Source organism: Ziziphus jujuba, chromosome 5 (assembly GCF_031755915.1).
Source record: "Ziziphus jujuba cultivar Dongzao chromosome 5, ASM3175591v1".
Classification (NCBI taxonomy): Eukaryota; Viridiplantae; Streptophyta; class Magnoliopsida; order Rosales; family Rhamnaceae; genus Ziziphus; species Ziziphus jujuba.
Window position 1 is genome coordinate 5,991,417 of NC_083383.1, and position 106,081 is coordinate 6,097,497.

The 106,081-nt window shown below is 34.0% G+C and overlaps 16 protein-coding genes and 1 pseudogene across 33 annotated transcripts; 6 read left to right on the forward strand and 11 right to left on the reverse strand.

Moving 5' to 3' along the window:
• Positions 1 to 588: 588 nt before the first annotated feature.
• On the reverse strand, positions 589 to 8,985 carry LOC107420099 (probable serine/threonine-protein kinase SIS8). The gene is made up of 13 exons (XM_016028964.4): positions 8,308 to 8,985; positions 6,111 to 6,551; positions 5,858 to 5,961; positions 3,950 to 5,046; positions 3,376 to 3,416; positions 3,062 to 3,130; positions 2,861 to 2,961; positions 2,257 to 2,335; positions 2,078 to 2,176; positions 1,884 to 1,952; positions 1,717 to 1,766; positions 1,458 to 1,634; positions 589 to 1,132 (listed from the first exon to the last, which is right to left on the reverse strand). The coding sequence occupies exons 1-13, from the start codon at positions 8,734 to 8,736 to the stop codon at positions 1,033 to 1,035; spliced, it is 2,856 nt and encodes a 951-aa protein (XP_015884450.3). The 5' UTR covers positions 8,737 to 8,985; the 3' UTR covers positions 589 to 1,032.
• Positions 8,986 to 11,730: 2,745 nt separating this feature from the next.
• On the reverse strand, positions 11,731 to 18,295 carry LOC107420125 (glycine dehydrogenase (decarboxylating), mitochondrial). The gene is made up of 15 exons (XM_016029009.4): positions 16,810 to 18,295; positions 16,380 to 16,625; positions 16,176 to 16,253; positions 15,986 to 16,086; positions 15,708 to 15,903; positions 15,472 to 15,597; positions 14,905 to 15,090; positions 14,682 to 14,795; positions 13,991 to 14,143; positions 13,536 to 13,724; positions 13,133 to 13,210; positions 12,926 to 13,051; positions 12,707 to 12,805; positions 12,453 to 12,570; positions 11,731 to 12,101 (listed from the first exon to the last, which is right to left on the reverse strand). The coding sequence occupies exons 1-15, from the start codon at positions 18,052 to 18,054 to the stop codon at positions 12,007 to 12,009; spliced, it is 3,150 nt and encodes a 1,049-aa protein (XP_015884495.2). The 5' UTR covers positions 18,055 to 18,295; the 3' UTR covers positions 11,731 to 12,006.
• Positions 18,296 to 23,023: 4,728 nt separating this feature from the next.
• Positions 23,024 to 24,913, reverse strand: LOC107420088 (GATA transcription factor 21-like). Its single transcript, XM_016028955.4, has 3 exons — positions 24,541 to 24,913; positions 23,678 to 24,052; positions 23,024 to 23,549 (listed from the first exon to the last, which is right to left on the reverse strand). Exons 1-3 carry the CDS (start codon positions 24,748 to 24,750, stop codon positions 23,184 to 23,186), a joined length of 951 nt encoding a protein of 316 aa, XP_015884441.3. The 5' UTR covers positions 24,751 to 24,913; the 3' UTR covers positions 23,024 to 23,183.
• A 6,613-nt stretch (positions 24,914 to 31,526) lies between these two features.
• On the reverse strand, positions 31,527 to 32,393 carry LOC125423045 (uncharacterized). Its single transcript, XM_048476172.2, has one exon. It carries the CDS (start codon positions 32,281 to 32,283, stop codon positions 31,762 to 31,764), a length of 522 nt encoding a protein of 173 aa, XP_048332129.1. The 5' UTR covers positions 32,284 to 32,393; the 3' UTR covers positions 31,527 to 31,761.
• Positions 32,394 to 33,449: 1,056 nt separating this feature from the next.
• Positions 33,450 to 36,879, reverse strand: LOC107420050 (probable beta-1,3-galactosyltransferase 12). The gene is made up of 7 exons (XM_016028907.4): positions 36,337 to 36,879; positions 35,737 to 35,889; positions 35,559 to 35,641; positions 35,358 to 35,457; positions 35,114 to 35,227; positions 34,654 to 34,796; positions 33,450 to 33,912 (listed from the first exon to the last, which is right to left on the reverse strand). The coding sequence occupies exons 1-7, from the start codon at positions 36,753 to 36,755 to the stop codon at positions 33,824 to 33,826; spliced, it is 1,101 nt and encodes a 366-aa protein (XP_015884393.1). The 5' UTR covers positions 36,756 to 36,879; the 3' UTR covers positions 33,450 to 33,823.
• Positions 36,880 to 37,908: 1,029 nt separating this feature from the next.
• LOC107420163 (zinc transporter 4, chloroplastic) lies at positions 37,909 to 41,206 on the reverse strand. Of its 3 annotated transcripts, none has more exons than XM_016029056.4 (4): positions 41,038 to 41,206; positions 40,668 to 40,725; positions 39,481 to 40,217; positions 37,909 to 38,376 (listed from the first exon to the last, which is right to left on the reverse strand). In XM_016029056.4, exons 3-4 carry the CDS (start codon positions 40,186 to 40,188, stop codon positions 37,921 to 37,923), a joined length of 1,164 nt encoding a protein of 387 aa, XP_015884542.1. In that variant the 5' UTR covers positions 40,189 to 40,217; positions 40,668 to 40,725; positions 41,038 to 41,206; the 3' UTR covers positions 37,909 to 37,920. The 3 variants fall into 3 exon arrangements, with proteins under 3 accessions (XP_015884542.1, XP_015884541.1, XP_048332066.1); XM_016029055.3 differs by lacking the exon at positions 41,038 to 41,206 and adding an exon at positions 40,850 to 41,031; XM_048476109.2 differs by lacking the exon at positions 41,038 to 41,206 and adding an exon at positions 40,828 to 41,031.
• Positions 41,207 to 46,596: 5,390 nt separating this feature from the next.
• LOC107420149 (pathogen-associated molecular patterns-induced protein A70) lies at positions 46,597 to 47,927 on the forward strand. Its single transcript, XM_016029038.3, has one exon. It carries the CDS (start codon positions 46,713 to 46,715, stop codon positions 47,685 to 47,687), a length of 975 nt encoding a protein of 324 aa, XP_015884524.1. The 5' UTR covers positions 46,597 to 46,712; the 3' UTR covers positions 47,688 to 47,927.
• Positions 47,928 to 48,065: 138 nt separating this feature from the next.
• On the forward strand, positions 48,066 to 55,465 carry LOC107420150 (uncharacterized). Of its 2 annotated transcripts, none has more exons than XM_016029039.4 (8): positions 48,066 to 48,529; positions 51,016 to 51,459; positions 51,562 to 51,661; positions 51,770 to 51,890; positions 52,071 to 52,192; positions 52,358 to 52,479; positions 54,392 to 54,551; positions 54,743 to 55,465. In XM_016029039.4, the coding sequence occupies exons 2-8, from the start codon at positions 51,306 to 51,308 to the stop codon at positions 54,768 to 54,770; spliced, it is 807 nt and encodes a 268-aa protein (XP_015884525.1). In that variant the 5' UTR covers positions 48,066 to 48,529; positions 51,016 to 51,305; the 3' UTR covers positions 54,771 to 55,465. The 2 variants fall into 2 exon arrangements, with proteins under 2 accessions (XP_015884525.1, XP_060673383.1); XM_060817400.1 differs by having other exon boundaries at positions 51,180 to 51,459.
• A 2,266-nt stretch (positions 55,466 to 57,731) lies between these two features.
• Positions 57,732 to 58,994, forward strand: LOC107420063 (NDR1/HIN1-like protein 13). The gene has a single exon (XM_016028928.4). The coding sequence runs from the start codon at positions 58,171 to 58,173 to the stop codon at positions 58,978 to 58,980; it is 810 nt and encodes a 269-aa protein (XP_015884414.1). The 5' UTR covers positions 57,732 to 58,170; the 3' UTR covers positions 58,981 to 58,994.
• Positions 58,995 to 62,051: 3,057 nt separating this feature from the next.
• LOC107420168 (probable leucine-rich repeat receptor-like protein kinase At1g68400) lies at positions 62,052 to 64,505 on the forward strand (annotated as a pseudogene).
• A 143-nt stretch (positions 64,506 to 64,648) lies between these two features.
• Positions 64,649 to 66,941, reverse strand: LOC107420167 (LOB domain-containing protein 7). The gene is made up of 2 exons (XM_016029063.4): positions 65,998 to 66,941; positions 64,649 to 65,720 (listed from the first exon to the last, which is right to left on the reverse strand). Exons 1-2 carry the CDS (start codon positions 66,696 to 66,698, stop codon positions 65,669 to 65,671), a joined length of 753 nt encoding a protein of 250 aa, XP_015884549.1. The 5' UTR covers positions 66,699 to 66,941; the 3' UTR covers positions 64,649 to 65,668.
• A 3,414-nt stretch (positions 66,942 to 70,355) lies between these two features.
• On the reverse strand, positions 70,356 to 72,479 carry LOC107420047 (acyl-lipid (9-3)-desaturase). 2 transcript variants are annotated; one of them, XM_025075186.3, is made up of 2 exons: positions 70,719 to 72,479; positions 70,356 to 70,538 (listed from the first exon to the last, which is right to left on the reverse strand). In XM_025075186.3, exon 1 carries the CDS (start codon positions 72,129 to 72,131, stop codon positions 70,785 to 70,787), a length of 1,347 nt encoding a protein of 448 aa, XP_024930954.3. In that variant the 5' UTR covers positions 72,132 to 72,479; the 3' UTR covers positions 70,356 to 70,538; positions 70,719 to 70,784. The 2 variants fall into 2 exon arrangements, with proteins under 2 accessions (XP_024930954.3, XP_015884389.3); XM_016028903.4 differs by having other exon boundaries at positions 70,356 to 70,551; positions 70,719 to 72,478.
• A 2,385-nt stretch (positions 72,480 to 74,864) lies between these two features.
• On the forward strand, positions 74,865 to 77,756 carry LOC107420041 (UDP-sulfoquinovose synthase, chloroplastic). Of its 5 annotated transcripts, none has more exons than XM_025074822.3 (3): positions 74,865 to 75,047; positions 75,612 to 76,804; positions 77,284 to 77,756. In XM_025074822.3, exons 2-3 carry the CDS (start codon positions 75,755 to 75,757, stop codon positions 77,683 to 77,685), a joined length of 1,452 nt encoding a protein of 483 aa, XP_024930590.3. In that variant the 5' UTR covers positions 74,865 to 75,047; positions 75,612 to 75,754; the 3' UTR covers positions 77,686 to 77,756. The 5 variants fall into 5 exon arrangements, with proteins under 5 accessions (XP_024930590.3, XP_024930591.3, XP_060673493.1 ...); XM_025074823.3 differs by having other exon boundaries at positions 75,618 to 76,804; XM_060817510.1 differs by having other exon boundaries at positions 75,628 to 76,804.
• Positions 77,757 to 77,955: 199 nt separating this feature from the next.
• On the reverse strand, positions 77,956 to 81,139 carry LOC107420128 (uncharacterized). Of its 6 annotated transcripts, none has more exons than XM_060817511.1 (7): positions 80,747 to 81,139; positions 80,224 to 80,353; positions 79,597 to 79,679; positions 79,346 to 79,467; positions 78,952 to 79,116; positions 78,607 to 78,748; positions 77,956 to 78,430 (listed from the first exon to the last, which is right to left on the reverse strand). In XM_060817511.1, exons 3-7 carry the CDS (start codon positions 79,665 to 79,667, stop codon positions 78,205 to 78,207), a joined length of 726 nt encoding a protein of 241 aa, XP_060673494.1. In that variant the 5' UTR covers positions 79,668 to 79,679; positions 80,224 to 80,353; positions 80,747 to 81,139; the 3' UTR covers positions 77,956 to 78,204. The 6 variants fall into 6 exon arrangements, with proteins under 6 accessions (XP_060673494.1, XP_048332167.2, XP_015884500.3 ...); XM_048476210.2 differs by having other exon boundaries at positions 80,238 to 80,356; positions 80,747 to 81,133; XM_016029014.4 differs by having other exon boundaries at positions 78,607 to 78,700; positions 79,012 to 79,116; positions 80,238 to 80,356; positions 80,747 to 81,129.
• A 441-nt stretch (positions 81,140 to 81,580) lies between these two features.
• LOC107420126 (ATP-dependent zinc metalloprotease FTSH 4, mitochondrial) lies at positions 81,581 to 86,488 on the reverse strand. Of its 3 annotated transcripts, none has more exons than XM_060817509.1 (7): positions 86,113 to 86,488; positions 84,948 to 85,211; positions 84,006 to 84,242; positions 83,781 to 83,905; positions 83,080 to 83,556; positions 81,879 to 82,815; positions 81,581 to 81,790 (listed from the first exon to the last, which is right to left on the reverse strand). In XM_060817509.1, the coding sequence occupies exons 1-6, from the start codon at positions 86,471 to 86,473 to the stop codon at positions 81,889 to 81,891; spliced, it is 2,391 nt and encodes a 796-aa protein (XP_060673492.1). In that variant the 5' UTR covers positions 86,474 to 86,488; the 3' UTR covers positions 81,581 to 81,790; positions 81,879 to 81,888. The 3 variants fall into 3 exon arrangements, with proteins under 3 accessions (XP_060673492.1, XP_015884496.3, XP_060673491.1); XM_016029010.4 differs by adding an exon at positions 85,333 to 85,411 and having other exon boundaries at positions 81,581 to 82,815; positions 86,113 to 86,280; XM_060817508.1 differs by having other exon boundaries at positions 81,581 to 82,815.
• A 7,660-nt stretch (positions 86,489 to 94,148) lies between these two features.
• On the reverse strand, positions 94,149 to 97,277 carry LOC107420040 (protein indeterminate-domain 12). Of its 3 annotated transcripts, none has more exons than XM_016028898.4 (4): positions 96,961 to 97,277; positions 96,335 to 96,827; positions 95,801 to 96,200; positions 94,149 to 95,283 (listed from the first exon to the last, which is right to left on the reverse strand). In XM_016028898.4, the coding sequence occupies exons 2-4, from the start codon at positions 96,579 to 96,581 to the stop codon at positions 94,437 to 94,439; spliced, it is 1,494 nt and encodes a 497-aa protein (XP_015884384.1). In that variant the 5' UTR covers positions 96,582 to 96,827; positions 96,961 to 97,277; the 3' UTR covers positions 94,149 to 94,436. The 3 variants fall into 3 exon arrangements, with proteins under 3 accessions (XP_015884384.1, XP_015884383.1, XP_048331903.1); XM_016028897.4 differs by having other exon boundaries at positions 96,956 to 97,277; XM_048475946.2 differs by lacking the exon at positions 96,961 to 97,277 and having other exon boundaries at positions 96,335 to 96,846.
• Positions 97,278 to 100,983: 3,706 nt separating this feature from the next.
• On the forward strand, positions 100,984 to 105,862 carry LOC107420065 (probable ADP,ATP carrier protein At5g56450). The gene is made up of 2 exons (XM_016028931.4): positions 100,984 to 101,986; positions 104,981 to 105,862. Exons 1-2 carry the CDS (start codon positions 101,630 to 101,632, stop codon positions 105,611 to 105,613), a joined length of 990 nt encoding a protein of 329 aa, XP_015884417.3. The 5' UTR covers positions 100,984 to 101,629; the 3' UTR covers positions 105,614 to 105,862.
• The last annotated feature ends 219 nt before the right edge of the window (positions 105,863 to 106,081 follow it).

A 106,081-nucleotide genomic window follows, 5' to 3' on the forward strand; every position in this document is an offset into this window, starting at 1 on the left:
ATTTTTTTTAATTTATTTGATAAATAATAAAAAAATTAAAATTTATAAATAATTAAATTTAATATTATAAAATAAATTAAAAATAAATATATATTTTAAAATTAATTTTTTTGAGATTTTCAAGATAACATCTACATGTGTAAAAATAACTTTTTTATATATTTTTTTATATCGGTAAAAATTTAATTTCTGAATTTATATTTTTCTATTTTACAATAAACATCTAAAAAAAATTATTATTTTTTTAAAAAAATTAGTGCAAATTGCTTTGTGTTTTTTTTTTTGGGGCCGAATAAGTTAATGCAAATTACTTTGATGCCGTTGAAGACCCAAAAAAAAACAATAGAGACTATTCCGGTTTACACACATTAGAAAGCCGTTGATTTGGACTTTTCAGATAATGGAATTAGACTTCACTCACAGCCACTTTCCATGATTTGCAACCTGCTTGCGTTTGATTGAACCATTCGTACAGTCCATAGACTGTAATCACGTAGTTTTGTTTTTTCATGATTACCCTCTAAGAAATTCCTGACATTAAACTCAGCTACTAATTCTAAGTAGGAATGAATACGGGAACACCACCTGTTGAGTGTGCACAATTTCTTTCTTTCATTTTTCCTTTTTTGGGGGTAATTTTCACAATTTTCACAATAACCTGCAGCGATCAAGTGTTTACAATTCCGAAACAAGACCTCTACAGATAACATAAATGACAAATTTATTCTTTTCTTTTCTTTTTCCTTTTTCCTTTTTCTTTTTCCTTGAAATTTCTTACAACTACCTACTAATTCAGTAATTCTTGTAAAAGATTAATCTTCAATGGTACCCTCCACTGCACTTATGCAGCTGTTCAGTTTGGAGGGTCTCCACTCTGTCCTGAATAGGTTGTGCCATGCCCCCACTTTGAATGAGCCAACACTTCCAATCCAGCATTCTCTCTTTTTCTTTGCATTAAAGTGAAAAACTCCCTGGCTCTTCGAGCCCAGGGACAACTTCCAACTATTATTACAATTGTGTTTCCTGGTTACTTTATCGTTCATTTGTGGAATTGGATCTTTCAACAACTAGACGTTGAAGATGTCGGAGGCGGAGCATGAGTTCCGAGAAAGAGGGTCGTAAATTTGGCTCCCTGCAAAAGAAGCAAAGCTTAAGTCATCAAAAAGATTAAAACTAAGCAGGATGAAATAATGTATCGATCACAAAGCATATGTCTACATTCATGTTATTAATACCAGAGGAAAATAAGAAAAATTAATTACCAAAAATATGGTGTAAACCGATTGTCTAAATTCCATTTTCAACAAATTTGTCTTGCAATTTAAGTATCTATATTCCTCTACACTAATAATATATATGATTTTGATCCCATATCTCATCTGGATGACTAATGCTTGAAGGCTAAACAATGTTGAGATCTAATATCACCACAAATATTCTGAAGTGTAGAAACTTACGTTTGCCAACAATCATACATTATCTGGGCTACCACTGGATCAACCTCTTCTGGAATTTCAAGACGCCTATTCTGGAACCCAACAGCTCCAACAACCTGCATGGGGTTCAAGCCTTTCCATGGGATACGGCAGGTAGCCAATTCCCATAATATCACACCAAAACTGTACACATCACACCTGCAGGCAAGATAAAGTATTATAGTCTATAGAAGCCTCCACATTGTAACATTCCAAAATGTACCATCCTCTAATAACTTACTTCTCATTGGCTGGTTCATTTCTTAAGACCTCAGGTGCCATCCATTCAGGCTGCAGTCCAACACCAAAATATTAAGTACCCATATATATAAGAGAAAGTAACACTCAATGAACTGAAAGAGAGAATGAGCAATTGGCTTAAACTTGATCATTTTTAACAAGCACTACCGTTCCAGCAGTAGACTTTGAAGACAGAAATGTGTGGTGCTTCATGCGTGACAAACCAAAATCACAAACCTACAGAGGCAGAAAACATATTTGAAGATTCAATTCAATTCATTTCTGTCAGTAAAAGATAAATCAATGCACTCAAAAGCGTAGTATAATGAAAGAAATAGAGTGCCAGAATTTAGGTTTCAGACCTTAACAACCCAGTTTCTATCAACAAGGAGATTTGGAGACTTCAGATCTCGATGCACAATAGTAGGATGGCTAGTATGAAGGTAATTCATTCCCTTGGCCTGCAAATTTTAGGCATCTTTATTTCTGAAAGCAAAAAGTTGGCAGGAAAGTGAACCAAAAGAATATAAAAATATTTTACCACATCATGTGCCATTTTCATTCGCCTTTTTTCATCAAGTTGAGAATTAGGGCGATGCAGTAATCTATATAAACTCCCCCTGTGCAAAAGAAGGTTTCAGGAGTTTAATAATGAGATAGGACAAAGCGTATAGCTAATTGACTTGGTTTGCAGCCCTTTTCATGTTAAACTAATTCTTCACAGAAACTTGAACAACATTGTTATAGGTGATCCCTGCACAACAGATTTGTCTAACCTTCCTTCCAATAAATGTCTTAACTATTCTGCACTATAAAGCACAACATGCAACATGCACATGCACAATCCCATACTCACATGCATACATGCAACGGTGATCCCTGCACAACGTCTAACCTTCCTTCCAACAAATGTCTTAACTATTCTGCACCATAAAGCACAACATACAACATGCACAATCCCATCTCACATGCATACTTTTGTCTCTATGCAGAGTATAGAAGGAAAATAACACCATACTTTAAAGGAAATCAAGAGAAGTGAAGATGGTGAACTAAATTTACTTCATTATGGTAATTAATTTCAGATATATTTGTACTAAAAAATTCCAGAAATTCAATAAACACATAAACAAAAAAAAACCAACCTGGGAAGAAACTCTGTCAGTATAGAGAAATGTGGGGGCCGAGTAACTGCCCCCATGAAAAGAACAACATTTGGATGTCTCAGTCTTAACATGATTTCAACCTATAAGAACCAACCAGCCATGATTCACTTAACATAAATATTACTAAGAATTGGCTCATAAGAAAACAATGCACGATAAAAGTTAATCTTTGCTGCTTACTTCACATTTAAACTGAAGCAATGCTTCACCAGAAAATCCTTGGTCTAGAAACTTCTTCACAGCAACTTCCTATAATGCAAATGTGAACATGAATCAACAAAAAATACAGAAATGTAAAATTAATAATGGTCATCTCCCATAATATTTTAATAATTCCAACTCCATCAAAAGTAATTAATCACACTTCAAGGGGAACTTCAATGAAGAAAGCATTATTCAGCATAACTGGAGCAGTCAGAAGATTTAATGATAAAAAAGCAACCACTAACAAGGAAAAAGGAAAAGAACACCAATGTGTTAGAAAGAGTACTTACAGTGCCATTCCATTCCGCATGATAAACCTCACCATATGAACCTAATAGAAAAAAATTCTTGTGAGACTGTCACTGAATAACCATACAATATTTTAGAAAGCACCATATTCTACCAAACAAATAATAAATTTATAGTAGGATGAATTCCAATAATCTACTATCACTTTTGCTCAGATATTAAATTTCACTTGAGAATCAAGAGATTCTGTCAACTCCACCAATTTGCAGTCATGTATTCAAGCCAAAAGAATATGCCATGAAAATTGCACCTTAATTGGTTTTTAACAAAAACATAAATATCTTAAGTAATCCATGCTATTCATACATAAGGGAACTGTTTAAAGATTTTAATCATTGGGAACCAACATACCCATTCGGTGACGAGGCCTCTAAATAAGAAATTGTATAATGTGAACTCATTGATAGGCACTTTACCATACCAAAGTGATAAAAAAAAAAAAAAGCAATTTCATACTTGCAAATCCAAGGCCCCAGATGAAAACTTTATCCAAAGTTACCAGCAGTTCTCTATCTTATTCTAAGAAATCACGATCTTAAAAGTAATGGTTCTTACCAATACCAATGCGCTCACCAATCCGAAGATCCTCCCATGGAATTTCCCACTCTGCAGCTTCCCCCAGCACTGGGTTAATTCCCTCACTTTGACCAGAAGAACCAATAACAAAGCCATTATCAACTCTTTCCATCACAATCATGTTATCATCATTGACATAGGCATTTTCAAGATGTCTTTGACCAGAGTTGACTTGAGAAGGCATGGCAGGTTTGTTAAACTGTTCTTCCTGTGAAGATCGTGTGTACATATTTGATGGATCAGAAGAAGCCATATCTATATTTACAGCATCAGTCTGGGTCATTTCACTAGGTTCATTAACAAGAAGCATAAATCCCTCGCTAAGAGTATCAGAAGTTAGAGCAAATTTAGACTTATTGGAAATTATCTCCAATTCATTTTGCTTGTCAGCTAAAACCATAGGAGCTCGTTTTTTCATGTTATCCACACTAACATAGTTAGAATTCTCCCCTCCAGAAAAAGGTATGAGAGATCTCTCAAGACTTGACCTTAAGTTATCTGTGTTTATATGCACTCCGTCAGATGCAATTTCCTGATCTACTGCTTGGATTCGACCAAGCACTTTGCCTTCATCAAGATCCTGTGAACTTATATCCAGAAATAAATCTGGAGGAGGTGAAGCACCACTTTCTAACAAGACAGCATGCAGTTTCTGTGCAAATTCCGGGTCCTTTGCTGCACTGATGACATATTTTGATACATTTTTTACTTTCTTTTTCTGTGCCAACGATGTTTTTCCACAAGTGCCAAGTGAAGTTTGAGATGATCTATGTGGAGATGGTAGAGGCTTACCAAACTCATTCTCACATCTCACAATTGGATTTTCTCCAAGAAGGGTCCTCTCATTATCTTTTGACCCAGAGTCTCCATATGATACTTCATCTGACCTTGAACTTCCTACTTTGGAAACCGCTAGTGGTCCAATTCCTCCAGCACGAAGAAATCTTGGACCAGTGGGCATCACTTTCACATCTGAAAAGCTCCTCATACCAAGGAAAGAATTTTGGAGCTGACTACTGGGTACCTCAGCAGGAATTAGTGTGCCAGGAGCCCCCATCAGATCAATAATATATTCACTGCATCATTTAATAAATCAATAAAACTAGATGATGAACTTGGAATCAAGATCATGGACCATTAAATTTTCTAACTTTATTTAGATGTGGCAAAGTAAAATTCAACAGCTTAACATTTGAAACAAACAAACTGAGAAAAAATGCATGCGAAACAGATGATTTAACATTTGGATACAAAAACAATTAATATTCCTGAATGTACAGACTCTTATAACTTCAACAAAAAACATGCAAATTTAAGGTCAATGGTTACCAAAGAGCTGAGTAGATGGTAAAGGTTTTTAGGCTTACCTTAACAAGATGCAGTCCAATGACTTGTATAGTTTTCAATAATGGATCACTTACTATCTATGAAGAAAACAGCACAGGCTACAAGAAACATTTACAAATGCTACAGTATTATCATACCAATAGATAAAGCTGAACTAGCAACAGGTCCTTAGGTTCTTTTACTATTAATGGGCTGTTCAGTGATTTCATAGGCACACAGGCATTCCAGCTTACTTAGTTGTACGGTTCTTAATTATCTGCAGGCTTCCTTTTTTTAGGTGCTCATGCACAAAAATTGGCAACATCTACATGACTATAGATAAACATATATGTTGATCAATATTACACAAGGCTATGCATACTCATTAAAAACAATAAAATGATAGCCAAAGCTGACTTTGTTATGTCTATTTCCTTTAGAGCGTCAAAATGTCAAGAGGATAAGCCACATTACATGCCAGTTAAAGTGACCAGGTACAAGAGTTCAGTGAATGAAAAGTATCACAAATGCGTAAAGAAAATGATAGCAGAAAGCCATTACCTTCCGTTTTCAAGTTTAATTAAGTTCACAGCTCCATCATCAGTACCAGTGTAATAACTCCCTTTGACCAGCATACATGGAAGATTAATCGTATCAGCTAATACCTAGCACCAGGAATATGAACTAATTAGATTTTCATACATTATTCAGAGCAATGAGAACATTTCTCGCCATTACTCAAACTTTGACTTAAAGATGTGCATGCGTATTGTCCAAAAGTCATTTTTGGCAATAAGTTGAAAAATGTCACAACCTTAAAGAGCAAGGCTCTGTGGCGTGAAAGTCCAACATCAAGGCATCCAAGGGGAAGTATGATAGTGTTCATTGAACTCCTCAATTCATACCTCCGCACAACCCACCTTCTCAACATTTCATTGGCATCACCAACTGGGCCACCCATTCTATCAACAACAATATTAGCAATGTTCTGGATCAAGCCACTTAAAACTAAACCATGTCTAGAAACATGAGATTCTTTTGATATTGCATATGCCCTTTTCTCCAACCGCTGAAGCTCAGGATCAACCATGCGGTTGACCAACAACACCTCGTAATCAATATTATCTAAAACAGATATTGCTTGAAGATCAACCAATAATGGCATCTTCCCTTGTGCAAGTGAATCTGATGTAACACCATATACGTCATAAAAACCATCCACCACCTTTTCATCATAATTTACAACATTATAGTTCTGCACGGAGACGTAATGAAAACAGTTAAGATATGAAGAAAGAATCTTGATAATTAAGGAAATGCACAAAGCAAAAGCAAATATTAGTTAAAGATTGAGTTAAATAGTAACATTGGACAAAAAAATTGCAGAAAATACTTTAAAAAAAAAAAAAAAAAAAAAAAAAAAAAAAAAAAACACCTAATTAATAGGGAATGGAAGGAAAGAAATCATATACCAATTTCACAAATTTCAAGATTTCAATTCTGAAAGTCCAAAACCTTTTCTTATATGTATGATTCATCTATTAGGGTATTTAAGTGAGTTCTTTATATTTAATAAACAATTGCAATAAGAAGGTTTCATAAGTTATCCTCATTTTCTTGCAAAAATTCAAAATATTAGGAAAATAATGTTTTTATTGGCGCATGTATTCATAGGACAGAAGTCATCTACCAAAACTCAAAAAGTTAAAAAAGAAAAAAAAAAAAAAGAAAAAAAAAGATTCCAATGAATTTGGTAACATAAACAAAACTGAAAAATAATGGTTTTATGATAAGTCAATATGAAAATTCACCTTTCATATCAAAACAAATAAATAAAAAAATAAATCCATTATTAAAAAACAATCCATACAAGGATGCAAATCATTTTAACTTGGAAAACAAACTAAACCTGGCTAAAGAACAAAATTAAGGCAATCCACAAATCCAAAGTGAAACTACTTTATCTTAATTACTGCAAAAATGCGAGGAAAAAACATAATAAGGCACCCAATCACCATAATAAAGAATATTTGAATCACCGTATTTGCGTAGTAATTCTAACTCGAGATACAAACCAAAAGTATAAATGAACAGAAATAAAAAAATTAAAAAAAAATAAAAATCAACAACCACAAAACCAAATCAACCTGGTCAATCCATCCATAATGCATAAGATAAAAGATTAAGATTCCGGTTTTAAAGGGTGCCTCCCCTGTTTAATCATTTTCGTAACCCAAAAAAAGAATCATGAGACTATATAACATTCAATAACAATGCCGCAGAAAACTTGAATCAGGGTTACTGAAACATTCCTTCCTGATATACCCAGCCCCTTCATCAAAGAAAAAGGGGTCCTAAAGGCCCAAACATGATAACTAAAATGGAAACCAATTTGTTACTAACATATTATGTAAACCAACTTGCTGCCGACATATTCCGATGAGAAATAAGTAACTTAACAAAGAACTCTATATTGCATAATAGTAGAAAGATAATTTCAAATACCACGAACTGCCTAGACAAATGACACCAGTCCCAGCTATTCTTCAAGCAGTGCATTAAAATCACAAGCCCATTACCAGTAGATAACCAAAGTAAGGGCATACACAATCGCCACAAACTTCGGAATGAAACAAACATATAAATAGGACATAATACTAGTGATCCAAAAAATTTAACCATCTCATCTTATTGAGCCCCAATGGAGTGAGAGAATAGGGGGAAGAAAGCGCAAAACAATCCATCCACATAAATTCAGCACACCCAATCACTATGGTTAAAAACCATTTAAATCATGTAATGCAGTGGGAACGAAAGTTTTCAATACAGAAAACAAGATCCCTAATTCATAAACAAAACTAACCTATCCTAATTTACTCACGCGAATGCTCAATTATTAGGGCAACTAATCCATAATTAGAAAGAAACAGATAACTAATGAACGCCCAAAAACGAAGCTTGAAAAAAGTAAATTAAGAAAGAAAAGAAAAAAAAAAAAAAAAAAAAGGTACCCAGTATCGAAGCGAAAGAAAATCAACAAGGGCTGGGCTGTCGGTGACAGCAGCAGAGCAACCCAGGCTAATCCGCTTAGCGGCGTCGATCTGAGCGGACTCGGGGTCGTCGCGCGCATCGGGATCCGAAGCGCTAATCGCCATGGCCAACTGCACCTGAAACTCCTCCTCCAAAAAATTGAAATCCACGCCACCACCACTACTATCCCCACCCAAACGATCGGCAACAGATTCAACAGTCGCAATTCCCGCCATTGTAGTGGAGCTGGAAGTCGAGGCCGACGACAACGACGAGGCCGTAGAAGAGGTGGACGGATCGGGATGATTCGAATTCGGGCTAGTTACGGGTCGGGCGTCGCCCAATCTTTGGGGGTCATTGAAACCCCCGCCGATGTGAAGCTTCCTCAGTAGATGCTTCATTTTCGACATGGATCATCAATACTCAAAGTGATGATATCAGACTCCCCCCTTCTCTCTATCTCTCTCTCTCTCTCTCTCTCTCTCTCTCTCTCTCTACTGTCTTAAACAGCGCCCACCAAGCCTACAAAGCAGATTCGCTTAACCTGCGCACCCTCTTCGTCAAGCTACCACCACTTGAGAGACTTAAATTAACCGCTCAACCATTCCCTCCATTACGCTCTATAACCCAAAACAATAAAATAAATAAATCGACAATTTTTATATATATAGAAATAATCAATTTCCCTTCCCCTACCCATTTTTATAATTTTTTTTTTCCCAAAGAAAACAGATTAGTAATAATAATCCCGGGTCTATTTCAAAAAAAAAATTAATAATAATGATAATCCCGAGTCAAGGTCTCCAAACTTTTAGACTAGCATATGTTTATCCACAAATGTTTTTCTGTGGACTTCATTTCATCTAGACCGTTCATTTGGCATGCTTTCTGTCTCTACGTCTATCTTCAATAAGCAATGGTAGGGATTGAACGGGTGACGATTGCTTTTGCGTATGGCCCACCGCGACAGATTGAGTAAGATCATGGTTTGGATTTTGTAGGATCGGAAATCCTTTGTATTTACCAAGTTGACGAAACCCTAATTGCGGTTAATATGTTGGTGATGGGGAAGGGTGCATCATAACTTTCAGAGTTCTGTTTGTATGGAATCAACGTTGATGAATTTATTCATGTGCATCATGCGATAAATTGGAATTCAATTAATAACGGATAAGTTTCAAGGCTCTTAGAAGTTCAAAAGCAAAATAGAAAGTAAATTAAATCGTCTAATATCAAGATTTATGTGGCGAAGTAAATAATTTTAATGATAGAGTATTTCTATTTGTATTTATAAAAGTATGAGTTTGAATTATAAAAAAAAAAATTTGAATAATTTGTAAATTAGATAAATTATTAAAAATATATATATATATATATCAAGATTTATGCAGATCCAATAAAATAAAAATAAAAATTTTATGGCTGTACATATGAACAAACGGCTTTTCGAGTCCCTTTTTTCTTTAATCCGACTAACTTTTTAAAATTCATTTTCATTTTATTTTTGACTTTTCAGTTTGCACGCAACATCAGTTTTAGTGGTAATTTTATAGATATATCTTATAGTAAGTTATATAAAAACACAAAAAAAAAAATATATATATATATATAAATATATAGTATGTTTTTAATGACTAGGAATGTAAACCTTTGCCTTTCTTTCACTTTGATTATTATTATTTTTCAAAAAAAAAAAGAAAAGAAAAGATATTATTCCTCAGAAAAAAAAAAAAAGAGAAAAATATATATCTAAAAGTACCATAATTTCTTATCAATTGAAAGTGGATTACACATATAAATATCCTCATCTTTTATTTTCACATTGAATAATGATTTTTTTAAAAAACTTATCAGTAGATGATATTTGGAGGAAATGGAATAGTTATGGTCTGATTAGTTAATGACTACACGCCAAGGCCCAAGCTGTGAAAACCGAGTACATTCCCAGGTTAGTGACTATTTTATTGTTTTTAAATTAATATTATATATATATAAGGTTAGCTGAAAAGAGACTTTTATGATTCTCAGAATATTCCTTTTTGATTAATTTTTCAGATTGCTTTCGTAAAACAGTTAAACCAACCAATCGATAACTGCAATTTCATTCTATAGGTATTGCAGGAAATAATAATAAGTAGAAGAGACAATTTTTTTTTTTTAAGAAAAAAAAAATAGCTATTAAGATAAATTACAACTTTATGATGAGGAATGTTTGAGTAAACTTTACAGGTCTGTCTCATGCTTCAAAGCATAAAGAGTGCCATTGATTTCGTAATATTTTAATAGAAAAAATAAATAATTACTTTATTTATTCAATATATTATAGGTAGGCAAAGATGGAAAAAGAGAAGCAAAAGCATTTGCATTTCGGTATTTTTTTGAATTTTTTTTTTTTTTTTTTTTTTTTTGGGGGAGCAGTTTTTGTAATTTAAAGTAAAAAAACTGAAGGAAGATGTGGAGTAATAAATTCTCCGATTCCCCCAGTTGATTGCGGTGGTTCCACTTTGGAGTTGGATCAATTTCAACCGAGTTTGCGGCAAATAGAAAGGGGTTGGAAATGGAAGTGATTGGTCAACTCTTTAGAAACCCCTCCCAACTTTGTTACTGAAAATTGGTTTGATAATGTCTAACCCATAAAAATAAATAAAAAATAAAAAAATTCCCTCTCTTTTTCCAAAAGGGTGTTGGTGGCAATCATTAGGGAAAGCTTGCAGCAACTATAAAAAAAAAGAATAATCCCACATTTAGCATGTTCTTCCTTTATTAAATTACACATTATGATTTCTATTGTTCAATTAAGCGGAACGAAAAGCTGTTACTTCTTCTATATCTCAATCACAATCATACCAATAAAAAATAAAAAATAAAAAATTCAGTTGAGGCCTTTTGGTTGTGATTCAGACATAATAAAATGTAAATGGGCATGTGCAGGATTCAACCCAGTGTAGATTTGATAGACAAAGTGTGTTGCTATTCACTTTCGTTAAAAAAAAAAAAAAGAGTTTAGAAGCTAAGATCAGCCTGAATCTGATAGATAAAAGTTTGATTGGCAAAGAATCCAGCAATGACATTATGACATTGACTGTGTAATTAATTAAATTCTTAGATGTGACACTTATAGCTGGCAATTTATTGGGTAAGAAATAGCAACCTCTAATTTTTTCAAACCCCATCTCTCACGTTCCACATTTTAATCAATTATTTCTTAAACTAAGGCATTAAAATAGATAATCATTTACTATAAAGAAATTATTCTCATTATTATATTCATTCTGTGACACAGTTTCTGTTACAGCATAATCAGGAAGAAAATAAAAACTTTTTTTTCTATTCATTTTTTCCTTTTTCCCCCTTTTTTTCTGAAGTTCACATTTAAGATAGAGAGTAATGGGAAATGCTTAATATAAAAGCTAAAGACCAACTGTTATAAAGGACAGAAGAAAAGCAATTATAATTACAACATTAAAAAGCGTTGCAGCTTAGCAACGGTTGTAATTAGAGTAGCTGACCATCATTATATTATCAGGGAAATGAATGTCAACAGCTGTCGTAATAGAATGTATGAAGATAGATAGTTTATATACAATGAACAATAAGAGGATGATACAGAAGCAGCAGAAGAAAATGAAGATGAAGATGGTGATGGGGATGAAGATTTCATGTTCATGAGAACTGATTACTTAAGCAGATGCAGCAGCCTCTTCTTCAACAACCTGTGAAGCTGGGAGAAGGGTGCAGATGAGGTTGCGGTCACCGTACACATTGTCAACACGTCCTGATATAACAGTCAACAAAAATGTTCAAAGCATCAGAACTAATATGCATATGCTAGACCCCCACTCAGAATAATAAATAAATAAATAAATAAGAAAATCTCCAATTGTCCAAGTAAAGAGAGAAACAAAGGAAGATCTATATCAAGGCCAAACTGCTAATTAATTGTAGTCTAATTTTAATTCTATATCTAATATAATTAATTGTCAGTCCATGTGGTGCATACCACTCTTGCATAAACACAGCCATTAAGAGATGTTAGGCAAGAGTGGAAAAAAAAAAAGCAACTGTGTAATGTCATATAAATATAAATATTAGGCAGCAAAGATGGTGACAACATGTACAAGCATACCTGTAGTTGGCCAGAACTTGGCAGCCCGGAGCCATGAAGCGGGAAAGGCTGCATATTCCCGGGAATATGGTTTTGTCCATGAGTCTCCCATGAGCAGTGATGGTGGATGTGGAGCTCCCTGCAATTTCACATTTTAGATACACTAGTCCTCTAAATCTTAAATAGTTCGCTCATATGCCATTATATAATACACAGAAGCATTTTCTTGTTCTTTATTCACAAGTAACTGGCAAACGGATAATTAGGCATTTTACCTTCAGAACATTGTTGTTGACGTCAGCCTTTCCTTTCTCAATCAGAGCGATTTCCTCTCTGATTGAAATGAGAGCATCACAGAATCTGTCTAATTCAGCCTGCAAGCAACATTGAATTCATTAACAAGAAAAACAAAAATAAAAGCATCAGAAGGCAGAAAATATATCTTCTTAGCATAGAAAAAGTAAAAAGGAGAGGCTCCTCTTTGCAGGGCATACTTTGCTTTCACTTTCAGTAGGTTCAATCATGAGTGTGCCAGGAACTGGCCATGACATGGTTGGTCCATGGAATCCATAGTCCATTAGACGCTTGGCAACATCTTCAGGCTCAATCCCAGCAGTGTTCTATGACAACAATGACATAAATTTAGTCATCATATCAATAGAAGATGATGAAGACAAGCGAGGGGCAATAAAGAAAACTACCTTAAAGCCTCTTAAGTCAATGATGAACTCATGGGCAACTGTTCCATTGACACCACGGAAAAGAACAGGATAGTAACCCTGTAAGAAATAACATAAACAAAATTAGAAAACACAGAAAATAACTGGATTTAACTGCAACAAGAGCAACTAACGACCGACCTCAACTCATGGTTAGTTACAGGGGGAGTAATGAACTCGCATGAATTCCAAGAAATTAAGCTTGTTTTTAAAATGATTGACTACAATATATAACCACCTTGTTCAGAGTTGTTTTATAAGTTGACGAGTGAATGATCTGTTTGTCTTCTTTCAAAAGAAAGCATGGCCTAAACTGACTACTATTCTAGCCACTACTTGGATATCAAAAATTATAAGAAATAATAGTTGAGGAAGCAATGTGAACCTCTAAACGTTTTGCCATGTAGTTTGCATTCAGAATTGCTATCTTTGATGCATCAGTGAGTCCCTTGGACCCCATCATTACTATATAAGTGTAAGATATTGGTAAAATAAGCGCCGAGCCCCAAGGTGCAGCAGAAATTGTACCAAGAGGTTGAGACTTGTCAGGGGCAGGAATGCCACTGGTGGGAACCTTCAGTATGATGAAAGAGAAATCAGAAATAAAATGAAAATATTACTAAGCCGTGGATAAAGAGAGAAATGGCCATCAGTATCACAAGAAATTACAATAGGTATACCAAAAGAAATCCAAAGACATGCTAAGTGTCTCAAGTTCAGAATCAGAATCAAGAACTAAAGATTCATCACTCGGAAGCATTTTATATTTTTTTGGGTGCACATACAAAATCAAAGAAGAATAAGCATTTATTCATAGTCACAATGAAAAGAGTACTCTACCACAGGATGTGAGGGCAAAAATGGTGCTAAATGTTTCTTCACACCAATAGGACCCATGCCAGGACCACCTCCTCCGTGTGGAATGCAAAATGTTTTATGGAGATTGAGATGACAAACATCAGCTCCAATGTAACCAGGGCTAGTTAGACCAACCTGTAAGAACCAAGAATTACTTCAGAGCTCAATATAAAATGTAAAACTGACACATCGCCAAGAAAAACGACATGCATAAAAGGGAATTAAAGTTTGCACCACAAATTAAGATGACCTATCAGTTAGTTTAGAAACCCAACTATAAAGATAAAGAAATGATATCAGAAAGTTTACAAACTGACAACCAAAACCAACAACTAAGTTTAGAATTTGATTGACTAGTTTCAAACATGATGCAATCGAGGATAGAGCAAAATGAAACCACACACAGACCTACCAGTTAGATAGAAAAGTTCAGTCTGATATAAAATTCTATCGCATAAAGATCTCTTCCTAGTTCACGATTTCCAATCTTAATCAAATTGAATCTGAATTGCCTAAAATCTTGACACTACCCAAAAAACAAGACAACAAAATGGAATATTAAGTCAGCAAAGTAAAAACTTTAGTTTGTATGACATCACATAACCTGTTTCTCATAAATTAGGAAATGAACATAAAATTGAAACTTTAAAGGAAAAAAGGTGAAATGATGAACCTGTGCATTCATGTTAGCTCCATCCATATACACTTGACCTCCATTGTCATGAATTATCTTACATATCTCATCAATACCTTCTTCATACACTCCATGGGTGGAAGGGTATGTCACCTGTGATTTATACCATGGTCAGACAACTGATAATATTGCAAAGTATTCTAATTTTACCTTCCTTCATCTGATTGACTGAAAGTTATCCCTAACACAAGATTATGTTTACCATAAGAGCTGCAAGGTTGTCCCGGTTATCCTCAGCTGCCTTCCTCAACTGTTCAATATTGATATTTCCCTTGGCATCAGTTCCAACAGTGACAATTTTCATTCCACACATTGCAGCACTGGCAGGATTTGTCCCATGGGCTGAAACAGGAATGATGCACACATTGCGGTGATGGTCCCCTCTTGACTACAATGATCATTTGGAGGATAGGTCAATATGATGAACACAATAATCAAACTTATAACTTTTTTGTTAATTAGTACAAGTTGAGCCTCAAACAACTCCAAGAAATTTGTTGAAAGGGAGAGTTGTAAGGTGAAACAGAGGAGTTTAGATACGCTGAATCGAAATGCACAAATTTTTATATGTTAAGTGCTGTAACTGATGTTTCTTCTGTTTGGTATATTTCTTAACAAAATTTTATTTGATTAATACCTTAATTTTTAGTTACCAAATAGTTTAGGAACATGATTTATAAATTTATGCTGTATGACGCTCAGTATCTTAAAGCAACAAATAAAATGTCGCCAAGAAAGAAAAATACTTATAAACAAGGTATCGTTGTACCTTATGATAGGCACGAATAACCATCAGCCCAGCATACTCTCCTGCAGCTCCAGCATTAGGTTGCAAAGAGAAAGAGTCAAACCCGGTGATGGTACACAGCAAGTCGCCCAAATTATTGAACATTTCCTGCAAATGACAATTCAATGAGGAAGATGTCAATTTGATTGATTTTATACAGGAAAAAGTAACAAATATCTTCCATGAAAAGATATTGGTAAAACCAACATCTTAAGTACCTGGTAACCCTGGGCCTGTGCAGCAGGAGCAAAAGGGTGAATGTCACTGAAAGCAGGCCATGTCACCGGCATCATTTCTGTTGTTGCATTTAATTTCATCGTGCAAGATCCCAGTGGAATCATACTGTGGCATAGAGAGAGGTCTTTTGATTGTAACTTATGAATATATCTGAGCAACTCATGCTCGGTATGGTACCTAACCAAGAGCAAACAAAAGTCAGAGTTGCTTTCAAACTTCTCATAAAAGTAGTAGTTCAGCCCATGTAATAGGGACATACGAGTTAAAGATTGGATGGGTGAGATATGAACTCTCTCTCGTTAGCCCAGAAGGAATTGCATTCTGAACTTCTGCTGCAAGAGATGCAGCAGTGAATGGGACCTGATAATTGAAGAAAACTCTTAGTTAGATGAAAAGAAATTCATGCAATTGCAAACATCAAATCGTTATAGATATTTGACAAGACTCACAGGCTTTCCAGAAGCAAAAACTTTAAAAAGTTTATCAATATCCTCCAAGGTAGTTGTTTCATCAAGGGCAACAGTGATCTGCAAGGAAAATTAAAATTACAGTTAAATGATGATATGGAATTATACTTTCAGTCTTCATTGCTTTTTTTCTTCCTACATAGACTACACTCAACTAACCGATGCAGAAGATACAGACAAACTTACAGTGTTTGAGTCTACAATTCGCAGATTTATGCCGCTTTTGTAGGCAGCATCAGCAACTGCATGTGCATCTGCAGTCTTAACCTTCACCGTGTCAAAGAAGGGAAGGCCCTGAACTTCCACCGTCCCAAGTTTTTTCAGTCCAAGTGCAAATACCCCGGCAAGACCATGAACCCGTTGGCCAATGGCTTTAAGGCCTTCAGGTCCATGATAAACAGCATACATAGCAGCCATGTTTGCAAGTAGTGCCTAACAAGAAAGAAACAAGACTAATTTATACAAAGCAGATTGAGTGGAACATCCTAACAGCTCTGTTTTGAAACTTAGAATTGATATAATAATTTTCTTAAAAACTATAATATTATAAGTTTCCATACAAGCAGCCAACATGAAAATTCAGACAATTAACAAATGAATAATATATTCTTTTTACCTGAGCAGTGCAAATGTTGCTGGTAGCCTTGTCCCTCCTGATATGCTGCTCTCTCGTTTGCATTGCCATACGCAGAGCAGGCTTCCCTGAAGAATCAACACTAACACCAATAATTCTTCCTGGCATCATCCTCTTGTACTCTTGGGAGGTGGCCAGGAACGCAGCATGAGGACCTCCATAACCCATTGGAACACCAAACCTCTGAGCAGATCCAACAACAATATCTGCTCCCAATTCACCAGGTGGCTTCAACAACGTCAAAGCCAAGAGATCGGTTGCCATCACAACTTTAACCCCATTGGCATGAGCATTTTTAATGAAATCCCCATAGTCCAGAATTTCACCCTCGGTGCCCGGATACTGGACAAGGACACCACAGACATCACCAGATTTGTAATCAATATCTTTAAGATCCACGGTGACAACATTAAGATTGAAACCTTCAGCTCTAGTCTTGCAAACATCAATAGTCTGTGGGTGGCAGTTGCTGGCAATCAGAAAAGTCTTCTTCTTCCCCTTCTGAATGTGATCACACATGGCCATTGCCTCAGCCGCTGCGGTTCCTTCATCGAGCAACGAAGCATTGGACATGGGGAGGCCAGTGAGATCCGTTATCACAGTCTGGAAATTAAGCAAAGACTCAAGCCGACCTTGGGATATCTCAGCCTGGTATGGAGTATATTGGGTATACCAAGCAGGATTTTCCATTATGTTCCTCAAAATCACAGGGGGAACATAGGTGTTATAGTATCCCATCCCAATGTACGACTTGAATATCTTATTCTTGGATGCCAGATCTTTCATATGGTCAACCATTTGGCTCTCAGTCAATCCCTCATCAAACTTTGAAAACTTCATAGAATCGATTCTAATGGACTTGGGCACGGTGGCATCGATTAGCGGATCAAGACCACCAAACCCACATATCTCAGCCATTTTAGATTGATCATCTGGCGTGGCAGAGTTATGTCGGCGTGGAAAAGTGTCACTGGGTTTCAATGCCTCGACCGAAATCGACCGGGTGTGTGACCCAACATTGTACGACACATTTCTAGCAGCTAACAAATCTGATCTAGAACTCCTACGCATGAAAGAACAGGAAGACATAGACGATACATACCTCGAAGGTGTGTAGGACACAGGAGACGAAGAGTTCAACACTGTCTCATTCTGTCGATACTGCTTGGCCTCTGAAACCAGGCGTTTCAGAACAGCCCGGTTTGCGAGTCTCCGAGCACGTTCCATGATTAACAATACACAACAGAGCTAGCTAGCGATGTTAAGCCCAGAAAGAGGCCAAAGCCAAAATGGGTAATTAGTAATAGAGGGGGGTTGTTGGCTGCCAAAAGGAACAAACAGTTTCTTTTTTTTTTTCTCTTTTTTTTTTATATACAAGTTGGTTGTTTCTATTCCATTGGAGCGAGTGAACCAGTGCGTTGGCGGGGGTTGCTGATAACACCCAGTGATTTTGTCTATGTATTTATAATTACACTCAATTTGTATTTATTACGTATTAATGTCACATATATATTGTAAAAAAGGAAGACTTCAATAAAATTGTAGATGGAGTAATCCAAGATCGGGTTTTGTGGGGGTGGGTGGTGGTAGACTGCGCACCTATGATGAAAAAGACAGGTTTTTTTTCTTCTTTTTTTTTTTTTAGAAGGAATTATCACAACCTAGGAAAAATTACAAATTTTTCAAAGAATGTATGGAAGAAAATGCAGCAAACAAGATTGAGTTTCAATGGATCTAAATGAATTTCCAATTCCCATCCAAAAGATATTACTAATAATTTGAAGGAAAAAATGTGTCATAAAAAAAAAAAATTTGGAGCTTTGATTTTTTTCTCTTAGGAATTCAAATCTGATATTCTTTCTCTGTTGGCAGATTCTCTTTCACAATCTGCTTATCTCTTTGTCTTCACCAAAAACAAAAAGAAAAAAATAAAAATTTCTAGGGCTGGGTTTCCTGAAGCAATAGAAGGCACTCAGATCTAAGCCAACGATATTTTTGCACCACACAGAAGGCGTTCTCAAAACCATCACTGTCTGAAAATGTGAAATTTTGGGACTCTGATTGGTATGTCCTATTATTTTGGGGACTGTGATTAGGTTGTGTAGAGGCGGGACCCATAGTCATAGATCTGGTGGAGGGTAAAATTGGAAAGGTGTCGGATCATCCTTGAGATGATGAGAAAATGTCTGTGGCTGACGTTGTACGTTTTAACGAAAATGTGTCAGTTTGTTCTCGGTAGATACGGATCCTGTGATGTTTATGAATTCAGGACCGTTTGATTTGCAAACTTAAAGTGGGGTCATTACGACCAACGGTTATTGATTTGATCCCTTTTGTTTTTTTGTTTTTTTGGTGCTCTTCTTATCGAGAGGAAATCCATCATCTATACGCATATCTACGAAATTAACTCTTGGGTTGGGTTCGCATATTCAGTGGGAGTCCATTCTGAAATTCACTAAACGGGTAGGGTGGCTTGTGGAACATTTTATGGTCTGCACTATTTAATCTCAATGCCTTTTTTTGCTTCTTTTTATTTATTTATTTATCTTGGTCTACATAAATCACTAATGTTTATTTGTTTCTTTTTTCCTTTTTCAAAAGAAGTTGGTCTATGGGCTTAAATTAAATTAAATTAAATTTTAATTATATATCCTATTGCTTGCTTTCCTGTACAAGGAAAAAACAGAATATACTTGATAGGGGCATGATATTCTTCCACTTGATATGGTAGTTGGTGAGCGGTCCTACATAACACAAAATGTGTTTTGATTTATAAAACTATATGTTAGGGGGTGGGAAGGGGTACAAAGTGTGGTTGGTAAAAGGCACATGTTCCAAAAGTATCATGAATTAAATACGAGATATATGGAATATACTAAGTAAAGGGACGTAAACAATTAATACCTTAGATGTGGAAAAATTGAATATAGGAAAATCAGATAAAAGTAATTTTGATACTTGGTAACTGGTCGTGTTATTGAAAATGAGTAGGTAACATACTAATATTGGATTTCTCAAAAAAAATAAATAAATAAATAAAATAACTAATATTGGATTTTTTTTTTTAAAAAAGGAATACTAATATTGGAATTAATTGGACTATTAATACGTAGTTTGCATGCCAGAATTATTAAATTATCAATACAAATGAATGTGGTTCCAATTCCATGAGCACATGTTGGCAGTTTTTATGTGAAAATTAATATTGTTCTGCCCACGGACTGCCACGGTGCCTAATTTTTGTAGAAATATCGCTTTTCCTTCACGATCAATTGTAATCAACTCAGATTTATTCACATCTATGATGATGGTGATGATAGCTTTTGTGGTCTTCCATTTAAGTGATAAAATAAACTTTCTATTTAATTTTTCAATAGCAAATGCTCTTTGTTTTTTATTTCAAACTGTTTTGCATTATTCGTTTCACATTGTCAAGTAACCATATCTTAAGATAAAAAGTAATTAATAATTGCTAGTTCCCAAATAACTAAGAGGGTTAATGCTTCTTCTTTTTATTTTTATTTTTTTTTCTCAAATTCTTTTAGTTTTGCTCTATTTTGTACTCTTATGAATTCACAAATGCTATAAGAGTAAGCTGTTAAATCTGATCCAACGCATTCTTTTTTTTAAATAAGTAAATAATAATCTTATTCGTATATATACAAGGTAGCACGCAGAAACATGGGTCAACTACCATTGAATTGTAACACCTTTTTCTTAAAAAATAAAAATAAAAATAAAAAATACAAAAGAGGATCTTACGCTAGCTGGAAATCAGAAAGGTATGATTAATTTGGGACATTAAAAAATTTATTTATGGGGGAGGCATTCATTCTTTATTATAGGAAAGATGTAAATAGCCGCCACATGCACCCACGGCCATTTTTAAAATATTACCTATTTGTATCATAAAACAAATATATATATATATATATATACACTTTTTCAAAATTGATTTTTCTATTTCTTCTTCGTAAAGTCATGTACTTTATCTATATTTCTTTCTTCTTCTTTTTTTTTTTTTTTTGGGGGGGGGGGCAATAGTAATGTACTTTTTTTCTTTTTTCTTTTTTTTTTTGTATTTTTGGTTTTGGATTCATGTCATGTACTTGTGAATACGTTTTTAGCTACAATAAGTAAGTAGAAATAGAAAGTCTGGGGCTGGACCATTTGGCGAACTTATATGCTTAAATGGGATCGTCTCTGCTTTGTGCAGAGATGGAGCAGCCCGGTTTCTTTCCATGTTGTAATACTAGATATTGACAACTTTATCATTCTTAACAGGAATTCTCAAATATCAAATGTCTTAAATTCATAAATTTTACTTTCATGACAATTTTGAATTAAATTTTATGATTCAAGCTGATAATTAAACACATAAATATATGATGTTGAAAAGAGAAAACATAAATATGATAATAAACATATATTCCAAGAAGGCCGCTTTAGGAACTAACAAGGCACATATTGTTTGAACAATTGTTAATTATTTAATATTTAGAGGGCGCATTTAATTTAAAGTTTGAAAGATTTTAAAAGTATATAGAAGTTTAGAGATATTTGATTGAAATTTTAGAATAATCTATACAAGTCCAATAATATTTAATCCAGATTTTAATCTAGATGTATCCAATTAGAACTTTATAAAAAAATTTTAAAATCTATTAGTATTCAAAAAGTTATTGATTTTAAAAAATTTTAAAAAATAATAGATTTAATGGTTTTGAAAGGATTTTAATAGTGAAATTATAAAAAAAAAATTATCAATATAAAATTCAGTATTAATCCCAAACATTTTGTTGAATTCTTATAAATTTTTTATAAAATCTACGAAATTCCATAATAATCTATCAAATCCTTTAAAATCTATAACTCATTTTAAATCCATTAAAATCTACACCTCCTTAGGGTCACTAATTAAATAAGGAACTTAATGTTGTATGTATTTATTCCTTTTAATTTAATATGGACTTGGTAATCAAATCATCAATTTTTTTGTTTACTCACTACAGGAATCGCAATGATAAATGACGCAATTAATGCATCGCACAAAATAAAAATCGACGTTTTATGAAACATCATCTAATGTCCTGCAACTAAAACTATAAGACAACACATGATGTATTAATAGTGTCATCCAATCTTAAAGAAAAGTTGATGTTGTACAAAATAATGCATCACTAAAAGTTTAAGGAAAAAGCGATGCTATAAAAACTCATCGTCTATTTTTTGAGTTTTTAGCAATGATTTTGTTAAAACATCGCTAAATATATTTTGCTAAAGCATTCTTAAAAAGGCAACCAATGAAAGGAGATGTTTTTCAAAAGCATTTTCAACGGAAATGTACATTATAAAAATTAAAATGTCATATAAGTAACATGAACAGTAATTTTTTTTTTTAAAAAAAAAATTTGCATGATGATGTATATAAGAAATTTCAAGCTGATATGGCTTAAACATTATTTAAGGAATAATTATACAGATACTATATAGTCACCAACATATTTACTAATAATACAAATATCATTATTTGATTGATTTATATGTAATAAAACTTACCTATTTAAAAGTTTACTTATCCTTTTTTAAATTATATTAATATTTTAACTAATTAACTAGTAATATATGTATTATTAGTAAATATGTTGGTAAACTAAATGGTGTATAAAGCATTACTCTTATCTAGGTGGATGCATATATATATATTATAAAGACTTGTCAAACATTGAGAGTTTTATTTAAAAGCAATTTTTTTCCCTTTAAAAGTCAATTTTTTTTCCCTAAAAAGCAAAAAAAAAAAAATAATAATAAAATATGTAACTAATTAATTGCTATTATTATCCTCTCTGTACATTATAATTGAAAAATAATTTTTGAATTAATTGAACATTTATATCACATATGTATTAACAATATTAATTCCTATACCACATTTATAGTAATTCACATTCAACATAAAAAATGCTCTAAGCGTTGGAGAAAATTGAGTTATATTGTACACGAATATAGTTTTACATTAATATGACGTGGTTTATAAATGCAACACATTATCCATATATTAATTATGAAGATTAATTTGTTGTGATTTTTATAACCAATCTAATTTGTGCTTAAAAAAAATAATAAAAGCAGATATATTTATAGAATCATTTTTTTTTATTTTATATATTTACTTGAATATTGGAAAAACATAAGAGATATAAATATTCTCTTTTTTTATTATTATTATTCTTTATTTCAAGATATGCCTGAAAAAAACCACATTACGGGTTTGCAACATTCATATGTTCTACAGATCTCTCTCATACAACTAGGGGAAAAAAAAAAAAAAAAAAATCCTCCTGAAGAAAAAATTCTTAAGAGTGAATAAAACCACAAGAAAGTTCCATAAGCAGGATTGCGGCTTCTGCAACATCTTGTGGGAAAACTCCATGACCAAAACCAAAATCATTGAAGCGGCAAAGCTTCCTTTGGCTGGAGATAGAAGTAGTAGTACTACTAGTACTAGTAACACTAGAGTCAACGAGCTTGCATTTGTTCTTGTACTGTGCAACATGGCCTGCACGCGATTTCTTTTCCTTGTTGTGAACCTTTATATTCTTCGTAGACATCGACGAAGACGAAGTGTCGGTGGCTATTAGGAAACCATTAGCGGCTGCTGCAGCTTCTGACATAGCCCTTCTAGCCTTCCTCTGTCGAATCCCACAGGCATTGCAAAGCGACTGTGCAGGCAAAATTTAAAACATCTTTCAGATTCGATAAAGCAGGTGTCTAAATATATAAACTTTGTATACATCTCTAGCTAATATATATATTAATAAAAGAAGAGGAATTAAATTACGAAATTAACCTTGGGACCTCTAGGACCGCTCCTCCAAAGGGGGGTAGTGGTGGTATTACAATCTGAGCAAACCCTAACTGTGTTGTTGGCATTGAAAGAAAAGTTGAATTGGGTAGTACTATTGTTCCTCTCTCGTTTGTCCACAGTGGCAGCTGGGATATGATCTGGTGGGTTCATCATTTTTTGCATCAACCTCATCTTTGAGGACATCCATTTTACTGACCCATTTTTACTTTTACTGTCATCCTCATCTTGATCCTCACTTTGTCTATTGCTCATAAAATCACTAGCCACCACAGGCTGCACAGAAGTAGAAGAAGAAGAACATACTTTGTAATAATAACTTGATGATCCAGCTGCTTCTTTCCATATGGGTTTATCAGCCTAGTTAAGATCAAATAAGAGATCAAGAAAATTAACACAAATCATATGATAATTATAAAAGCAGCCCACTAAAAAATTGTGGTTAGTTGTACGTATATTTGATCGTGATATATATATATATATATATATGTATATATAGGGCCAACAGGAAATTACATTTAAGATAAAAGAAATGAAACTAATAAAGCGTTTTGCAACAATAGAAAGTTACATGTATATTTTAAAGCTTTGAGGAGAACAAATTCCAAACCATATTTTATAATTTATATTTGTTAGAAACAGTTGTGTTATATATGGGACTAGCTAGGTATCAGTTTAATTTGGATCGCAAGAAATGAAGCAAATTAATAACAGCAAGGAAAGAAGAATTAATTTGGTACATCTATATATGAGCGATCTAAAAGATTTAAAGAAAATTAAAATTAAAGTTAAAATCCATGAGAATTAAACTAGCTACGTCTTGTAGTTGATTAATATATGTTTCTTACCTTGTGATCACGTTCTTGTGATTCTTCAACAGTAGTCCCACTTTGATCTTGATGATCTTGAAGGGAGTTAAAGAAAGTAGGGGTTGAGAGAGAATTAGAAGGAGTTTGATATGGTACTGAATTAAACAAAAGCTTAAGGTGTTGATCTTCTTTTTCCTCTGCAAGAGAAAAAGAAGATGGTGGTGGTGGGTTCAGATAGACTGGAGTCATGGGGAGAGAGAGAGAGAGAGAGTTATAGGAAGGTGTAGTACTGAGCAGTTGTCCGGCGAAGAAGGACAATATGAATATGGGATAGGATCGAGAATAGCAAAAGGCTAAAAAGGGCCTGATTTAATGGATGTAAAGGGTCTTATATAAAAATAAGAGGGAAAAAAAAAAAGAAAAAAAGGGGCAAAAGAATTAGAGAGAGAGAGAGGGAGAGAGAGCTTAAAGCCATTCACGTGACTTCATATATCACCCAAACAAAGACAAGTTTTGAAAAAGACAAATCGAAAGGAGGTGTGGAATGCTACTACTCGACCTCAGTAAGACAACCGTATCTGCGCTCCTCATCACCCCATACCACTTCAGTATACATACCCTTAATACCTATGTACGTATATGTGTGTGTAAATATATATATATTCAAAACTACTACTCGAACTTCTTCTTTTTTCTTTTTTCTTTTTTCTTTTTTTTTTTTTCCTGATCATGCAGATAAAACATGAATATATTAATAATAGGAAGTAATCAAAATTTAGTCTTTCCCCAAAGTAAAAATCAAGCTATTAGTTCATAAAAGCTTATATATATATATATATATATTCGATTCATTGCCCTACTTTTCCAACCAGCTAGCATCGCTCTTTATCGTTTATAGAAATTTAGAATACAGTGTGGGAGAGAAAATGTAGAGGATTGTGCAATTATTTACATAAAGACATATATAGTAATAGTATAAACATATGCTCCTTAGTCTTGCCAAAAGACATTGAATTAATTCTTGCACAGGTTGTAACAGTGATGTGCCTCTTACCCTAGTCCCCACAACCTTTTTCCCATCAGGCCTGATTTTGATATATTAGGTTTTTACTTTTATCACACTAGCTAGCGCCAGTTAAACAACAAATTGAATTGAGTTGATTTGAATTTTTTTTCTTTTTATATATACGGCCACGTATAATTGTTATGTGTTTGATTTACTTTAGATATGTTGCAGAGATAAAAGCCAAAATATCTGTGTTTTTTTTTTTTTTTTTTTTTTTTTTTTGGGGAATGTTTTGGGTGGTGGGGGGAGGGAATGGGAGGGAAGAGAGAAGGGAAGTGGAAGAGTTATGGGGTTTTCTTCTGTGTAAACTCAGGTGAGTTGGTCACATGAGGAAGGAATGATTACTTAAATCTGAAACATGAAGATAATTTGTTATGCTCTTCTTCAGTCTGTATTTGTTCTTTGTCCTCTTCTCTAGGGTGCTAGAAAAATCTTTTAGCTACCATAACCCCAAACAACTTTTCCCTACAGGTTGACTTTTTTTTCAATTCAAATTTTTTTAAACTAGAATAGATTTGGATATTTTCATTTCAACTATCTTCTACTCGGAAATTTTCAAATAGTTTCTTTTCTCGATCTCAATACTATTAAATTAAAGTTATATTTCATCATTCCATGATAGATTTAAATAAATATTCTTTACATTTTTTTTTAATAAAATTTTATTAGAAAGTGAATTTATTATGTTTATCAAGTAACAATAATATTTTCCTTTTTCTTATAATTTTTTTTTTTTTTTAAATAGACGCTGAAGTGATTTAAGCTCTAGTATTTAGAATTTTAAATTTAGTTACCATATTAATTATTGATAATTTTAAAAACATAAATTACTAAAATAGATGTATTATGTTTATCAAACTATATCAACATATATATATATCTATATATATATATATATATATATTCCCTTTGATTGATACAAAGCTGTTTAATTTGTCAATTTAGAATGAAACATTATTAATTATAACGATTATTGATATGAACAATATTTGGTGGAAGAAGATAGAGCAGCTTTTAAAAAGCTATACCATTGTATATTCTCCTGACCCATATGTTAAAATCTTTTATAAATGCCATGAAAGATCCCATTTTGCTTCAAAAAGTATCTATTATGTAGGGTAGTCATGATCCTACGACGATCTTGAGTCTTGACCACATCCATCAGACGTTATCTTCAGTATCCAATTAAAAATTAGAAGTGCTATCAATTAAGAGATAAAACAGAATTATCAACTAAATCCCATAAATTAATCATAAGATAAACAATTTTGGCGTCATTTGACATTCAAATAGAGATAACGCTTTTCTAAAAATCAAACACTTGGTGGATGATCTATAAGTTAGAGACCAAGAGAGATGCTACGTTTGAGTAGTGATAACCATGCGCGTCTGAAACAAATTAGTTTGTCCCATCATATAAACAATGATAGAGAAGAAAAAAATTTGTCTTAGCATATCATGCAACAACAAAAAATAAAATAAAACAAAACCCCATAATGCCAATGCTTATCAAAAATCTTGGTTTTTCAAGTTGGAAAAGAGAGCCCCATCTCAATCTATCCCTCACATGTATGCGTGGCATTGCTGTGTTGGCTTGAAAATGTGTGGGTGGACTGATCAAACGACAAAACGCCTTGCTTCTGAATTTCCAACCTCATATTTCGCTATCCTTTTACACAAAAAGGAAACGCAACTATCTTTTGGCCTGACTTAAGAATTAGGCTCTAAGCTAATTGTCTGCCTTAATTGAAAATTAATTATTTTTTAAATATTATTTTCAATTTCAAACTTCTATACTAAAACATCTGGACTTGTCACTTTTTGTTTTTTTCTTCTTCTTTTTTCTTTCTTTTTTTTTTTTTTTCCCCATGTTAAGGTTACTCAAATTTAAGACTTTGCATATGAAGAATTGTGATATTACTACTAGGTAGGTTAAGTAGCTCATGATGAGTTTAAATTTGACTCAATTTTAATTCACTCTAACTCAATTCGTAAAAAGAAAGCCAATCTTAAACAAAAAGACAGAAGCTCACAAATCAATTTTTAACATTAAATTTATGATGAATAAACAATATTTTTTATATTTTAAATTTATAAACTTATTAAAAATATATTAATTTTATAATAAAATTAATAGAATAAATGAATTATATTAATTATTAATATTAAACTTATTATTTTAAAAAATGAATATTAAATTATTATACTGTAACGAACTGATCCGAACTAAGTTTTGAGTTTTTTCTAAACAAATTAAGGCCAAACATGAGTAAGTTATTTCAAAATATTGTAAGCTTGAACCAAGATTATGCATTTTTAAAATCATATGAGCCAAACTTAAAAATGATAATACTCATACTCGACTTGGTCCATTGACACCCTACTACTAAATTGTCCTTACAAAAACATTTGGGATTTGAGCTGCTTGAAATCTATTTATTGTTTGTTGATATGCAATCTTGTTCGTTCTCTCTCTTATTTTTAGAGTTTCCAGCCACGCAATCATAATTTCTCCTCATGCTACTAAACTTTGCATGATCATTCTAGACATGTTCGGTCATAACGTATCAAATATTATAAGCATATTTAGTTCTGATACTAAATGTGTATGTTCGATAGTTTACAACCGAAGACCTGTAAATTGTTCCATAGTATGTTCCAAATAAAATTTTTTTTTTTGGGCCAACCATCACAGACAAATGGGCTTCCACTGCGCTACAGATTATAACTGTACAGAACAATATATTTCGGTTACATGGGCTTCCAAGTTGACACGGATTAGGTTATCTGAACGGCCCAATTTCGGAGACATTGGCAAGAGGAGGCAAAAGGGGCCCAATTTTCAAACTGAACTTTGTGTTGCCCAGGAGCTGAGACAAATGGGCTTCCACTGCGCTACAGCTTTTAACGGTGCAGAACAATACATTTCAGTTACATGGGCTTCCAAGTAGACACGGATTAGGTTAATGGTTATCAGACTGGCCCAATTTCGGAGACATTGGATTTTGCGTTTCGACCTTTCATGAAAAGAATGAATAAAAATATATAAAGTACAAAATATATGAACAAAGGCAAAGAACGAAATATTTTATTAAAATCAGTATAGCTAGCTAGCTAGCTAGAGAGCGATTTCTGAACCAAAAAAAAAAGTGACACTGATATCTCAGCATCGTTGCAGAACAAAATACACAATTGTGAACAGTGAACACAGGGGATTTGTTTTTAGCCCTAAACATGAGAGAGAGAGAGAGAGAGAGGGGGGGGGGGGGGGGGGGGGGGGGGGGGGGGGTGATGGGTTTTGTGGGAAAAAAATCCACCATCCCCATAACTCCAAGAGAGTACTATTTGTTATTGCAGAACCCTAAACCTAAACCCATACCTAAACCTGAAAACAACAAAATTACATAGAGGACCACGGTCCTGACTCTTAGACCAAAATTAAGGGATTACTGAGAATGGACCAAGTCTCCAATACGAGAACAAATGTAGGATGGAGGTTGGAATAGTAGGTTGTATTGGCAACCACTAAAGCTTTCTACTTTCGGATCACTTGGTACGTATTATTTGTTTGGGTGGGTCTGTCATGTCCCATCGTTTTCATCCATATTATTTAAATCTTTAACCAGCTGCATTATCTAGCAAACCCATCAATACGCCCAAAAAAATAAAAAACACCAATACCAAAATTAGCTATCTTGGGTTAAAATTTAAATAAACTTGATTATTACAGTTTCAATAATGTCTTTTCTTGTTAATTAGGTCCCAAGCTTTCTGCCTTCCCCTAATTATTTATATAAATAATGTCTACTAAACGAGAGGTTGTCTTCACCTTAAAAGTGAAATTTCATGACCTACTACCAATTTTGCTGGCCTTTTTAGATTCACTATTATTAGACTTTTTTTTTTTTTTGGGGAAATTAATTAATAAATTCTTTTTTGAATGCCTTCTTTGAAGTTTTTTTTAGACACCCTTAAATTTTCTACCTCATACAATTCGATTAAAAATTCAATAATTAAAATACGGAATCTAAAGTTAAGTCTCTTGTCCTTTTGACGTAAATAGAAATATATATGGTCAAAGATAAATAAATGATATTAAAAATAGAAATCGATTCATTGAATGAATCAAATGGTGATCAGTTTCTATGGCGCTGCAAAAAAAAAAATAAATTAATATATGCCAATCAATTAGAACATACTTCTGCTTTTTTTTTTTTCTTTTTTCAACATAATTATAATATATTTTAAGAAAAAAAATCAATTAGAAAATTAGGCCATGTTTGGCTGGGCTCAAAAGCCACTTCTTAGTGCTTATAGATTCAGAAACAAAGTCAGAAAAAAATTACTTTTCCAAAAAATATTTTTGGAGAAGCAGAAAGCATATTAAACAAAACCTTAATATGTTTTATATTTTTTTAAATAATAATTAAAAAGTAGAGATAATTTAAAATGAAATCTTACCCTAATAAATGAATCTTATTAATTTATATATATATATATATATTGCTAGGGTGGTTCTAGATAACATTTTTTTTTGGCTGCACATTAAATTTCTTATTCAATAACACTACTACACGAGCAACATATAACTTAGGATCAGGAATATATATATATATATATATTTATACATTACCATATATATAACAATTAAACAAGATTCATTCACTGATACTATGATTTTAAATTCAAATCTCTCATCTCAATATTAGAAAATACATTATATATTTTAATGTGTAAATTTAGCAAATAGCTAGCTAAGGTCCATCAAACAATTGTGTCTATGACAATTTAGGATAAAATCGTTATTTTTTATTTATAATAAATTGGAACTTGAATCCCCAACGACCACCAATATTAAGTTAATTTTCTGTTTATTAAAGAAAAAAACATTGATGATAGCAATGGACATATATGGCAAAGAGCCTCGTTTTGTCAGTGTAAATGCAAATGCAAAGGCCCTCTGCCTTAAAAGTCTTTTAAGGTACAGCAGGCAGCATCCCACCGGCAACATCTGTGTATGTTTTGGAGCCTTTGGCCACATCATCATTTTCTGCGGCTTTTAGGCGTGGGTGAGTAGATGTCATTACGAGTCACGACAAGAAGGCGTATATAAAAATAAATATAAATTATATATTTTAATTATATATATATATATATATTTTTTTTTTTTTTTGCTGACCCTCTGCCCCCCACCCCAGCGACTCGAACTCGCGCATCTCAGGCTCGTTTGGTGACTGCTCAACCGACTTGATTTTTTTTTAACCGCCTTGATATTATGTTTTGCAGCAGCGGTACGTTTCATTGTATTGCAAATGTGACATTAATAATTAAGTATGGTTACCATATACTAGAAAGTGACAGTACGAGAACATGAAATCTGAAAACACCTACGCCTTCGTTTCTATTTATAAATTTGTGGACGGCCCGATCAAAAATTCCATTAACAAATATATAAAACTGAGCAATGCATTATTGCAATTTAAACTCATGATTTGAATTCAATTTCCTCCTAATCTTTCAATCATGGAGCAATGCATGAAAAAAGGAATAAATTAAGCCTAAAAATTTATGGGCTTATGTTGCAACTAGTTTTGGTGTTACTTAGGAATTATTTGGTATAATTTATGTAAAAAGAACTTTTGATTGTATAAGTTCTTTCGATAGGCATTATATAAAAGGAATTTTTATTAAAAACTTAATAGTTATTTGATTATTGATTTAAAAAGTATTTTTAATGTTTTTAAGTTTAAAGTAGAATTTTTTTTTTTTTAAGAAGTCTAAAATTTTAATTTCTTCATTTTATTTATAAAAAAAAAGTCTTTTTTAATCATCAAACACCTTTTTTAAAAAAAAAAAAAGAAAAAAAAAAAGTAAATGTTTGTGACAATCAAATAAGTAACTTTTGCTTAAGAAAACCGAATAGATGCTGAATGCTCATCAAATTAAAGAAAAGGAAACAAAAAGAAAGAGTAATTTTGTTGGGATTTTGGATATCACACACAGAATCCATACATACACAAAAAACTAAACTCTTTTGAGCAACCTTGTTATGGCTAAGCCAATACCCTGCCTAATCAAGGAAACGTAATTATATAACTTAAAAAGGTATTCATATTCAGTCCGCGCTGTGGACCTATGACTACATGTGCCTAAGTAAAAGACCCCACAACACACTCGTTCATGCATGATTCATATCAAATCCACGGCTCAAGTTCCACTGGGCCCCAACTCAGAACCCTTGCCAGCCACTCATCATCCACCTCCACGCTATTACAGCCGTCCACTTCTCCTTCCCCATAACCCTTCCCCACAGCCGACGACGACGAACCATTTCCAACCTCCGTCTTTTTGACGCCGCCCAACCTCTCGCCGGATCCCACAAACTCCACCCCCACCATCACCGTCGACGCCGAGTCAGACACCGATGCCCCGCAGCTTTCGCTCTTCCCATTGCCAACCACAAACGACGCTGCCAACGACGGCGAAGGCATAGTCGCCGGCGACGATGATATGTTGGTGTAGCAATCGGAGGTATAAGTTATCTCCTTGTAAAGCTCTTGCATCACCTCCTCTATCAATTCTTCTTTAATGGGAATCTCCGGGAAGAGCTCGGCGGCGTCGTCATCGTCGTCGTGTTCCCTCAAGAGGTCCATAAACTTCCCTGAGACGTCGCCGGAGGTGGTTGATTCCGGCGAACATTTTGAGGTTGCCTCCATGGTCGGAGAGAGAGAGAGATAGAGAGAGAGAGAGACTAATGTGTTTTTTGTGGAACACAGACAGTAGAGGTGCAGAGTATCTAAGCTAAGCAAAAGCTTTAGAAGACAGAGAGAGAGTAAATATAAGAGTGTCAAATACAAGAAATAGTTGGAAAGTAGGTGCCACGCAAGCAGGAGGTTCAGCCACGTAGGATGTTGGTACATAGGTACTGACGTGGCGGATTGATGTTGTGGTAACTGAGGAATCAGCTGACGGATAGTACAGCCAAAAGTACTGTCAGACGTCAGTTTTACTATAGCCAAGAAAGTTTCAAAATGCTGCTAAGCTGTAACATTGCTCTTATTTTTGAACGGTCCATATTTATACATTTCTGTTTTATGTTAATCTAACGGCTTACTTCATAGGTACTTGTACTCCTTACATATCTTGCGGTGGATCTCAAATTGAAAGGACGATGTTGCCTCGATAAGCTCAATTTTCCCATGAATTGACGTGATTGACCTTATTCAAAGTTGGACTTATCGAATGGCGATCGTTTTATGTTCTATAGCATCCAAGGGGTTCTTCCAAGAGCCATGTCCATTTTTTACACATATTTTTATGTCACCGTTATAACATTTGAAAACATAATTCATATATTCGTGAAAAAAAAAAAAATGATAGTTAATACAAAAAGAAAAAGGGTTTATAAATAGAATAATACATTTTTATATAAAATATATATATACCAAATTATAAATAAAGTGATTTTTTAGATGACATTTTCAATTTTCACTCCTTATTTCAAAGGATAATAAAAATATACTCTTTATTTATTTTAAAGAGTTATTTGAAAATACTCCTAAGCCATCCAAATAGCATACAGCCTGGTTTAGTTTACACCTACGAAAAGAAGCTTCAATCTTAGTTGTGATTATATAACATTAAAGGTTGTGTGATTCCCAATATACTGAAATTTAAATTTACAATTAATTTTAATTCATAATGATTTTCTTCTATTTAAATTTTTTATACCATTTATTTAGCATGTTCAAGTAGTTAAATATTTCAAACATTGCATTTTTCACCTGTGAGTATAAAAATGCACCTAGAAGAAGGTTTTAATCGGCAATCATAAGTCAAACATCCTCATTCAATTCGAAACAAAGGGGAAAAAAGAAAAGTATATAATAAACAGACATTAACTAATTTATATAAAAGAATACTACATTTAAAAGGCCGATTCTTTTTCTCCTCAGATGCTACAAATATAGTTGGTCAGGCCCTGCTGTTGATATGGTACATTGTTAATCCAACTCGATATTGAAATGTAACTATCTACGAATGCTATGGGATTTCACATTGTCACAATATATGGCTTGTAACAACAAGTGGCTATTCCTATGATTTTTATTATTCGTAACGACCCTCAGATTTCTTTTGAATGAATGCATCTTTTTTCCTGCGTTCTCTTCCAACAAACATGGGGTTGTCATCAAACCAGCTAATCTTCATGAATTACTTGCATTCGAAGGGTAGTTCATAGTCTGAAAACCGGCATCATCTATCATCTGGAGGCAGGGTAGGACTTTTGGAGCACATATCTATTGCTTGAAGTTCTTTCAGTCGACTAACTGGGTTGCACAAACCTGAGAATGTTTCAATGTAGTTTGTCAGGTTGCACTGAAGATAAAATACTCTCTTCAGTTTCCTACTGCATAGCCTTAGGACAAATATGCAGGAAAATAAATATAAATCAAGATGACAAACCCAACACATGTATCAGTGGAAAATCAATCTACAACAATTATATTTTAAAATGTGCACATTAAACCAGCAAACAATCCATCCGGTAAACTACTTCTTGCAATACTTTAGACTCAAATTCCCCCATGTTGTCCAAAATTGTAATACTAAATTTCAGATTTGGGTAAGCTCTCTGAACCAAGACATTTGTTTTACAATATAGCATAAGTTCATTAGTTCGTAAAATCTTTTTGGGGAGAAGGCCAGTTTAATCACCAATCTATGACTCAAAAGGAATTCAGATATGATTACAAAAGAGAAGAGTACATCCAAGAAAAGGATATCAATAACTTCAAAAGCTTTTATTCAATTTAATGAATAACTTTTCCACCTACTGAATGTAGTTTTCTGAACTTCTGATCACTGCTAAAAAGTAGGAATATAACCTATGAGCTTAAAATGCAATGATGCACCAGCCTCACTTTCTTCAAGATATAATAATAATTTCATGATTAGCCTGCAGCATATCTAGAATCTTAAACAAGCAAGCCTTTTAAACATCTAGAACAAATCTGGCCCTCTGTTTATTCACTAATATCTATGAGAAACAAAATAAAACTAGACATTCAGGAAAATATCTGTACCTGAACATTTTGGGATGTCCCACACTGCAATGGATGTAGGTGTACATCGAGGATCACATATTGCCCGGTTATCTTCATGCTGAACATTCATAGCAAGCATCCACGATCCAATTGTGACGTCCTCATTGCTAAACATTCTCAAACTGAAAGCAAGATGGAAAACATGGTAAAGAAAACAAATTTGGAAAGATAAGTTACTAAGATAGACAAGAAACCACCAAGTTTGCTCTCCAAGTAGTGTTTTTTTTTTTTTTTTTTTTTTAATTCCCCCCAGGAGAATTCAGTTGCTTTTGCCTATTGCGTAACATCTCAAAAAATAATTTGATATCTCAACATCTAAGTGATTAAACAGTTGAATCATGGGTAAAAATTATGTTAGCAATGAGCCATGAAAGATTCAGCAGCATATAAAATGTATATCGGACACAATATAACCATAATGATCCAGCAAATAACAGACCTGTTATTTCTAGCAGTTGCCAACGAAGCTACCACCTCTGCAGACAGAACATAAATAGGACCATAAGCATGCAAAAAGTATTCACTTCCAATCAAATGACCTGACTTCTCATACCTGAAATCATTTTTAAGGAAAATCCTCTCATTAAAAATAAAAGAAGAATACACATTTCAGAAAGTAAATGAAAGTAAAAAAGAGCAAATGCTCTGCAAATCATAACTCAACAAGTCACAAACTCACATACCATTTCATCTTAGGGTCAGTGATAACTGGACCTTTCTTCATGCACCCAATGTAGGTTAGTGAATGCGTCCGCTCCTTAGCAAGAAGAGTTGCGAGTCGATCTGAAAAATTAACGAAACAGAATTGTAAAATCATAGAGAACAACCAACTATATTTGGATGTAATACATTGTAGTCAGCATCTCATACGCACTTCAATGTACCTGGACGCAGATAAATGTCATCATCAGCTTTGACATAATAATCTGCTTCAAAAAGCAAAAACGCTGCTCTGAAAAATGCCAACCTACAAGGTAGAAAATGCCATATAAGCTGCCAAGATCATCAAGTCATTAACATTAATTACAAGACAACAACTTAACGTAAATAGGAAAAACTTACGTTTTGTATGGAAGCTTTGAATACTCTTCCTCAATATCAATAATCATGAAGTCTTTGTACTCCTCTACTTCTTTGTGAAGCTGTGCCATCTTTTTTGCATCTTTTGTTCGTCCAATAACAAACCTAAAAGCTAAACCAGTAGCTTGTTCCAACCTGCAAAGGTAACATTTAAACGAATCAGGAATGTAGAATAAGAGAACTTTTTACTGGCAAAAACAGGAAGATATTAAATTATTAAAGCGTTTTATAGTGAGCCTGTGCAGCACAAACCATCAACAGAAAAACAATTTGAGTCTGACGAGATAATATATAGTATTACTCTAAGATTAAGCTCCTGAATAATGCACAAAATTCCAATGAACAAGGCCAGTATAACTATGAATCAATCTTGTGGTAGCGAAGTGGACTGTGTGGAAATGGAATCTAGAAGCTACTTCAAACCAGATCAGACTCACAAGCAGGAACAATCCAAGATAAGCAAACCTATTAGTGATACCAATGACTAGAAGTATAGAACTGAAAAAAAAAAAAAAAAAAAAAAAAGGGAACAAAATCCACATTTAGGGATCACTGAAAGTCTGTAATACTAAAATCAAATACCTCAAAAGCCCATCTGGATCAGATGGGAACCAAGTGCTGCGCAACGCCGCCCGGCGATCACAGGAGCCAAACCCTGTCTGAATTCCGACGAACCCAAGAAGCTTAGGCCGATCAACCAAGCCTCCATTGTTCCCAAGCTGCCGAGAATGGGAAGCCGAGTAGAATGCCCGGAAAGTGTCCTCAGATTTTCCGCATCGGAAAATGGGTACAGGTACAGGACGGCGTAGGGCAGCGACGGCGAATAAAGTCCCGGCAAGGCCGATAAAGAGGCAGATGATGGAAAAGACGGGAATGGGCAAGGGAATGCGAGTGGCGGGAACAACAAAATTTGGTTTTTGTGGCTTGACGGTTTTGGAGGAGTAGGAAGAGGAGAAGCTGAGAGGGAGAGAGGGAGATGTCCGGAGAGAGAAGAGTGGCATTTTGGTGAATTACCGATTGAGGGGCGAGTGAGTCGGTGAGACTTGGAAAATGGAACCCTTGGCAGGTCCTTTTCCCCCACCCTTTTTTTTTTTTTTTTTGTTCATATAATAGATCTCTTGCTCATCAAGTATTTCGTTGACAAAGTTCCGAACAACCTTTTTTTTTTTTTTTTTTTTTCCTCCCATCAATGAATATTTTATAATCTTTGCTTGTTAAAATATTAAATATTTATTTCCACTTATTCTTTTACTATCTCTTTTAAATTTACCAAAAAGGAAGTTCTTCCATTAACAAGGTAATAATAAGAAGATAATATTTTTAAAAATTAAAAAATCTAAAGCGAATTTTCGTGCCTAAAATTACTAGTGTTAGAATGTTGAGAAATCAACTACTTACATAGCCGGTTAGGAAACTGCAATTCGAAACATTGGAGCTTATACCAATGTTTGATTCACAAAATTAAAGACCGGTCCATCCCAAATTTTAAAAGATGTATTCAATTTAGAATTTAAATGATTTTAAAAATTTTTAAAAATTCAGAAATATTCAATTTAGATTTTAAAGAAATTTATACAAATCTAATAATATTTAATTCAGATTTGAATGGATTTTATAAAAGTCCATTAAAATCTAAATATATTCAATTAAAATTTTGTAAAATTCTTTCAAAATATTATAGTATTCAAAAAATTATTAATTTTAAAAGATTTTAAAAAATGATGGATTTTAATGAATTTAAAAGTATTTTAACAATGAAATATTGATGAAAATTGTCAATATAAAATACAGCTTTAAACCCAAAGATTTCATTAGATTATTATAAAATCTTTATAAAATCTGTAAAATTCCATAACAATCCATCAAATTCTTTAAAATCTATAACTTATTTTGAATCTATTAAACTTTATATTGAATACATCCCTCTTAATACTTGCTTTTTCGGTAAAAATATTTGCTTGCTTTTTAGTTTGGCAAATGTTTAAAAACTAACGATCACTGGTTGCCTTTCTATATGTTTTTGTTGCTATATCACATCTTCTCCAGCTAAGCCAATTGGAATGAATTCTCACATATCATATAGCGCTAGAAAACAAACACTAAAATAGAAAGAGGGGACCCAAAAAAAAAAAAAAAAAAAAAAAAAAAAAAAGGTAAACTAAAAAATCAAGCCCATATTGCAAGTGAAGACATCAATCCAGCACCAAGGAAAAGCATGAAATAAGAAACTACTTGTAGTCTAAAATTACAGCTCATCCTCTTGCTCAAAAAATCAGCAGCAATTAGATCCACTAAAGCCATGTACACCAGAATTCCAGCTGACAATGAATCCAATATGCCTTCAGCAACCAGAGCTCCTGGGCTGTTTGGGTTGTAGAATGAGGCAACGGCAGTTCCAATGCCGATCCCTGCAGGAGTTGTTACCGCAAAGAAACATGCCATGATTGCCGCAGACGATGTCTTGAACTGAGCTTGGGATATGCAGCCTCCTAGTGCAAATCCTTCAAAGAACTGATGGAATGACAGTGCCGCTATTAAGGGTCTAATGGTACATGGGCTTTGTGAAACTCCCAGTGACAATCCTATTATAACTGAATGTGATACAATCCCAAGTTCTAATATCTGCGTACAGAAGAAAGAGAATATTCTCAATATAACCATAAAAAAAGCGTGGACCAATTCTTGATTATCAGAACAGAGTAAGAGCTAGTCAACTCCATAGCAAAATTATGTGCCCGTCAGGCTTCAGCATTTAGTTTAGACCGACACAATTTCACAGACGGTGTTTTATAAACCAAAGGTTTGACTGTTCTCATACTCTCATTTAGATTCAACATCATTTTGAGTAGAAAGGAAATTAATGGAAGCACAGAGAAATTAATAATCTTATCTAAAATTAACAATCCTAAGTGATTGTGACAACAATTTTATAGAAGTACGAAATAACAACTAAACAAATGGCCGAAAATGATAGAGAAGGTAAAAGATAATGATGCTTCATTGACTTTACTAAGCTTAAAACCAATTAAAAATAGCTGCAAGCTCACGAAAAGGTCAGCTTGCCTTGTTTGATCACCAATATATGCTGACTTTTGAAGAAGCGTGAGTCCATGGTTTACAGCAAAAGCATAGCATTTTCATATTAGAAATATTTCAGCAAAATACAAATACAAATATCCATTTATTAGTCGCTAGATGTAATCCCTGACCTTTTTTTTTTTTTTTTTCTTTTCCGGTTATGGCCTGCCTAATTCACCACATATACACCATTTTCTAAAATTTTGTAACACTCGCTATCAATTCTCAACAGTCAAGGATTTCCCATCCTAAGATATAATGTAACAAAGCGATTCTATGAGGCAGACCAACTGTTATAGAATGACTACCAAACAACCAAAAATGAGTTCAAGGGTCGAGCTCACCACAAATACGAAGCATCCATGACCCTGACCACATGCCACTTTCAACCAATAAAAATAAAAGAATAAAAAATAAAAAAGGAGTAAAATTTTGCTAGGCCTTTTGCTAACTCGATCATACTTTATCTATGTCTACGTGTGAAAAGTCGGAATCGTCCATGCTTTTTTTACCTTCTCTCAAAACTCCAAGAACCACATTGCAAAAAAGCAACTACCTTTTTCGGGGCCACCATTAGAGAAGGCAATAATTAACCCCAAACGAAAAATAATAGAAATACTTAATAAGCAAAAGACAAAAAGGAGTTACCTGAGAGACGACGACGTGTCGCACACCACTATCTTCGTCTTCTCCCAACCCATGCGAATGCCCATGCCCGTGCCCATGCCCGTGTCCATGTTCGTGCCCGTGAGATTGTTCCCTCACGTGCCCATCACATGCACCCTGCTCATGAGGATGGTTGTGTCGATGGTGAGCCGCATGCGCATGCATCCCCACGATATGCATCCCACCGCTTTCCTCTTCCCCAAACACTTTCCCATTCCACTCCTTGGCTTGGGCCGGAACAATAGTCGACTCCAGACCCGAATCATCAAACCCGACCCGGACTCGTTCCTCGCTCGGCTTAGCCAGTCCCTGCTTCCGTTCGTAATATTGCGTCCCCACAAAGTCAACGAGGAGAGTTACAAGCGAAGCCAACATGGCGAAGAATCCACAGAAGGGGAATTTGGACCATGGGTATTCGGGTAGACAGGGATTGGATAGGGCATCCGAACCGCCCGATAGCATGTGGACGAACCCGGTAGCGAGGATGACGCCAGCGGCGAAGGCTTTGGCCGCGACGAAGAGGCTTCCATCGGTTCGGAGGAAGCTACGTTGCCTTCCGACTAGTGGGATCGCGATTCCTACGACTCCGGAGATTAGGATTGATGCGATTGCGACGAATTTGAGAACGCGTGCCGCCGAGTCGTCGCGGCAGGCTTCTAATTCGGTGCTTGCGCAGCTCGCGTTGGTCATCGACAGAGAGATCGTCTGCAGAATGGAATCTTTTCGCACCCAAAACAAACAAAGAAATTCCAGTTTTTAGAAAATGAATTAATGCAAAATGAGGATTTATAGGGGGAAAAAAAAAAAATTGTGTGGGTTATCGATAGAGAATTAAACTGGAGCTTTCTAGTTTATTTAATTCTATTGATAATATAGAAATTCGTCGAATTGTTATACATGAATGATACAGAAGCTTCCGTCCATATTATGCTGGCCATGGAAATTATACCCAATTAATCCCCAATCCATACTTTACTATGCAATAGAAGGGAATGTAAAAGGGATTGGGTAATAATATTAAGGAAAAATCCAAAATTGTCAAAATTTCTTTGAAAGAACCAAAATTCAAACGGATTAAATATACACCAAAAAAAAAAAAAAGCTCGCTTTGTGCATAAAAAAAAATTTAAAATTTGGTATAAAATTTTCCAAGTAACAAACCAAATTACCTGAGAAACCCTGAGCTTTTCCCACGAAACCTCGAAGGCCGAGCAAAGGCCACAAATCCTGAGAATTAAAAGAAAAAGAAAAATTAAAAAAAGAGACCAGCGTCAATCGGGAAATTAAAGAGGGAGAAAAAGAAGGTGAATGAAAGAGAGAGAGAACGACAATTCGGTCTCGACAAGCGAACCTCGATAAATAACATGGGAAAAAAGGTAGGGGGGTGGGGTTTTTGATGTTTGTAAGAAATAGGGGGAGTTTTAGCCGAAGAACACGAATCCGGAATGTATATATACAGATACGAGAAGAAAGAAAAGGTATGAAGCAGAGACTGTGGACATGGACTGCTAGCACATAATCCTCTGTTAACCTACGCACCTATACAAGTTTTCCATACGCAGGCAGAGAGAGAATCGAAAGAGAGTGTCGACATCAGTTGACGAAAGCGAGGGTAACTGGGGAAGTTGGACGCTACAGTTGCGACTTTTTGCAACCAGATGAGCGCAATAGTGTCGACACTCTTCCTTTTCCATTTTTTTTTTCTTTTTCTTTTTCTAAATAATAAATGAATATTCTTCAATACTTATTAGATGCTTCCCGAGCTGTGTATTTACTTAATTTTTTTTTAACTAATATTTATCCCATTCTTTATCCTCTTTTAATAATAAATATAGTCTCTTTTTGCCACTTAAATAGTAAAATGATGAAAATAAGACTGGGGGTTAATGGGGCGCATTAAAAAAAATAATAATAATAAAAGCATGAAAATGGTAATTGGATCTTGAGCACTCTGTCAGAGCAGTTCCCATCTATTTGCCAAAGCAGTGGCTGTTTCATTGAAATTGGAGATGCTCTTTATTCTTTTGGTCGTACCACGAAGGACCGTTCCGCATGTCGTCATTACGTGACTGTGTTTTCTTCTTTCTCTTCGCCATTTTATTTTATGATGGTGAAATATTATTATTGGAAACGTATGGACGATTTATTAAAAATTTAAAAAGGATTTATTTTATTTTTTTTTTTTTTCAAATTTTAATGGATGTAAATGAAATATTTCTTTTTATGCATCAAAATAATTGGGCCTTTCTATAAAATATTTGATGTATAGTTTTTTTTTTTTTTCCTTGACAAAATATTTGATGTATGGTATTTATGTTTTCAATTATGACAATTGCACATTATTCATTGAAATTTTGTTAATTACATCGCCATCCCAATTATCAACCTTGGAAATAGAAAGTGGAAACCTTCTTGGGCATTTGGGTGTGGCAAGAATAAGCAAATAATAAAAAGCAGTTTTTTTCAATGCCCTTGAGTCCTGTTAATAAACAGTACAAAAGATGCCTTAAATTAAAGGACTTTAATCAACAAATCCTAATCATGAAAAACTCAACTATGAAACAAATGACAATGAGTTATAATTTTAGCCAAAAAGAAAAGGACAATAAGTTATAAAATATAATAATAATATACTAAAAGAGATTTTGAGGAGCATTTTAGAGATTTTCTATTGAGAATTCAAGGTGTCTAGAAAAATTATGCTTGCCTCTTTTTCTATATATATATACACCAATAAAAGTTCAGAATGATAATTTGGCCCATTAGGTCCAATCCTCACAAGAATTCCCCCAATAATGGGAGATGATTTTCTCTCATTCCATTCCATATTTCAGAAGCAGAATTTTTCTCATTATTATTATAATTATTTTTCTCATGATCTGTAGTGTAAGTTATAGAGAAAACCTTTTTTTTTTCTTTTTTTTTCTTTTTCCCCTTAAAACCAATGAGGAAGCAAGGTGTAAATTTGGGTCTCATCCCGACTTCTCATAGATGGTGATTGATTTGGGAATGGGGCAAATGACGACAGGGATAACAATTCAAAAACCGGCCTCTTTTTTTTTTGGATAAAGATTCAAAAACCGGCCTCGTTGCCACTCTTAACCTTGATTTGATAGCTTCATTTTTTTTTTTTATAAAATCTTTCATTATTGATGAATAGTTGAAACATTTATTCAAAATTTTCAGCTCATTTAAATTAATTTTATCATGGATAAATATATTTCTCCAATATTTTTTTAAATATATTCATCAAACTATAAATACTTATATATATATATTATTATTAGGTTTGGATTGGATGGGGAAGGGAAAAAAATATATTAATAATTATTGTTGGTATAATTAATAAATGAAAGATATAAAGAAAAAATTATAATAAATGTTGTTTAATGAAAATAAAAAAAATAATTAATGTAATTTATATTTTTTACAAAAAATTCAACATACAAAATATCTCAATTAATGAGATTTTAATTAATAAAAATAATTTTAGAATGTTTTAAAGTTTCATTAAACTCTTTTTCTTTTATTTCATTGTCTAAAATTGACATAATTCAATATATTTTATCTCCTTTCCTTTCCTTCATTGTCCTTTTCTTTCCACTAATTTTAACAATCTAGACAAAAAAATTAATTTTTTTTTTTTTTCATATTTTATTAAGAGAATTTAGTTATAATAGCAACTAACTCGATACAATCTCTATTATTAAGAGAATTTTAGTTATAATTGATTTTTCTTTTTCCTTTACTTTCCCTGTAACCAATCAACCTATATTGCACGGTGAAACTTTTATCTCGGACAACGATAAGGCCATGTTTTTCCCCACAGCTTTGATTGCCTATGCTTATTCGTTTATCATTGCAGATTTACCATTCAATGCAGATGTAAGTGATCTAACCTCTGTCCATCTAATTCCATCCTGCTAATGAGTTTGGATTCCTCATTCGATGGAGGCGCTTAGCCAAGCTTAGATGTTTATGAAGGAGCTTGAGATTTTAAAGATATTGTTATGAGAATTTAAGTTGTAGAGAGAGCATTGTTGGTGAATGCACATGTGGAATGTCACTCAGGCCAATCCATGTTCATAGTTCAGCGTTGCTTACATCTCTGGCAAACTCACCCCAGAAAACGAAAAAGTTTAATCTAAATTGAAAAGAAAAAAGAAAAAGATGAGGATAGTTTGGTAAAATTATTTTTTATAAAACTGTGTAAAGTTAATTTTAAATTGCAAAAAGAATCTTTTCTTTTTTATCAATTCCAGTATACTACACGACAAATATTACAAATATTATATCCATGCAGATCCTTTTATCAAAAATGGAAGAAAAAAAAAAAAAAAAAGGGTCTGTCAAGGCATTATCATCTCCATTCAAGGTTATTTCTCTATAAAATCCCCACCTCAGCCCATGTTGTTAAAAATATAATAATAATAAATAACGAAAATAAAATAAATAAAAAAGCCTATTGCTGTATAATGTCCGAAAAATAAAAAAATATGAAATATAGTCATGTTGTGAATACAAATGGAAAGGATTTGATGGGCATCTTTTATGTTTCTAGTTACGGTGGTGGAGGTCAGCTCAAACATTGTTGGCTGTAGAATGGAATTTAATTTCAAAATAGCTGGAATGCCTTCGCCAAGAAGTAATTTCAATAAATTTTGTTGACCCGGAACATGATAGCACAGCGGCTGGTTTTAACTGTAGAAAAAAGTATAAATAAAATAGAAAATCTATTTTTTATAAATTTAAATTTTCAAAATCAATACTAATTTATTATGATATTGATTAGAAATCTAAAAAATATTGGATTCGAGATTCAACCATTCCATCCAATATAAAAAAAATAAATATAAAAATCCAAAATAAATTAAAAAAAATAAAACTACATTTAAAAAACAAATATAAAAATCCAAAAAAACATTAAGAAGGAAAAAAAAAAAAAAAATAATTTTTATGATGCTTTTTGTACGGTACTGTAAAATAGTTTTTCATTTCACATTAGAAAAAGAAGAAGGTCATATTGCTATATTAATATTTGAGATATAACAATAAGATTATTCTTTAAAATATATATCTATTATTTGGTGGCATTCTTTCAAATATATATATATATATATATAAGATTAAGATTTTAACAAAATTAGATAAACTGTAAAAAATATAGATAAATCCTAAAAGGTGTCATTTGGCAAGTTATGGATTTTTTTATATATATATATATATTTAGACATATCCAATAGGAATATAGATTTGTGAAGGATTGTGTTTTATTTTATTATTATTAATTTTTTATAGAGTTAGCATATTTTTGGAGGTATGACCAAGGTCATAGTGATAGGACATTAACCTCTATTCTCTTGGCCAATGTCAAATTTGTTACCAACGTATGTGTTAGTAACTGGGCAAAGAGTAAATTCATCAATAATAATTTATGCAGTGGCAGGTTGAGGTTTGGATAATGGCCTTAAAATAAAAATAAAAATAAAAATAAAAATAAAATGTTATTTTAGGTTGGAACTCAGAATATATTACAAATTACAGAGTAGGTACCACACCACTAGACACGGCAGCAGTCATCTCACTATGAACAAGACAAAACAATGGAGCACAAAGCTAGTGGATGTAACTTGATTGAGCCTTCAAATTTCGAAGTGCTCGATGCACCACTTGTGCAAGTTGCTCTCTTTTGTTGCTCTCGTAAAACCCCACGCAATGCATAATGGGCTTCCAAACTCTAGGAGGCTTGATCATCGACCTATTCAAAGTGCAAGTGTTTTGATGGGCTACTTAGCCTCCCAATTATAATTGGTCGGCCCAATTTACTTTTGTTGTCAGGAAATAATACGTTCCTAGTGTTTCTTTTTTTATTTTCTTTTTTTTGGGTTTTTTTGAATCTATTCGTGGATGGGGCTAAACAGTCGAAATCAAACTTTAGGAAAAGTCAAAATTTTATTAATTGTTAAATTTTCTCAGCATGGAGTAATGTGAAATTTGCAATTTTGCACATGGCGTAATAAGCGTTATGGATTCCTTATCTCTATCTTTTTATTTTATTATTATTATTTTTTAAAAATCTTTTTCAATATGATATATTTTTAGATAGGGACACATGGGGCTACTAATATTGATATGTAAAATTATATTTATCATCAAAATAATAAAAGGACATATTAGATCTATCAAATTCGTTATCAGTTAAGAAAAACAAGCACGTAAGTACTTGGTAAAAAAACATCGGCGCAGTTGGGTGAAAGCTCATTCACCTATGCTGTTGGTGCTGTTATTTTTCGTTTTTCAAATTCTAGTATGTACTCTCTATTATTTTGTGATACTAGCTAAATTTAGAATTTTGATGGTTATCTACCTTCAATTTCCTTGCTTCACTCTTTCATGATCTTTCATTTGTTCAACTTTTTGTCTTTTATTGCCAAAAACATTTCTGGTGATTTTTAATAATAAAATTTTCCCAGAATCAAAAAGACCTATTAACTTTATTGGGTGGAAGAATATTGATTTTTTTTTTTAAAGGCAACTTAAAAGAGCTTAGCGCCAATTAATCTGGAGTTGCTATTGAAAAGGAGATTTACATAAGATTGATGTATTAATTTTTTTTTTTTTTGGTTATTATTTTGTGAAAGAATGTATTATGTTCTTATTAGAAAAACAAAAACAAACAGAAGTACTTTTGGCGATCAAAGCAAATTATATATTTAATAATATATAAAAGTGATTTGGGAGTGATTTTTATTTTTTTGGATAAATGTGATTTGGGAGTGATTAGTACAAATAAAAAAAACCATGATCCGGGAGACAGAGTTAGATTGAGAGACAGTTGAGGGAGCAAAAATGCAAACGCAATTTTGGTGAATTGCTGCCTGTCGGCATCTCTTCCTCTCTCATCAAGCGTTTTTTTCAAACCCCACTACATCTACAACCTCACATTTACTCGCGCTCACCACCCCCACCTCCCCTTCTCTTTCGTCCTCTTCTCACAGACCCATTGTATGCCTACACGTGTCCCTCGAGATTCTCAAAAATAATTTGCTTATAATTATTATTATTATTTTCTCTCAAAATAGCAAAACGCCAACAAAACTATCCACTCAAATACTGTATCTCTCCCTGTATATTATAGCCTTCTCTGCCTAATTTCATCAGCATTCCGTAAGTCTCTTTTTGGTTTTTCCCATCTATCTCTTATAGCAAAAGCCATGTTTGAAGAATCTGTATCTTTTCTACCTTCAATCTTGGCTTCCATGAATAGCTGGTTGACACCTACTGTTCTCTTTGTCCTCCTCAACCTCATGATCGGCACCATTGCCATTATTTCAGGTTTAAGCACTCAAAAGCACCATCAACACCAGCAGCATGAACCTCAACCCCAAGAACACCCACAAGACCGACTGCTTGCTAGGTCTCCATCCATGCTGCAGAGACTCAAATCCATTAACTTCTACAGCTACCGATCCCAAGAACAAACCACTACCTTCCACCAAGCACCAGAGCAAACCGAGAACATCCAGGCTTTCAGACAGGCTGAGCAGCAAGAACAACTCCAATTTATCAGATCTCCCTCCATTCTACAAAAGCTCAAGTCCATCAACCTCCTAAATTTCACATCCCAAGAATCTATCCCCCAACAGTACTCTTCCTCCATCGCCACTTTTCATGAAACCCAAGAACCCGAGACCCATTTCCATTTTCCACAGACCCAGAGGATCCTTAAACAAGAACAACCAAAAGAAGAAAATGAGCGAAAAGAAGAGCAACAGCAGGAACAGGTAGAAGATGAGCAAATCCAAGAGGAGGACCAATACCCAGACGAAGAAGCAGACCAATTGCAGACCCTCGATGAGATTTACGGTCAGTTAAAAGGCGGTCAAGACGGCAGGGGCGACTCCGACACGAAACCGAGTTCCAGAGAGGTACCCACAAAGCTTTCGAGGAAGATGAAGAAGTCGGCGAGTGCGAAATATGCTTTTGCGCATTCCGAAGAAGACGATGCGGTAGAGAGCCGGAGGCCGGCGACTGTAAGGGAAGGGAAAGCTGCTAAGGCTACGGAGGTGGACAACGAGGTAGATGCGAAAGCTGACGATTTCATCAACAGGTTCAAGCAGCAGTTGAAGATGCAGAGGCTGGATTCGATCATAAGGTCCAAGGAGATCAATAGAGGGAATGGGAAGTAAAGTTAACCAAAAAAAGATAAGTTATTTAATTATTTTTTTTTCTTTTCTTTATAATTTCTCTTGGGTGGGTTTTTAATTTCTCGTTAATTTCGGAATTTGTTAAAATTTGGGTGGGGGGTAATTGCATCTTTGCATGTAATGTAGATCTATTGCCTTTATGTTTATTGAACTATTTGTTCAAATTATGCCCTTATTATGTCTAATATAAAATGGGCTTAAGGGTGTGTGTGTGTTCCATAATTCGGTTTTTGTTTGAGGGGCATTTTGGTTATTTGGTGATTCACCTCAAATCTCCATGGTAGTCCAATTTTGCAGAGTAAGGAGTGAGGCTTGTGTGGTTTAAATTTGAGAGGGGAAATTTTTTTTTTTTTTTTTGGTGCAATTTGTTCATAAATTGGTTAATAAAGATTTTGGTGTGGGTTATGTGTATGTGCTCAACTTTCCGGATTCGTGGATTGTCGTCTAGCCTTCCAAAATGGAAGAGGCAGCAATGGTTTGCAGCTACTTCTAATATGGTATTCTAAATAAATATTTTTTTAAAAAAAATCGTAAATTATTTGGAAAATCACTTTAAAACTTGGAAACTTTTTTTTTTTTTTTTTTTTTTAAGGCTTAGAAATTTTGTTATTAATTCTAACACAGAGAGAGGCTCCACAATGTTAATGTCCAATCTGATTGTTGAGGTGCTAGGTTGTATGGCACGTGGTGGATTTTGTGCAGGTCTCTTCCATTTAATGAAACAATGGGAACCCATTACTTGAGGTTCACTAAATGCCAATTGGGTACCCAATCCATATTTATGGTAGCCAAAGTGGTACTTTTTCTTCAATTGTTTCTCTCAGGTATGAAATTTATGCTCTTTTTTTTTTGGTTTTTTTTAGCAGATGAATCAAAATGGTTGAAACCAATACTTTTAGGAAGTAGATAATTGAAACCTTTTTACGTATGACGATCACAACTAGAAATGGCAAATATTGTTTTTAAATGGATTTGCTATGTCGTACTTTAATAATTTATATTATATAAATATTGAGTTGAGGAATATATTTAGTATATTTGCTTTTCATGTTTGGTGTCAAAAAGTGACACTCTTATTGACTTCAATCCAAGCTTCATCTTCAACGATTACCATATTATCTTACTTCTTCTGAATTGAAGTGTTTTATGTTTGATCTTTCAGTAAATAAAAGCCGGACCTATTATATGCTATTCTATTATTTGAGTTTCACTTTCAATTGGTACGTGAAATATGTAATGTCAATCTTTCACCGATCTTAAAAATAAGAGAACAAATAAAGAAGGATTGAGAAAATTGCTAAATTAACGGGGAAGGTGGAAGGGACCGCAAGTTTTAGGTGCGCTTTATCTCATACTTTTGAGTAAGGTGGGGCATGATCATCTTTTTCCTTCTTTGATGTAATAAATTAATCGCATTTTAAAGATGCTTTTGTTGTATGTGGTTTAGGGCAATTTCTATATACAATACATGCATATACACATATATAAAGTTATGTTGTGTTCTTTGTTTTTTCTTTTTTGTAAATATAATTATGATGTGTTGGAAATATATTCTTTATCGTTTGTTAGAATGGTAATATATCATATATAATAATTTTATACCAAAAACATAATTAGATACATGATAACAATTTGTTACACCATGTTCCTAACAAAACAAAATTAATCACTGTGATATTAAAAAACAAAAAAAAAATAAAAAAAAATGTTGTATTGAGTCCAAATGGTCATCATCAAAACTCTCATTCAGTCCAACTCCTTTCAAGAGTGATTTGGTGGATCTTATATGGCTGGTGATGTCGGTAACAAATATGAGTAGCCCGAAGACAACAAACTAAAAGTCCTCTAATTGGAAAAAAACTATGTCTAAAAGTCCTCTAATGGGAAAAAAAACTATGTCAAGATTTCCACATCATATAATTGATGCTTAAGATTCCATGTCATATAATTGATGCTTTTGATTCCAATATGTATACCCATGTCAGGAAAAATAATGGGAAATCCAATTTAATATAAAGCTGTTGAAACAATGCTTTACTATTAGTTCTTGAATAACCATCATGGCTCCACTTAAAACACTTATAATAAAAAGAAAAAGAATAAGAAGCGTATAATAACCACAAAGGCTTTATGAAATAAAATATCCATATATATATATATATATATATATAAATTTATAAAAGTTGACAATACTTATGAAAGGGGGTAAAATATTATAGTATTGTTTCATAATTGAATAGTTGTGGAGAAAAGAGATATGCCCTAATTGCACCGGAAGCAATGCCTTTTGGAAAACTGTGGAACCATGTTGGAACTCTTTTGTTAAAATTGAAAATGCTTGTCGTGAGGCCAAGGGATATCTGAACGTAAAGCTAGCTAACTGGTTGCTCAAGTTGATCGTAATTAATTAATAATTTAATTTGAAAATCGAATTAAAGTTTCTCAAAATTCTCATAATTACCTTAATATAAGTGGACGTTTTCTGTTGAGCAATCATCGATCTGGAAGAGAGAAGGAATATTTTCTATCCTTTTTTTTATTTTTAATTATTTTATTTTATTCCATTCTATTAAAATTTTATTGTTCCATGTGATAGCTTTGTCTTTCAAAAGCCCATGGAAATATGACAAAATATAATATGAAACAGAGTAAACAAACCAAACTTTGATGATGATGGTTGCCCTAATATCAATTTTGTTACGAGATGTGTGTGTTGCAATATTCGTATTTAAAATATTTCTCTTTGCCAAAATTAAGCAATTTATGTGTGTACCCCAAATTGATGATGAACAAACTATTGCCATGATTTCTTTACATACTTGCATTCAAAATATGGATTTCTTTTGGTGGTCAAAGTGCATGACAGTCTTCTTGATTTTGACTGTATTTGATGCATTGAGATTATTTTGATTTCACTCTCAAACTCTACTAATTATGTTTTATAAATTGTGGTTTTGAAATAGTACGAGTACTACACGTGCTGCGAAATTATTGGCAATAAATTTACAAGGGGATAAAAAATTTAATGTAATTCGAAGAAGGAAATTGTTTTGAACTCGTGAGAGCATGTCTGAAAAACCATGATAAGATAATAAAAGTAAAACATTTGAATTCAAAGTCAATAGACCCAGTATGAAAGGAAAAAAATTCAAACGGAGTTGAGGGGTTTGATTTAATATTAAACGGCGCATCGGTCATCGTTGATCAAACGGAGAGACACACGTGGCATGCTTTTTTTGTTTATTTATTTAAATATATTTTTAAATTTTAATGTGGAGAGTTTTTTTTTTTTTTTTTTTTTTTCTTTAAGTGGAGAGGGTTTTGTGTTTGGAAACCCAAACGGGACAAAAAAGTGTCAGTCACAAAGAACACATGTAGCGCTTGAAGCAAAAGCCCTCGTTCAGAATATGAAACATCATTAGATCAAAACGAACATACGAGCCAAATGTGTATTTAACTTCATTCGAATCCCAGGAAAAAGCGAAGAGGCATTTTTTTTTTAATATACAGTCTCAAAACGAGAGAGACAGAGACGCAGACACAGAGACATTGATAAAGACACAGGGGAGAGTTTGTGGAGAGCAAGAGAAAGAGAGATAGATGTTGTGGGTGGTGAATCATCAGTCTGCAAAATGGAAGAGAACGCGTATATGGGGAGGAGCATTGCTGTGTTGGATGTTTTTCATGTTGGCCACCCCTAAGATTCCTCACTCCCCCAAGCATCACCATTTCGCAGATATGCGCAATTTCTTTGGTAACCAACTTTCCCATTTTCTCTATTTCTGCACATTTTGCATGCCCTTCTGATTGTGGTTTAGATGATCTTGTCGAATTTTGTTTTCTGGGTATTGATCAGGAGTTCCTAACACGTTGAATGTCGTCACTAATTTCCCCTTTTTGGTTGTGGGTGTACTGGGATTTGTTCTCTGTGTTCGAGGTGATCTTTTCACTATAAGGTATTTTGTATGTTTTTTCTGATTCTTTATGTTACTGGGAGTTTATAATTTCGATTGATGGGTTTTGCTTTGCTTACTGGTTTACATTTTGGGAACTGATTGCTTCAGTTTGCAAGGAGAAGTTTGGGGTTGGGCATTATTCTATGCAGGAACTGCATGGTTAGCTTATGGTTCGGCTTATTATCATTTGAAGCCTAGTGACAGTAGAGTAATGTGGGACAGCTTTCCGGTTAGCATCATATTCATTGTTCCATTTAATTTTCGTTATTTATATGTTACCTTTTCTGTTCTTGTTGCATTCAAGTTCTCAATCTGAATAGTGGAAACGAACTCCTTAGGAACTTCCGTATTTTCTATATCCCTTGTTGCTGTGTTATATATGTTGTTCAATAGCTCGTGCACATTGCAGATGATGGTCGCATACTCCTCTCTTTTCTCTAGCTTCATAGTAGAGAGAGTGGGGGAGAAGATTGGGCTAAGCTGTCTGTTTGCACTTCTTTTTGGTGCTTTCCTCTCTACCGCTTATGAAAGGTGAGTTTTAATTTTTCTACTATGTATTTTTCTCCTCTGCTTGGTTGCTACAAGCTCTCCTTTGTCAAGATGTACACTTTTCTCCTCTGTTTGGTTGCTACAAGCTCTCCTTTGTCAAGATGTACCTGAGTTTTCTGCTGAATGTAGTTTGCTAGTTGGTTGCAGAACTTATAATGATCTCAGGTTGTGCATGATGTTCCAGCTGATCCCATGCATAGCAATTCCCGGTATGGCATTTGTGTTCCGACCCAAATATACCCACTCAAAATATTGGCTTTGGGCAACAGGTATGCCATGACAATCCCCACCCCACCCCCCCAACCCCAAACCTTTTTTTTAATTATTTATTCATTTTTTATTTTTATACCTTTTGCAGTGTATTAAATTATAATAAGATGCTTCATCCGAGTCTATTTTATAGTTAAATTAATAAAAAAGACTTCATTATACCTGTATTCTACTTTTAGTTGAGCAGTATCTTTCATGCTGCAAATAAACAGTTCTTTTAAAGCTTAAGTATTTAATTGGATTGCTCTTCAATTTTGAAGTTGAAGAGACATTTAGTTAAAAGTTTTTCTTTCTTATCACTCATTGAATTTACCTGACATGGAAATGCTTTTGACTTAGGTCATTTCAATGTTTGTATTTGTTAATTCCATCCAACTGCTTATTTAACTTTAGGAAGGAGGAAAATGGGAATTAAGCAAATATAACTACCAATACAGTAATGTAGATGTATGGAGGCAATATCCCCTACCAGTTTTGTGAAAGTTCTAGATATCCAGACTCCTTTAATGTGGGGTGAAAGGGTCAGACGAGTAATGAGAACAATGTTTACAAAATTATATTGATGTAGTAGCGAATATCTTTCCAAGTGGCTTTGAATCTTTGGCTGCTTTAAAGAGGCTGAGTTACCTGAATATTTATGACTGAGGTGTTTCTGGAACACTAAGGTTACTACTCCAAGATACTGGAAAGCAATTTCTGGTCTGGCTCTGCATATGTTTGGTGATTGTTTGCTTGTGTTATGTGGAACTGAAATTTTTGTATCTGTCTCTTTTCCACACTGTTCCCATTATTTCTTAGTAATATGGAACTTCTACATTTCTTAGCAGTTCTCCTCCACACACACACATAAAATAGACATGCTTTTTGCTTCTCCATTTAGATGGATGCTTCCTTAGATGAAATTTGAACAGATATGCAACTTATGTAAACAAGGATTAAAAAGAAAGTTATACAATCTTAGGCAAATATGAGTAATTCACACACAAAGGATTCAGAGGATGGTTTCTAATTTGTGTTTGAGTTAAAACCATAGGTGTTACATGAAAGGTGCTTGAGTTTGCTTCTTTTAAATGTGAACCAACCAAGGTTACAGTTTACATACAGAAGTTCTCACATAGTACCTTCTTTTGATACATATTGACATTTCATCAGGTGTATGGTTGGAGGGGAGTTAGTTTGAATAGGACAACTCTTACTTTTTCTTTCTATTCCCCCTCCCCCTCCCCAAATCGCACTCAAGACAATTGACTTTTGGGGAAAGCATATTCTGCTTATGCTGTTTTTTAGTGTAAAATGCTGGGATTGTTTTCAATTAATGTTAGTATTGCAATTCAGTTTTTGTTTAGTAGTTAACTGTTCTGTTATACTTATTGGAAACCAATAAGGGGTCATTTTACTAATCATTCTTGTGGACTTTTTGCCTTGTTGATAGTTTCTGTGTTTTCCTTAATGCATGTGTCTTGAGAACTTCGTAATTTTACTTTTACATTACAGCATTGATGTGAGGTTAACCCTTTAGGTTATCGTGTTGTTATGATGTATTACATTCTTGTTGAACAATAAGTTCACTTTTCATACTGAGTTCTGAACAATATGTCTTGGACTCTGGGTGCACATAACATCTAGGTATTTTACTTGTCTATGGTCTATTAAAGCCCTTACAAGCGTCAAACTTCATTTTCACATTCAATCCATGGAAAGACACTAAAGATTAAAAAGAAAATGTCTTTATTTATTTTTTGGGTGTGCCAGGGCTGGGGCTTGGTTAAAGAAATATGAATTGATCTGAAGGAACTATAGCATTTGTGATTTCTTTGGTACTTGCTTACTGCTTTGTTATAATGCATTCACCATTCCCATCCCATGATAGTGTTGGTTTATACTTTAAAATCCAAAAATTATCGCATGCAGGTGCATACCTTCTAGCCAAATTTGAAGCTGTTGCTGACAGGAAAATGTACCATGCAACTAATTACATTATCAGTGGGCACTCATTGCAGCATTTATGTTTAGCAGCAGTCCCTGCTCTGCTCAGTATAATGCTCATGCGTAGAAACATCAAACTTAAAGGGTACTGTCCAATGGATATGGAATTCTTCTGTTTTATTTATTCTTCGTCCTTGAAATGCTCTGTATGGGAAGATTGTACATTACATCTAATATTGTCTGTATTATTTTCATATTATGGTTTTACTGACCATATCTTTGGAGAATGGTGGGGAACTTTTTCTGCTGCTTAAATGTTAGTGGATTTTGTTACAGATTAGGAGACCTTAAGGAGCGTGTATGAAGTAAGGTGAGAAATGATTGCATTTTCATAGTAGTGGCTGCATGGTCGGTGGATCCAAGAGAATTCTCAGTTAAAGGCAAGTCCTTGGGCTTGGAGGTGAAGTATGATCTTTTGTTATCATCCAGTGCCAGGCGACTTACAACTGCTATGAAGGATTAGAAGAGTTCATTATTTTCGGGATCAATAAAAAAGTTTCCAAGGCAGAAGAAAATATGGGACCTTGATCCACCCCAGTTTTGTATAGCTTGGTGGCTTCTGGTCTGCATTGTGTGCCCAATCGAAATCTCGCTGGACTATGAGGAGAGACTTTTTCTGGCGTTTCTCCATAAATGATAGAATTCTTGCCCTGTTTGGTCGTGAACTAAAAAATTGCCTTCCCTGTTTTAGAAACAAAAATTGTTCTTTAAATGAACATTTGTGTTTCTAAAACCAGAAAACCAATATTTTTATTTTAAAAAAAAATTCATTCATGACCGAACAAGCTTCTTAGGCCCGAATTTTTAACAGCGTAATAACTGTCGGATTGTAGAAAATAGATAATTTGATTGCACAGGCCCTTTTAAAGTGGGCTTGATGACACAAATTAGAGTTTCATTTGTAATTGGAGTCGTATTTTTAACCATTTGCCCTTTATTATATAGTTTTTGTGATGTAAAAGGCTGGTGAAATTAAATGCTTGATCGGTGCCATTGTTAGATTGCCTTCTTTTTCTTTTTTTTTCAAAGATTACCTTCTTCTTTTTTTCTTCTTTTTTAACTTCTCCATTATCTCACGTAATAACCAGGTTTTGTTAAAATGCTGCTTTCTTTACCTACTTTTCTTTGACAATGTCATTTCCTGCTGAAACACCATAATGCCATATTAGACAATTGAAGTGGTTGGAGGTTATCATCTTATTTTTCTCGCCAGAGAAAAACATGCATTCCTGCCAAAGGTTGGAGTACTGTTTAATTAAGTTTACTCACATGCAAACGCATGTGAATCTGCATCAAAGAAAGAAAAAAGAAGAAAAAAAAAAAAAAAGGCAAAAAAAAAAAAGAAAAAGAATAAAAAAAAGAAAACATGATGCACATAAGCTATTGATCAACAATTATTTGGAAAGAGACATAAATAACAAAACGTGATTCCATGTGCAGCACATTTTGGTTATACTTTATTTTTCTCTTTACAAAGGATAAATGATGCAATGCATTAACCACCCTGAACTGAGTATTGGTTCGTCCTGGTTCTGTTCTGCTACAACCTTATCTACCAATTTGTTGGGGCATTAAAAGTTGTACTCACTCTGCTCGCTGCTTAAACCCAGTGGTTGTCCGAATGAATTAAAATGTAGAGGCCACTCCACTGGTTTCTTAATCCTGTGTCCTTTAGCCTTTATTGATGTCAACCAGTATATGGAACCAAACTCATCCTTTTTAAAAAAAAAAGAAAACAAATTTGTAAAGCGAATGTGAAATTGCTGCATCTTCTGTTTGGCGCTGGGCATTTTGTATGTATTCAGGTTGAGGGTCCAAACGGCAGACTACCTGGTAGATAAAAACAATCGTTGATACGAGTGACAGACTAACCTGATTTTTTTTATTTTTTATTTTTTAAAATTTTTCTGGTGCAATATCAGTGTTAGATTTGGTGGGCAGTATGTAGGTGAATGAGGTGGTCAAAGACTCAAACTTGATATCAAGTAATGAGAGGATCTTCTTCAAAACTAATCTAAATGATCTTTTATTGCAGTCCTTGGATGAATGCTGCTGAAGATTGGTTCTCTGACCTTCTCATACATTATTCTTGAATTTTTTAACATAGTACTTTGAACTTTGAAGCTTATTAGCATCATTTTGCATGTGTATCATAAAAAACATTAAAGAAAAATAACACAGAGAAAGAAGCTGTACTGATCGATCAGTCAAAGCAATGTGATCCATGTAATGAAAAAAAAAAGAAAAGAAAAGAATTTCAAAACCAATAAAATAGATAGCTGCTGGTGTCGGTGGTTCTATGGTAGGCTGTAGCAATACAAAACCCATTTCATTCAATTTGATTTTTTGGAAGGATAACTCCATTATATGGTATTATAATATATAATATTCTTATAAAACTATATATATCTGTTTTAATTATGAGATGTATCTTTCTACCATTGATTGCATGGAAAATTTCATCCTTGGTACAGCATCATTGAACTCATGATGATTAAACATAATTTAGGATGAGAGTTATAAATAAATAAAATTAAAAAAGAAAAGGATCTTTCAACCTTGAAAGCAGCATTATTAAGAGGGGGACAGTTTTCTATTATTGACTTTGAAGTCAAGTAAATGCAGTTGCAGAATGGGATTAGTTAACTAATTTAGTGTCCAAACTCCCAAAATTTTTACTATATTGTATATGTGGATGATTAATGCCTCTTCTATAATTTATTATCATTCCTCACCGACCAGTCCACTGCCCCAAACCTCAAAGAAACTATCATTGTGTGGTTCATTAATCTCCTCCCTTCCTACCTTAATCTTATTGTGGTCAACCACTCAATGCTCATCTGTAGATTTATTTCGTATACATGGCATGGGTATAATTTTACTTTTCAAAGTTTTCCGAAAATTAAAGAATAAAAGATCAGATTAAAAAAAAAAAAAATTGTCTGTAAAATAACATTCTTGGCGTGTGATGGATGGATAGGGGGAATATGGTAGAAAAATAATATAAATGTGAAAAAGCATAAAAATGAAGAAAGAAAAAGCCAGCCACCAATTTTCAACCGTCCGATGTGTGTGATCAGTAGGAAAGAAAAATGGACCCCATGTTTACTGACAAATTACTCAATCACGTGTGGAAGTGGCTATGAGAAAGCAAGGTTTTTTTTTTTTTTTTTTTTGGGTTCAGGGCCGTGGCTGGAACGACGTGTATGCTGTGCAAACGAGATCTCTATCACAAATATATTTACCAAAAAGAAAACCATCCACCCACCCACAAAAATATAAACTTGAAATTCAAGTCTCTCTCTCTCTCTCTCTCTCTCTCTCTCTCTGTATGTCTGTGACCTCCATTCCCACTATCAAATTAAGAAACAAAATAAATAAAAATACAAAGAGAGAAAGAGATAGAAATAGAGTAAAAGCGATATGTAATTTTTAAGAAAAACCAACGCCAGATTCTCAATATTTGTTTCTTTTTTATTTTCTTTTCTCTTCTTTTATTGTTTCTTTTCTTTCTGGTAAGTGGTGAGGTGGAAGCATTCCCCTTTGGGTACACCGTCCCTCTCCTTCTCTCTCTCTCTCTCTCTCTCTCTCTCTTCACTTCTCCTTCCTAAATTCTCTATAACCTCAATTTCTTACCAATCTCTCTGCGACAAACCACTCCTCCATTCTTCTTTCTCTTCTCTGGAACTGAACCATATTCCAATATGGCAGACAGAGTCTACCCATCTTCCAAACCCACCGCCAATGGCGCCGCTAACCCAGCGCCCAACACCACCACTGCTAACGGCGTCAACCCAACCTCTGCTGCCCCAACTAAACCTCCGCTGCGCCAGCCCTACCGCCCACAAGCCCAGTACCACCACCGCCGACACCGCCGCAGCAATAGGAATCTCTGCTGTTGCTGCTGCTTCTGGTCCATTCTCATAATTTTGGGCATCGCCCTCCTAGCCGCAATTGCTGGAGCAGCCGTCTACGTTCTCTACCGTCCCCACCGTCCCGAATTCACCGTCACCTCGCTCCGCATTGCGAAGCTGAACCTCACGACCTCCTCCGACGCTTCGACCTCCCACCTCAACTCACTCTTCCACCTGGCCATCACTTCCAAGAACCCCAACAGCCACTTCACATTCTTCTACAACGACTTCGCGGTGACCTGCTCAACCAGCGATGACGTCCAGATTGCCAACGGGTCGATCCCAGCTTTCTTCAGCGACAAGAAGAACGAAACGGCATTCAGGGTTGCGATGTTGGCGTCGCAGGGTCTGGACGTGGATTCGGTGAATTCGTTGAGATCGGATCTGAAGAAGAAGAGTGGAATCCCGTTGAAGATTGAGCTGTACACGAAGGTGAAAGTGAAGATGGGAGGGCTGAACAGCAAGAAAGTTGGGATTAGAGTTACTTGCGATGGAATCAAAGGGACTCCACCTAAAGGTAAGTCACCGTCGGTGGCTTCTGTTTCTGACTCCAAATGTAAGGTTGATCTTCGGATCAAGATCTGGAAATGGACCTTTTAATCACTTTTTCTTCTTCTTCTTCTTCTTCTTTTTTTTTTTTTTTTTTTTTTAATGCTATTTTTATTTTTATTTTTTGTTCTTCATTGGAGGGGGATTTTCTAAACTTTTTGAGGAATCATAAAAACATCAAAAGATTCAAGTATGGGGCCTAAGCAATCCAGGCTATTACTTGAATTATAATATCATTATAATTCAAATGCAGATTTGGGGTTAAAAATTAGATTTTTTTATTATTTTTTATTATTTTTTAATAGGGATTTGATACATTTGGTGATGTAAGTGAATCTGAATTTTGATGATGGTAATGCATTGTGATAAATACTTTTGCTGCAAATTTCTCATCTAAATTCTCCATCTAACATCGTCTTCAACAAATAAAATGATTCGGTCACCTTTGTTTTTTTTTGTTTTTTGGGGTTTTTTGAGGGGGTTTGTTTAGCTTTTTCCATTTTTGGGCACAATGGTTGTTTTTCGGACCATAAGAAGAGGGAAAAACGCGTTGATAAAAGAAGAAGGTAATTAAGAAGAACGTGAAATGGATGAATTTAAGGAGTTGAGTTATATGGGAATGTAAATCTTGGTGACAGCTATTATAATTGCCTTTCTTTGACACATTGAGATTTGAGAAATTGAGAGCTTGAATTGCCACTTTTATAATTATATATAAATGTCTTTGCCGTTGTGAACGTCACCATTATTTTTATAATCCATCCATTATCATTTTATCTCTTATTAATTAAAAGTTGCCTACATTTGTCTCTCTCTATTCGGAAAAATGTTTGACAAATTTTTATCGTATATTTTGATTTTTTGACCCCCCCCCCCAAAAAAAAAATAAAAAAAATGGTGGAGCTCAACTCAACCTCACTTGATTACTGTGAATGGGAAGGTCCACATTATTTAAAGCGTTGTTTCATTTTACATGGCCGTTGTAGCAAATGCTATGCTTCTTCTTTACTCCATACCATACCATATCATATTTGGCTGACACGCGGGTCACTGTCCCTCTTTTCTTTGTCTTTTAAATATAAATTAAAACTTGCAGATCTACTTCATGTGCTCCTTCACATTCATTCAGATTCCCGCTTCAATGACTGAAAATTTCAATTTACTTGAAATTCATAGCTTACATATAAAAAAAAAAAAAAAAAACGTAATTTTTGTTATTATTCTTTTAATTTGATGGATAATTCAGGTATTGTGAGGAAACTAAAATAAAATCGTAAAAGAAATTTGAGGTTAATTAAATTATTATAAATAAAAGGGAGAGCACATGATGGGGAGAGAGGGGTTAAATTCGGAAGCACGTGGTTTGTATAAGTTAAAGTGTGTGATAGAGGGAGGGGCAGTTGGAATTTTGTCAGTGACTATGATTTCTTTTTCTTTTTAAGTTTTACCTGCCTTTTACGCTGACTAGCCGAGAGTGTGTCCGCGTGTATGTGGCGCATCTGCCTCGGCTTACGGTGGACCCGTTTCCCATTAGGCCTTTACAATCAAGTTCAAGCACCCCCCAAAAAAACCCAAAAAAAAAAAAAGGACTAATCTTGTAATGGGATTCGTAAGACTTTTGGGTTAGAGACATGAGCGACGTGATGATCCAATGAAAAGAAGGACCTACTATCCTATAAATACACCAAATCTTGTAATGGCCTCGCTCATTATTCATCAGCTGGTCATTTGCTCCTCGGGATTTTAACACAAAGAAGATTCACCGACTTTCCATTATCGGTCCCTCAACAGGTTAAAGTGACCAAATTTTGGCCTAACTGGGCCCATACCTTGAAAACTCCCAACCCATGATTTTTCTTGATTCATTATATATATCTATATGGGTTATGATTTATTGTATGACATATATGATATACGAAAAACAAAAATGTTTAATTATATATTATTAATCTCCTTGAGACACTGTGATGATGTTGTAATTAAAAAAGGTTTAACTAATAAAGCTAATTCATTTTTTTTTTTTAAAAGAAAGGAAAACAACAATATAATCACATACTTTTATGCCTAACAGTTATAAATCAATAATAATATATAATTAAAAAAAGTCCATAACCTAACCGTTATAACAAATAAAAGAGAGACCTTACTTGGAGCTATTCAGGTAATTAGCCGGCCCCTGATAACAAGGCTGCTGGTTGAGTGTGAACAACAAGCGTTTCTTTTGTTCCACTGTTGGGCACTCGGAAGATCCAATTTCATCCCATAACACAAACTTTCCTTCTCTTTTAAGCTAAAATCTTACAGAAGGTAAAAACAGCCGCACCAAAATAAATATATTTTATTGATAAATATTTGTTACAATATAAGCCTTTGTCAACAGCAAATTTACTCTTTAGTTTCATGTCGGTCAAAGAAGAAGTACGTTTATATAACAGGTAGAATTTTGGGCTCATCTAGAAAGCTGTAACCTAGATTTCTAGAAAAGACTTGTGTGGTCACTATAAACTAGGCTCCCACAGGGCCACAGCCACCGCAGCCCATAGGGAGTGAATGCAGCACAAACAATTGATGAACAATACTAAAACTCCGCGCGCTATATTTCCTGTGTTTAATACATTAAATTTTATTTTTTTATTTTTTTATTTTGTTTTTTTGGGGAATAGAATCGTTATAATTGTTCCTGAAGTGGATTGATTCTCATCGCTTCCAGAAATTAAATAAATTTGAGAATAAACGATTAATTTTATTTTTATTTTTATTTTTTGGGGAATAGAATCGTTATAATTGTTCCTGAAGTGGATTGATTCTCATCGCTTCCAGAAATTAAATAAATTTGAGAATAAACGATTAATTTTATTTATTTATTTATTTATTTTTTTGGGGAATAGAATCGTTATAATTGTTCCTGAAGTGGATTGATTCTCATCGCTTCCAGAAATTAAATAAATTTGAGAATAAACGATTAATTTTTTTATTTTTATTTTTATTTTTTTGGGGGAATAGAATCGTTATAATTGTTCCTGAAGTGGATTGATTCTCATCGCTTCCAGAAATTAAATAAATTTGAGAATAAACGATTTCACTGAAATCAGCAATTCCTATGTTTGAGTTTGGTTGTTGCTATATGCCACAAAACTCACAGTTCCCAAAACTGCAGGCTTACTTGTCACCAATCGCTGCCCTTCAATGGTATTAACGTGTCCACCTCTTTATCACTTTCTCAACGGCTACTTCGTATTAGGACCACTTTTTCTGCAATATCTCTGTTTATTCTCTTCATCTTCTTCTTTCCCTCCATCCTCCACTGTTTTCTTCACCGATTTGATATCTCTAGTTCTCTAATGAAAAATGCTTACCTACCAAATTCCTCTATCGGCGGCTTTCATTTACCTTCTCTTTCTCTCTGTCTCTCACTCTAATCCTGATATCCCTGCTTTGCTTGCTTTCAGAGCCTCCTCGGACCCCGCCAACTCTCTCTCTTCCTGGCTCAACTCCCCCGACCCCTGTTCCCACCCATGGCTCGGCGTCGTATGCGACCCTGGCTCCCGCCGAGTCACTCGTCTTGTTCTGGAGAACCTAAACCTTTCCGGGTCTATTCGACCACTGACCTACCTCACCCACCTCAGACTCCTCAGCCTCAAGCACAATCACCTCTCCTCCTCCTCCTCCGACTCTCTCGACCTTTCCTCATGGCCCTACCTCAAATACCTCTATTTCTCGCACAACTGCTTCTCCGGTATGTTTCCCGCCGGAATATCCCGTCTCCGTCGCCTTCGGAGGCTCGAACTCTCCCACAATGACTTCTCCGGCAAGATTCCTCTGACCCAGTTGACTCGGCTGTCTCATTTGATAACTCTCCGCCTGGAGTCGAATTCGTTCGCCGGGGAACTCGAAACGGTCGATTCGTACTCTCATACAATTTCGGACTTCAACATTTCCAGCAACAATCTCTCCGGCAACATACCGGACTGGCTGTCTCAGTTCCCTGCAACGTCGTTTTCAGGAAACAGGTACCTCTGCGGCAAACCTTTGCCATACGATTGCTCCAATCTAACACTCCGCAACGAGTCAATGCCAGCTGGAAGTTTTGACCACAAAAATCGGAGAAGACGACTTGGCAATAGAGCGGTGATCACCATCATAGCTCTCGATGTGGCGGCGGTCTTGCTAACCACAATCGTGACACTCACGTGCTGCTGTTGGTCACGAAGAAACGCGGCGTTGGGACCCATGAGAAGAAGAAGACGATTCCCGGAAGGCGCGATTACGCCAGGAAGCAGTGTGGGTCCCAAGAGTTGAAGTTGAAGGGTGGGGAAGTTGCCGGGACCCACAGTAAATGGACTCGTCGTGGGCCCAGCGAAAGCGGAGGAGGGATGGTTATATTCGAAGGATGCAATGGATTTGCGAAGGTGGATGATCTGCTCAAAGCTTCTGCTGAGATGTTGGGAAAGGGAATTGTGGGGACAACTTACAAGGTGATGGTGGACGATGGAGATGCCATGGTGGTAAAAAGGGTACGAGATATGGGAAGAAAAAGAGATATTGATGGACGGTTGGGAGACATTGGTGGTTTGCGCCACACTAACATCGTGAGCCTCAGAGCATACCACCGTTCTCCCAGTGAGCTCCTTTTGGTCTACGATTTTCTACCCAACGGAAGCCTGCATCAACATTTGCATGGTTTGCCACTTTATCTTAATGATCCTGCCTCTTTTTTTATATTTTATGCACAAATTTTAAGTCATATATGTACTGAGAGTATTTCAATTATGACCACATTTTAGGCAATAGGGGACCCGGAAGAATTCCATTGGACTGGACCACAAGGTTAAAACTAGCTTCAGGTGCTGCAAAAGGTGTTGCTTTCCTTCATGATCACCACAAATTCAGGGTCTACCATGGACACCTTACTTCCTCAAGCATCATTGTTGACAACTTTGGCAATGCCTGCATTGCCGATGTCGGCTTGCACCAACTGTTGCGCCTTTCGTTTTCGTCAACCAATGCCTACACGGCCCCGGAGTTGTTGCTGAATAACAGCGGTAGCAGTCTGAGGAAGTTTACGCAGAAGTGCGACGTTTATAGCTTTGGAGTGGTCTTGTTGGAGATGTTGACTGGGAAAATGGTGACCGAGGTGGATGGAGAAACGAGTCTGGTGAAATGGTTCCAGAGCGTGGGCCGAGAAGAGTGGACGTGGGAGGTGTTGGACTTTGAGCTGTTGAGGTATAAAGATATGGAGGAGGAAATGGTGGCTCTTTTGCAAGTGGCTTTGCTTTGTTTGTCTCCATTGCCCAAGCATCGTCCAACGATGAGCATGGTGCATAGGATGATCGAAGATGTAAGGACTAAGGGAAGAAACTCTATTCTTGAAGATCTTTCATCCCCTGATGGTTCTTCTCCTCTTTCTGAGAGCACTCCAAAGTTCATTAGCAGTTGATCGTTATGGCCTGGCTTGTTACATAAAAAGTACATGTTTGAGAAAGATAATTTTGCATTTGTCGTATATTCGATATGAGTTTGTGTCCTTTTTGGCAGCACCAAAATTAATAATTATAGTCTTTTTCAGAGTAATTATCTCTTCCTATTGGTCCCAAAATTGTGTCCATTGTTATTAATTTTGGAGGCTGTTTAGACCCAGTTGAGGGTGGCCAATGCCCACGGTAATGCCTCCCCATTGGCATTAAGTACGGTCAGTTTACCAACTTAGCCTTCATGCCGAGCCGATAGGTCTAACGGTTAGACAGCTCGTTCTTTATTGGCTTTAGAAATGGCTAATTTATACATGTGAAGTCGAAACAGATGAAGAAGAGCTGATAACCAGTTAATACGAGAAACGAAGGCCACAATCTCACATAATTTGTCTCCTTTGACATGTACTTGGACCAGGGTATGTACATTTTCCTTCGCAAGGTGGTGTCTATGCCTTATGGGCTGGAACTGGGGTCCAGACTCCATAGCCTTTGTGGCAAAGAGGTTTACAGGTCTGTTTTTTCCTGGATGTGGCCTGTCAACGTTAATGCTGATTCCAGGTCTATGAAATTTATGATTGCGATTTGCATGTGTCTACCTGTCTAGTCCAAACAGATACTTCTACTCCTGACTATAATTTAACAAATTTAGACATTTAGTAGCATTGCAGATACAATAAGCTAATTAAAATCCAATTTTCAACTTATAGGCTATTCATAATATCCAATTTTGAAAAACCAAATGACCATGAATTTAATCATGGGAAATCCAAGGGAACACAGATGAACTTGTAACAGAAATAACGGAAATCAGACCGGGCAAAACAAATAATCAAAGGGTTAAACAGTGAATGCAAAACATATTTCACAGCTTGTCCACTTACTATGTGCAAGCAAATTAGGAAAAAAAAAAAAAAACATCCCCTAAATACAAAAAAATAAAATAAAATGTAGTTGGATATCCGAGCAAATATTGAATCCACTCTGTACAGTTCTACAATGTCACAGAAATTAGTTTCCTCATCTAACTTTTAAACTAATCTTTTCTTTTCCCTTTTCAGTTCATATTTACTTTTTTCTTTTCTTTTTCTTTTTTTGTTACATACTGTTTGATATTACATAAGAAAGACAAAGTCAGGTGATATGGAAACCAAACAACACACAAGAACAAAATGAGAGAAACTTTCAATAAGTCTAACATATGCATTGATCTGCAGCTCACATTCTCTTGCTATTTGCTAATGATCTTTGTATATTCTCTTGCTCTCTATCTATGGCTTTTGCAAGGTTGCATTGACATCTTCTTCTGATACAGCTTTGTCACTGAAAAATAAGTACAGAATTTTGATTACCTAGTGATAAATTAAGACATGAAGAAGAGAGTTCAATCCAAAGTCATACATGAAGACAAAAACAATACAACAATGATACCTTCTTCAAAAAGCCGTTGAAATTCATCTAAGGCTTCTCAAATTTGGTATTTATGCAACCTCAATTTGTCCAAGGATACAAAACTGTTTTTGAAATGCTACTAACTAGATCAAAAATTGTCTAACAAACTTTGAAATCATGCTTAATTGAGAAACGTATAGAAACAAACCTGCTTTGAATAGTCCCCGTGGAGTGTAACCTATGTGTTTGATTGTTTTCCCCAACTGGGTCAAGGTTAAAGTCAGTTTGTTTTTCTTCCTTTACCTTCCAATCAACAACACTCACAGCTTCACCATCATTTAAAACAACATCAACCCCAAAATAGTAATTTTCCTGAAGACCATGTTCCTCTTCAACTGGTTGTAGAAAACCAAAAGGCAGACAAGTGTCAGTATGCTGCTGTTGAAGGTTATTATTATTATAAGGCAGAGCTTGATGATGAGTCCCAACAGGCGGCTGAAGAGGATAACCACAAGAAGGCGGCATTGGAAAAGGACCCGATAGAGCTTTCTTGCGGCAGAGGTCAAGTTTGTGAAGTACGTGTTGAAGCTCGGAAGTGTAAGCCTGGATGAGGAGCTCCAAGTCGAGTATAATACGGTGACAGCCACCAACAGGGTCAAGAGCGCGCTTGTTGGCTTGGAAGATGATGGATTTCATTGCAATGTGTTTGTTTGGAGGGTCGAGATTTTTGATGAGCTTCAACATATTGTTTATACCAAACAGTTTGCGTGCATTGTGAAAGTCATTTTCGCGATTGGATGGGAAATATGGGGCAAGAGGACAATCGGGAGGACATCTTTTGCGTTGGTATCGACAAGCGGCGCAAACGGTTTCCAACTTACGGTTCTTACTATTTGCTGTATTCCTCATTTTTTTTTTCTTTTTTTGTTGCTTATTTTATTTTTCTTTTGTGGGAGAAAAATTTACGGCACAAATTTCTCCCGATTTTGGTTATCGAGAGAGAAAATGGGGGAAATGAACAGAAAAGTTAGGAGGAAATGAAGAATTGCAGTGAGAGTTTAAAACTGTTAGAGAGTGCGTGTGGATCTTTCAACTGACATTAAATTGTATTTGGGTACGTACTGTGGCCGAATATTAAGGGACGTGTTTCACCATTGCGCGTTTATTTTTTTATTTTTTATTTTTGATTATGAAGAAAATTTGTTTAATTGGATAATTTTCCAGTAAAAAGAAAAAACAGGTAGATAATATTAATTAGTTAAAAGTAAATAACATTCCCATGTAAACAAGATAGGAATTATACATACCTTGTTATCGTCTATGTTCACAAAATATTTGTTGTAAAGATTGTATTTTCACTTATTTTGTAAATATATTTTTGTCATATTATTTTTATTTATACCTAAAGTTTTCATTTGAAGTTGAATAGAGTTGTATAAGACATGAGGTCTAACGTGCATAGTCAACGTTTGAAATTCGAGTCGAAGAATCCATTTATTATACATCACAAGATTATTATTTATACATATATGAGGGAAACCAAAAAAAAAAAAAAAAAAAAAACAGAAGATTCATATATAATATATAAAAGAAGAAATGTATGCGCCACGTGTTAGCATATTATTTTTTTAAATTCAGTCCAAAAACATCATTTTTATTTTTATTTTTATTTTATTTATTATTTATTATCATTTTTTTATGAATATAACTAAATATATATATAATTAATTTTTGATATAAATATCCATAATTATCAAACAATTGATAAAGTTATATATGATAATAATTTTGAAATAATTGAAAAAAAATTAAATAGTTAATTTTATCTTATTTACCAAATATATATTTATGCCCTAATTATTATACATATATATTATAACGAAATTATACAAATATATGGCCTAATATATATATATATATATATACATATTATAATGGAATTATGGTCTAATTGTGACCTAATATATATTTTAATAATATCTTTTAAAAAATATAAAAATAAAATAAAAAAATTAACTACTAATAAGATAAATGTTTACCTATTTAATTAACTTTAAAACTATTTAAATTTTAATTATTTTACTTGGGGATAAATATTAATTTACTAACGAAATTATCTATTTCCATGATTATTTGATCTGTAAACATTGTTTGCCATATAAATTTATTGATGTATAGATTTCTCCAAAATACATAATAGTTACTTTTATTGATTTTTTTTAATTACAAAAGGTACTTTTAATAGTTACTTTTATTAAACATGTATGTAATAAAATATTTTCTTATTATTAAAATATTTTACATAATAGTTTCACAAACTAATACATATTCATATATGGATATGTAATAAATGGAATTTCATTATAAAATAATAAGATTAATCTTTTTATTAACAAATTTATAATGAATAATGCATTTTTTTTAATATTTTTCAAAAAATGTTTAAGATGTACTCATATATAGATATATATATATATATATATATATCAATAAATGAAACAAATGCTTAAAAGGACTTACATATAAATATATATATACATATATATATATATATATATATATTTATTTATACATTTTTTTTAAAGTTGCATTGAAAGATAATATTAAAATTATGATAACATATGCATATATATGGTCAGCCATCATTTATATTTCATTTTGTCAATGATAATTCATCAAAACGTTCTCCTCATTATTGTAGTGTATATATACATATACATACATATATATATATATATATAATAAATGGAATTTCAATTATAAGATTTATATATTTATTTGATATCTTTAAAATATATGTAAACAGAAATAAATTAATAATGAGATTGATCTATTTATTTGTTTTCTTTTTAAAAAAAATTAAAAAATAAGATAAAAAACATGTATATAATGAATGATTTTCTTATTACTAAATATATTTTATCTAAAATTCCCATATACTAATACATATTCGTATATGTATATTAATAAATTGAATTACATTATAAATAGTTAGATTAAAATATAGTAATTAATAATGATATTGATTGCCTTATCAAGAAATTTAAGATAAATAATGCATTTTTAAAATATTTTTCAAAAAATATTTAAAATGTGTTTATATATATTTATGTCAACAAAGGAAATAAATGCTTAAAATTATTTATGTATATATATATATATATATTTAAATTTATTTTTAAAAGATAATCTTAAGATTATGATAACAGATATATAGCAAATAATATTGTATATATATATATATTCATACCATATTATCAGTAAATAATAAAAATATAGAAATACAAAAGCAATGATAAAGAATATTATATATATTCAAATTTGAGTACATAAATTTAATATATTTATAAGAAAATATTAAAAAAAATTATAATCTAAATATTAAATATTTTGATTAGTTTTTATATTTGTTTTATTGCAAAATAATACAATTTTATAACAGTAATTGATAATGAAATTGATTTTCTTATTTTATTATATAATAAAAGATGTTCTTTTTATTAAATATATTTCACATAAAAATTCTATATACTACTACATATTCATATATGTATATGTAATAAATGGAATTTCAATATTCTAATATATAGATTTCAATTATAAAATTGGTATTTTTATTTGATATCTTTAAAATATATATAACCATAAATAAATTAATAATAAAATTGATCTTTTTATGTGGTTTCTTTTTTAAATTTTAAAAGATAAGGTAAAAAAAATGTATATAATAAATTCACATAATAATTTAATAAACTAGTACATGTTCACATATAAATATGTAATAAATGGAATTTCATTATTATGGTAACTAATAATGAGATTGATTTTCTTATCAATAAAATTATGTTGAATAATGCATTTTTTTTAATGTTTTCCAAAAAATGGTTAGTATGTGCTCATATATATATATAAATATATGTTAAGAATTTGAATTTAAATTCTATAGATGAAAAATATTATTTAAATATATTTAAATTTGAATTAAATTCCATAAATAAATAAAAAATTAGATAAGAAAATTTCATATATGGAAAATATTATATTGGTAAATATTTTTAAATTTGAATTTTATGATTATATAATATTGAATGTAAAGGTTAAATTTATAGTTTTTAATAAATTTTTATAATATACATTAAAAAAAATTTAAATATATTTAATAACAATAAAATTTTTAAATATACCGTATGTATCGGATTAATGCTAGTTATTGTTAATACGAATCGATAAAGTTCCTAATTAATATATACAATGATTTTTATTTTGTTAGATTTTTTTAGACTTGAGTAAAAGTTAAAGGACTCTTGCGGTTTCCATGTGATGACCATCGATGCCATAACAAGGCGTCACAGATTTCATGAAACGACAATAAACTTTTACATTGATTTATGGAAATCGATGATTGGCACTGTGTTTTAGCATAGACAAGGAATCAGATGAACCATTGACTTTCGTCTTTGTGATAATTCAAAGTTAAAATGGAAAAATACATGCTTTTAGGATAGACGATGGTGATAATTCAAAACTGAACGAATCAGAGAAGGACACATCACCGAACAACAACAATGAGGAAATCCCCAACACAATAAAATAAATATAAAAACAGAACAACAAAACACACACAAAAGACGGGAGCTTTCATTCAAAACCCAATTCAAAGAGAAAAATAAAAAATGGAAGCACAATAATTACTTACATCTCTCATAGTCTCTAGCTGTGGTTTTGATCACAAACAAAAGGAAGAAAGATCTACATGATCAGCCTGCAAATTTTCACTATCAATGTTCTTTAACATATTACCAACCAAAAAAAAAAAAAAAAATGTAAATAAATAAATATAAAGAAGTTGAAGCAGCCTCAAAGGCCAAGCAATTGTATTAGGTGATTATGCTTCTTTCAATTGAAAAATCAAAGGATCAGTATCATCACCTTCAAAATATCAATCAAAATCAAACATTTTATTACACCCAGAATTGCTTCTTCTTCCTACATCCCTCATCCATGAGTATGAACAGCTTCCCAAACTAAATTCTTCGGAACTGGCTTTGCAAGATCACGAGCCTGCAATGCTGCAGTGCGAAGCGTTCCCAGTGTCATTTCATTGGCCTTCCAAAACGACACACTTGTATAAGGCAGATTGTGTTTCTTGCATAGTTCTTTCACAAAGGGAGAGACTTTTCTCAGTTGACATCTTGGCAATCTGGGAAACAAATGGTGCTCAATCTGAAACTGTAAACCTCCATGAAACCAGTCCATCCAAGATGGACATGTTATGTTGAGTGTCCCTTTGGTCTGTTTCTCAAACCAATCGTTACCACTAGGCGGTCCGACGTAAACATTGGTAGAGAAATGGTTCAGACAGAATTGAACATGTTGAATTCCAGTCACATTAAAGCTCACAACCACAAACATTAATCTTTCTCCCCAGCTGGGTAAGCAAAAAACAAGCAGAGGAAACCAAATCCAATACACAGCAAGCCCCAAAATTTCCTGACCTTTATTGGGTACCTTTTTGGTATTAGCTAGTAAGTAGAGAAATGACTGTGCATAAAGGTTAAACCTAGCAATACCCATAACAGGGTAAAATGTCCAGTGCTGGTAACTAACCAAGAATCTAGCAACAGAATTGAAATTCAGTTTCCTCTCATAGAAACAGGATGTTAGAGAACTGAAAAATTTCGAAGATACCGCAAATAAAGGTATGTGCTGAAGATCTGGGTCGAAATCGAGGCTGTTACAGGCAATGTGATGAGCGTTGTGGTTCCTCTTCCACCAGTTAATGCTGATTCCAGCAAGACAATTCCCAGAAATGATCTGAGCTAAGCGATTGGATCCTCGGTTTGTCATGATATGGTAGTGACCAGAGTCATGCCCAATCCACCCAGTTTGTATCCAAACAAACCCCAAAAGAGCACCACAGCCTAGATGAACCCAAGTGCTGTCGGAACAGAGGACACCATAAACAATCAAGGTGAGCAACATTGCGATGAAACAGAAAGAAAACAAAATGCCATGTCCTTTCTTTTCAAACAAACCCAGTTTCGAGAACTCATTAAGGAGTTTCCTATAATCTCTGGATGCCTCAGAGACAGAGTAGCCATTTAGATAGTACCCAGTGAAGAACTGGTCGAGATATTGCCATGCAGTGCCTGGATGGTAGGCAATAAACGCGTCTGTAACATCTTGTCCGGCAAGACTGAACAAGGGAAGCTCGCCTCCGGGGTGATTTTGAGTCCATTTTGAGACATCGTAAATCTTACCCTGTATAGAGATCCACAGATCTCCATTTTTGTTGTGCTTTGCTAGCTCCTCCTCGGAAATATACCTCGTCGACTCTGCCATCGAAATTTTGAAAAGCTGACCAACACCAGAGACTGATCAGAAAGAAAAAGGAAAAAGCCTTTCACTTTCTTTCAACGTTTGCTACCTACACTTGGAATTTCTCACTCTTCTTTTCTGGGTCCAAAAGAAGAGAACACTTTTTTTTTTTTTTTTTTCTTTTGCAGAAATATTATATCATGAGAGAGACTTTTGGTAGCGAGATTATGATACAAAGGAGGTGAGAGATGTGTTGAGGAGGGGGGTGGGGCTACTACTACAGCTAGGCAAGTAGACGAGATTAGAGAAGCGCCATAGAATCACTTTGAAACGCTTGTGAGCCACTCTCACCCCTGTCGCTGTCTTTCAGTGTGCCAAACTTTAGCGATGAAAGTTAAAAGTGAAACTGAAAAAGCCTCTAATAATAAATAAATATATATATATATATATATAAATACATCATTTAAATAATATATTATAATTATAATTATTTTTATTTTCCTTTATTCTTTTAATTCAGAAGGTTGTTTCTTTCGAAACGTAAAATAGAAACATGATTCTATACAGTTGGAAAGGTAATAAAAAGTTTCACGCGTTGAAGAAAAGCCTCACAATTGTTTATCTCTTTATCTTCTCTACTATTCTTATATTTTTGCTTGGTATATGTACATGATGGACGAATATGAGGCCCAGAGCAGAGAGACTGGAGAACAACAATAAAGATAGAAAGCTAAAGTGGGATTTGTCTTAGAGCCTCAAAGCCATTGTTTTTTTCTGATTTATTCAATAGTCTTCCCACCTTCCGTTTTATATATTCAACAATTTTTATTTTTTCCTTCTAGCCTTTTGTTTGAGCTTTTATTATTGCCTTCTGCCTATGTGGGTGGAAGGGCAGAGCTTTTGCTCCTTTGTTAATAGCCTCTTCTCGGTATTATTCCTATATATATATATATATATATATATTAATATATATAGTGTTAAAGAAGCCGTTTCTTTTCAATAATGTGAACATACATGATGACAAATACCATATATATGTATATAAAGCAAAACAAAACTAGGAAATATCCTACTAAATTAATAGTCGACAAAGACCTTTTTACTTAGCAATAATTATTCAACAAGCTTTGAATATTTAGTTTCACAAATAGAAGTGGACGAAAAGGGATTTGGTAGGCATAACGATAACGTTGACGACGAATCTGCGAAAACAAAAACATAGCCAACCTAAAAAATCAAAAATAAAAAAGAGCCAAATAAAAAATAGAAGTTATGTGCGCTTTCCCGGGCGTACGCATAGCTGATCTTTATCAGCCATGTGCAGCTAGAGCGGTGTTGGAAGAAATATAAAGCATTTAGTTTTATTGTAAAGTTTTACAAATTAAATTAAGAATTAAAAGTACACTCGGAGCTTTACCATGTGTTTTATGGCACATTCTACTAACTTTCACAGTAAAGAGACCACGTTCTGAAAATTATGATGACCAATTGTAAATAAAAATAATAGTTCCAAAAATCAAAACTTACGATTCATCAATCTTTCCTTTTCCTTTTGGTTAATTCTCTCGATTTTAAAATTTTTTGCTGGTGAAGTGAGGAACTAATAATTGAAGTCTTGTAGCCCTCGACTCATTATAAATGATTAAATTATGAACCAATATTGTGTTTATAGAAAAGAAGAAAAATGGAACCTTTTGAATGGTAGTTAACCAAAAGGAATAGTGGAATGTTAGATATATGAAACTGGCGGATAAATGACAGCTGGGTTTTCGTGTCTCAAACTAATGTTACATTAATACGAATAAAGAATTGGCAACTAATCAGTACTCTTCTGCTAACAAGTTTTTAAGAATATAAAATAAATAAACCATCATTCTTTTTTCTTTTTCTTTTTTCAAAATTGAAAGGACCCAGTAGTTAGGTGCAATCATTGAAGAGGGTGCAAACCGCAAAGAAAATGAATAAAAATATAGATTTTGAAAATTTTGGAATATACCACATGGTACATGGATATGCTATAGCCTGTATGGCATTGAGCATTGCCCTACCGCAAAATATCTTGCTAGCTTCCGCAGTTTCCTTGTAATTTCCTAGATAGATCCTAAAGGAGAGGAAATTAAAGAGTTAACAATTTCATTAACTTAATTAATAAGGAATAAGAAGTCAGATGCCAAGTAGCACGGTGAATGTTAATTATATTATGTTGGGAACTATGTGTTAATCATGTTTTGTTTGTCTAGGTACCATAAGGTTTGGGACCATCCAATTTTTGTTCGTAACATGTTGTGCTCTACTTCACTTTTTAAGCAATGTTCGACAGCATCCATAAAAACATTTATTTTATTTTTATTTTTTTGGAAGAATTATTCTATTATCTCCTGCATTTAAACTTTGTATGGATTTTTTAATTTTTTATTGTTGAAAAAAAAATTAATACAATCAGAGTTCATATTCTCACCTCACCTGTATTAGAGAATATATAGGTGGGACTGAGCACCATAATTATTTTTGATTTAATTACCTGGACTCTGATATTTATGGATACCCATTAACGGGCTTCAAGTTAGCCCAAATGAAAGCATTTGAACTCTAGGACTAGGTACGTCAAAATACAAGCCCATGTATTTACTTTAAAAGCGAAGGAGGCGGTGATTAAAACGTCATCGTTTTTATGTAATTATGAGTTCACCAAAATAAATGTCCAAATATGGGTTATTTGTCTAATTTTTATTTAATGAATGGTTACTATTAATAATATACATATGTAAAATAGAAACGGATATACCTTTCTAGCTATGTATTTCGATCCCACAACCCCCCCAAAACCTCCCACTTCACGCTTTCACTTTGAAACTATCTTCTCCTTGTGTGTTATTAGATTGTAAGCCCCGCCCATATCGACATTTGGTGAAACCTCCACTCACCCTCTTGCAGATAAAGGTAAGGCTTTCTCCTTCTGATATTTATTGTTATTTTCATTCTTTTTTTTTTTTTTTTGGGGTTTTCGCTGGACTTCAACCTTTCTTCGTTATGTCATCTCTTTTATAACAAGATTGAATCTTCAAGGTGTTTGAAATGAACTGGGTATTTGAAAATTTAAGTCTTTTTTTTTTTTTTTCCTGTGTACTTGGACAGAAACATTTACGTGTTCTGTCCTATTAATATGGAAGCTATATAGGATATTATCTATTCAAAATTTGATTTGCGGTATAGATTTTTGTTTTTATTTCCCATACAGAGATATGTTTTTAACCCCTTAATTATTATGACTGGAGGTTCACTTAATTGGTTTTTGTCTACGACTCTGATTTACCTACTATATGGTTTTGTGGCATTTTCATTTTTCAAGCTCTCGTTCTGTTAATTCCAAGATTTTTGGGTCAATGCGGGCTTATTGATTATTGTATTTGTTGTCAATAACATGGCGTTGCTGTTTGTTTTAGTTTGCTATAGATGATGGTCTTTTATCGTTGCAAAATCATCTCTTCCCTTTTAATTTTGTAGTTTTAGTTTGCTGCAGAAGATGAAATTGAATGCTTTTCACATCTGCTGTAGAGTTTCCAAGATATTAAAGCTCAATGGTTTCATCCTTTGGATAAGTTCTTTGCAGGTACACACGTGTATTGCTGTAAGGAAACAAATTTGAGATGGCGCATTTGCTTTCAACTTCATGCCCTCTTAAAGTTGCTTCGGGCTGTAAACTTAACTCCAAACCATTGAGCTGCGACTTAGTAGCTTTTCGAACCTCCTCGTTAAGTCTTCAAACTTCCAAATCTCGATTTAGAATGCTTGTTTCAAATAGTGAGAGGTCAAAAAGGAATTATACCACGCATGCAACCACTCTACCTACAAGCTGGCAAGCCTCAAATGAACCTGACACAAACTTTCGGCAGAGCTCAAGTGAACACTCCAAACCAAAACGAGTACTGGTCATTGGTGGTGATGGATACTGTGGCTGGGCCACAGCCCTCCACCTATCTAACAAAGGTTATGAGGTTGCCATTGTTGATAGCCTTGTCCGTCGTCTCTTCGACCACCAGCTTGGTCTCGACTCTCTTACTCCAATCACCTCCATCCACAACCGTATCCGCTGTTGGAAGTCACTCACTGGAAAAACTATTGAACTCTATATTGGTGATGTTTGTGACTTTGAGTTCTTATCAGAAACTTTCAAGTCATTTGAGCCTAATGCTGTTGTTCATTTTGGGGAACAGCGGTCTGCCCCTTTCTCCATGATTGATAGGTCAAGGGCCGTATTTACTCAGAACAACAATGTGATTGGAACACTAAATGTGCTCTTTGCTATAAAAGAATTTAGTGAAGACTGTCATCTCGTGAAGCTTGGGACAATGGGAGAATATGGGACTCCAAATATTGACATTGAGGAGGGATATATTTCAATTACTCATAATGGAAGAACAGATACTTTGCCTTACCCAAAGCAAGCAAGCTCTTTCTACCATTTGAGCAAGGTTCATGATTCAAATAATATAGCCTTCACTTGCAAGGCTTGGGGGATTAGAGCCACTGACCTAAATCAAGGAGTCGTCTATGGAGTGAGAACTGATGAAACTGAGATGCATGAAGAGCTCTATAACAGGTTTGATTATGATGGAATATTTGGAACGGCATTGAATCGGTTCTGTGTTCAGGCTGCTGTTGGTCATCCACTTACTGTGTATGGAAAAGGAGGCCAGGTAAACAACCTCACTTGAAATGTGCATACACACCCTATATATTCTTGATGGTACCTTTACTTGATTATATACACTTAAAACTACATGTGTATGTGAAATTGCAACGAGGCATCAACTCCCCGCTAGTCTACTATCATTGGAGCTTTTGCAGTAGAAATGGAAATGGAAAATGTTATTTTTTTCTGTTTTGATGGAGTGAAACGTCATCATGCTATCTCTAACACATGCTATCTCTAACACACCAAGCGGTGAGCTTTTCTGTTTATCCTCCATCAATTGCCATGAATAGTTTGAAAGTTTCTGGATTCTGATGTTCTATTTGATATACAGGTTCTAATTTAAGATATAGTGGGGTGATATTAGTTCCTCATCATACGCATAACATCTGCCATGCTATCCCAATTTTTCAGCTTTTCTTATGAACTTTTTTTAATGATAAGTGTGCTTTACTAAATATTTATAAGTAAAAATATCTACAGACTCGGGGATATCTTGACATACGAGATACAGTTCAGTGCGTGGAGCTTGCCATTGCAAACCCAGCAAACCCTGGTGAGTTTCGTGTCTTCAATCAATTTACCGAGCAGTTCTCTGTAAATGAACTTGCGGCCCTTGTTACCAAAGCGGGAGAGAAGGTTGGGATTGATGTCCAAACCATGTCTGTGCCAAACCCAAGAGTGGAGGCAGAGGAGCACTACTACAATGCCAAACACACTAAACTAATTGAGTTAGGGCTTAAACCACACCTTCTTTCAGATTCTCTTCTTGATTCTTTGCTTAACTTTGCTATTCAGTTCAAGGATCGCGTTGACATAAAGCAGATAATGCCCAGTGTTTCCTGGAGAAAAATTGGTGTTAAGACCAGGACTGTTGCTGCCTAGTATACATGATTTGTATGTAGGCTCTTTATATATATATATATATATACAAGGAAGTTGAACTCATTGTTGCATCTCTTTCTGTGGTTGGTAGATTTCTGATCCTTTTTATTTATTAGTATCAAATAAAATGTGCTTGGAGATTGCTCAGCTGCAATCCTGAGAACGGTTCTTCTTCAATTCTTCAGCAAGATTTTCCTCGAGAGCTTTTCCACCTCTGTATCTTTCCCAGATAATAATAATAATAATAATAATAATAATAATAATAATAAATGACAATAAAATAAAATAATTGCTGATTATGAGAATGTAAATATCTTTTTTTCTCATCAGTCAATGTGTAGCAACCGAAAATTGGGATTCACCAGAAGAATTTAACTCTCACGAAATTAATTACAAAAATTTTCCCTGAAATTTGTAGAAACTTTTGACTTGAATGTATCATAGGTGCCTTAGCTGCATACAGTATGATGATGTTTCCGTATGTACTAATTTCTACAAATATTACTGTAAGGATGACAGTCACAATCGGGAAGGAACGGAACTGTCTTCACTATTTCCACTCTGATGAAAATGGTCATTCTTAATGAAGCCCAACACAATTGAAGCCAACTCATCTTGATGAGAGGTATATTCATGATCAGCTCCTTCTACAATGCATAGTTTATGATTAGGTATGAACTTGTCAAACTCATAAGCATCGTCAACTGGTACAATTTTATCCATTGATCCATGAACTGTCAAAACCCTGTAATTAACACCATTTCGAAACATGAATACAAACATGTTAAGAAAGAGCAACTTAATAGACTGGGTGCACCACATGTCTAGAAGATTCACTTGCATAGATGGACGAAACAAAGTGGAGATGACTATGCAACACCACAATCCTTAGGGAAGAAAACAGTCAATTGCATCACTGACCTGCAGTTCTCATGAATTGATAGGCAGGCTGCACGAGTATCAGTTGTTAAGCGGTCCATCAAACTTTCTTCACTTACACGATACTCAAACTTCCCTATTAAGATGCAGCGGGAACAGTCAACAGGTGACTGGTACGTATAAACTGAATATAATCCAGATTCATCAAGGACAAATGTATTTATATTATAAAAGGAACATAAGAATTCTTGCTAGACAAGACTCTTAATATGGTCAACATAAAATTTGCCATATATCATGACAACATAGATACCAAGCCTGTTTGTATATAATAAAATTTCCAAAATCAAAGTTGGGAAATTGAACCGGCTACATTTGGTAGCTTACCTCTTTTATTCTTTACATCGATATATCCATCTTGTTTGATTCTTTGTAAAAAATCTTTACCTAGGCGACCTTCAATGCCTCTTATCAGATCAAAACGACCAGAAATGTTCACAACTGCAGAAATATTATTATATTTTGCAGCATACAAAACCACTACATTTCCCCCTGCAAGTTCCAAAAACAGAAAATTTGAAGAGAAAGTGTAACAATAGTATCACAATCAATAAACTCCAACAACAAAAAGAAAATCCACAGACACTTGACATTGGCCTAAAAAAGTAGTCAGACTGAAATGACAACAAACTCCATATGTTTTGTTATGATCAAATTTACTTTCACATGTCACTTTATCCTGTTTTTTATTCAGTTCAATGAGCAGAAACTTTAGACAGACCTTTACTATGCCCAACAATGGCAGTTATTGAAAGATTCTCCCCAAGAAAGTGTTGAATTACAGAATGTAGATCATCTGCTTCTCTACGATAGTTACCATACCGAAATGAACCTTCACTTTCCCTGGAAAGTATAGCATGTTCCTTACTAATATTGATTAAATAATTCATATTTTTTTGAACCAAGGATGTGTATATATAGATGCGTTTCAAGACAATTTGCATGCTTCTATTATACATTTTGGTAGCTTACCCATTTCCAGCAAAGTCAAAGCGGAAGGCACTGATTCCTTGTTTTTCTAAAGCAGAAGCAAGGTTCACCATAGGAATGCGTTCCTAGAGATAGAAAAACCAACTCACTGTAAGATTTACATCGCATTTTCAACAGAAGAATCATGGCCTCGCACAAACATGAAACAAGACAGATATACATGCTTACACCCAATTGGAATAAAAGGTAACTAAAACAAAGTTCTTACATTTTATTAATATGGTAATTAACAAGAATGCACAACAGTAACTTAGCAGAGTTCAAGTTAAAAAGTAATTAAAAAATGTTAAACAATTACAAAACATTATTTTCTTTGCTAGTATGAAACAACGATCAAACAAATAGACCAACACCAGCAACAAAATGTCAAATTCGAAGGAAGAGCAAACGACAAAGTCTCTCAAGTGAAAGAGTGCGTCCCAGCAAGACGAGGCAAATAGTTTTCCAATACCAGGGCAAAAAAGCTGAAGTTGGAATTGTAATCTAAAAACCAGCATATCCAATTAAATCTCATCAAATGTTAAAATCTCCTAATATTAACGGTAAGGAAGAATGAACATTCCTATAGATAATACATTTGTAAACTCGGATAGTTTAATTATAACATACAAAACTCTTAACACCTTTGTGGATTGTAAGCCATGACACAATATAACGAGCTCTTTTGAGCCAGTTTCATGTAATATCCCCACAAGCCTCTCCCCGTGGTTGTTTTCTATTATAACCCTCCGCTGTCGAGCTACTGCATATGAACAAATGAAAAAATATGAAAAGAAAAAAAAAAGTCTAATTCGTATTAGATGGCTAGATTATATGCAGCCATAAAATTATACTTCATACAGGTCGAAAAATACATTCCATTTATCAAAGAAACAATAACAAAATTTCAAGCATTGGTTTTCGTAATTAAAATTGATCATTGAGCCAACAATGACACCAACAATGAAATAACTCAGTTAAACGCAACGATGTGAAAACCTAAGTGGTTCAACAACGAAAAAGAGATCAGTTTCTATTCTTGGTTTTGTTTGAAGACCCCAAAGACCAAGAATTTATTTGGGAAGTAATTTTCTACGAAATGGGTACTCTCCGTAATCGTCGTTTTGGAGAATGGGAAGAGAATAAGGCTCACCAGGCGGTGGATGGACTTGGTCTTTCTGGGTTACAGCCATGGGCTCGCTTTGGCCTTTGGGAAAAAGGGAAATCTTTGTGTCTTATGGCGCCAAGTGAAGAACGTGTAGGACTAGAACCTTCTCCTTCTTGATGTTTACGAGTTACAGGGGATGAACTCAGATCAGACAGGAGGATGTGTTTTTCCAATTTTGCCCAGCTCAGGTTCAGCTGCGTGGACATCTATCAAGCTCTTATGGCGGTGGAATAGCCGACACAATATAATGATAAAAAATAAATATAAACAGCGCACGAGGGTGGGTCAGATACTCCGGAGAAAAAAAGTCATAAGACTACGAAATTTCTTCTCTTCTACTCGTTTGTTCAGAAAATTTATAGTGGCGACTTTGCAAAAGTTAAAGGTTCTTGATTCAAACTTTTATCTGAACCAAAAAATATTATCGACTCTTATTTTTTATTAAAATTGACGCTTCAATCAACATTATGTTTTTCTGAAAAAAGAAAAAAAACTCTTACTTTATGACATAATATTCAACTTCTTCCAAACAAATATAAAATAAAATAATATAACTTGAGCGTTTCTCTTTTTAAGGATTTTTCTTTTTTTTTTTTTTTTTTTTGGGTGTCCTTTGTTGGAATCAATAGTCTTGTAATTCGATTCATTATCACTCGCTAAAATATGTAAGCGGGATGGAAATAATCAAATATTGCATTGCAAGTAAGAATAGTTGAACCGAACATATTGGGAGAAAGCCGAAGAAAAGACCCCAGGGGAATTTGAATATTCAAGAATCTTCGACCACTAATTTAACGCAAGCAAATTCTTAAGTGTCCATTTTGTGTTTTTTTTTTTTTTTTTTCTTCCCTAAACATACAGGTAACAAAATTAGAGGACAAAAAAAAGTAAGAATATGAGGGGCAATATATGTTTTCCCAATGGACTTTTGATTAGAACCGCTACATTGACGACCAATCAACCCTTCTACAGCTTCCAGTCAATCTCACTATCCATAATTTAATGACACCTCACTGGCCAGCAAACAAACTGCAGCACCGATATAGAGGCCGGTAAATTACTAGTATGCACATTGAATCCCATAAGAAGTAGCTACCTAGAAAGGGGGCAGACCAACCTCTTCTGTGCTAGGAACCCACAGGAGCAATGCCTTTAGTCTTAGCCGCAGCAGTTGCAGCTGCGGCGGCTGCTGCAGCTGCTGCAGCAGCAGATGCAGCGGGATTCGGTGTTGAAGGAGGCACTCGATTGGATTGGGAGCTACTTTGAGCTGCTACTATATGCTGCTGTTGCTGATGTTGCTGAGAGTTAACTTGGGCAAGCAGAGACTTGATCTGACTTCCAGTAAGTGTTTCATGCTCCAGCAAAGCATTAGCAAGGGCATGAAGCTCCTTGCTGTGGGTAGTGAGGATGGTTTTTGCATTTTCGTAAGCCCTTTCCAAGATGCGCTTCACTTCTTTTTCGATAAGGAGCCTAGTTTCGGTGCTCATGCTCTTTCCATTGTCATCGTAATTATGGGCTGCAAGCCCAACTTCTTTGCTCATGCCATACTTGGTAACCATTGCTCTTGCAAGAGAAGTAGCTTGCTTGAGATCATCAGATGCACCTGAAGTAACTTCATTTTCTCCAAATATGAGCTCTTCAGCAACCCTCCCACCCATGCAAATATCAAGTCTTGCAAGCATCTGTTTACGGGAGATACTTGTCTCATCCTTGTCAGGCAACTGAGCAACCATGCCAAGAGACATTCCTCTGGGAACTATTGTTGCTTTGTGAACTGGAAGAGCACCATCTGTATGGATAGCTACAAGAGCATGACCACCCTCATGGAAAGCTGTTAGCCTTCTCGACTCATCAGATATGACAGCTGACTTTCTTTCACTTCCCATCATAATCTTGTCCTTGGCAAACTCCAGATCAGCCATAGTCACTGCTTTGGCACCATCCATTGCTGCCTTCAAAGCAGCTATATTAACCAAGTTTGCAAGATCTGCACCTGAGAACCCTGGAGTTCCTCTAGCAATGATCATTAGATCCACATCATCTGCCTTGAGAACCTGTAACATTGACATTTCACTAGTTTTAGAATTACGTTCTAGTTTAGCACAATAAGGTGGGCAAATATCATAAGAAAATCAGCCACTAACTTAAGCAGCATGAAATGAAAGAATCACGTGGTAATTTGTGCACACAGCTCAGACTATGAAGATGAAAATGTGGAGCATGTAACGTGGCAACTGCCAACACCAGCCAAAAACTTAATCAATAATTGAAAAAGCAAACATGGCCTTAAACTTCCTGCTGCTGTAAAAAAAGATCACCTTTGACATGTGGGATTCCATAATCTGCCTCCGTCCTTCAACATCTGGATTGGGAACAACAATATGGCGATCAAACCGTCCAGGTCTCACCAATGCCTTGTCTAGCGACTCAGGGAAATTAGTTGCAGCAATCACAATTATTCCTTCATTTTGCTTGAAACCATCCAGTTCTACAAGTAATTGATTCAGAGTCATTTTCATATACTGCTGATCCTTAGGGTTGCGGCTACCACCTATAGCATCGATCTCATCAATGAATATTATACAAGGTGACCGCTTTTTTGCAGCAGAAAAAAGATCCCTCACCCTCCTGGCCCCAACACCAACAAACATCTCTTCAAACTCACTGCCACTGCACGAAAAGAACGGTACTCCTGCTTCTCCAGCAATAGCTCTCGCAAGCATTGTTTTTCCGGTGCCAGGTGGGCCAACAAGCAAAACACCTTTTGGAAGCTTACCACCCAAACGAGTAAAGCGCTGCAACATGGGGAATATCAGATTCAGTCAGAAAATAACAGCTTTTTAGTATGATAAAAAATGGATAGATATCCTTCCCAAAAAACACACACACACAAAATAGAAGAGCCCAGAAGGAAAGGAATCCAAGAAACCATAGATAATCTATGAAAGGTATAAACAAATAACCATTGAGGAAACGCAATGTAATTTTGAAGTGGAAAGATAATGGCAAATCCATGTACCTTAGGATCTCGAAGATAGTGAACAATTTCTTCTAACTCTGCTTTCGCCTCATCAACGCCTTTTACATCATTAAACTTTGTGTTTGATTCCATGCTAGGTTGCACCTCTTCATTCAGACCCAAGCCTGAAGAATATAAACAGCAAATAAAAGAATAAATTTTTCGTTAACTCGGGAATAAATAATTAAATCATAGGAGCACCCGAAGTATCAGAAATACTAATACCTTTACTTATTCCCCTATCCTCAATCAATGCTCCCACACCCGAAATGAGGAGAAAAGCAAGGGCAATAGTGCGAATTGTACGCCACAGTTGCTCTTTGAAATGCCCTCCTTCTGCAGCCACCATATGGATAGGTGCAGTAGCAGTTCCCAGAAGACCATCTTTTGTAGGTTTCCCAACATTCCTGAGAGCCGAGAGGCCACCCATGCTTTCTTCCTCCCTTGCTGACCTAGAAATACCTGCAAATTTGCAAATACATTTAGCTAATTGAGAAAAAGTATAAGAATTCCTTTAAACAAAGAAGAAAGAAAAACTGGCATCTCTTTGAATAATGCAGGATTGATAATGAGTTAGTTAACTACATTTGAGTATTCTTTGAAGAGGATGAACTCAAATTTCATCAAGTATAACATGGTTTATGGGAGGATAAAATAAAAATTTACATTGCTTCCAATCGTCTTTTACATTCAAAATTAGGATCTAGGCTCTAGCAAAACCTTATAGATTATGCAGGTTCAGGAACCTTATGTATGCAACATATAGCCCATTAATCTGCTATTCCCACATAATGAAAGTCTAAAATCTTATTCAACTTTCATGCTGTGTGTAGGTCATATCGTCAACAAAGAGTATCAATTTAGACATTATTAAAAATACAAAAGACCATCCTTTTTAGCCAAAAACTATTCTGTAGAATTGAATTAAGACCGGTAAATTATATCCAAGTAAGATTTGTTTCTTTACAGTCAGCCTCTCCAAATCAAAAGCCAGAAGAACATAGCTTTTATCCAAGACAAGAAACTTAATAGTGAAGATGTCTCTTATCACCCCCAAATTCATAAAATTAGCAGACAGCCATACTAAAATTTTAAAATACTGTAGCCAGAGAAGGCGTAGCAACATAATTTTACCAAAATGAAATTGGAAACCATGCCAATACCCACCTCTTTGTAGCGTTTTGAGTAATTCACTCTCATCCAACCTGTCAACTTTGACTAGTGCTTTTACATATTCAGATAGTGCTGAAGGGCTGGAATGTAATGATGGTTGACTTTCAAATAATCTTATCACAGATTCTGGGTCATTACGATGGTGAAGTTCTTTCAGATGGGCAACTTCGATGGCTTCTTCTGCATCACGCACCCTGCGAGCAAAATTGCCTACATAGCTTGACTGAAACCTCTCTTGTACAGTTAAGACCCTGTTCCCTGCAAAAAAAGGTAAACAGAAAATTGCTTTTTAATATATGTGAAAAATGCAGAGAGGTTGAGCGTAAAATAGCCTAATTTGGACAAAAGAAATTGGCTTAAATGCCTTATATATGCACACCTGCAGCACCTCCACACTTATGGGCATTAATATAAGTTCTAGAAAACAGACTTTTATACTGTGATTGATGACGTGAAACCTGTTACAATGAGAACAGCAAGTTTATCAAAAAAGTTCTAAATAAGCTAGTATTGCGTAAGAATCCTACAGGAATGCATGCATTCATGTTGCTCAAGTAAGAGACTATATTTCTTGGTGCTGTAATCGTAAGGATGGCCGTGTATTTCATATTTCATGCTCCAACCATACCCAAAAAACATCAGATGATAAGCCATCCAATTCAACATAAATAATAATAATCATAATAATAATAAAGCAACTTTCTCAATAAAACTCGGCTTTTGAATCAACTTTGCTATAATTTCAGAGGACTCAAAGCGAACGAAAATAGCAAATCTGGAAATTGAACAACGCAAAATTCTCGTATTCTGCTAAAAGGTCATTCTTTCAATACCAAAATTGAAAACTATCACGGAAACTTACATTTAATTTTCACAATCATAAACAGTAATTCTCCAAAATGATGATAATGATGATGATAATAAACTCAAAAACCAAAAACATTCAGCAACAAGGACCAACAAAAGAAAGAAATAACCCATTAAAGAACTTAAAGATTGAGACTTTTAAATTAGGGTTCTCGAAATCAATAAAATAAAAAATGAATTAACCATCCAGTAAACTACTGATCGATAATAGACCAAGAGGGAGAGAAAGAGAGAACCAAAATACTGCACGAACATTAAAAAACAATTTAGTCGTTGTAAGGATGTGGCATACCTCTGTGATCAGGCGTCTCAAAGCCATATCTTATTTGGACACCTAAAAGGCGTAGCTTGCTATCCCCGAGTCCGGCTTCGCTCTCTCCCTCTCTCTCTCTCTCTCTCACGAATAAGCTTTTCTGGGTATTAGAGTGGTGGTCCAAATGGCCGTCCGTTTGGCGGGGAAGAAAGTGAGAAGGAAAAACTAGGTGGCGGAGAGAGGATATCAGTAACAGAGAAAGAGAGAGAGGGGCAAGTGGCGAGGAAAATATCTGACCAATCAAACACGGTCTAAGCGTGCATCGTATATCCGCTGCTATGGGCTCGGTGTGCTTGATGTGCTCTCGGGCCTCGGGGCATTCATTTTGTATTAATGGCATTCCTGAAATGTCGGTATTGCCCTCTTATGTAAGTCGATGTTCGGGCTTTCCTTCCGCCAAGCCGCCGTCCAAATATTACTTTTCTAGCTTGACATGAGCCGACGCCGAACTTAGTGCCCCACACCCTTTTTTTTTAAATAAAAAAAATTTCCTATCATGCATTTGCAATTTGCGTATATTTTCGGTATAATATTTTGAAATGTTTCTAATACACAAAATAAGAATAATAATAAAAAATAAATAAATAAAACCTTTTTTTTTTTTTTGTTGAATGATAAAAAATAAAATATAATTAAACCAAATAAATTCTGAAAATCCCTTTGCTGTCACTCCCACCTCTAGATTTTGAACTTTGGCATTTAATAATCTTACAAGTATCTTTCGTCCACCTACTAAATTACTTTCTCAATATATATATATATATATAAAATAATTTGCAATCAGGTATTTATAATCCTTTTATCAAACAATGGGACGCTCTAACCATTCAATTAGTGATACATTAACGTTCCAACAAAAATATTTATATGCATCAAAAACCCAGGTTGCATGAGGCAAAATGTATTAACTTAAAATGTATTAAAAATGGATAAATTTTAGCAGATGGTGCTGTTGCCGTAGGGCAAACTCATTTTGAGAGAAAAAAATGTATTATAGCCTAAATACCATAAGAAGGTTATAGTTTATGAGAATACGGTACTTATTCATAAATATCCAATATAAAATATTTTTTTTTTCACGTATAAATCTATGAAATTCAGACTTATAAAATATATCACATCTCTAAAAAAAATTACTTACAAAATATTGCATTCTCATTAGGTTTATGCATTTCATATAGTTGGTACACGTGAAATGCATATGATGAAGGTTTTATTCTTGTTGGTATACAAATGTTACATAATATTTACATTTGGTTGACTAATTGTTTTATTTGAAGACGTAAAACGAGATGATAAATGATGACTACTTTTATACAGTAAGAGTTAAAACTTCCATTTGAAATGGATTCACAACCCAAAAAAAAAAAAAAATCATAGTTTAAGGTTCCATTTGAAAGGGATTCAAAAAAGAAAACATAGTTTATGGTTCCAACCTTTACCAACTACAAGTTTCTCTATTGGTTGTTACTGTATTGGAAGGGATTCAAGTTGAAATTTGTTGGTTATATAAAAGAAATGATAATGTTCAAGGTTTATAGTTTTTGTATAATGTTCAAAGTTTATAGTTTTTGTTTGGTCTTCTGATACAAAACAGGGATAATTTAGTATTTCCATGACAAATAGTGCTAACAATAAAATAATAATAATAAACTTTAATGTAGTTGACTTCAACTTGCAAAACATTTTTATTTTTATTTTTTTTATAAGATATTAAAATTGAAATAGCTAGATTGACTAAGTAATGAGTTGATAAATAAAGGAACCAAACCAAAGCAACATCAAAACCTGTAACATAGTTTTTAATATATATATATATATATATACATAATGGAAATTAAATAACCGGAATAAACATTAATAATTTAAGATCAACCTTGCAATAGCTTGTATTTAAATGTGTTTGACTCGTATCGTGTTCATTTTATATTATGTTTATGTTAAATTTTATCAATTTAAATTCAAACTATTAAATAAATGGGTGGAAATATTGAAACACAAAACTCATTCATTAAAATAACATATTATCCATTATCAATCAATTTTATTGAAAAAAATATAATCAAAATTTGAAATTTATAAATAAATAAATTTAATAATAAGCATATTTAATACATATATTAATCAAATTTACAATTTTTTGAATTTGGACAAAAAAAATTGTAGCAAATATTCATTTATTGTGATAAATCAATGATAAAAAATTTAAAAAACTAAAAACATAATTATTGAAAATGTTATAACACTAACATAAAAGTACTGAATAAATAATATTTTTTCACTGATAACTTTCTTAAATTTCGTAAATTTATTTTAATAAATATAGCATTTTTTCTTAACATATAAAGAAATTATTAAAACACCCTTTTTAATAAGTGAAATAGATTATGTCATTTGAACCCGTTTATAACTCATTAATGTATTAAATCTTAACAGGTTTATTCATTATGGACTCAATCTATTAACATAAATAAGAATATTGATAATTTTGTGTGGTGTCTACCTACACATTTTGCTTTATGGACCAAATTAAGTTGATTGCGTTTCATTGTACATGAGATGAGATAAGTAAAATAATGTTTAATTAAATTTTTACTTTAATATTACCCAAGAATATGAAAAACCAAGAATTGGAAATTGATCCGATAAGAAACTATAAAATATATGAACTACCACATAAGGATTTTTTTTAGGAATGATTCATGCAATTAATTTCAAATAAATTGTATCTTTATTTCAACGTACCCATACTTTTGATATGCAGAAATTTTAATTTTTAATATCCTTTTTTCATTTTTTTTTCGTTTAAATTTAAAGGTTTCAATTCTTTTTTTTTTTTCTTTTAGTTTGAAGAATGAAAAAAAAAATGCATATTTCAAATATTTATATGTTCGTTAATTTTTAATTTTTATTTTATTTTAGATTCGTTAATTTTTTTTTTTAATTTTATAATCTTATATGAAAATATAATTCAAAAATACAAAAGTTTTGAGTATGTTTTTGTGGATCCAAAAAGTGTGGCATTGGATAACAGAGATGCTATGTTGGAGAATTGAACTTCAATACTTTTTAAAAGATGGAGAGATACACTGGATAACAAATTGATATGGTTCATTCTATATTTCCAAAAGTATGTTATTTAAATTAATTCAATTAGTTAATCGGCTTCATTTAAATTAATTTAATTAGTCAATTAGTTAATTAGTTTTTTAACATATCAGCCAATGGTTCGTAATTAATTTAATTGGTTAATCACTTAATTAGTTTTATAACTTATTAATTAATGATTTGTAATTAATTTAATTAGTTAATCAATTATTTAACTTTATAACATATTAATTAATGATTCTCAATTAAATTAATTTGAAAATTAGATGTTGTGGTTAGGGGTGAATATGGATTGGGTTGGTTCGGTTTTGGATCGAAATACAATCCAATCCATACATATCGGTTTTTCTAATTTACAATCCAAACCAAACCAAATCAAACCATTTATGATCGGTTTGGTTTGGATTGGTTGATCGGTTTGAAACTTACTAATTTATAAATATATAATACAAATAAAAAAATTTCAAATATAAAATATAAATAATAAATTATAATTATCCAAACATAAAATACAATTAGAATAATACAACATAGTCTACAATGGAAAATAAAGAAGAAAATGTAGCAAATGATACACATCATACACTTATTAAATAGCAAACATTAATGTCATTATCTCACTCCTATAAAATCAAATTAAAATTGTTAGAACAAATAATGTAAAATAATACATTCGTCAAAATTCATTCACTCAAAAATCAATGCATAATTCCTTTTTTTTTTTAACCTTAAAACTTTGGTAAATCATAAGTCAATCAAAATTGACAGATTCACTAATTTTAGTTGATTCTGTAAGCTCTACAAAGATCAAAACAATAAAATTAGCAATAAATTATATTTAAACATTTATATATATATATATAAGTAACAATTGGATACAATATATGCAGATATATATATATATATATGATGGGGATATAAAAAATATATATATATTATGGTGATGATGATGGACTGGTGATGGAAAACAATAAAAGTAAATGTTTAATTTAAAGTTACAACTTACAATTTGAATTTTACCCACCCCTAATTATGCTCGGTTACAATATACTATATTGCTATTGTATTGCTATTAATTGAATAGAATTACTTTTTATTTTATTTTAATATTAATTATTATTTTTAAGCATTTTCATTAAAGTGGAATATATATATATATATATATAGTGGAATATATATCCGAATAATTTAATTAAAAAAAAACACAAGGGGCCACATCGGGCAGGCACATCATGTTAAATATTCGATACAATGCGCTGGCTCGTCGTAAGCCAACGGAAAAATACAGGGCATTAAGCTTGGTCGCACTGGCGCTATATCACATTTGTTGTTTGCAGATGACCTGCTTCTTTTTTGCAGAGCCAACCTTGAAGAAGCCCATGAGGTTTTCCAATGCCTTAATCAATTTTGTCGCTGGACGGGGCAACGAATCAACTACTCAAAGTTTGGCTATTTTTTTTTCAAAGAATACATCAAGCAAGACTAAGACAGGTATTAAGAAACTTTGTGGCCTCAGTGAACTCCCGAAAGATTCCACATGCCTAGGCATCCCTTTGTTCTTAGGTCTTCATCGATCCAAAGCTTTCGAGGAGTTGAAAGAGAAAATAGAAGCCACGCTTCAAGGCTCGAAATCTAAACTTCTTTCCCGAGCTGGTAAGGCTACCCTTACATAGTCGGTCATCTGTGCCATGCCCAATTATGCAATGTCGGCGGTCAAACTTTCGGAGAGCTGGTGTAAGACTATAGAGAGCAAATTGAGTAGTTTCATTTGGAATTGGAGTCGGTTTGGTAGACAATTTGCACCTATCGCCTGGGCCAAATTGTGCCGGACAAAAAACGCTGGAGGGTTGGGGATGAGGAGTTTGAAGGACATGAACCTGGCCCTTCTTAGCAAATTAGGTTGGTTTTTCGCTACGGATTCAGGAAGAATGTGGACTCAGGCTCTGCGGTCAAAATACTATGCTGGGAGCTCCTTCATGAGTTGTAACAGAGAGAAGAATATATCTTGGACTTGGAACAGCATCTTGCTCTCTAGAAAGCTTATTGAAAATGGTCTTTGTTACCGAGTTGGAAAGAGGGATCGTACAAGTATCTGGGAAGACCCTTGGGTTCCTTATGACCCAAGTTTTAAGCCGAGTCCTTCAACAGAGGGAGTTATTGATTGTGGAATTGTTGAGTCCTTATGGCTTCCAAACGGAGAATGGAATGTGAGGAAGCTTCAACTGATCTTTGACAGCAACACAGCGACCAACATCTCCAGGATTCCAACTACTAATAGAAATTTGGATGATAAACTAGTGTGGGTGGGAACCAGAACGGGTTTGTTTTCGGTTAAATCGGCTTTTGAATTAGGATCCTGGAAAGACGATGTTGATTCGCCTTGGTGGAAACGCCTTTGGGCTTCTAAAGTCCATGAACAAATTAAATTCTTTCTGTGGAAACTGGCTAATCATGGGCTAGCAACCGCATCCAATCTGCTCTCTCGGAATATTAGAGTGGACATGGCTATGTGTGTTCACGGGTGTAACTGCCTCGAATCAGAAAATCACTTGTTTTTCCATTGTCAGGTAGCTCGAGCTGTCTGGTTTGCTATGCCCTGGAGCATCAGATGGGAGTAGTTTATTGACCTGTCCTTTGAAGCGAAATTGGACCTTCTCTCCGATCCTAACTCAATGCTTCCGGTTCTTCCTAGTGACGTGAAGAATTTTTTTATCTTTGGAACCTTGATCTTGGACCAACTGTGGAAGACTCGAAATAGCTCCTTGTTTGATAACAGGTGTTTCTCATTAGAGACTACCATGGATCTGCTGCACCATAGATATAACGAAGCTAAAACATCTCTTGCTAGTTTCGACTCACCTGTTTCGAGTTTCTTGCACCCCAAGTTTGTTCGGCATAACGTTCCTTCGCACTTCATTCGTATTAATACTGATGCGGCAATTAAAAATGGTGGGAGCATGATTGGAGTGGTTGCCCGTTCCTTTAAGGGTGAAGTTCTGAAAATCTAGGCGATCCCCTTTCTTTCGGAAAACCTTGAGCTTGCAAAAGCGTTTGGCATTCTGCAAGGTTTGAGTAAAGCTAGAGAGGAAGGATGGAAGCATATCTGGTGTGAATCTGACGCTCGTCAAATCGTTCTTAGTTTGCACTCCCATGATTTTCAGGAGTTGCACTGGCAGGTGGAGGGTGTCCTTCAAAATATTTCTAATCTGAAGAACAGCTTTTCTGAGATTATTTTGAACTGGATCCCAAGAAAGTACAATATGCTTGCTCACTTTGTTTGTTTTTGACGCATTAGGAACAATGTCTCAGGCCTGATAGATGGCACTCTTCTTCCTAATGTTTTTTTGACCTTTGTTTCCCAGGAGCGTGGTTTTTCAACCACCTCTTCCCTTCTAAGCTTTGTGTAAGCTTTGGCTGGGTTTTTGATGTTAATACACGTATTGTAGCTAAAAAGAAAAAGATACACAAACCACGAGTCATCCTTGCTTCATCGTATTAATGCTATAGAGCCACATTATCATCATGTCCACATGGATTCCCTGTCAGACATCGGATATGATGGTTCAGATTGAAGCCGATCATATCAAATCTTGACAAATACAGTGGTGCCACGTGGAATATCCATCGTATTTGATCATCGTATCTGGGTTACGATTATTTACGACATAGGAATACTGCAATTGGCTCAATTGTATCAACTGTTTTATACGACGTACCAACGGTGTCGTATACAGGTGTATTTTTTGGTGGTGGAAATTGGTGAGATAAGATTAATTTACCAGAGAAGGAGCATCCGCAAAGAGCAAAAAGAGAAAGATGACGTAGCAAGGGAGCATAAAAGGACATGATTAGCACTGGCATGCAGTACATTCGTTTATATCAACCGCTCGTGAACGCAGACGCACAGCTTTCAAGGCTAACAAGATGTCATATAGATATATATATATATATATATATACAAACATAGTGTCGTTGATTTCCATTTTTCAAATTCAATGTCAAACTGTGTGTAACAATCAAAGAAAAAGAAAAATAAAATAAAATAAAATTCCAAACTCTTGCGTTTCAACGTATCGAATCTTTCTCTGCAGCATGCATCCAAGCAAGTCATTATTTATGGCCACGCGCCCCCACCACATCACTAAACAGTAAATACCATATTACCGCCTTTATGGGTCAAACATATTATTATTACAAAATTTTCTACTGATAATATAATATTATAGAACAAAAAGAAGCTCTTACCCTTTTTGATCATCTATGAGACTAATAGGATTCACAAATATAAAGGTTACTATGCTATGAATTGAATCCACACCTTTTTTTTTTTTTTTTTTCTCTTGCAGGACAAAGAATTAGAAATGGTGATTCATTTTATTAATAAACCCATCTTACTATATAATATGTATATATATCTTTCAAACATGTAGAAATGGTCATGTATATACATTTTTATAGTTCAGTATAATATATGGTCAGTCAAAAATTATATTGTGACTTGATTAAATGTTAGATATCGTGGATAAACATAATTCTGGAGTGCAACTAAAAGTTAGGTGATTTTCACGAGGAGACAAAAACGAAAAGTTATTTCCAAGTTAAAAACAATATTGTAATACTACTTTTTCCTACGAATAAAACTAGGCAAAAAAAAAAAAAAAAAAAAGAATGAAGACGACATAGACGAGTTAAAAGTGAATTAACAGCAACGAAGTTTTACTTACTATATTACGGTAATAATAATAATTAATAAGGCCCAAAACCACCACATCTGGCAAAGAAAATAAAAAGAAATGGAATACTTTATGTTTATTGTGTTTCGTGGTTTCGTGATCTATCGATATTTAATTTCATAAACTAGAACTAATAAACCAAATATTACGCTAATTAAAAAGAAAACCATCTGATTAAGAGAAAAAGCAAATTCATAGCTCAGATAATTAGAGCGCTGCTATATATTAATAATTCCATAACCAAAATTACAATGCCTCAATAAGCCTTGCAAATGGTAGGTTTCAAATAATGATTTGGGATAGAGTTATCAAGGATCATTCAATAATCAACACAGGTTTTAGATTCAAGGCCTGGCATAGTGATTAAATCCTCTTTCCCAACTTATATATATATATATATATGTTAGATTCAAGGCCTAGCTAGAAAAAGAAATTCGGACACGCACAGCCATTTGCTAATTACTAACCGTGCCACTGTGATTGGTTATGATTCTGCGGCTCTCCATAGGCGGAAGAAGAATTATTGATATGATGAAGCCCAACCATATCAAAAAAATCTCTTTGAGGGAATGCTCTTAGCCCCAAAAAATCTCTCGTCAATCCCTCATTGCCACCATCACCACCACCGACTCCAATGCTAGTCTGTAGCTGGGTTTCTGAGGCTGTGTTACTGGGAGGAATTTCCACAAAGCTCCCTGCAGTATTGGACGCGTCTCCATATGAATATGATGAGGCAGGTGCTGCAAGCCCAGCTTCAGAAGACAGAGAGCTCATCATATCATGGAGAAGAGAAGGAGAATTAGGATTAGGAGCAGCTTTAATATTCCCAAACCAACCCTCCTCCATGATTCCAGATATGGCAGCAGCAGGTTGATGGGGTGGAAGAAATGTTGAAGCTTTGCTCATTGTGGCAGCCCCCATTTTTGTTGCTCTCTGCAGCAATGCAGTGGCGGATGTGTGAGGGGAAGCCGTAGCAGTGGCTATTGGTGGGACTAGTCTAGTAGTAGAACTAGGGTTAGGGTTCTGATGGTGTATGAAAGAACGCTCCAATGAAGAAGTAGAAGAAGAAGAAGAAGAGAATAATAGCGGAGGAGGAGGTAAGGATAGATTAGGAGTCAGCCATGGTACAAATTCTTGTTCCCTTTTCACTGGCAATGATGATGATGATGCTTGGAGGCCATGGATAGGGAGTCTGGGTTGTGAGGAAATAAGAAGAGGGTGGTGGTTAATAATGGGTGTGATTCCTCTACCACTCTCCTCCTGTGCTAATGCATCACAGAAGGCTCTGTGAGTGATGAAACTGTCCCTCCTGCGTGTTTAATAATACAGAATAATAAACGTTTAAAAAATAAAAAACAAACAACCACAAACAAACAAAAGCGCATACCACTGAAATATGCAGGCATAAACAGTGATTTGTATGTGTCATCCAACTTTCTCACTCTCACATGTTTTGCTTTTTGTATTTTTCTTTTCTTGAGGACAGAAGGCATATATAGCAGATGCACAAACCATTAAAGGTTCTTAGAATAAGCACTTTATGCTACCATTTACAAGTTCAAAAGGCTTTTCATCATATATATATATATATATATTTATTTATTTTCTTTCCCTTTTGCATTGTTACCATATGGGGACATGATAGCTGAGGAAAAAGGAAACTGTGTATGTATATATATATATACGTATCAATCTTTGTCTGCCAAGTCCCGGGAATATATTCTTTTTCTTTTTCTCTTTCATGAAAATTTTATTAAAAACGTACTAATTAATATAAGTTTAATTCTTGATCAAATTATTATATAAGTTTAATTAATGAATTTTACCTAGAGAAAATAGTGCCGCAGTCACATCTGTATTCTCGTGTGCCACAGATCTTGGAATGAGCTTTCCAATCCGATTTAACCGCATAGATTTTCGAGCATTTTTCACACTTCCATTTCTTCTCACCGTGTTTTCTACAAAAGTGTTTCTTGATCCCTGTGAGGTCTCCAAGAGCTCTTGATGGATCATGGTGAACACACGTAGACTCCGGGCACACATACACCTTCTTCCTGATCACCTCTTTGTTTGTCCTTTGCTTTAGCTTCCATGGCAAATTATGCCCTCTTCTATGAAGCTGAAGATTCTGATCTCTCTGAAACCCTTTGTTACAGATCTCACATATAAACCTATTCGTCGCCAATAGTGTTGTTGGAGACAAGGCTATTACCTCAGCATCTGGGTCTAGTTAATTTTCAAAAACAAACACAGACTAAAATTAAATTTTATTAGTAATAATTGATATAGAAGATGAAAAACACTGAATTAATTCAACAAATATGAAGGCCAATTAAATTAAGGGTATCGATTTGAGAGACCTGGATTGCCAGGAAGATTTCTCTTTCTTTTCGGTGGTGGCGGTAATTGATTGGTTGATGCAGAGGAGTATTGATTGTAATTAAGGTTAGAACCACCGGCTGCTTCATTTCTAATACTGGAAGAAGCACTAATTTCAGCAGATGCGGATGTCAAATTGGACATGTTGTCATGTTCAACCATCAAACCCTTCATCATCATCATCTCTTCTCTTTGTGGATGATGATGCGGAAGATTATGAGTGTTCATGTGTATTAGTAAGATCAAACTAGCTATTCCATCTCTGTGACATGTACATGTCTGAGCTAGATCTGAGTGCAAAACCCTAATTTACAAACATCTGTCACACTGCATGCAACAAAGCTACAATTATCTTATAATTTCTCATTTATATCCTAGAATAGTATTTTTCTCTTTCCCTTTTACTCCTTAATTTGAATTCTAGCTAGCTCGAAGTTCCAACACTTCAGAATCGAAGTAAAGAAAATTTTCAATCTGGAAAAGAAAAACAAAACTGAAATTAACCGATTAGAAGTACAATAAGAAAGAAGAACATATAAATTTGGCAAAAAAAAAACAAAAATTAAAAAAAAAAAAAAAAAAGAAGAAGGATTAATTGGTACCTAACCTTTCGGCTAAACTAATCTGCTCCTTAATGTTTCAACAACCCTTTGCTTTTCCGGTTACAAACAGCAAGAAATTCAACAACAAGTAGGATAAAAAACTAATAGTTCTGAAAAATTTACAAATGTGGGCGTGCGAGTGTGGTAGCTAAAAGAAGAAGAGCGAGAGCGAGAGAGAGAGAGAGAGAGATGAGGAAGAGAGAGGGAGAGAGAGAGAGAAATGTGGATGAGGAAAGATTTCTTTTAAGCTCACCATCCATCCTACGCCACAGCCCAAGCCAACAGCCTTGTTCTGACGTGCACTTTCTGTCTTTTCCTTTGTTTTGTTTCAAAGTCCCTCATGATCTTTTCATTTAATTAAATAATTGGATTTGCTATCTTTATTATATATATACATATATATATATATATCAACTAAATCTATATATATACACTGTTTCAATCTCTCTAAAAAACACACCACCTTTCCTGCACAAAAAAAAGGAAGAAATAAAGCAAACCAAGTAATTACAAAAAGAGAGTAAAAGGTAACTTTATACATATTTATATATTTTCACACGTACCGAAGAGATCTCAGGAACGATGATAAGGAGATGATAACGAATTGAGTATGTGGGCTTTTACTTTAACGTCATGGAGGGTAGATCAGAGAAAAAAGAAAAATTATTCTTTGGTTTTTCTCTGTTACATGAACAAGAGCATGATTGGATCATTCGGTGAAATAATTAACAGAAATGCTTATTGTGAAAGCTGTTCCTTTCATTCTTTTTATTACCATATATATAAATACAGGTTGATTAATTACTGATATAATTAATATAATTGGTTGCCGAGATCACAAGGCAGTAAAAAGAAATACAAACATATATATATATATATGTATATATCAGTCTCTACAATGTCCAATCTGTCATCATTACACTCACCTTTTTTGTTGCACATGTCTAATGAGAGAGACAGAGGGGTATGAAAAGCTTACGAAATCTGGCAACGAGTTTAAGTTGAAAATCGCTTTACTCAGAAAATTACAAAAAGGAACAAAAATAATAAAGTTAAGAAAAAATAAAGAAAAATATATTATCAATTTTTGTGGTAAGGTGATAACCGGCCAATATTAAACTCTGTTGCCCATGTATGCATAACATAAGATTAGTATTGAATAAACATATAGTCTAAGGTTAAATTTCTATTTTCTTAATACAGCTGTCCTCTATATCGGATCTCTATTTATACGTAAATTTTTTCTCGACAACAGAATGCATGTTTCATTTTGATCTTCATCTGTATCGCAGTCCCAGTTTTTTTTTTTTTTTTCTGAGGAAGGAAAAAAAAAAAAAAAGGGTAATTGAGGGCTATTAATTCGAAATATCTACGATAAAGAATATATTAGATTGAGATTTTTCAACCTTTGGTTACAGTTTTACCATACTAACTCACTCCGTGCATAGTTATATTTGGGTAACCATGTGTATGCACTCATAATAGTTTCCACAAGGTTATTTATTGACTATATCATTTTTTATTTAAAAAAAAAACATTTTTTAATTAAATGTTTATACCCTACATATATTTAAAGTAGCTTCTCAATAGTTCTGTGATTCCTTTCACTATGCCTAGGGATTCATTGTTTGATTAATTATATCGCTTTCCTTTGTCATTTTCAGCTTTACTTGGTCCTTTTTAATATTTTTTTCAAGAATTTTTATTGTTATTATTATTTTTTTGGGTTTCCAGTGGAGTCGCTTCCAGCTCATTGTGTACACCATTTTATTATTATTATTATTTTTTATTATATCATTCGGTCTAAATAGGATTGCAGTGCTTTCAACCGAAGCTTCACGAGATTATTTTTTTGTTGGGAGTAGGGGTGGGCAAAATACAATCCAACCCGTTTAATCTGCCCAATCCAATTTATTTTTAACGGTTTGGATTGGATTTTTATATCAATTGGATTGGATTGGGTTCAAAATATTATAAATTGTTTGGATTGGATTGGTTACGGATTGGAAATATAAATCCAATCCAATCCAATCCAAATAATATATTATATAACTAAAAAATTATATATTTTTTATTTTTTTCATTTTTATATATTAATTTTAGAATATTTTTTTCATTTTTATATATTAGTTTTTAAATTTTTTTCCCATTTTTATATATTGATTTTTAATATATATATATATATATATATTTTTCTTTTACATCCTTATATCCCAAATCCCAAATCAAATGTAAGTTGTAACCCTAAACTAAACATTTACCTTTGTTGCCACCCACCACCAGTCCATTACCATCACCATAATATATATATATATATATTTTTACATCCCCATTATATATATATAAATATATATCTACATATATTGTATTCAATTGTTACTTATATATATATAAATATTTAAATATAATTTATTGCTAATTTTATTGTTTTAATCTTTGTAGAGCTTACAGAATCAACTAAAATTAGTGAATCTGTCAACATTGATTGACTTATGATTTACCAAAGTTTTAAAGTTAAAAAAAAAAAAAAAAGAATTATGCATTGTTTCTTGAGTGAATGAATTTTGACGAATGTATTATTTTACATTATTTGTTCTAACAATTTTAATTTGATTTTACAGGAGTGAGATGATGACATTAATATTTGCTATTTAATTAGTGCATGACGTGTATCATTTGCTACATTTTCTTCTTTATTTTCCATTGTAGATTATGTTGTATTATTCTAATTGTATTTTATATTTTGATAATTATAATTTATTATTTATATTTTATATTTGAAAATTTTTTTATTTGTATTATATATTTATAAATTAGTAAGTTTCAAACCGATCAACCAATCCAAACCAAACCGATCATAAATGGTTTGGTTTGGTTTGGATTTAATATTTTAATGGTTTGGTTTGGATTGTAAATTAGAAAAACCGATATGTATGGATTGGATTGTATTTCGGTCCAAAACCGAACCAACCCAATCCATGCCCACCCCTAATTGGGAGCCTATAAATTTAAGGGCTGATTCTATGTACCATAATATTTGATACAAAAATTATACAAATATCATCCTACTCATTGTATGTATACGTTTAATAATTTACACACAATTATGGAGATAACTACCAATAATTTTTTAATATTTATCTACTTTTGAATGTATTTGATCAACAACCTACATTGAAGGCTTCCCTCTATGTGTGTGTGTGTATATATTGGTAAAAACCAATATTTTTTTATTTAAAAAAAAAAAAAAAAAAAAACTGTGTCGTGGGGAAGTCCAAGCCCATTCAATCTCGTAGTTTGAGTAACAAAAGAAAAGCCCAACAGTAAAAGCCAGTTAAAAAGGCCATTTATGGGCAAGGATGGCTGTCCATGTTACAATGTAGGTAAGCCCAAGCCCATGCTAATGGGGGAAGTGGGGCGGAGAATATCGGCATCACCTCTCCCAATTTATGTATTCATTTTGTACAAGGCACCACTTCAGCCGCGCCATCGCATACACTGAATTGCCTTCCTTTTTGCTTTCCGCGTTCTCATATGACATATTTTATACGAAATTGTGTTTCTGAAGATTAACATTGATATACTTTAACCTTTTTATTAGTATTATTATTATTATTGTTTTTATCGAGAAGACAATACCACTGCTTTTTTAGATTTATACTTTGATTTTCATTAAAACTGTATTTGTTTTTTAATAAATATGTACGTTTATTAAATGAAAATTGTTGTCTATCCTCAATTAGAACACATCACTCCATGCTTCACAACGGATGTCACACTCTTAACACCAATATATGCCAATACTTTTATACTTTTCAAACAAATAGCAATTTATATTTTTGTTTTCTTTAATTGTAATTCACTTTTGTTTATTTGATATATATAATTGTATGGATATAGAAATGACCATTATTTTTTTTTAAGAAAAATGTTTAATTACATATATATATATATATATGTATATATATAATTGGCAATTGGCACACGTGGGAGAGGCAGAATAATATTTGATTGGATCAAAGGAGGGGTGGCTTATAGTTTCGGGGTCGACTCTGGATTCCATACCATAGATTACAAATTCGGAAAGGATGCGCGGTTTCATGGCATGGCATCTTACTAAATTGGAAGTTGAAAGAAACTAAAGACCGAGCGAGAGACAAAACACAACCATATTTTTTCTTTTTTCTTTTTTAAAATTCTTTTTTTGGGTGAATAACAAAAACACGACCATTGAAAAGCTCAGAATAATATAGCTTTCTCATCCTTCTTTGTGAAACTTGAACCATGATATAATAGGAGGCCCCCTTCTTTTCTATTTTTCTGTTAAGAAAATCGAGTAATTATATATATATATATATATATAATATTTATTTATATAAGCAGGTATATTAAATTGCCCCATTCATCCATCTAAAGCAGTAACCATTTCTTTCCCCCCAAATTATAGAGAAAGAGAGAGAGAGAGAGAGAGAGAGAGAGAAACATCGCTTTTAGATAAAAAGGAGAGGGTTTTAAACACACAGAGAGATATAGAGAGCTGCTTTGACCTGGGTTTGGTTATTCTTTCGATCACAACGACGACTGATCGATTTTTGGAGAAAATAATAAATTTAAAGAAGAAAAGATTTGGGATTGTTAAAAGCGAGCAAGAGGAAGAGCGGGTTTCGAAAAAGAATGAGTAAAGATGACGATAAGGAAGAAAAGGGCTGCTCAAAATCAAGAGCGATGTTATCAGGGTCAGGGTCAGGGTCATACGGGTGGTTGGCGAACTTTCACCGTGATCTTTTGGCAGGGGCGTTGATGGGTGGGGTGGTGCACACGATTGTTGCCCCAATTGAGCGAGCAAAGCTTTTGCTGCAGACCCAAGAGAGCAACATCGCCATTGTTGCAGGGGGTCGTAGAAGATTCCAAGGCATGTTTGATTGTATCCTCCGCACCGTCAAAGAAGAAGGCATTCTCTCTCTCTGGAGAGGCAATGGCAGCAGTGTTCTTCGCTATTACCCTTCCGTCGCCCTTAATTTCTCCCTCAAGGTATATATATATATATATATATATTCTTAATCTTTGTAATTCTTCTTGCGTCAATTTCAATTTCATTTTCTTTGATGAATTCTCTTGTTCCTTATGCATTTTCCCTGTTCAAATTGTGTACGGTATTCCTGTTTCCTGTCATAAAAAATTGAAAATAAAAATAAAAATAAAAAGTGATTTTTATGGGTGTGCATGGTTTAGTTTTTCATATGCTTGATTGAGCCGAGGAGCATTGTTGGAAGATTGATTGTTAGGGATTTTTAATTCACTAATACAACCCCTTGGAGCAATGTGGAATACCTGAAACTGAAAGTTATGAGATTTGGACTTTTTGTGGCTCTCTAAATCAAGCTTCAATCTTGTCAATCTTGGCTATTATTTCCTCCTTTTTTTTTTTTTCTTTTTTTTTTTTTTTTTTTAAACCTAACATGCTAGTTTACTGGGTTCCATGTCCCAAGTTTGATTGAATTACGGTTCATAGACTAGTTTATAGATCAATCAAACATAGTACACTGTAGCATTTATACATGTTTGCTATGCTGGTGAATGGACGTTTCATCTGGTCTTGAGCTTCCACAGACAACGTCATTAATAATTGTTCCTTTGTCTTTGGAGATTTCTAGTAGAGATCAATCAAGAGGCGGTTGGTATACTAAACAAGGATGCTTCCATACAACAGCGTTACTTAAGAGGAACAGGAAAATGTTGTGGATTTGTTATGTACTTATAAGTTCCTTGTTAATAAGCATGGGAATGGTATCCAGGTCAGTTTTGGCTTGATTTAATGTATAGGAAATATTAATGCAGATTTAGTTTTTTAAATGCTTCAGTGGCAAATTATGGGGCTGAAGAGTTGCGAGAATCAGTACTAGGGCTCTAGCCATTTGGAGCTGAAGTAGATTTATTTGATGGGTTAGTGGGATAGCAAAAACTTGAAGCTTAAGTCAGCTTTCTGCACTCCTATATGCTTAGACTTAGGATATTAGTTACCACTCATATGACTTACCTCCTTCCCTCCTTTTAAATATATCTTTAAATAGTGATTGTAATTTTTAGGATTGAACTTATTCATCTGATCACTGTGCTACTACTTGTCATTTTCATTGTTAAAATTAATTAAAGGAAGATATCATCTTTGTTTGGTGATCTTATATTACCCTGTTGTTTCTTCAATATATTGCAGATTTTTTTTATTTCTTTTTTCTTTTTTTTTTATTATTATTTTTTAAAATCTCTGCTGAAATCTAAGTATCTTAGCACTTCATGCTTTATTTCATGCCCAACTTCATCATGATCTATCGGTACATGTATTCTAATGTGTACATTAAATGGGACCTTTCATTACTCTATAGTAGAAACAGCAAATTGTTCAGAATTGGTTAACCTTCTGGATGAATTTTTCTCATTAAGAAACACAAAAGAAGTTCTTTCATTTATCTCTCTATCCAACTTCTTTATCTTATGAGATGCAATATTGACATATTTTCCTCTGCATTTCATCGGTTGACATCTCATATCAATTGGATTCTAAATAGCTACTCTATTTAAGAGAATACAACCTGATCTCTGTTATTTTTCAAACATAATCAAGCTGACATAGTTGAATAAGAAAAAAAATTTGGAGGGTTAGTCTTGAAGATAACTGGAGATGAACTGGTATTGTGTTATTTGCACTTTTTGAGTACCCAGGAACAATGGAATTGAGGAGGTTTTCCATTGCAATTTTGGTAGTTAATATTTTGCTAATTCAAAGATCACTGGGGACGAATTGGTGTTGTTGTGTGGAGAATTTATTTACACTTTTTGAGTACGCAGGAACAGCTGTCCAAAGCAAGTGCAGGTGTGGAAGTTAATTTACAATCTTTTGGCATGTCCATTAACAAGATTCTTATAATCTGTTATGGGCAAAGATTATTGGCAGCAACTGTTGAGAACTTTAAGTGTTTTTTTTTTTTTTGCTTTTTTTATTTTTTTTTATTTTTTATAATTATTTTTTAAATGGTTACAGTGTGTCTGCATTTGTTGGTTGACCAGACATATATTGGGCTTGAATTGGGCTTGTCATAACTTCTGTAAGCAAAAGCAGTGAAATAGTAACGTGCAACGTTATCACCTCAATGAGGGGAGATTTTGTGGCTTGATAGCTGAAACACTGCGTGTCCATGTCATTGAAAGATCAATAATGTAAATCAGTGTTTAAGAGTGGAAGCATGATTGGAGAAAGGAATATAAATTATGGAGGTTCTCATCAAGTTTTTGATAGAGAATATTTTGGTAAATCATTGTCAAAGATGATGGAGACCTACATTGCCATAGGACATAAGATGTATTTGTATTTTAGAAATTCACCTAATATATTATTATCTGAAGAATAGGCCCTTTGTAGAGCCTTTTGTTGGAAAAAGTGGATATATGTGGCTGAAAACAACACCTAGATGAAGAAGATTTTGATGTGACCTAAGGTGATTGCATGTTTGGAGGAGCACAAGAAAGAAAACCTGTCCAAATACACTTGGTGATGATTTTTTATTTGCTAATCACTTGTTGATGGCTTATACATACTCCATTATGCATTATTTTGTATCTTGGCCTTATTAATAAGTTAGTTCATTGTTGGAGAAAGTAAGATACTTGTGCACTAGGCTGCGATGATTTTTTCAATAGGATAAGATACTTGTGAGCTAGGCTGAGATGATTTTTTCAATAGGATTGCAAAATGTGGAAGATGGCCTTACCTGCACATGGTGAGACAAATGTTTTTTTATTATAAATGACTGAACATGTGAATTACAATTCTTGGAAGCTTGTCTGACGTTCTGAAAGTGAGTTGAATCATTATTATTTATTATTATGGCTTCTAGTCATTTTTTTTAACTCTTAGAGTTATGGAAAGGATGCAAGTGTAGGGAAAGATTTATATTTTATTGCAGACATATCAATGTCATTCTATGATAAGTGCATATGGTTGTAACCCAATACTTTTTTTTGAAACAGGATCTTTATCGAAACATGTTAAGAAGTGGCAACCTGCAGGAGAGTAATTTTCTGTCTGGTGCATCTGCTAATTTCATTGCTGGAGCCGCAGCTGGTTGTACAACATTGGTTTTAATATACCCACTTGATATTGCCCATACTCGCCTTGCTGCTGATATTGGAAGAACTGATGTCCGTCAATTTCGAGGCATCTACCACTTCCTGGCCACCATATTTGAAAAAGATGGGTTTCGAGGAATCTACAGAGGATTACCAGCGTCTCTACAGGGGATGGTTGTTCACCGCGGCCTTTACTTTGGAGGTTTTGATACAATGAAAGAGATTTTGTCAGAAGAATCTGAAACTGAATTGGCATTGTGGAAGCGTTGGATGGTTGCTCAGGCAGTGACTACATCCGCTGGGTTATTGTCATATCCATTGGATACAGTTCGGAGGCGTATGATGATGCAATCGGGGATGGAACGGCCAATGTACCATGGTACTCTGGACTGCTGGAAGAAGATATACAGGATGGAGGGGATGGCTTCATTTTATCGTGGTGCAGTATCAAATATGTTTAGGAGTACAGGTGCTGCTGCCATATTGGTTCTGTACGACGAGATCAAGAAGTTCATGCACTGGGGTGGATTGTAACAGGAAATCATTAGTTTTGGGCGTTCCACTGTTTCACCTTATTAACAGGAGGGTTAGATTAGACCAAAGATGACGCGAGGATTAAAAGCAAATAGAAGATTTTGTAAAGTTCAATTGATTTTGTTATACATGACATTCATTTTGCCATGTTGCTGTTGGAGGCTCGGGCACTTAACACCTCGATTTTTTGTGAAAGAATAAAAAGAGAAAATAATAATAATAATAAAAGGGTATAATTTCATTGGTATAGTATCATTTTCATCTGTTGGAGTTCGTTTTCATTATAAACTTTATAAAGTTTCAAATTATTTATAATTGCGGTTGGAAGGAAGGTCTTACAATGTAATATCTTCCAAGGAAGGCAGAGAATTAGGAGCATACATATAAATAGATTTTTGCTAACATAGGAGGATACATATTAAATTTATGCGTTTTGACTTAGTTGATGCTCGCTGACTTACAAATATT

Excerpts from the sequence above, each read along its gene's own strand:
- LOC107420099 (XM_016028964.4), bottom strand. The coding sequence starts at position 8,736 with ATGTCGAAAATGAAGCATCTACTGAGGAAGCTTCACATCGGCGGGGGT. Across the intron at positions 1,953-2,077 it reads ATAGAAACTGGGTTGTTAAG|GTTTGTGATTTTGGTTTGTC; the intron begins GTCTGAAACCTA and ends CTGCCTCTGTAG. Across the intron at positions 1,635-1,716 it reads AATGAACCAGCCAATGAGAA|GTGTGATGTGTACAGTTTTG; the intron begins GTAAGTTATTAG and ends TCTTGCCTGCAG.
- LOC107420125 (XM_016029009.4), bottom strand. The coding sequence starts at position 18,054 with ATGGAACGTGCTCGGAGACTCGCAAACCGGGCTGTTCTGAAACGCCTG. Across the intron at positions 16,626-16,809 it reads GCAACATTTGCACTGCTCAG|GCACTACTTGCAAACATGGC; the intron begins GTAAAAAGAATA and ends CTTTCTTGTTAG. Across the intron at positions 12,571-12,706 it reads TCAACAACAATGTTCTGAAG|GGAGCTCCACATCCACCATC; the intron begins GTAAAATGCCTA and ends GTGAAATTGCAG.
- LOC107420088 (XM_016028955.4), bottom strand. The coding sequence starts at position 24,750 with ATGACTCCAGTCTATCTGAACCCACCACCACCATCTTCTTTTTCTCTT. Across the intron at positions 24,053-24,540 it reads CACAAGAACGTGATCACAAG|GCTGATAAACCCATATGGAA; the intron begins GTAAGAAACATA and ends GATCTTAACTAG. Across the intron at positions 23,550-23,677 it reads GCGGTCCTAGAGGTCCCAAG|TCGCTTTGCAATGCCTGTGG; the intron begins GTTAATTTCGTA and ends TTGCCTGCACAG.
- LOC125423045 (XM_048476172.2), bottom strand. The coding sequence starts at position 32,283 with ATGGAGGCAACCTCAAAATGTTCGCCGGAATCAACCACCTCCGGCGAC.
- LOC107420050 (XM_016028907.4), bottom strand. The coding sequence starts at position 36,755 with ATGCCACTCTTCTCTCTCCGGACATCTCCCTCTCTCCCTCTCAGCTTC. Across the intron at positions 34,797-35,113 it reads GCAACTGCTAGAAATAACAG|TTTGAGAATGTTTAGCAATG; the intron begins GTCTGTTATTTG and ends TCTTGCTTTCAG. Across the intron at positions 33,913-34,653 it reads GGACATCCCAAAATGTTCAG|GTTTGTGCAACCCAGTTAGT; the intron begins GTACAGATATTT and ends AAACATTCTCAG.
- LOC107420163 (XM_016029055.3), bottom strand. Across the intron at positions 40,218-40,667 it reads AAAAGCTCAGGGTTTCTCAG|ATTCCATTCTGCAGACGATC; the intron begins GTAATTTGGTTT and ends GGGTGCGAAAAG. Across the intron at positions 38,377-39,480 it reads GACACGTCGTCGTCTCTCAG|ATATTAGAACTTGGGATTGT; the intron begins GTAACTCCTTTT and ends TTCTGTACGCAG.
- LOC107420149 (XM_016029038.3), top strand. The coding sequence starts at position 46,713 with ATGTTTGAAGAATCTGTATCTTTTCTACCTTCAATCTTGGCTTCCATG.
- LOC107420150 (XM_016029039.4), top strand. The coding sequence starts at position 51,306 with ATGTTGTGGGTGGTGAATCATCAGTCTGCAAAATGGAAGAGAACGCGT. Across the intron at positions 51,891-52,070 it reads TAATGTGGGACAGCTTTCCG|ATGATGGTCGCATACTCCTC; the intron begins GTTAGCATCATA and ends TGCACATTGCAG. Across the intron at positions 52,480-54,391 it reads ATATTGGCTTTGGGCAACAG|GTGCATACCTTCTAGCCAAA; the intron begins GTATGCCATGAC and ends TATCGCATGCAG.
- LOC107420063 (XM_016028928.4), top strand. The coding sequence starts at position 58,171 with ATGGCAGACAGAGTCTACCCATCTTCCAAACCCACCGCCAATGGCGCC.
- LOC107420167 (XM_016029063.4), bottom strand. The coding sequence starts at position 66,698 with ATGAGGAATACAGCAAATAGTAAGAACCGTAAGTTGGAAACCGTTTGC. Across the intron at positions 65,721-65,997 it reads ACGGGGACTATTCAAAGCAG|TGACAAAGCTGTATCAGAAG; the intron begins GTTTGTTTCTAT and ends CTTATTTTTCAG.
- LOC107420047 (XM_025075186.3), bottom strand. The coding sequence starts at position 72,131 with ATGGCAGAGTCGACGAGGTATATTTCCGAGGAGGAGCTAGCAAAGCAC.
- LOC107420041 (XM_025074822.3), top strand. The coding sequence starts at position 75,755 with ATGGCGCATTTGCTTTCAACTTCATGCCCTCTTAAAGTTGCTTCGGGC. Across the intron at positions 76,805-77,283 it reads TGTATGGAAAAGGAGGCCAG|ACTCGGGGATATCTTGACAT; the intron begins GTAAACAACCTC and ends AAATATCTACAG.
- LOC107420128 (XM_048476210.2), bottom strand. The coding sequence starts at position 80,786 with ATGGCTGTAACCCAGAAAGACCAAGTCCATCCACCGCCTG. Across the intron at positions 79,680-80,237 it reads ATGGCTTACAATCCACAAAG|GAACGCATTCCTATGGTGAA; the intron begins GTGTTAAGAGTT and ends TTCTATCTCTAG. Across the intron at positions 78,431-78,606 it reads TCAATTCATGAGAACTGCAG|GGTTTTGACAGTTCATGGAT; the intron begins GTCAGTGATGCA and ends TGTTAATTACAG.
- LOC107420126 (XM_060817509.1), bottom strand. The coding sequence starts at position 86,473 with ATGCCATTAATACAAAATGAATGCCCCGAGGCCCGAGAGCACATCAAG. Across the intron at positions 84,243-84,947 it reads ACTCAAAACGCTACAAAGAG|GTATTTCTAGGTCAGCAAGG; the intron begins GTGGGTATTGGC and ends GCAAATTTGCAG. Across the intron at positions 83,557-83,780 it reads ACTATCTTCGAGATCCTAAG|CGCTTTACTCGTTTGGGTGG; the intron begins GTACATGGATTT and ends CCCATGTTGCAG.
- LOC107420040 (XM_016028898.4), bottom strand. The coding sequence starts at position 96,581 with ATGAACACTCATAATCTTCCGCATCATCATCCACAAAGAGAAGAGATG. Across the intron at positions 96,201-96,334 it reads AAATCTTCCTGGCAATCCAG|ACCCAGATGCTGAGGTAATA; the intron begins GTCTCTCAAATC and ends AAAATTAACTAG. Across the intron at positions 95,284-95,800 it reads TGCGGCACTATTTTCTCTAG|GAGGGACAGTTTCATCACTC; the intron begins GTAAAATTCATT and ends TTAAACACGCAG.
- LOC107420065 (XM_016028931.4), top strand. The coding sequence starts at position 101,630 with ATGAGTAAAGATGACGATAAGGAAGAAAAGGGCTGCTCAAAATCAAGA. Across the intron at positions 101,987-104,980 it reads CCCTTAATTTCTCCCTCAAG|GATCTTTATCGAAACATGTT; the intron begins GTATATATATAT and ends TTTTTGAAACAG.